General features: G+C 41.9%; 2 protein-coding genes across 2 annotated transcripts; both read left to right on the top strand.

The window, feature by feature from the left end:
- The first annotated feature begins 640 nt into the window (after positions 1 to 640).
- FOXL2 (forkhead box L2) lies at positions 641 to 1,862 on the top strand. The gene has a single exon (XM_005153938.3). The coding sequence runs from the start codon at positions 642 to 644 to the stop codon at positions 1,560 to 1,562; it is 921 nt and encodes a 306-aa protein (XP_005153995.2). The 5' UTR covers position 641; the 3' UTR covers positions 1,563 to 1,862.
- Positions 1,863 to 50,874: 49,012 nt separating this feature from the next.
- PIK3CB (phosphatidylinositol-4,5-bisphosphate 3-kinase catalytic subunit beta) lies at positions 50,875 to 132,889 on the top strand. Its single transcript, XM_034064037.1, has 24 exons — positions 50,875 to 51,008; positions 72,774 to 72,893; positions 87,802 to 87,987; positions 90,777 to 91,002; positions 92,612 to 92,835; positions 95,574 to 95,756; positions 96,018 to 96,188; positions 97,047 to 97,124; positions 100,815 to 101,066; positions 102,012 to 102,108; positions 103,003 to 103,133; positions 105,601 to 105,654; positions 107,417 to 107,605; positions 112,223 to 112,344; positions 114,394 to 114,537; positions 115,518 to 115,617; positions 118,049 to 118,227; positions 118,874 to 118,983; positions 119,283 to 119,361; positions 125,442 to 125,609; positions 126,074 to 126,197; positions 126,860 to 127,005; positions 130,805 to 130,937; positions 131,435 to 132,889. The coding sequence occupies exons 3-24, from the start codon at positions 87,835 to 87,837 to the stop codon at positions 131,570 to 131,572; spliced, it is 3,201 nt and encodes a 1,066-aa protein (XP_033919928.1). The 5' UTR covers positions 50,875 to 51,008; positions 72,774 to 72,893; positions 87,802 to 87,834; the 3' UTR covers positions 131,573 to 132,889.
- The last annotated feature ends 11,290 nt before the right edge of the window (positions 132,890 to 144,179 follow it).

Raw genomic sequence — 144,179 nt, 5'->3', positions numbered from 1 at the left:
CGCGTGTGCGGCTGGACGTCCGGGGCAGGGGAGAGCGCCGCGGGCACACCCCGCACCCGCCGCCTCCGACGAGGCCCCTGGCCGGGCGGGAGGGGAGTCCACCGCCGAGGGCCCCATCGGAGCTCCACGGGCGGGCGGCGGAGGCTTGATCGGTGCCCCCCGGACACCGCCTCCCCCTTAACTTCCTCCCCCCCCCCCCGGTGGCGCGACCGAGCCGGGGCGGTTCCGCGCCGCTCCGCGGGGCTACGTCGGGCCGCGTGTGCGTGGGGCTGAGCGCGGCGCCGTGACTGCGGGGTGAACTCGGCCGTGCCCAGCGGCTCGGCGGCGATAGGGGAGCGGGCTCTTGACGAAAGCGGAACTCGGCCGGGACCATACAAATCAGAAAAGAGCCCGGCCGCGGCGGCAGAGGGGAGCGGAGCCCGCGGGGGCAGGGACGCTGCCGCCGCCGCCGCCGCGCAGCACGGACCAGCGGCGCCGCGAAAGGCGCCTCCCGATCTTCGTCCCGGTCCCGGCTTCGACCTCGGCCCCGGTCTTAGCGAGCGCCGGGAGGGACAGGACGGCCGCCGGCACCGGGCTCCGCACATCGGGCAAGCGCTCCGCAGCCGTTCCGCGGGCGGCAGGACGGCGGGACACGGGGCACCATGATGAACAGCTACCCAGACGGAGAGGAGGACGCTGTGGCGCTGCTGGCTCATGACACCGGCGGCAGCAAGGAGCCGGAGCGGGTCAAGGAGGAGCTGGGAGCCGAGAAAATCCCCGAGAAGCCGGACCCCTCGCAGAAGCCCCCCTACTCCTACGTGGCCCTGATCGCCATGGCCATCCGGGAGAGCGCGGAGAAGAGGCTCACACTATCCGGGATCTACCAGTACATCATCAGCAAGTTCCCTTTCTACGAGAAGAACAAGAAGGGCTGGCAGAACAGCATCCGCCACAACCTCAGCCTCAACGAGTGCTTCATCAAGGTGCCCAGGGAGGGCGGCGGCGAGCGCAAGGGCAACTACTGGACCCTGGATCCCGCCTGCGAGGACATGTTCGAGAAGGGCAACTACCGCCGGAGGCGAAGGATGAAACGGCCTTTCCGGCCGCCCCCGACCCACTTCCAGCCCGGCAAAACCCTCTTCAGCCCAGACACCTACGGCTACCTCTCCCCGCCCAAGTACTTGCAGTCCACCTTCATGAACAACTCGTGGCCGCTGGCGCAGCCGCCTGCGCCCATGCCCTACGCATCCTGCCAGATGTCTGGTGGGAACGTCAGCCCCGTCAATGTGAAAGGACTCTCGGGCCCTGCATCATACGGTCCCTACTCGCGGGTACAGAGCATGGCGCTGCCCGGCATGGTGAACTCCTACAACGGCATGGGCCACCACCACCACCACCCTCACGCCCATCACCCCCAGCAGCTCAGCCCGACCAGCCCCGCGCCGCCCGCGGCCCCGGCGGCGAACGGAGCCGGCCTCCAGTTCGCCTGTGCCCGCCAGCCCGCCGAGCTGTCCATGATGCACTGTTCCTACTGGGAGCACGACAGCAAACACAGCGCCCTGCATTCCCGCATAGACATCTAGGGGGGCTTCGGCCGATAGTCCGCCGCCCTTGCACCGGCTCCGCTGTCACTCTGCGATCCTGCCGCCTTCTCCTCCGTTCTCGGGTCTCTCCTCCTCTCCAGCCACGGACTTTCCTCTCTCTGTGCCTAAACTGTTGTGGTGGGGAAACTGCAGCCCTGCTCCTTGTGTAGTGTAAGTGTAAGAACCGTCCTACGAGGAGGAGAAGGCGGTGTAAGTGCGAGAGCCGGTGGCCTGGGCGCTGCCGCTGGGCGAGCTCGGATTAACCGTTCGGTTTTTTGCTCGTGTGTGTGTGTTCGTTTGTTTGTGAGACGATTTGTTTTTTTTCTTTCTTTTTTCTTTTTTTTTTTTTTTTTTTTTGGGGCGGGGAGAGCATGTAATTAAAAATAGGCTGTTTAGCCCTCAAAATTCTGCTCCTTTATAATTCATCCGTAGTCGTTTCGGGCTCAGCCTTGGGGAGAGTGAAAATCGGAGCTTGTAAATAGCGGCGGCATTTCCATGCGTGGCGGTGCTGGCTGGCGAGGCCTAGCTGCTGCCGTGGTGCTCGTCCTCCTCCTCCTCTTCATCTGCTCTTTCTTTTTCCTCGGACTGCAAAACACCGCGCTTCTTCCGAGCAGCGGCTTTCTATTAAAATAGTACTTAGGTGGGGACTTCTGGAGCAGCTGGAGTTGTGCGGTATTGCCGGTTATCAGAAACCAACAATCAAACCTGCCAGCGTCACTCGGGAAACGTTTCGGTGTCCGTAAAAAATAGTTTTAAAAGGAGACAATGTCCTCTGAGGTCTTAAAAGTAATTTTATACAGGTCTAAAAAAATATTTTGACTTTACAACAAAAGAAAAAAATACAGTTTCCTGTAAATTGGAATATTTTTCCGTGTGCATATTATTAATAATAATGAAAGTTTAAACTATCTTCGGGTTTTTTTCAATCCCAAACCTGGCCCAAAATGGATTTTCCGGTAGGTTCTGCTTTCGAATGCTTGCCCTTTATTCTTAAAACATTTTGATCCTTCGATTTTACATAGATTAATGTGAAGAAGAAGAAAAAAAATAGCGTTTATAATACAGGGGCCAGTTCGTAGCGATTTTGTAAACGTTTATGTAAGCTGATAGATGCTGTGGCATAGTACCATTTTGGGACCAACTTTTCTAGAGTGAACTAGCACTTTTATTGTACTTCTTAGCATTGTAAAGTCTCCAATAAAGTGGCTTTACTTCTTTTCAGATCGTTTTATTTTGCTCCGTTCCTCCGTGATCGGGGTCGAGAAGCGGCAGTGGAGAACGGGGTGGGCGACGTGTCCCGGGGCCGTTCCGAGCCGTCCGGCCTGCTCCCTTCGGCGGTCACCTCTCCCAGCCCCGGTCCCAGTCCCAGCCGCGCCAGTCCAGCTCTCGCCTCCGCCGCGGGGAGTACGAGGACTGTGCCGGGCCAGCGAATCGGCTCCATTAAGCGCCGTGGCGGAAGGGGTCTGGTGATGTTTTTGCGGCCGCCGCGGAGTTGCCGGGACAGCTTCGTTGGCTCCGCGGAAGCGATCGGGAGCGTCTCCGCTGTGGGACACCGGCAGCCACCGGTACCTCGCCCTTGTGCCCGGCGCTCCCGGGGTAGTGCCGGCGGCTGTGCCCGACACCGACCTTGGCTCGGCTTTCGTTTCATCCCCGCCCGCTCGGGGCCGCGGCGCTGGGCGACACCGCTCAGCACCACTTCGCCCCGGTCCCGGCCGGGCCAGTGCTGGGGCCTGGGGCCGCTGTCGGTCCTCGCTTTCCAAGCCAGACCAGTGGCTCTAGGCATGGGCCTCGCTTGAGGAGCTCGTACGGAACGGTTCCTTTGCGGGCTGCACGGGGTGATGGAAGGCTCGGGACGGGACGGTGCTGTTGGCAGGTGGGGTGGAACCCTCAGATGGTTCCCTCGAAAGCCAGTCTGGGCCAGGCCTGCTGCTGTTCGGCGGGCGGGAGCTGGGATGTGCGTGTTCCGCTCGTTCCGGGTTGCACGGGCAGCTAGCTCTCCCGGAGAGTGGGGTAGCAAGGTGAAACGCGGTACCAGGGGTGAACACTCCGCTCCCGCTGCCCGGGGCAAGAGGGAGGCCCACGGGAGAAGTGACCCGCGGGCGCTGGGTGCAAACAGACTGTTGCCCGGCTGGAGCCCTGCTGCGCTGCCTGTCACCTGTACCCAGACCCTGGCCTGAACAGGAGGGCGCTGGGAGCGGTGTTGCCGCCGAGGGTTCCTGCTCTCGGGACTACGGAAGACGCGGCCTCTTCGCTTTGTGCACGGGGACGACAAGGCCGAGCTGCTGCCACGGGGGCCTGGAGGGAGGGAGCGAGCGAGCCTAGCCCTACCATGAACACACCGGTGTCCTAGGGAGCAAAATGCCTCCCAGGAGGGCAGCACCGGGATGCCAGCGCACATGGCACTCGGCCCCCACTCATATCTTCTCCACCCGTACCTGTGCCGGCCTCTGCCGGGAGCAGGGAGCTCACTTGGGGCCTCTAACCTGCCCGGGACCCTCGGGTGGAATTGCTGGTGAAGGGGAGAGGTGTCACCGTTCACACGGCCTCAGGAGCGCAGGGCGAGCTCGGCGAACGGCCCAGGCAGCCCGGCATCCGCCTGCGGGTTGTAGCCTTGCATCAGAGAGCTCAGGGCCGTGGCAGTTCGTTCTGCTTGTTGCTTATGCGATAGGCATTGATAGTCCCGCTTTGTTTCCTCCGGGGTACGTGGGGAGAGTGGCGGGCACTCAAGGGAAGCGGTGGGCTTGGGGCGAAGGGAGGGCGGGACCCCCGCCGGCGCCCCCCGGGCCGGCTCTGCCACCGCTCGGCCGGGTTGCAGCGCCCATAGCAAACGGCTGTGAGTTGCTGTAGCCTTGCCAGCGTTGCGTGAAGCGATACCCGTCGGTGCCCCGGGGCAGGGGTAAAGTGGTGGCCCCTGGGGCTGCCTCGATTCCCGCGGGGCCTCCAGGCAGTGCCGCCGCAGCAGGGGATCAGCTCCCGGCTGTGGTAGCGGGGAGAGGCAGGGAACAGGGCGCTGGGCTGCCGTTCGGTTCTGTTCGAACAATCGTTGTCTCTGGACGAGGGTCTTATCGCCAAGAGAGAGTGGTGTGGGTGTGTGGGACTGCTTAGAAGAGGGTAAAGGTACTATCGAAGTCCCTGGCGAGCCTGCACCCACCCGGAGCTCCCCGCTGCGGCTCCTTCCCGACGTCTGGGCCCGCCAGGGAAGAGATACAGGCGGGCTGGGCCGGCGGAGGCGACCCGTCCTGCCAGGTCGGGGCCTGTCAGTCTGCCGGGCTCCCTGTGACCGGCCAGGGCTCTGCTCGGCTTTGGTTCTGCTCTCCGAGTCAGCGGGTGCCACCGTCGTTCCCGTAGGATGTTTTCACGATCGTATTCTGTATTTTATAAACAGAGGCTTCACTGAACGTAAACTCGCGTGGTTCACTAAGCAGCCATCATGTCGTGTGTACGGCTGCAACCCTCTCCTTCCACCCTGCCCTGAGGATCGCCCGGAAAGCCCCTGTGCAGACCGCTGCCCTGTTCGGGCCCAGCAGGGCCCCGCGCTGCCTCCAGCCCGGCCGTGCACCCAGTGGGGCCTCCTCTTCTGCCCTCGGCTCTTCACAGAGGGGCCGGGAAACCAGAGCAAGAGCCCTGCCGTAGTCCAAGACGACTTGATCACCCTCACTGGGCGCTGTGGGGAGGCAGGGGGTTGTGGACACGGCCCGTCCTAGGTCCCCACCGACGTGGGGAGGGGAGCCAGGCCTTCACTCCCGGTGTTTGCCTTGGGCAGCGGGCACCGGCCTGTGGGGAGCTGTCGAAGGCCTCACTGTGGTGTATGTTAACGAACACCCAGGTCTTGGCACGCAGGAACTGAGATTCCCCACGCTGCCAAGCCCAGACCACCGGGCAGATAGTGCCCGCATCCCGGGAGAGTGGCGCTCGGTACAGCAGTGGCTGGGTGGAAGAAGGGATCTGTGCCCACCCCACGGGCATGGACGGCGCGGGCCCATAGGGTGCCAGCACACTTCGGATCCGCTGTCTTCACCCCGGGCAGCCCGAGTTCCTCCTCCTTGCTCCCAGTTGCCCCGGGCAGCGCTGCCAGCCCTTCCCTGCCGACCCCTTAGGAAAGCAAGCGGCAGAGAGCCGAACTCTTGGCAAGAGCGGGATTTGCGCATTGTCTAAGGCCTTTCCCCGTTATATAAATGACAGCAGGAGAAACGCTCCGCCAAGCGGGATGCGCTCCCCAGGCCGGCACCTTGGCGCGGAGCCTTCCTCAGGCTTCGTGGCCACCTCCCGCCGCGGGGCTGCTTCAGTGCCGGAGCCGAGGCAGTGGGGCCCAGGGCCGCTGGCCCAGCCGAGCTGCCGCCGCTGCCCTGCCGGAGCGGCTCCAGGTTTATGCAACGCTGGCGAGAGATGAAAGCAGAAGAGCGAGTGCTGCTCTCTGCGAGGAGCGGGTGTGGAAACAGCCTGCCTCGGCATTGCCCGTGCCCCTCGCGGGAAGGGTTTGCTTCCCGCGGCTGAGCGGGCTCCCACCGCATCACGGCTGCTCCAGCCCTCGGGGCAGTGCCAGGCCTGGGGGGGAGGGGGGGGGTGGGGGGATGCTGTTTTGCGGCCGCAGGGTTTTCTTCCTTTCCGTTCCTTTGCGCAGCCCTCGAGGCCGGTGCCAGAGCCTTGGGAGCCGGGAGCGCTCCCCGCCGGCATGGCTTGGCATGGCATGGCTCGGCTCGCTGTGCCCGGAGCGGGAGGGTGCCGGTGACTGCAGACAGGGCCGAGCCGTGCTGCGGGAGGAGCACAAGCCCCGTTCTCACCTTCGCCCGGCTCCCGCCCCGGCGGTGCGGCTGTTTAATACCGCCTGATTCCTGGTATTCTTGTCCGTGTTTTAAGTGGTGAAAAAGTCATTTCCAGTCCCATGGTCCGCATTTCACCCTGAACTCATTGAAAAGAGAGTGCGGGGTCAGGACTGTTTATTATACAACCAATTAAAACAGGAAAATATGCAAAGGCTTCATTCAGCGAGATCCGGCTATTGTTAAGCCGAAAACGATATTTTTGTTTCAAAACTAAAAAAAAAAAAAAAAAAAAAAAAAAGAGTACATTTGTTACTTAAAAAATCTCCTCTCTGCGTGTGTGACGGACGCGGCTCCCGGCGGTCGGGAGCGCTGTGAGCTCCGGTGGCCCCGGCCCGCCGTGTCCCTGGCCGGGGCACGGGTGCTGCGCTACCGGGGAGGAGCTCGACGGAGCGGGCAGCGGCAGGGACGGAGGACCCCCACTTCCACCTCTCGGGCCAGGGACCAGGGATCCCTTCTTGCACCCGCCGCTATGCGGGTTCCGCTCCTGCCCGCTCGCAGGAGAGGCCGGGCAGCATTAAAGGCGGGGAGCCAGCGCCGTGCAGGCACACATGAGCAGCCGGCGTGGTGCTGTGGGCAGCAGAAAACAGTGAAAACCAAACCAAAGTACTGCGGAGACTAGAAAGGCCGACAATGTAGCGGACAACGGGCAGGGCCGAGTAACCAGACCGGGGACCTCCGAGCCGGGGTGCAGAGTCCGGGGCACAGAGCTGAGCCCAGCCACCGGCGGCTGAAGCCCTGGGCACAGCTCGGCGGGTCCCCTGCGCCTCCTCCCTCCTTCCCTCCGCAGCCCGCCCGACGCCCATCGCTAGGTCTGCGGGGCATCGCCGAGGCTTGGCAGGGCTCGGTAGCCCTCGGGGTTGTGCTGAGCAGCGGGCCTGGGAAGCGCTCACCAAAACAATCGCCCCGGCTGGCCTAATCCAATGAGTTTATTTTAGTCCTCGAGCTGTATTGAAAACATTAGCTCTGCTTCTTGTGGTTGTTTACAGTATGTTGGTCTCAACATCATAGCCGCCCTTCTGGAAAAATCTTTCAGGATTCAGGCAGAGGGAAACCAACACAGAAGTGACTCGGAAAGCAAATGATTAATCAAATCAGAGACAGGAAGGCGGAGGTAATCAATGAGTTTTCACTTATAGTTTACTCGGATGGACATCTTTTTCCTTTTTGGTTCTATAAGTTTAGAAACCACACGGGGTTTTATTAGCCAAACAAGCAGCTGCAAGGTTTGGAGGGCTGGTGGGAATTCGTTCAAAATCAGTTGCATGTTGCCTGGAGAGGAATTCGGCTTTCGACAAATCCTCGTGCTTGCTCCCTTCTCAGCATACGGACGGAGCCGGGCGGCGGGCGCCAAGGCTGGGATGGCGCGAGCACGGACGCCTTGCACAGGGCAGGGGAGCTTTGCTTTCCTTCCAGCCGCAGAGAACACACACTGTGAGAAATGTCACACATGGGGCGAGATCCGAACGTGAAGCCCCGGCTCTCCCCGCTCAGCATTCAGGACGGGGCACACCTGAAGCCCTGCGTGTCCCCCAGATCGGTGTCTCCGCAGGTCCCAATAGTGGAGCCTCCCCCCGGCATCGGCTCCCGACCCCCACCAGGTCCCTGCAAATGCTGCCGCCTTGCTGGCAGCCTTTCTCGCCTACTTTCGTTTAATTTCGTTCTCTCTCTCTAACGGGATTTCCCCGCCACCACCACATGAAGGGCTAATTCGGAGCGACTCCGAAGGAACCGGTCTTCTCGTTTACACTATCTTCGCACTGGGGAGGGTGAGGGCAGTTCACCGACCGCTGTGGGGATCTGAGGCCCTTGAGGGCCTGGAAACACCGTGATGGTTTGGGAAACGGGCTCCTTGAGAGAGGTAGGGGGGTGGACGACGATCGTGGTTCTTGGGGCTGGGGGTCAGCTTCCACCTCTTGAGGCGAGCGGCTCGGTGCGGGGACAGCCAGTGCTTGTCTAAGATACGGCGACTGTTTCCCCGTTATTTCCCCAGCGATAACTGTCATTCTTTTTATTACTATCGTTCTGTTCTCTGGGAACCCAAACAATCAATAAAGGACCGGGCGAAACTGAGCACAACACGAAGCGTAACGTCTTTCGTTATCAAAAGGGGGAGAAACAAAAAGGAGTCCCTCGCCACTTATCTTTTTTTTATTTTTTTTTTCCTTTTTTTCAGGTGTTGCTTTTAACACGATGATCAGAAAAACAAAACAGAATACGGGGCACATGCTCTTGAGGATGCGCTGAGTTTCCCCCGTTTCCTCCTTCAGGCGGCGATACCACCCGATGCAGTTTCAACAAGGTTTTTAAGCCTCTCCAATCCCCCCTTACACGAGGTCGGGGGAATACACAGAGGCTGTGGGTGGCCGCTGGGACTCCGCTGGTACTCAGATGGTACCGGAGGAGGCGGACCCCCGGGGGACCTCCATTCATGTCCTTACGGGGTGCTGGGACACAGACCCAACCACCCCAGTGAGCAGTGGAACGGCGAGGGCCAGCGGCGAGGGTAGGTACGGGCAGGGGTGCCCTCTCCATCTCCTTGGCCTCACAGGTTGCCTTTCTGGTTCCTATGATGCCTCTGAGATACGGGGATGTTTAGTAAAAGAAATAGTCGGTTTTAAAAGTTAGCAGGCGAATTTGTAAGGTCTTTGTAATTACACATCACTGATTACACCTCTTGTGGAGCAGACTCCTGTCCTGGCTGCTGCAGTTACTGTCCCACGGAACGTCCACACTCTACTCGTTCCCAGCACCGGTAAGGTGCTCTGGAAAACCCTCGCTTTGCCTTTTTGGATGAACTACAGTTCAGCTCAGCGAAGCCAAGCGTTGCCTAGGACAGTCACCAGTTGCCCTGGAACAGAAATGGGAACCACTTGTTTAAACACCCTAAGGTCCCAAAATCTCTACGAGCCATCACAGGAGAGGGTTTTTTTCCCTTCCCGGAGCGGGAAGGGAGCAGGGATTACAGGGAGGAATGTCTGCCCCGGCTGCGGCAAGCACCATGAGATTGCGGTTTGCCTTTTCTTTTTTCTTTGCCCATCAGTTTTTCCATTCCTTGAGGAAATTTGTTCGGTATCTGAATCAAAGTGCACTATTCCAGCCCTTTCTGCCGTTGTTGTTTTGTTTTATCTCAGCCCTTTTTTATGTTTCCATTTAAAAAGTGACAGATTTGGTAGAGCTCTCAACTGTTTCCCATTAGAGGCGCAGAGTTCAGCACTGTGCCTTCCCGCTGTTCCCCATCACGGGGTCGGGGCTCTCAAGCCGGGATACAGCCGAAGCTCATCACCGTCGGCGCTGTGCTGGGAGCCCCGACCGCGCTCCCGCATCTGCGGCGGGCCGGGCCGCTGCTGCCCCCTGCCGGCCCTGCGGCGCACTGTGTTCCCCAGCCTGCGGGACCTTCTCCATTCCGTTCTGAAACGTGGGGGATTAATTCCCGGGATATAAATAGCAGTGGCACATTTCTCCTTAAGGAGCCTACGAGAAAACTGGAGAAGGCAGATTTTGACAAGGGCCTGTAGTTACAGAGGAAGGGGGAATGGCTTTAAACGGACAAAGGGGAGATTGAGATTAGGCATTAGGAAGTTCTTCACTCTGAGGTTGCTGAGGGACTGGCACAGGGTGCCCAGAGGAGCTGTGGCTGCGCCATCCCTGGCAGTGTTCAAGGCCAGGTTGGACAAGGAGGCTTGGAGCAACCTGCTCTAGTGGAAGGTGTCCCTGCTTGTGGCAGGGGGTTGGAACTGGATGGGCTTTAAGGTCCCTTCCAACTCAGACCATTCTGTGGTTCTACAGATTCTCCATGTCCCTCACTGGTTGTTCTTTGCTGCTTCTCTTACTGCCAGTGCTTCTCTCTCTCAACAAGCAGCATCAATGGGACTGCTGCATTCCATCCTGACAGTGGGCTCTTACCACTCTTCTGTTACTCCCTGTTTTTCATCACCTATCTCTCTTTTAAGGAAAAACCCATCTATGGAACAAGCCATCCTGCATCCTTGCATTTTGAAGTGTAGTCCTGTAAAAGTACTAGTAAAGCAGTGTGGAGAGTAGCATTTGGTAGGAAAAATAGAAGGTGTTAAGCAATCTTCATGGCCAAATTTTCTTGTAAATACTTGCAGAACACAATACACGTTCATAAAATTCCTCCTTTGGCAACTGACTTTATAATGGCAACTGAGACCTTATAACTATAGAAAATGGATTTGTACGTGGGTGCTGAAGTTTTTTGGTGAGAAGCCTCCATTTTATAGCCCTTAGAGCAAATAAATCACTGTGTAGTCCATTGATCTCGAGAAAATGAGCACATTCATGAGTGCAAAATGTGAAATGAGAAAGAAAAAAATGATGCAGGTTAAGGAACTATCCCTTTCCACACATTACATTTGTTAATGCATGGGCAGAGGGTAGCTGTGAGCTTTATAGCAACAGTTTGTAGTTTATACAACAAAATCACCAAGTTCCTGGTGTAGCACAGTTTAAGGTGCTCACAGTTCATTAGATCCTGCATGAATTCTCACATTCTTGATATGATCAACTGTTGCCTTTTATTTGAAAAACATCAGAATATTTGGAAAATATAAGAAGAAACAGCATTTGCTGAAGAAAACCAAGTGCAGTGCACTCTGAGCAAACACAAGGCACAGTGAGATGGTTGATACTGAAGCAAGAAGGAAGTCCTGGGTTATTTTTACAGCTATTGTATTTGTTTACTCTTCAGGTAAGACGGGGGTGTTGCAGAAATACAACAGTGTATGAAGCAGTCCCAGCTCCATGAGATCCCCCAACCCAAATAGTCCTGTGATGTTTTCAGACTATTGGCTCCTTCAAATGGAAGAGTGCTCTGCACACAGAGAGCCTGCCAGGACTGATGCTCCACTGGTGTAAATCAGCACAGTGGTAACACAGACAGCACAGCCTCATCATGTTAGGTGTGGATTTCTACTTCAATCACCATATTCAGTTAATAGTACTTTTTCTCCATCTTGTGCCTCACATCACTGTAACACAGAACAACTGTTATGATTTAACTTTTGTACTTTTCCCCAGAAATAGTTTGTTTTATGATGGGCACTAAGTAGTTGGAAAGAAAGCTCATCCACTTGAAACTCAGGTGGGGAAGGTGTAGTGTACAAAGGATAAAGCTCTATGCTTTATCTTTTGGTAAGACACTGGAACACAGGAATATGACACTGGGTACTGGAATAGTGAAGTACTGGCACAGGGTGCGGAGAGAAGCTGTGGCTGCCCCATCCCTGGCAGTGTTCAAGGCCAGGTTGGACAGAGAGGCTTGGAGCAACCTGCTCTAGTGGAAGGTGTTCCTGCCAGTGGCAGGGGTTGGAACTGGATGAGCTTTAAGGTCCCTTCCAACCCAAACCACACTGTGATTTTGTGATTCTATGCATGTCTGTGTTCTCGATTTACTGTGTTCTCGATTTACTTGAAGGAGGGTGCCTGTGGATTCAGTAACAGTGGATATAACACAATGTGAAAATTGTTTTTTTGTTTCACTGACGTTGAAATATGAAATGAGCCCCATGTGGCAGCAGCGAAAGAAAAGAAAAAGGGAAAGAAAAAAGAAAGGCACTGTCCAAAAGTTTCAGTTATCCCTTGAAGCTATATTACCACATATACCACTCTAATTGAATCAGTGTGAGAACTTTTCCCCTCCATTGTGAGCAGTGCTCATCTCTGTCCACTTTTCCCTGGAGATGCGCACATTTGATGCAAAGATGTGCTGGGGACACCCACACCTAGTATAGGATTTTAACTGTCCCTTTAATGCTTTAATTGCTGAAAAGGCAATGCCATAATCCATTATGATTTTTTCCCTCTTCTCTCCCCTTTCTTATAGACTTAGCACCAGGATATGATGCAGGGAAGGTTTGTCTGGATAAAGTCTACTAGATGTGCTCTGAAGACATGATAAATTAATTGATCATTTCTAGGGAGCTAAGCATGTTAGAAATACTGGAGGAGTCTGTAAAGAGCCATTCACAAGGCTGATGGTGATGGAGAAGGAATGTGGTCTTGATGCTGCTCAAACTCCCATTCTGTTATCCCTGTATGTACTAGTGCTGTTACATAACACAGAAAGCAAAAGCACCTAATGCCCAAACTCACGTCTGTTCTGTAAGTACTCACATGTGTGAAACAATACGTGATCCACAAAACCATATGGCTCTTGATCAAATACATGGGATCAAGTTGAATTATGAAGACTTTGAAAAGGTCCGCGCTTTAAATGTATACGACTCCCTGAAATGTCCAGCTAAGTTTAGTGTAACAATTAAAACCAGATAGATTGTCAGGATTCATAGACCAGGGGTAGAGTTAATTCAGTATGAAAGAAGTGAGTGACTAGGAATGAGAGAGAAGAGCAGAAGCAGTAAGGAGCAGTGGAGAGTCAAAATGATAATAAGGGGGGTTAGGGAGAGCTAGGAATAAAAGGGGGAAAGAAAGAAGTGAAATAAAAAGGAGAGAGAAAAAAGTAAAGAAAGGGAGGAGATAGGAAAGGGAAGGAGGGAGGCAAGGAAAACAGTGACACTTTATTGTGTCACCGTGCAGCTTTCAATTTAGGAGAACAAAGCCTGGAGCTGACCAAGAGGCTACTGCTTACATATTGAAAATATGTGGGAGGGTCTTTCTTTGATGGTTGTATATGTACACACATATAATTATATAAATAAAATTACACAGATATTGCAGTCTTCCTGGGGGCCTTGTGCTGTTCCTTGGGATCACGGTTTTCCCCACACTGCAGTGTGCCCGGCAGCAGCAGGGTGCTTCTCATGCTCTGCACTGGGATTTCTGGTTTGGTTTGCTCTGTGTTTCTGTCCTGCCTCCTCAGCGCTGGGAATGGTGTTTCTGGCTTCCCTCTTCTGGGGAGATGACAACCTGGTACAACCTTGCGGCTTTGCTGCCTCATCTTTGCAGTCACTGCTGCCTTGTGTTGATATTCATGGCAACACTTTCATTTTGCACTGGATGATCCAAATTGTATCAAATGTATTATTCTTGGATTAGTTGTCCTGGGGTTTTTACATTGTTTTTGCCATGTCTGTCCCTCTATATGCAAGCTGTCAGTAAAGGAGCATAACTCTTAGCTTTTGGGGGCTAAAACAGTCATTGAGTGGTATCTAAATGTATGTATGTACGTATGTATGTATCTATCTAATAGTTTAACAATGCTAAATACTGATTAGAATCTATCTGCCTCCTGTAAAACAGGCCCTTTCTTATTTTAACATCGTATCTTACCTTTGGCTTGGGATCTGCTGCACCATCAGTTACATATCTGACTAATTATACTCATGTCCAAAAAACTGCTCTGTTCTTGTATGAGGGATAACACACTCGGCAAGCAAAATTTGATTTGGCATGATCATCCATCAGGCTTTAGGAAGGCTTATCTTGCACAGTGATTAATTTGCTGCTGGATGTCTATGGGGCAGTGTACATATATAGCTGGGCTTGCACTGACTGCTAGTTTTGTCTGAGTCATTCCAGCTCCATTTTGTCTTGTTTTACAGGTTCTCCCCAGGGTGTGAGGGTCAGGCTCCTTTAGTTTTCTTCCATACACTGTGGAGAGCTTCCTCTTCTCCAAAGGTATCCTCAGACCCTCCCATGGTTACATTTGTCTCTTGCCCCTCTAGGGTGGACACCTTTTTGAGGGGTCCCAAGGGATCGGTGTGTTTGTAGTTCAGTGATGGATGCGTTATTTCCTGGGGCTGTTAGAAATGGCACCTCTGCATTTTGTTAGTGACCTGTGTGCTTCGCTCCGGTGCTCAGCTGGAATTGTTCAAATCACCTTTTCTAGGGCACAAAGTTTTCTAGTTTAAGTGTGGTTCACAGGTTCATTAAACGTTGCATAGTTAATCTAATTTTTTTTTTCTGGGGAAGAAATTAAAGGCTTCCAGCCATTACTGGGCCATTTCTGAATGTCTTTTCTGCTGTTTTGGCTAAAAATCTAAGTTAAGTTTTGCTGCTCTCCCTCATCATTTCCCTGTTTCATTTCTCATCATTCTAATAGTCCTGTTATGAAGAAAAGAAACAGAAACGTGGATGTTTAACACTTAACAATGTGTTATTGTCTCATTGCTTTTGGAAAAGGGAATGGAAGAGGAAAAACCTCCCATATGGCTATAAACAAACCAGAAGGAAGTGAGTTCACTATCCACGGGAAAGCACAGCTCTCCTGCAAAGGAGGTTTTGATTTCAGTTGAGGGGAAATGCAGCACTGCCCTGGTGGTGCTGAGGAGTTCTATTCAGCTGCAATGCTGAAATGTTAGGAAGCCCCAAGATATACCCTGTGTCCCCTGGGAGCATTCGTGATGAAGATGGTGATGAAAATGGCTCATAGTCTACCAGTGTGAGGGCAACGGCAAGTTCATATTGAGTTCAGTGTTGTGTACTTGGGCTTGATAAGGAGAAATAAATGCTATATCCTACCTTCTCAGAGGTGTCAGTTTTAGTAGCCACTTAAGTCTGACTTCTTCTAGTCCATAGCACCTCCCCAGTTGTTGCTTTCCAACTCTTTAGAGTCCCCTGCCTTGTCCGTGTTGTGGGTATTCCTTTACCTTGTCCTCAATGCCTGTCTTGCCTCCGGGCATTATAATGACATGGAAAAGCAATTGAGTCAAGGGCTAGGCATCCCCAAGTCACTGGATATCAGGGTTGTCATCACTAAATATAGTGAAATAGTGGAAGTTATAACTTCTGAGGTGGTTAAAAGGATGGATAATGTAAAACATTTCCCTATGCTTTAAGACAAGAACAGAAAAAATGAGAGAAAAATGAACAAACCAATGAGATAAAAGCTCCTTTGAGAGTGTGAGGTGGAATGAAAGCATCATTGGAGAACTGGGGATGAAATGGTTAAGCAGCCTCCTCAACTCAGTCTACAAACTTAGTGATCTCTGTGAGAATAGCAAATAAACAGCAAATAGCTTCATGAAGTGGGGCATTATGGTCATTACTGCCTAACACAGCAAATGAATCATATCCTCAGTTTAGAGCCTCAAGTGTGCAGCAGAAGTGGGTATACCATCACAGCATGAGTTTTCTTGGGGAGATCTGCAATAGCTGTCTCAGTGTGACTAGAGAAAGGGGTTGTAATAGATTATTTAATGCCTCAAGTTTGGTAAAGCACAAATATAATTGAGCATCCTAACTTTATTCCCTTCCTCCAGAAGATGGCAAAAGTTAGCTGGACTTAATGCAGACAAATGGACTAGAATGTTTCAGGACTGTTTGTGCTATACTCCAATTTCAGGTCACCACTGGTTTAATGCTCCAGATGGAAGGGTTGATCCCAAACCCACTGACGGAAGCTTGCTTGGAGCAATCAGCCACCTCACCTCCAGCTTGGCAGCACTGCAACCATGAATATAGCATACATTTTGGCTAGGACAGAGTGGAGAATTTGCATCTATAGAGGAACCTTGGCTAAAAAAAGGAAAGAATGTATAACCAATAGATAGAAAGAAACATCATTTATATATATATATATATATATATGTAAAGAATTGGCAACAAGGATTTTTTTTCCCAGCTCAGCAAGGAACTCTAGAAAAAGGAAATAAATACAACTAATAAAATCCAACAAGACACATAATAACTTTTATTTCTTGTACAGTTAGTTTATTTTGTTCCCACATTTAGCCTCTCTGGCAGTTTATAGTTTCAACATTAGGAAAATATGAGAGTACATGAGTAAAGAGATACTTTGAAGTTAAGAGGCTTCCTGCCAGCAGAGATGGAGAACTGAGGACTGCTTGTTTAAAGGATGCTCCTGAGGTGGTTCAGCTTAAGCTGATGCTTACCCACGGTGAAATCCTAGTCAGACTGCAAACAAATTTATCCTCACAATTTCTTTTCAGCCTAGGGGTTTGACAGCTGCTGCAAGTCACTGATTGCTGCTCTGAGAGGATTTGTGCCCATGCCCTTGGAATAGAGCAGTTGGCCAATGAGGAGGACGTTTGATGCCCTTGCAAAAGCCAACACGTAAGCAAGCTGTGCTAACAATGCAAGAGCCTATGACAGCTATTTTCTTTCTTAAATGCCCCCTAAGAGGAGGCTGACTTACGTCTCTAAGCTCCAACTGTCTTAGACACCTTGCAGCATTGCAGGACCAGAGGTGCTGCATGAGCTCCCACCTGAGCTGCCTGGATGTTGAGTTTTGAGTTTGGACAAGATGCTGCCATTTGAACACACATTTTCTCCTTCAGACAATGTTCAACATCTCAGTCACATTGCTTACCACCCACAGTGGGGTAGTGATTGCAGCTTAGTGATGAGAAAATGTTCATGTCACAGCTGACTTCTTCTTCGAGGTCATGTCCTTATTATTCAAGTCAACTGGGAGATTTTAAGTGATTCCCTGTCCCTCCACTCCCTGAGAAAATGCAAATTTATCAGAACAAAACCTTTGTTGACATTTCTATTCATTTTGAAGATTCTTTGTGTGTCAAAATATTCTGTTTCCTGTCCCAAAGCAGGAAAAAATCTTGTTATCTCTGGGTAATACAAACGTGCAGAAGGACTACTGCCAATTGCCTGATTTTAGCAGCATGAGGAGAACTATCAGCCATGGGGAATGACCGTGCACCACTTCCATTTGAATAACTCAGCAACATTAATTGTCAAGATCCAACTGGGATGAGGTTGGCAGAGTCCTGCTGCTGAGCTTGAATCCTACTGGCTGCGTCATCGATGGCTTCCCTAGCTGTGTGGCAGAGGAAACAGTGAGACAATAGCTACAGTGGTAGGAAGCTTTCTAGCCTCACCCCTGCTTTCTCCAGGCAGCAGGGATATTACCTGCTAGTCCACTCCTCTCTGCTGGATTTACCTTCCTATAATCCCTCCTCTCCAGCAGCTCTGGTTTGGATAGAGGGAGTCACATGGATAATCCTGCAGAGATGAGATTGTTCTCAAGGTATGTATTTGTCAGTGTCAAGCTCTGAAGAAGCTGCTGCAGCATTAATAGCTCTCCCACTACCAGATGAAAGAAGGACAGTATTCAGATTTAATAAATCAACAGATGTTTAAGCAACTTCTGCCTTCTCTGTTATATTGCACATCAACAGGAATGTGCTAAAGTGCTTTTTTGTACTGTTTAGAATCTGACATTTCAGCACATCTTGTAAGTGTGCATTAGAAGAATGGAATGTTGCTATATTTGTACTTATAGATTTGGAATGAGAACAAAATCCAGAGAGATGCAATGTGCACGTGGAATATTTTCCAGAGGGGCTAAGGCAATCCAGCACAGTGCAGCTTGAGCTGTCTCGAAACTTCAGGCTGCAAATGCAGCGAGACAGAGCACATAGTGAAACTGAAACGAAACTGAAACCTGTTGAAACCTGTAGCTGCTTCTCCAAACCCTGCTAAATACAGATGACACTGTAAAATATGGAATTAAGTGTTTGATTTTTTGCAGTTATGCTCAAAATACATTGTTCCTTGACCTTGTCCCTGAGTATCAACTTTAAACAGGGGAGATTGAGATTAGACATTAGGAAGAAATTCTTCCTTGTGAGGATGCTGAGGCACTGGCACAGGGTGCCCAGAGAAGCTGTGGCTGCCCCATCCCTGGCAGTGTTCAAGGCCAGATTGGATGGGGCTTGGAGCAACCTGCTCCAGTGGAAGGTGTCCCTGCCCATGGCAGGGGTTGGAACTGGATGAGTTTTAAGGTCCCTTCCGACCCAAACCATTCTATGAGCCTATGATATCAGTAATGGCCCTCTGTCTGATCACTTCAGAGGGCAGCCATTGCAAGTGCTGTTTGTATTTATTTATTTACTGCTGAGACCTGGCAGGACTGTGATGCAACACTGTCTGTAGCTGTGGTACTGTGCATGAGCACAGTTTCTCCCCACGCTTCTATCAACTATTCTATCAACTATTTTCTGCTAGATTCCTTCCAGTGAGGTCTCTGGAGTCACCCCAAGTCCGCAGTCAACAAACCTATTTTCTTGTGTTAGGGCACTAATAGGTGCTATTATATACTAATTAGCCTGATCAGCCTCACCTGGAAACTCAACCCCACCCCTACCTAGGAGCCTTTTGTTGCACTGAGGAGTCTTCAGTTCCCAACAAGCAGAATGATGTCACAGCCTGGCTTTAGTCTTGCTTTACCAATATGGACCCACCCTGGGGACCTGAAGAGGACAAGCGTGTTGCTGGAATGGTGAGGAACCAGCAGCTTTGGCTTCATTATGGCATGGAAGACAGGCCCTGGGAGATGGGCCTGCTGTTTAACTTGGCTTTCCTGTGGAGAGTGATGTCCTGAGGTGAAGAAAAGGTATAAGGTGCAGAAATGCTTTCCTAGATTTGTGCTGAGAGTGTCAGTGTATCCTAGAAGATGAACATGAATTGCAGAGGCAAAAAGGTAGAACTCTTTGTCTTACCCTGTTTTCTAGTACTTCTCCTCAATTATCTTGTTTTAATGTTTCTTTTCCTTTCTGGATTCCCTTCTCTGTTCCTGCCTGGGTTCTGCTTTGTCTTTTTCGAGAGCAACATCAGCTTTCAGGTCTCTTTTGTTGCTTTTTCAGTCACCTGGGCTTTGCTGGTAATGTTCTTTGTTTCCAGCTAAGGTAGCATTTACAGTTAGTGTGCTTTCAAGGAGGTGCAAGGACTTGTTTTCTATTCTTCCCCTTTAGGCTTTTTCCTTTGATGGCAGAAGCTCAGCTGAGCATCTTGGACAGGCCTACAGCTCCCAGGGGGTTTCCACAGCAGTTAAGCCACTTCTCAGGGTACCTTGCCCTACGGATAAGCTACAGGAGGATGTGTATTTTCCCTTCTACAGTTTGCAGTGCTGCAGTGGGACTGTAAGCAGCCTCAAGTGTTAGTTTAAAAGTGGCTGAAAGGAGATGAAACCAGGGAAGACTACTGCCATAAGATCACCATAGACAAGAAGGAAAGGCTTTGGATGCTGTTGGAGCCTGGATTTTGTAAGAACATTTAATATGTATCCCTGTTTCTTTAAGGAATGGATGGGTAGGAACACCTTGTTTTCTGGTAACTGAAACTTGGTGTTTACCCCAGTCACAAGGTATTCCTCTCTTGGTAGACCTGGATATCTAGCACTGAGCACTGTTTTGCAGCTTGAATGTTAAGAAAAGAGCCAGTTAACCAGAGTTAACCTTGGGCCATTACTGAGTGCTCACAAGAGAGTGATGGTCCAGCTGCTGTGTCTCTGCCTTTGGACTATTTGGGCACTACAAATGTTGACTTGAGGGAGTGTAAGAGGAGGCTGTCACTGAGGGACCTTGTGAAGGAACAAAATTACCTGTCTGCACCTCTGCTATAGTTAGCTATATGGGAGCTGCTGTCCCAGCATGCAGAGCTGCTGGACACAAGGCAGTGCCTGATCCCTCTCAGACATTGCTTTAACATGTCTGTGCTTCTGTTTGCAAAGGAGAATCTGCCTGGGTTGTCCCTGTGCTAATGCATGTTTCACAGGATCACACAGAATTGTTAGTGTTGGAGGGGACCTCTGGTTGGAGCCAGTCCAACCGCCTGCCAAGGCAGGACCACCGAGAGCAGATTACACAGGAGCACATCCAGGCAGGTTTTGAACGTCTCCACATTCAGAGAGGGAGACCCCACGACCCTCCTGGGCAGCATGTTCCTGTGGAGACAGTGTTCCCATGCTCTGCCACCCTCAGTCTAAAGAAGCTCTTCCTCGTGTTGAGGTGAAACTTGTTGTGTTTCAGTTTATGGCCATTGCTCCTCATCCTGTCACTGTGCACCACTGCAAAGAATCTGGCACCATTTTGGCACCTGCCTTTGAGATGTTTATGTGCACTGATGAGATCCCCCTCCCAGTTTTTTTATTTCTGTTTGCCTTAGGCTCTCTGAAAAATCATTCTGTTTCCAGACTTTCTGGGGCTGAGCATGCTTTCTGGGGTGCCCCACACAGTTGTTTTGCTGTTTAGGCTGGTTTGCAGTATTGTTTCAGACAATGATTCTGTGTCAAGACTTTTGAGTGTTGGCTGAAAAGCTCCGCATACTCAGTTATGCAAACTGTCATCTGTTCTGCTTTGAGATATTCACTCTTGGCATCAGGAGACTTTCAGGAGATTTCATACAATCATAGAATTGACCAGGGTGGAAAAGACCTTTAAGATCATCAAGTCCAACCACTCCCCCAGTTCCCACCACTAAACCATGTCACTAAGCAAGCCGTCTACACTGTTTATGGACACTTCCAGGGACGACGATTCCACCACGTCCCTGGGCACCCTGTTCCAATGCCTGACCCCCCTGAAATCAGTGCTTACTCGCCCCCTGTGAGGTCCGCAGATGTCCTCCTACCCTCAGCACGTCGGCCCCGGTCACCGCCTCCGGCGGGGCGCAGCACTGCCGCTCCTGTCCGCCAGGTGGCGCCGTAGTGCGCGCCTCGGGCGCCTCGTTCCATCCCGGACGTTTAAGGCTCCCGGTGCTGTAACCTTAGGGTTATGAGCCCCTTAAGAGCATTGCTCCCTCCTACCTCCTAGTATCAATAATACACCAGGTCTTCCTGCTCTGCTTTCCCTTTTCCTTTAATCCGATTGCTCAAGGCCCGTTATGCGTTGTCTACAAGACCTGTGTCAGCTTTGCAGTGGCTGTGTTAAACACACAGCAGGTGCCAGTGTGTTACAAAACTTGGTGTGTGAACAATAAAAAAAGTTGCAAATGAGAAAGTTAAACAAGAAAGTGGAAGCCCAGGGAGCTGCAAAGCTCTGAGGCTGTATTTGTAAAGTGTCTGGTGTACAGGAACCCTGACTCTGGAGCTGCCAAACAGCAAAAGTACTTTGTCTTCACCATGAGGTCTGACAATGTAAGAGAATCCCAGGAACAGGCAAGTACTGAGTTGTTGCTCACACGTTGTGGGTACACACTAGTCCAAGGAGCAGGTGTGGTCCTGAGGGCATTGCTGCCAACTTCAACGGAGCTGAGATTTCAGCAACATCTTTTGTTGGCGGGAAATAGGTGTTAAGATACAGCACTCATGAATTGCTGCCTCCTGGGTATGTTATGCTGCCTTTGCCCGTTGCTCAGCTCCTCAGGCTGCCTGGCATGTTCTCCAAGGGGATTTAAAAGGATCATTTACAAATACCTAGTTGAATGCTTACTGCCCTTACCCTGAGTCTGATCGGTTTTGGGTACAGAGGAATCTCAGCTCAATTTAAGTCTCATGGGAGTGCGTTCCATAGGTTAATTGTGTGCTGTATGGAAAGAGATTGTACAATTTAAAATGCTACCTTTCAAATTGTATTGATATAGTCTTGCATCATGGAAATGGGGTAACCCGTCAGAGCTGACAGCAGGGACTTAAACAACATCTGTTAGTGTCAAAATATGCTAAGTATGAACAGGGCTTGGGTCACTATCCACTCACTTTAATGCCTCGACCCTCTCTAGAGTCACCTTAAGTTTCTGTCTGAAGAAGTGTTTCCCTTCCTCAGATTGAATTTTCTACAGTTTCCATTTCCTTGCATATTCTTGTGTTCAGACATGAAGCCAGGAAAAAGCCACCTCCTATACTGACCTTATTCATTCCAGGGCATGCTTATATCAAGTCTCCCCTTGCTCACTTCTCTGTCCTGAAAAGCCCTGGTGCTTCAACCTCTATTTTAGTTTTCCCAGCCCTGTATCATTAGCATCTCTGTGAAGATGAGGTAGCCAGTGAGGGCTGGTGCTTTAACCTGAAGCAGGCAGGGCTGTAGTCTCCCTTCCTTCCTAGTACTGTACATGCACTGTACATGCTTGTTTTCCATAAGCTGTAAGAGTAGCTGTACAGTGCTCACATACCTCGGGTTCATACAAAGAGCTTTAATATTTTCACTATCTGATACCTCAAGCATTCAGACACCTTATTTCCATCTGTGACCATAGCTTTGCATTCCCATGAAGGTTTTCCAAAGCTGTTTGCAGTAATACCCAGGTAGATTTTGTGTTAGCACCATTAACTGGGAGCAGTGATGTCTGAAAACAACCATGCCTTATTACTTTAGTAAAGTACAATTATCTCTAAAAATGCCCAGACTGGCCTGGCCTTTATTTTATCCCCTGTAATTGAAATTTGGCTTGAAGTGTTTCTAACTACAGCCAGTAAATAGAGACAATCCCTCAGTGCTAATTCACTCACCCATTGTCCAACAATGTCTGCAATAATTTATTTGATGACTGTTGCTTGGCCATGTACAAGATGAGCTGAGCAGTGGAAACGATAATCATTAAGACAAATAAGAGCACTGATGAAAAAGCAGGTTCACATATTGCTGAATGATCTGGGGAGTGTCGGAGGTGACTGTATGTTGGAGATTGAAATGGGTGTTTCTCAGAGGAATAGGAGAGGATATCAAAATATGGATGTCTTTAACTGGAATGCAGATTTTGTTAGCCTTATTTAAGGTTATCCCAACAGGCCAGCTCTCAGATGTAATGGAATTTTGCTTGTGTAATGAGTGGGTTTTCTTCCTTCCTGGAGTTTTCCCAGAGAAAAGTAGGGAGCATCTATCAGTGAGCTTCCAGTAGTGCTCCAAGTAGAGGGTATGGCCAGCACACATGAAAATAAGATTGCATTATTCATTATAAGAAGTGGCAAAATCCGGTCTGTAGATATCACCACTATTTTTCCACTTATACAGAGTATTGGTCATGTGTGAATAGAAAAAGCTGCCAGTTAAAACCTTTAATGAAAGGAAACCCTGTTTGAAGCCTGACAATAAATGTTTTCCTTCCCCTGAAATATGTGCTGAACATCCATAAAGAAGACTTAGAAGAAGTGGCTGGTGAGGTTTAACATTCTGTAATCATAGGGGTTGATTTGTTAATGCTTTCACACTTTGTTCTTTAATAGATGAGCATTGTTAACTAATATGACTCGGTTAAAATGGTAATTAAACACCAAAAACAAGAGATAATGTACTGCAGTTGGATAAACCTATTAAAAGGGAATAAGTATAACATTAAAATGCCAACAGCATGAATTCTTTGTTGGTTTAAAATTCCTTTGCTGTTGTGCCACTTTCTCTGTTTCTTTCTGCTGCTGTTTTTTTCTTGTAACTGAAAACATCAGATGACTGCTGGCAATGACTGTGCAGTGGTGCTGCCTCCCAGGATGTGTAGCTGCAGCCTCTAAGCCCAGTGTTATGGCAGCAGTCGGCATCCACGTGGCCGATTGTTTAGCAGACATAATGGTGTTGTATTTATGTATTCCTAAACTTGTTTTTCAGGATCTGGGCCTGCCTGCATATCATGAAACTCGCTGCTTAACAACAGAAATAAAGCACTTGTCAGGCTGCAGCGATGCGTCAGTGCAAAATAGAATTTGCAAGACTAAAGTTTATGCCAGGCAACAACAAAATCCACTGTGCCATTCTGTTGGGCAACAAAGGTGATTTGTTATGCAACATAATGAGGACTTGTGTGTGATAGACGCAGTGGCACTCAGTTACAGGGCGTTGACATCAACAAGCACATGCAGCAGGCAGATCTAAGAGAACTGCTATACATAGCAGGGGATTCAAAAGCTTTGTTCTTATTACAGGGTGTTTTTTTCCAACTAAAAAACCACAGAGTAAACAAACACTCTGAGGCCAACCCTGAAGTCCTTTATGGTCTGGGTAGGACCTTCATCATTTCCTTTTGGGTTGGTCTGTGTCTTAGACTTGACTGTCAGCGTAAGGGCCACAAGGTCAGGGCTCACAGTGTCATGTATTTGTGGCTCTGACACATTTGGCACATCTCCTGACAGCCCACAGAATGACAAGGGAAGAGCGAGTGTAGGGGAATAAGTAAGATGCACTCATGATGCTGTTTAGTGCTGCTCAGAAGTCCATGGTGCTTAATCCCACACTGAGGTTAGCTCCACTGCTGTTGTTAGTACATACACTCCTAAAAGCCAGTTATCCTTCCTGTAGGGAGGCAATGGTCATTCATCAGTTTTGCAGATAAGCTGCCAACAAGTGGGCTGTGCACACAGCTGGGAATAGAGCTATGGCTATAAGCAGTGAGATTCACCTGCTTTGCAACATCACCTGTCAAAACAAACCTACCCGCTGCTGTGATTGTGCCTCCTGTTTATGATGACTTTGGCTGCTCCCTGCCTCCAGAGCTGGGGCTAGACCCAAAGATCCTGTTTGCTGACATTCCAGTGCTGTCTCACAAATGCTTGTGTAACTCACTGTTGGGTATGTGTTCTCCTGGCCCACATGGAATGTTTCCCTTTTTGTTCAGCTGGAAGAGAAATTCTGGGAGCAATCTCTTCCTGAGAGCTGCAAGGGAGAATCTGGGATCAAGCTTCACTGATAAAGGCATGCAGGAGAAATAAGGAATCAAGACTGTGGCCTGTGGTATGCAGAATAGAGGACTAAGCTGTGGTTGTGTTGGTAACCTTTGTTCTGGTACTCTGTGGGGTTGGTTCTGTTTCTTCAGCATGGATGTAACATTGTACCTTATGCATAATAGTCTGGAATAGTCATAATCAAACAAACAGTTGTAACCCAATAATCTGGAATTAATGCTTGTTTTTTTGCCTCAAGCCATGGTCAAGCCTAGTTGGCCAGACCACACTAGGGGAAGCTGGTTCTGTAGAAAAGTCAAAGGCCCCCATTCCCTTGTGTTCTGTGCCTTAACCATCACTCAGTGGCAGGATGTTGTAGTTGTTCTGACTGTGCCAGTGACTCAGCAAGGGCCTGATCTGTTACTCAAGCAACAGCCCAGCTACTTAGGACAGTTACAAAGGGTAAACCATTGAGTTAGCCACAACCTTGGTCAAGCTATTTTACCTCTTGGTGACTTACATGGAAATATCATCACTACAGACTTACTTTATGGTGCTTGACGGTTTAACCAAACAGACTGAAATATCGAAAGAAAAGTTATAAAGCACAAGTTGCTTTAGTGATTTAGTGTAATGTTGGGCGTGACACTTGGGCCAAGGTGTTCAAACTATAATATGTGGTTGAGAAAAACTTTGCTTTTGGTGCCAAACAGGCACCTGTACTCCATTTCCAGAGGTGGTTCCCCACATTATAAGAAAGATGGGGTTGTTTGGCCTTGATTTTCCGGTGTATGCTTTTTTCCCCTCACAGTCTCTTGAACAATAAGACTCTAGTCCTCAAGGAGGTATTTTAGGAGCCACCATGATAGAAATATTCATGATGATACTGGGGGTTTTTGCATTGAAGAAATGCAATTGCCAGCCAAAACGATGAAGTTAAGACTAACCAAATTAATATTGCATCATAAGAAGCAATAAAATTCCATACTGTGAGGATAAGAAGCAAACAAACCAACCCTGCCTTTCATGCAGAAGATGTTATCTCCCATTTGCATAGATATTGTATATGTAATTAAAGCCATCCTTAATGTGTAATGCTGTTATTACAGCACTTGTTGATTCTGTAGCATTTGGTAGACCTTATAATGAAGGAGTAAAAAAATATCCCAGGGACTCTAGAAGGCATTACAATGACTTTGCAGGCAATGACTGTCTTAGAGTAAACCCCACAAGCATCCTTCCTTCTTCACAGGGAAACATCTTGCTGGCATCTGGCAGTATGAATGCCATTTTGCATCAGGAAAATGCTGCTGGTGGGACAGCCTGGATGCTGCATATGGAAGTCTCACAGGTGAGTAAGCTGGGTGGCTCACTCTGCAGAGTGAGTGCAGCGTGTCCTTGCATTCACAGCACTGCTTGGCTGAGCCTTTGGGTTGTGAGGAGCCACATGTGAACAGCTGGAGTGACTGATGCTGGGGATTAAAGTAAATTCCTGGGACTTCCTTCGCCAGTCTTTCCCTTTTGTAAGTGAGCACCCACTTTCCAGCACTGCCAGCACCCAGAAACACTTTTGGCAAGCTTGCCTGTCCCCAAGATCTCTATGTTAGAATCTCTCTTCTTCCTCACTCATTCCTTCACCTACTGCCCCTGCAGCAGAGGATGCTCCACTACTTTCTCAGCCCCCTTGCCCTGTTCTGTGGAGTTCATAGAATCACAGGACTCTGTGGGGTTGGAAGGGACCTTACAGCTCATCCAGTTCCAACCCCTGCCACAGGCAGGAACACCTTCCACTAGAGCAGGTTGCTGGAAGCCCCATCCAGCCTTGCCTTGAGCACTGCCAGGGATGGGGCAGCCACAGCTTCTCTGGGCACCCTGTGCCAGTGCCTCAGCACCCTCTCAATCACCCCTCTATTAGTTTAAGACCATTTCCTTTGTCCTAAGGGGGTTCTGTGTTCCCTTTCCAGCATTACTTGGGTCAAGCACAAGATGAAAGAACACGTCAGTAATGTTAAGCTGAATGTGAATGTTCTATAGGTCTCATATATAAAACTGCCCAGAACTTGCACTGTTTCCATCAGCAGCTCACCAGAATATGCCTGAGTATAATTGTGCAAAAACCATGTTAAGAAGGGTTTTCACATGTGAGCATTTAGACTGAAATTTGGTATGACAGCAGATGGATGGATGGAGTTGTGTGGTTTAGGCCTTTCAAGGTACTGTATTAGTGTCAGGTTCATCTGGGTTGAGGTGGCATTTGCTCTTTGGCAGGAAGCTTGCCATGTGTTTGCTCCCTGCGTGGATGTTTTATATGCAAATGGTGTATCTGTAGAGCTGTAAATCAGTGTTGTGCCCACACTGCACCTGGATTGGCCTTTTCAAAATTTAGGAAATGTGTCCCTGGCACGATTTGATTTTAACCATTAAAAGAACTTGAAATTAGTAGATATTCCTTTAATCTGCTTGCAATAGGCCCTGCACCATGTGAATGTTCAAGGCAAGATGAGTGGGCTGTCAAGGACTGGCAGGTGACCAACCAACAACTTCAGCTGACCAGACTGGTAGTTTTTCTATTGTAATCTAAACTGAGGTCAAAGCAGGTGTCTTAGAGGTACTGATTAAGTGCTAGGGCTCTATAAGTGCTGTAAGATGAAACTTTGAATTATGCACTTTGAAAGTCATAACAGGTCAAGTACCTAATGAAAAATTAAAGGGTGAAATTAGTGGGAGCAAGGGAATTCCCACCAGAGCAATAACCGGGTCCCTGAAAGCAGCCGGCAGCCTCCGTGGAGGCAGTTAGCATGCTCTCTCCTCACAGCTGCCTGCATCCTTTTCTGAGGCTGTGCCTTGCCCTAGTCTTTGTTTTGTTTGCTGTCAGCAGAGGCTGATTTGAATGTGGCCTGAGTAAAAACAGTTAGAATCGCAGGATCTGCATCAGAGAGAGTTCCGGCTCTGCTTTCAGAAGTGGTCATGCTCATTGCCATAGCAAATGGCTCTCCACTAGTAGTCAGTCATCTCACAGCTTGGTCTTACTTTCATACTTGTTAGCTATTGAGCAAGAAACACTTGGAAATCTGCTGCATTCATAATGTGTGAAGATCACTTACTGACAGGGAGATGTTTGGGAGTAATGTGCCAGTTTTCCAGTAGAGAATTGAAACTAACAGTATCACAAATAATTTTGCCCTAGTGGTTGCATGAAAAAGAAATAGAAATGAGATGTAGCTGTGACCTAATAGTTCAGGTAGAAATTAACTGGTAATTAATATGAAAAAGTCATTTGCGTGAATTTGAAATGCTAAGTATTGGCAATATAATCTCTTTAATGGCTAAATTCAAGACTACAATACTGCTTTTTCCTCCAAATGATAATATAAGAATATGTAAAAGTGTGTGTAATACAGTTAATTGATAAGAATTGGGCAAGCACAGACAAACAAAGACAACACAAAGCCAATTGCTTCTGGACTTTACAGGTTCATGAGGACATTCTCACTGCTTATCAGGAAATATGTAAATAGCTCCTGCACCCTTATGTGCTCAGATAGTGAGGCGAGATCATAAGCCTTCTTCCAGGAAACTCACCCTCCCCAAGTGTGTAATGGGACAAAAAGGCGAGAAGGATACAAGGCAGCACTAGATAATGACAACAATACAAAGATCCTGGGAAGTGGTGAGGGCCAGCCGGGGATTGTCAGGAGCTGAGGAATGCTGAACATGCTGATAAGTGACAACTAGATGGGACGAAACTGTGGTCGGGACTGTGCGAGTTAGGCCATGCAGACAAGCTGTCTGCAGGCTGAAAACCCCAGTTATGGTAGTGGACAGTCAAGGTAAGATTTCTTCACAGCAAGCGCAAGAGCTGAGCAAGTCAGACTTGTTTCTGCAGTACCTTGATACTTAATTTGGCCCTTTCAGGGGATGCTTGGGTGCCACAGCTGTGCTGAGTGCGTGGGGAGCAGCCTTTATTGGAGATCATTATCTGTGCAGGGACAGCTGATGGAGGGTGGAGGAATAGAAGTATTCTCCATGCTCTGTGGGAGGAAATGGGAAGTTTGGATTTAAGAGCTGTCTTAGGGATACTTGGTAAAGAATTAGAGCCAGCAGTGCTTTTGTTCTCTGGGATTTGTAAGGTGGCATATTGGCTCCCTTGGCATAAGTGGTCATATTGGGGTGTCAAAAGGAAGTAGGATCCTTTCCAAGTGTGGTTTAACCTACAGATGCCATAAAAGCTGCTGGCAAAAGTGCTGTTCGAAAGGCAGGCATGGAGAGTTATACCTCACGGAAAACCTGTCAATTCTGATGCAGATCAAACTCAAAAGCATCAGCAGTCTCTGAGACTTACTGGTAGAGAACACTTTATAAGGTCCCAATTGAAACTGTTTCTTCCTGTTCTTTCTCAGCTGCTTACAGGCATTCATCATGTCTGCTGTTAATTTATATAGGTGTTAGGATAGGTGCCTGAATTTAGATTCTTAAAGGACCACTTAAAGGATACAGGAGTACTTTTTTTTTTTTTGTGCTGAAAAAAACCAACAGGATTTATTCCGTTTTCCTTTAAGAAGGCAGTTAAGTACAACTTGTACACAAGTACATTGGGAAAAGAAGGAAGTGGCATGTTTGCCCAAGGGGAAGGGAACAAGCACCCTACAAGAAATGGCAAGGAAGCTACAGCTAGCTGGGGTTTGTTCTCCGTTGGTGGAGAGTGAAGGCTTTGCTCACCCAGAGGAATGGGGGGAAGGAAGAGCTCTGGCACTGAGCATCCCCAGGAGTGTGGAAAAGGAAGCTCCAGGTGGAGGCTGCTTTGGGTTCCTTTTTTTCTGTTACATTGGCTTTCCTGCTGTGTTCAGACCCCTATTTGTCACCAGCACAGCTGTAGGAAAGGGTTTGGAATTGTTATTGTTCATTGCAACCTATTGCCCCTACCAAGCATTAAAAGTGCCAGGGGCTTGATACTGAATGGACTTTAAGGTTTTTTCCAACCCAAACTATTACATGACTCTAGATAGCTGGGTAGCATTTGGCATGACTCGGTATTTCACTACCAAGTGCAAAGTCACGGCTATGAAAGCTCATGCTTGTAAACCCTGGTCTTGGCCTGCCCACAGGTAACTTGTCCTCCTAGGGCAACCACAAATCTGTATTTGCAAGCAGCGTTCCCCCTTGGCCTGGGGCGCTCGAGGCAGGCAGCACCGCTTCGGGAAAGTGCCTGGAAAATCAGAAGGATCTCTCCCGAGTACCTTGTGGGAAGCCGGGAGCCCTGCCGCAGCCCAGTGCAGTGATAACCTGTCGGTTCAAATGTGCCTTCCCTCCGGGGCCACGCCGAGGAGGAGGAGGAACAGAAAGAGGAGGAGGAAGAGGCGGCGGCCGGTCGGTGCAGGGGAGGGCCGGACTGGCGGGCAGGCTGGGCCAGGACGCGACGCGCTGTCGGTGCGAGCCTGCAGGGAGGGTGATCCCGGCCAGCACAGCGGGTAGGACAGCGGGGCTTGTTTCCTACGGAGCTCGCTTTTGACCTTCCCCTGATCCCTTCCTGGGTTGGGAGCCCCGGGGCGGCTTTCCTTGCTGGCAGAGCAAGGAGGGCACCAGTTGCCGCGATGGCAGAGGTGAGCCCAGCCGGATCCGGGTCCCGGCTCCGGGCTGGGTGGGCTCCGCTGTGATCAGCTCCCCTATCTCTGCCGCCCGGGGTTTCTTCTGCGCGGAGCTCTTGTGTCACTGCGGTGGATGCTGGTTGAGTGACTTCCCAGCCCTTCTCGGTGGTGTTTTCCCCCTCCCCAGAGGCGCTTCTGGGGTCTCTTCCTATTTTTGGAGGGGACGGGAAAGAGGGGTTGAGATTGAAAAAGGTCAGATGCTGCTGGTGCATCAGAAAGAAACCAGGGGAAAAGGAACCAAACCCGCGGAGATGGGGTTGTAAAGGCTTGGTTTACCAGAAACCAACGGGAACAGGGCCTCCAGCCGGGAAACTTTCAAACCCCAGGGAAGGCTGGCAGCTGCGGGCAGTGGGGAAGTGTGGCAAGCAGCGTGTCTGAGGCCAATACTCCCTTCTGCCAGCATGTGTCAAACCGTTCAGGGTGTTAATGGGAAGAATTCACCAATAAAACAACATTCCATCTTTTTGTGTTTCCTTCAATGTTTTCCACATGTGCTTGTTCTTAACAGTAACCTCAAATCTTTTTTTTAATGATGTGAAGCATTAATATCGCCTGTCTTCTGTAGTCTATTTTCCTTAACTGTGATTAATCAACCTGTTTTTCTATGCCAATTAAGCTGCTCCCTCGGTCTCATCTTAGGAGCTGGTTTCAGAATTATCAGTTTGCCCTTTGTCTTGGGTTCTTGGTAGACCAGAGGTATTTTCAGTTTCAGGCTATCATATTTTACTGTCAGTTGTAACACAAGGGACTTGAGTCAATGATCTGTTAAAGCACGAGCAGGCTGGGAGGGGGGCTCATGAAAGCAGAGCCTTGATTGCATATGTGCAGTTGGGTTTACTTCTCGAAGACATTACATCCTGTAAGAGAGTTCAGACAACTACTGAAGTACTATGGGCTACCCATTGCCCTTGGATAAGAATCTGTATTACAGGTTTGAATGTGATGTTCCAGTAATAGGTTTTGTACATTAAACACAGAGATCAGTGAGTTAATCTTTGACGTTGTCAGGAGGATGCACAATGTTCCCTGGTGAGCTTAGTCCCTTTTGGCAAGAAGAGAGGACAAGTACTGGAGCTGAGATGCTTGAGGACAGAAGAAATAAAGGAGGAACCTAACTGCTTGCAGTTCCCATGCATGGGAGGAGGCTGGGGCCTCTTGTGTCCTGGTGTCTTTTGCTCTGTGTTCAGCAGTGGATACTCAGTAAGGAACAGCTCTGATCACTATATGCATTATTTTGCAGGAAATTTTGAAACACGTTACTTTTGCCAACACTTGTGGTGTATTTTTTTGGAAATTTTGGATATTTTTGATTGACAGCTTTAACTCCACAGCAGACTGGCTTTCCTGGCAGGGCTCTGTCACCATGTCCCTGTTGGGTGATCAAAAGATGTGTCCAGGGTTGCTGAACCACAGCTCCAGTAAGACATCCCTTCGAACCTAAGCTTTTGTTGGAAAACAAAATAGTAGATCTTGTGTTTTTAGAAATAATCCACGAGTCAGTGCCTGCTTTTAGTGGAAAGCTTTTTCCAGTATTATTTTCCTTGGAGAAAGCCAGAATTGTCAGTAGAAAAACCTCAGGAAGGGAGTGATTTGAGCAGCCCTGAGCAGCAGTTATTGAAATCCAGTGTTCATAGAGGGATGAGAAATGAATGCAGTTTGTCTTGTCTGTTTCTTGCCTCGACAGCATCCAGGAGTGAAACACTGCCTGCCACATCATCCTGGTGTGGCACTTTTTTCCCTAAGAGTAGGTGGCCTGTAGAAATCCTTACACTTGGCTCCAAAAGCCTGCATGGTGTATGTGGGAATACAAGTCCCTTTCATGCCTTGGTGGATTTTGTACTGTTTGTGTACTAGTTGCCTGGCTCCTTGGCTAACAGGGCAGTGAGTAGCCAAGTTTATTTTCCATGCTTCTTGGGCATATATGAAAGGTTGTTTAGGACCTGGGAGTTCTGCTGGGATGCTGTGTGCTGTACCAAGTGCAGGGAAAAATGTCATGAACACATTCTAAACTTAATTACTACAGATGCATGTTCTGAACAGTGGATCTTATTCTCTGCCCTGTGTAATACTTTTCTAACTTGGTGGTGAATTTTAGCAAAACTTTTCTGGCTCATCCTGCAGGAATCACATTTAAGTCTGTCAAAGAGTGTGGCTGGGAACCTTTCTTTGCAACAGAAGAACCTTTCTTTGCAAGCAGTGCTGAAAACAGGATCCTTGATAAAATGAGCCTTGTCTATCAACCATTGTGGTTTTTCTAATGAGAGCAGTTTGCCACCTGCAGCTCTGTGGTGTGTGTGACTTAATTTTGGATTGCAAATGTGAATAAACAACCTTCTGACCTTCCTCATTTCCATCTTTTGCTTTATTTCCCATTTCCTTCTCTTCCTCTTCATCCTCTCTCACAGTCCTGTGTCCTTGCAGACATTCCTTATTGCTGGCTTGAGACATGTTACCAATTGACCATTGTTTCACAGCTTTTTCAGACAAGAGGAGGAAAGGGCTTGCATAGTGAGACAGGTGCTTTCAGAGTTTAACTAGCACCCCCTAAATAGCACAGTCAGCTAAACTCTGAGGGCATCAGTACCCTTGTTCTCACCCTCTGACTCCTGAGCTTTTGTGGTAGCTCAGCAGAGCTCAGTGGCAGAACCCTACGTATGTACATGGCATCAGCCTCTCTGTTTCATGAATAGAATGGACTGTAATAGTGAGCTGTGAACAGTGACATCAGAATTCCCCAGTGAAACTGTGATCCATGAACTCATCAATTATCCTTGACAGGGTATTGCTGGGAGAGGTAGGTTTATTATTATTCTCCATGGAATTTTCTCGGATAGAGAGAATTCGTGTTCAAGGCCTGAATACTAGGTATTACACTCTTTATTAATTACAATCAGCCAAACCAGCATTGGCACTAAAGCTTCTGTGGGAGGATTGTTTGTGGACTATTAATTATTTTCAGTCTGCTTGACATGATGTGAAGGCTTATTAACATAACCAGTCTTGCAGGTGGTGATAAATTCAACAGGCATTACTCCTATTTCTTAAAGAGGTTGCTTTTCATTGTTAATAATCTTTCACATAGCTGCCCTCTTTGAGCTGATACAAATTCCTTTTAGGGCTCACCTAGACCTTGTAATTTGGCAGGAATTTAGGGTAGTTTTTGAATTCAAAATACAATTTTCCCTCCTGTTACTTAATGTAGTGACCAAAATCGGGGCTTTCATTTCATCTTGTACAAAGTAAAATGGCATTACATTATCTCAGCACTGCAAAGTTCCATTAAATTCTGCACCTTACCCATCCATCTTAAAGGGAAGACTATGTCTGTTAAATCACAGGAGAATTTTTGTCTTGTCTTTCAGTTAAACACCTTCCCCCAGCAATATGGCCAGGAGAACCATTGTTTCCATAGAATCAGAATGGCTGGGGTTGGAAAGGACCTTAAGATCATCTGGTTTCAACCCTCCTGCCATGGGCAGGGATGCCTCACACTAAACCATGTCATATTATCAGTTGTTCATATATGTTTGTTTTCAATATTGAGTGTAGCAGCCTGAATCATGAAGATCAGACTGAGAAGGGACTTCATGTCGGTGAAGAAGATGCATGCATTTTGAACCAATTTGCACTTCTGATCTATCTACAGTCTCCTTTGTTATATTACTCACAGCACTGACATAGTATTGTCAGCATATGCATAAGCATTATATTGCTTTTATGGCTTTGAAGGACCTTTTTTGGTGAATATATATTAGTTTCTTGCTGGAACTAGTATTCAGGTTGAAAGGGAAGGCCAGCTATGTGATCTTACTCATTTTACTGCCTCCATTGCATGTATTCATGTAATTTCCAAGCATACATTTGCTGTCTGGTACCATACTATATTGACTACTGAAGTGTGCTGTGGATTCAATGGCTTTTGAAAATGGAGCAATAAAACATGAATTCATGAGAAAGTAACATAGTAATGTGAATACCTATTTATTATATTGACTGAAATCTATGTGTGAGAAAGGTTAGCCTTCTAATAGCCTAAATAGAGAGCTACTTGTGTGTATCTGTAGGGTTATGTCCCCTCATGTTACCTTTATTAATAGTAAATATTTTTTCCCTCATTGGGAGGGTATGGTGATGGTATATCTGTGGTTAAAGGAGATTAATCTGTTCTTAGTTTAGTTACTCACTTGTCTTGGCATATCAGATGAGTGAGGATCAATTCATACGTTTACAAGTACCCAAGCTGTTTTATGATGATAGCACTACTCTTCTGATGAAAACATACCTTTCAGTATCCCATCCTAACAGCCCTTGTATCAGTGCCTTACTCTCCCCAGTCTAAACAAAGCTTTGGTGCTGTTGTTTGTGTTAGTTTTCTCTGTAGACACAATTTTGCTGTTTTTTTAAGTTCCACTGCAATCTGCCTTGTGTTGTTCTTTCAATGCAGATGGTTTTGTGGAGCTTGAAAAAAACTGTCATGGAAAAGATTGTTTATCCTAAGCTGAACTTACGCAGAGCATCATACACTACAAGCAGTGATGGCATGCATCATCTCCACAGATCCCCAAGTCTTTTTTATTGCAACTAGATAGAAATGTGTAGCAATGTAAATAATTGCTTATATCTCTCTCCTACGTGCCTTCACAATTAAAATGCTGCAGACAAGAAGCTCTTGAAAAGGAATGTCTATTTCTTGGCTTGAGTTTTAATTCAAGTAACATTTCAGTAGCAAAGAAACTTTTATCCTGCCATTGATATGTGGGTAACAATGTAAGGTGTAGTTTAAAATGTCAGTTATAGAGCACAAAGAGATAACTGTCAGTGCACATTACAGGGCTTCTTCAGGTGTATGGGTTATGTCAGAAGTCAGCCAAGTGGCCTCTCCATTTTGTTTCCTAAAATACAGACTCAGATGAATTACCTTTGCTCTGTAACTAAGGTCTCAAAGTGAATGGGAGCTTCCTCAGGAGAGCTCAAACCTTAGTTAATACTGTAGGGGTCTTTCTTACTAATGACCTAAATGACTTTTATAGTCCTCCTTTCAATTTTAACCTACTTGCTTGTTTTCAGGCTTTTCAGCTGCACGTTCTACTTATAGCATTTGTGCTCTGGTTTTGGTGAGTGAGATGGGAACACAGAAATCCCGCTTTTCATGTTCCCCAGCTGCCCAGCCAACATATTATAGTTCCACCTGTGTTGGCAGGGATTTCCTGGTTTAGAAGATTAATTGGGGTTGAGTAACTCTGAGTTCCTCTAAAAGAAACGATTTTCCTTTCCTGTATGGCAAGGGAGATTACAATCTTCTGGGGTTGTAAACTTGTTCATACCGACTGATGAAGCAGTTGGTACCATTTAGATAGCTAACTGGTTTCAATTCTGGTTGGTTACATGGACGTAAATGGGAGTAGCTGCTGTGGCTTCCTTTACCTCTTTTAGAGGCTGTCCTTGTAGTCAGTTTTCTATCCAGCTAGAAATTTGCCTCGTGCTCTTACTGTCTGTTCTTTCCAAGTCAAAAGTTGCTATCTGAATCTTACTATACCTCAGAAAACAACTGCCCTGCTTGACGTTTGGCAAGCGTGCACGAGTGGTTTTGAACCACAGCCTAATTTGCATGGCCCTGATTATTCATGTAGAAACAGTTTTCACTCCTTTCTGTTTATCCCTTCTGGTTTTTTTGTCCCCCAGTTCAGTGTGTTGAGTGGCTAGCACTTCTGTCTCACCCAGCAGCCTTGGGCTGGTGTAGTTCCAAAAGTCAGAGGGTGAGGAAATGGCCTTTTTCCTTGTGAATTTTGCCTCTGACAATTTTTCTCAGTCATGTCTATAGTATTAAATTCACATATTTCTTACCTTGTTATGAGGTGTATTCGAACACAGCTTGCTTAGGAGATCTATATTCTGCCTTTTTGCTCATTTTGTTGGGAGATCATTAGAAGGGCGGTCCTGTTTGTTTTTAATATGGACATTTGTATGCACATCCACAGCTTGTCTTTGTCCCCTAGAGATGTACTGTCAGAACTGCGGCATGGTTAGTCTTGCTCTACCAGTGTCTGAGGAAGCTGAAGGAGCTGGTAGTGACTGTGCCCCTGGCAGACTCTTCACCTTTCATAGCGGTGTGAGGTCAAAATGTATAAAGGAGGTGGTGACAAAGCCTGATCCAAAACAGGACCTGGCAGACTGATGAGACATGTGCAAAGTGAAACAGTGGGGACTTATCTTTCAATCAACATCTTTGTCACTGACCTGGACAGCGGGATTAAGTGCGTCCTCAGCAATATGCCAATGACACCAAGCTGTGTGGTATGGCTGACACACTGGAGGGAAAGGATGGGATCCAGAGGGAGCTGGACAGGCTTGAAAGGTGGGACTGTATGGACCTTACAAAGTTTAACAAGGCCAAGTGCAACGTTCTGCAAATAGGTCGGGGCAATCCCAAGCACAAACAGAGGATGGGCAGACACTGGTTGAAAGCAGCCCTGAGGAGGAGGACTTGAGCGTGCTGGATGATGGGAAGCTCACCATGAGGTGGTGGAGGAGAAATTTAGATTAGACATTAGGCAGAAGCTTTTCCTGTGAGGGAGGTGAGGTGCTAACATAGTAACAGAAGCACATGGTACCCGTGAGATGTTCTTACTTTCTTCACCTCTAAAACACAAGCCAGTTTAAGTCCCATTGTGGAATATTCTGTTACTACAGTTACTTTGCGGCACTGACAGGGAGGCATAGGCAGGTTGGTTAAGATAAAGTAGCTGAGCCAGAACCTGCAGCAAGGCTTGATGAGTTCAAATGTATCATAAGAAGACAGCCCCATCCCTTGGGATTTCTGGCACAGTTACGTAAAGGTTTGTGCATACTTCCTAGAACTTAACCATCAGAAATTATCCTGGGCTGTTTAAACTGCATCTCTTACTGGCTTTTGCCAGTGTAGTTTGATCCGTGCTTTAAACTGGCAACAAAGGGCAGGTAACATCATCATTTTAAGCAGTCTAAGGTGTTTATTTTTGACATTGCTTTTTCCTCCCATCCTTTTTATTAATGATTTGCTTGGGGAAGGCAAGATGGTAAGGTCATTCCATAGCTGGGAATGGCTGGATTTCCAGAGTGTCAGAACATTGTGTGTTACATCTCTGAGCCCAACATGTCATTACAAGTGAGCATGAAGTCAAGATGCAGTGGGATGGGAAGAGTGCAGAGGCAAGGGTCAAGAAAGGATAAGAGGAAGGAAAAAAAATGAAGGGGATGGTGGATCATCAAGAATGAACAGGGAATGTGGAGAGAAAGGAAGGAGTTTGAGGGACATTGAGATTTTTAACTTTCTAATTTAGGCACAAGCTATAAAAATGTATTTATGTATCTCTGACATGACTTGCTTTGAAGGCAAATAAGGTTTTCCATGAATAAAACTCTTTGTTCCTCTCTCTGACCTGTCATACTCAGGAGTTCTGGTTTAACAGCAGCTGTAAGAAGATACTGGAGCTGGTTTCCTGATGCCACCCTAGCATCCGGAACCAGCACACCAATTGGTGATTAATAAAAGCTGTAAGAAGCAAGGTAGTCACCGTGTGCCATGGACACCTAACTTACTGTATGAGCAGCAGAATGAGATGTTGTCCTGTTACATATCTCCTCAAGCCCAGATCTAGCATTATTGATTTGAGCCTGCTGTTAATTTGAGATTAACAGAGAAAATAATTCTTAACAAACACTTGGGAAATACTATTTGAGAGTTGTAATGTTTCTCCTCCTCCTGCTCTGCGTCTAGGTGGAATTTTGGCCACAAACCAGGCTCTAGTGTGTTTTTTCCACTGTGTACTTAATTTGTCACATGCAGTTTTAAGGACTTAGACTAAAAGCTGTCAGAGCAGCTAAGAAAGCATTTCTTTTTTAATCTGATGTAACAAAAATCGTTTGATACCGATTTTAAACCTCAGACTGACAAAAACTGGAAAAACAACTTGACAAACGACCAGCCTCTGCCAAGTACCTTTGGAAAGGCTGCACTCAGCCAGCCAGTTTGGAGAAACAATGTGGGAAAAATGGAGTTAAGCTAGTTCTTTAATAAGTATCTCCCTTAACATCATTACAGTGTAGATCGGATGGGAAAAACTGAAAGGAAAAAGGTGAATTTGAAACCTTAGAAAATCATAGCCAACTAGATGGAAAGGCTATAAACAGAGGGGATGGTTGTAAAAGGGCAAGATGTACAGAACCTGACATGTGCTGAGCACAGAGTGGTTTGGAAAGACAGTTGAACTCAGCAGGATTGCTCATTTGTGTAAGGTTACATGTGTGGGTATGTGGAATTGATCACTACAGCCACAGAGTGCAAAGCTAATTGTGACTCTGCATTAAAAAGGCAGATTGCTAATTAAGATACTCAGCATCTCAGTATCTGTGAAAGAACTTTAGATTAATTTTAATATTTATTATTACATAACAAAAATACTGTGTAATTAAGTCATTATCTATTTATTATTATTATTGTTATTATTATTATTTTAGTATATATATAGGATGAATACAGGGATGTTGTCCAGGAAGTTAGGGACCAAGTTAGGAAAGCTAAGGCCCAATTGGAGCTAAACTTGGCTAGGGATTTTAAAGGTAACAGGAAGGGATTTTATAGGTATGTAGCGGCTAAAAAACAGAGTAGGGACAACGTAGGCCCCCTCTGGAAGCTTTCAGGAGAACTGGCTACACAGGACTTGGAGAAGGCTGAGGTTCTGAATGGCTTCGTTGCCTCAGTCTTCACTGGCAAAGGCTCTGACCGCACCACCCAAGTCTTGGAAGGGACTGTGAAAACCTAGACCTTGGGCCCACTGTACGAGAGGATCTGGTTCGAGACCGTCTTAAGAACCTGAATGTACACAAGTCCATGGGACCTGATGAAATCCATCCACGGGTCCTGAAGGAGCTGGTGAATGAAGTTGCAAAGCCACTGGCCATCATAGTTGAAAAATCATGGCAGTCAGGTGAAGTTCCTGATGACTGGAAAAAGGGAAATATAACCCCCATTTTCAAAAAGGGGAAAATGGATGATCCAGGGAATTACAGAGCAGTCAGTCTCACCTCTGTGCCTGGCAAAATCTGGGAGCAGATTCTCCTGGAAGGCATGCTGGGGCACATGAAAAACAACAAGGTGCTTGGTGACAGCCAGCATGGCTTCACTAAAGGGGAAATCCTGCCTGACCAATTTGGTGGCCTTCTGTGATGGGGCTACGGAACTGATGGACAGAGATGGAGCAGTAGACATCATCTACCTGGACTTGTGCAAAGCGTTCAACACTATCCCACACGACATCCTTGTCTCTAAATTGGAGAGACATCAATTTGATAGGTGGACCACTCGGTGGATAAAGAACTGGCTGGATGGTTGCACTCAAAGAGTTGTGGTCGACGGTTCAATGTCCTCCTGGAGATCAGTAACGAGTGGTGTCCCTTAGGGATCGGTGTTGGGACCAGTCTTGTTTAACATCTTTGTCGGTGACATGGACAATGGGATTGAGTGTGCCCTCATCAAGTTTGCTGACGACACCAAGCTGTGTGGTTCGGTTGATACACTGGAGGGAAGGAATGGCATCCAGAGGGACCTCGACACACTTGTGAGGTGGGCTGATGCCAACCTCATGAAGTTTAACCATGACAAGTGCAAGGTCCTACACCTGGGTCAGAGCAATCCCAGGCACAGCTACAGGTTGTGCAGAGAAGAGATTCAGAGCAGCCCTGCAGAGAAGGACTTGGGGGTGTTGGTTGATGAGAAAATGAACATGAGCCGGCTTCAGTGTGCACTCACAGCCCAGGAAGCCAACCGTATCCTGGGCTGCATCAAAAGGAGTGTCACCAGCAGGTCAAAGGAGGTGATCCTGGCCCTCTACTCTGCTCTCATGAGACATCACTTGGAGTATTGTGTGGAGTTCTAGTGTCCTCAACATAAAAAGGACATGGGACTGTTAGAACAAGTCCAGAGGAGGCCACGAGGATGATCAGGGGACTGGAGCACCTCCCATATGAAGACAGGCTGAGAAAGTTGGGTCTGTTCAGCCTGGAGAAGAGAAGGCTGCGTGGAGACCTCATAGCAGCCTTCCAGTATCTGAAGGGGGCCTATAGGAATGCTGGGGAGGGACTCTTCATTAGGGACTGTAGTGATAGGACAAGGGGTAGCGGGTTAAGACTTAAACAGGGGAAGTTTAGATTAAAAATAAGGAAGGAGTTCTTCCCTGTGAGGGTGCTGAGGCGCTGGCACAGGGTGCCCAGAGAAGCTGTGGCTGCCTCATCCCTGGCAGTGTTCAGGGCCAGGTTGGATGGGGCTTGGAGCAACCTGCTCTGGTGGAAGGTGTCTCTGCCCATGGCAGGGGGTTGGAACCGGATGAGCTTTAAGATCCCTTCCAACCCAGACCAGTCTGGGATTCTATACCTGAGCTTTGGTGGCCTCAGTGCCTTGACTGAAAAATAAGCAGCTGTTCAGTTGAATATAATTTCTTGTGAAGTCTAGAAGCCACTGGTACTTCCAAAAGTCCCCTTAGTTCTGGCAGTAATGTTTTTAGAAGTCTGGAAATTAGTAGTTTTGTTAGTCTTTGACACACACAGAGAGGTTATTTCACAGAATAGAGAATTAATAATGCAGTGATTTTCTCGGGAAGGCAGCAGTGGTTGGCCAGAGCTTTCCCCAGAGGTGTTTGTGGATGGTTTGGTGTTTTAATAGTTCCTCTTCTCTGAGGGAACTAAAGGCATCATGGAAATATTATTCAAAACCTTTCATCAAAACACTCCTACTGAGCACTGGCATTCCTGTGATAGCTGTAATGCAATCATTAACTCACTGCTGTGATGCTGGAAATTGTTTTCTGAGAGGACAGGCTCATTCTGGTCTGGTTTTTGCTTTGTGCCTGTCCTGATCAGCCCAGACAGAAAAACAGACCCACATCAGTTACTGGGGTGTGCACAATAGTTTTCGTGTTATTGTGATCCAATTTTGCGATGGTGGTCATAATTTCTATTGAGCAGTCACTGATACCAGTGCTGCAGTTATTGTACATAGGTGGGAAACTAACTACAAGCTGGTGGCTTTGGGGCTGGGAGCTGTGGTAGTTAATACTGCTAACTCATTCTCATCCAGACATGGCAGAAGAGGCAAAAAAAGCTGCTGCTGTAAGCGGGGGGAAAGAGAAGGTTTGGAGGAGGTTGTTCTCTGCTATTGCTGCTTTCCACATATTGCCCAAACAGGAGCATATTTCTCAGTACCTGCAGTTTGTCTCTGGGAACAGTCTTGTTGAAACTCAATAATAAGGCCCAGGGAAACTAACTTCACTTATAAGGAAGTCTTCCAAAACTTGTATTGGAGCCAAGGGATCAGGAGTGTTACAAGTTGTTAAACTCCTGTTCTTTGGATGTTCTTACCTTGTGTGATGATAGAAGTGCCATGGTTCACTAATTCCTATCAAAGCCACATTAAAAAAACCCAGCTTGCCCCACAACTCTCAGCCTGTGCAGTTAATGGACATTAAAATAAACAATTTATACTTGGAGAAAGTTATAGAGAATGCATGACTTCACCTTTCTTAACAGCTCTCTCCAAACTTTTTGCCTGAGCACTTTTCAGAGTGGAATTTGGTGTTTTTTCCTGGTACTTCTTCAGATCCTTGACCCTAGGTCAGGTCTCTCCTACAGAAATCCATTTGGGAAAGTACAAATTGCAATGGAAAATCCCGGATATTTCCTTTGGTAGCTCTTCTTTGGGACTAATGGCTCTCAGTCTCATGGAGGTGATTCAGGAGCTCATCCTCATCCCAGTGATCTTTTTGCTTTTAAGCATGTCCCCTTTGGCTGGTTACCTCAGAATGGCATTTGACCCTGTGGTGGAGTGTTGTAGACAGTGAAGGAAAAGGAATTATTGGCATATGCTGTGCAAAGACCGTGCATGTCTAAAGCAATACAAAATTCCAAGGGGATTTCCTCTTCCAGATTGAAAAGCACCATGTCTTCTCAATACTATGTTCTGACACCCTTGGGAAAAACATGTGACAATACATAAACCAAAACTGGGGAGAGGGGACATACTGTTGGCCAGTTCATGATGGGAAGCTAGGGGTTCATGTAAAACATCCTTGGTGGTATGAGAAGAACCCAACCTATTTCCAATTGGAATTTGTCATTTATCCATACTAGAATTCTAATATTTTTGGGACATCAAGTTACCCCACTGTGTAGGCTTTAGGATCAGGCAGGGGCTTTCAGAGTTAGGCTTCATTAGGTGAGTTTCAAGGGTTTTAAAATCTATACTGGGAGATAGAGGAGGAGAAAGATTCCGGTTAGTGATTGGTAGGGAATCATAGAATGGTTTGGGTTGGAAGGGACCTTAAAGCAGGGACACCTTCCACTAGAGCAGGTTGCTCCAAGCCCCTGTGTCCAACCTGGCCTTGAACACTGCCAGGGATGGAGCAGCCACAGCTTCTCTGGGCACCCTGTGCCAGTGCCTCAGCACCCTCACAGGGAAGAATTTCTTCCTAATGTCTCATGTCAGTCTTCCCTCTATCAGGTTAAAGCCATTCCCCCTTGTCCTGTCCCTACAGATCCTTGTCAAAAGCCCCTCTCCAGGTTTCTTGTAGCCCCATTAGTCACTGGGAGCTGCTCTAAGAATTCTCCAGGCTGACCCAGCCCGGGTCTCTCAGCCTGGCTCCAGAGAAGAGCTGCTCCAGCCCTTGCAGCATCTCCATGGCCTCCTCTGGAAATGCTTTGTTAATATGAAGCTTTAGGTGCAGAGGAACTAAGGAAGTTGTTCTTCCATTATCACAAAGGGAAGCAATACCAGTTAAGCCAAGGCCTGCAGCAGAAACAGTTACTGGAAATGTTTTCATGTTACTTAATACCTTGACATGCATTATTCAACTTGTGTAATGTCAGCTGGGGTGGAGCAGGGAGGAATGGCTTTGCAGAAGAATTTATTTGCTCCCCATGGAATATTTTCCTGTTGATAGCTACCTTCTCTGGCAATAAGGTACATTCCAGGGATAATTAAAAAGAAAGAAACCACTCTTCAGCCACATCTTCCTGAACTTCTGGAGTGTATTGTCTTGCAAAGTGACCTAACCTTGTCCAAATGGCTAGCCCTTCTCTGAGCAGTGATATCCTGCCAGCCTTTCTTCATTGTAGAACAGAATTGAAGCAAAAGCCATCTATGAGCTCCCTGCAGCAGGACAGCTACACAGGAAATAGTAGAGTCGTTTAAATTGGATGCACTTCTCAGAGGTATATTCAGCAGTCTCTTCTGAGCAAGCTACTTAAACACGTGCTTCAGTTTTCCTGATGTGTCTAAAAGACTTTCTGAACTGCAGCCAAAAGGGCTGTGTGTTGGGAAAAAGGCAAGAAGAGTTTGTCTGCTCATATTAGCAGTGTCACAGGGATACAGTGAAGGAGATGGGAGGCAGAAACAGATTGCAAAGTGTGAAGTTAAGCTGGCATCTCTCTGCTTCCCTCTGTGTTTACTTAGCATCCACATAGACAGTAATTTCATGATTCACCTGCTGAATGATTTGTTTCGCTGACAAAGCTGTGATAAATAGAGACTTGGCATCGTTTGCATAGTTGTTGGATCTAAAGGCATATGAGTCATATAAATGAGGCTTTCAGACTTGTGATAGATTGCCAGACAGAGTGGGTGAAACACACACATATTTTGATCAGGGTAATCAATAGCTGGAAACATTGTTGTAAAAAGCAATTTAGCACAAAGTCTGGAGTTTTCAAATCAGTAAGGCAGGATTAATTTGTTGGTTTTGAAAGTAAGCATAACAATAAGAATACGCTTTTCCTCCTATGCCCCAACCTTTCTTTTTTTGGCGTTTACCCAGGTTTTGTAACGTTAGCTGTTGTGGACTGAAAATTGAAGGTGATGCATGTGTAGCTCCAAGAAACTGTCTAAAATGTGATTCCTAGAAATAACATGAGTCTTCCTGATTCAGAATTCAACCCAAGTTTGTGCTGATTGTTGTGAGATGTGCTAGTATGGTAGATGCCCTACCAGAATGTCTCCTGCATTGGCTGTGCACTTTGTGGATGCTGGTCTGAAATGTGTCAGAATGCTGTTTTTTCTGAGGCTGGGACTCAGGGCTCCTGATCATGGGAAGTGAAATTAATGGAGCTGTGAGAGAAAGTGTTTCTGATTGTTTCAGCAGAGCACTGAATATTCTTGCTTCTCACCAATTTCAGGGTGTCTTGGTGACTCTGCACTGATCGTAGTGTAGGATAAGAGTTGTCTAACAAAAGGACATTGATATGATTAGATGCTCATGAATCAGTGTTAGAGAAGTTTCTAGAAACTTGAAGCATCCTTAATAAGAAATCTATAAAAGCCTTTGTAATGCCTATCTGCTAGATATATGTATTTTTTATAGTCCTTTTAAAAATAGGAACTCATAAATAGTATTAAAATTGTAGCACACTCATCACAGGGAAGAAGTTAAAATCTGAGATTTTAAATAAGGAATCCAAAATTAAAGTCCATTTGTAGCTAAGGACTGGTGTTTTCAGAAGAGTGATGTTACATGTAGTCCTTGCTGTTTTTCTTGTACTTGCTGATTTGTAACATTTCACATGAAGTTTTTTAGTTTGTCCAATAGGTGTAGATAGATACAGATAGTAGCTTTCTAGTAGTGTGTAATAATCAATGAGTTTGAAGTTATCCTGGTTTTCTATGGGCTAGCGAAATATTAATGAAGTATCTGTGTTTTATGGTAGCAGTAATATATCACATTTGCTTTTATCTCTTTCTTTGGTTGGCACATGACGTATAACTTGGGCAAGATAAAGAAAGATCTGTTTTTGAGCAAGTCTTTCATGGTCCACAGATGACACATGACCAAATTCAGAGTGATGCTCACTGTGTACTGAAGGTCACTAAATGTATTTGACTCACAGGGTAACCATGTCCATGTAATTTGGGGGTTAAAGACTCTGTGTTTTCTGTCTTACAGTGGTTCTGGACAAAATGAAGTCTTACTAACTGTGACTTACACCACTGTGACTGGACAATGAACTTCTCTAAGCAAACTTGACATAACATCAGTTGAGAGTCTTCTGCAAGGCCAAAATGAGAAATAATAGCATATTTCATATCTATAGTCATTAAAAGATGTGATAGACTCAGTATTATTCATGGTCATTATGAATTTTCACAGTTATATCCATTCTGTTGCCAGAATAAGACAAAAAGGCTAGCTGGAAAAGAAATATGTAAAGAAGGTGGGAGAGATATGCGTTTCTTTGAATCATTTGAATTCCAGTTCCTGTAATGAACCTCTTCTTAGTCATTGCCTCTGGCTGAGAATAGTAATATGCCATTAACCCAAGAGATGTAAAACTGCTGCACTGTGCTTGGAAGGGTTTCAGAAACTCCTCCAGTAAGGATGAGAAGGTCTTTTATTGCCTTTTCAATTGCTGGATAGTCTAATCCTAGTAAGCATTTTAACAAAATGAAACTACTGAAGTAAAGGTGAAGCCTGATGTTTGACTTTCATAATGAACATATGGCAAAGATGAACTGCTAATAGAGCTGTATCAAGGCAGGTACAGCAGCTGTTACACTGGAAGTGCTATCTAACACATTGCAACCTGCTGGACATTGAAGCCTATTTTTAGCAAAAGAATAAATAAGCCAGCTGTGCCCTACTTTTTGTCAAAACGTGTCATGGGATCTTTATATTTGATTAGAAAAGTCAGCAGAAATAACACAAGGGAACTCAGTGCCTCATCTGAAACCTGGCAATTCTGATAATCCAGTGCTGCTTTCTAATATACAAATATGTTAATACTGGGTATGAGGTCAAGTCCATAAATTGGGCAGCAGAGGTAACAGCTGGTAGGAGACTTGCCTGTGTGGCATGTGAGATTACACGTGGGCATAAGTCCTGGTTCTATTAGGCACTGGCTATTCAAGATGGGTTTGATGAAAAAAGTTATTTTGTAGTCATGAATAGGACTGGTTTTGCAAAACCTGTGTTAAGAAGCTGAAGAAGTTTTAAGTATGCGGAGATATATACAGTATAATACAATGATGTGCCTTCTAGGTGTAGGTTTACATCGCTAGGTAGGAGAGTTCTGTTTCCAACTCTTACTGGCACACTTACAGCCTCAGTACAGACGAACTCTCCTTTCTAGTCCCCCAGTCCCAGATTTAGGGAGCCAGAGAAGCAGTCATGCTCTGCGGAATAACATGCAATCCGGCGCTGCAGATGGAGAGATTTGGATAGCTAAGGCTTCTCTCCAGTTTGGACCTACTCATGCAGCTTGCCTGGGTGGCAAAAAGGGGAAGGAACTGAGCCCACTCATTCACAGCAGGGCTTTGTCTGCCCTGATGTGTGACAGATCAACTGACCTGCTGCCACTTCTGGTATGTTACAGAGGCTATGGGAGGTCAGGGAGCTTGAGTTCCTCAAGCCTTCTATTTCAAGTGACTTTATGTCATTAAAGTTAGGCTTAAAACTTTAAGATGAGAGGCCTCTGACTTCTCACTCCATAGGGGAGCGGAACAGTGAAATGCCAGGATGCTGAGTATTTGGGTATCAATGCTGCTGACTATTTGAGGTGCTGCTGTAGGTAAGAGGATGGTTTGCCTCTCTGGCTTCCATACATATGCTGTAAGTTCTCACAGAACTTTTCCACTGAATTTTACATGTATTAAATAACTTGGTTTAGCAAAGCACTGTTAAAAGCTGCTTGCTCTTGCTGCAGGCTGTAGCTTCATTAGCCAAATTCAGCATCTGTTTTGTCTGACATCTGCATTTGCAGTCTGGTACTGAATGTCACTCAGTCCATTATTTGCTGCTGCCTCCCCCTTCACGAGAGTCAGTGTGAGAAACAAAGAGAAGCTTATTATAGACACACATGCTGGTGTAAAGGCAGGCAAGGAGAGCAGCATGCTGTACAGAACCACCTTGGAGAGACTGTTACTCTTATGAAATTGAGCAAGTGTGTTCTGCTGAGTTTTTCACCCTGCCGTTATCAGTGCACCCTGAGAGGCCCTAATGGCAATGGCCAGCTTTGATTTCAAAGATTGGTCTAGCTGCTGCAGAAATGGGGAAGGTCCAATCCAGCAGGGCAGCTTTTATTTATCAGCTGAGACTGTTACAGTATGTGGATCATACTATCCATGTACTTTATCTTCTCTATCATATCATTTACTTCTAACATACAAAATTCCTTGAGAATCGCAGTATTTGCTTTTTAGGAGATTAAATGTTGACTTCAACAATTAAACCTGGTTCTTGTGACTTTTTTCCAAACATGTGGCTTGAAAGAGTCACACCAAAATTACTCACTTGCTGCTAAACAATGCTTAAATTCCAGTAACTAAAGAGAGATTCTGTTCCCCAAATGGTAACAACCTACTACCTCAGGCAACAGGGACATGTTTTTGTAGTGTAGATGAAGGGATTTAAAATGGGGCATGAAAGTTGTTTTTTTTAATTCCAGGTAAGCTATTTTTTGAATGTTATAATTCAAACTGGCTTTTTTCTAGTGTCTACTGAGGAGACTGTCATACTATTTTTCATAGACATAATGCTCTGAAGCCTTTTATTTGGCAGCATGCTGACAAAAGAATGACCACACAGTGTAGAATGACCATTATTCTGCCTACCATTGCTCACATAGTTTTGAATATAACTTATTTTTTATTATCATTTTTAAGAAAAGAAGTATTCATGAGAGATTCCCATGGTATTCTGTGTCACCACAAGACATTCCTCGTTAGCTACACAAAGCTGATATTGGTTTGAAGATGTTGCCATTGTATCCCAATATCAGGCACTAGCAAGTTCCTATGAGTATCTAAGACTTGTGAGCAATTATTTCTAATACTCAGCTGTGTTCTGGATTGTTGCCCTTCCCATTTATTGAGTGTTTTTCAGACCAGCTTTTTCTGCTTTCGGCCAAACATCCTTCACATGACATTTCCACTTAGATTTTCTTTCTCCCTCCATCCAGGTCCACTGCCACAGCTCTGTGACATCCATGGATGCACAGATGACTCGTGTGTTAGTTCCTTTCTTCTGACCACTGCGGCAACACAGTGATAAAATTAAGTATACCCAGAATGCTGAAAATGACCCATTTTCAAGTGACCAAGAGTGTGCCCTAGGTGTACAGCTGTTTCACATGCAGACATGACTCAGATGCAGCCTTTTTAGACAAAACTCTTTTGTTATTCTGACAACACAAGTAGCAATAGCCTGGGGGGGGAATAAGTATTGGAACGGTTGTTTTGTGAAGGGGGGTGGTAAGAGAATCTAAAGGTAAGGAAATTGGAAATTAAAATTACAGTTAAAGCCTTGGTTTTTTTCCATTGCCACATTAGGGTATAAGAAAGTTGCTTTAAGATGTTTCAAGGTGAGTTCCTTATTCATATTGCACACACCATCCGTAACTCCACGTGTGAATAGAGTATGAATAGCATGCAAGTTGATTGACTATAATCTGAAATATGTTGATAAGTACTGATTGAGATCACTTCGCTCCTACTGCTAAATACCGATATTGTATTTGGAGGCATTAAAACACAGAATGGAGGAGAAATTTGAAGTCAGGGATTACAGTCCTACAGAAAAATTCTGCATGGGCAGACTTCATTAAATGCTATTCATAGATATAGCAGAAAGAGTCTATACAAGACAATTTGAAATGCTTGGGGCTTTACGCCTGATAGATACTTTAAGGCATTGTTACTAAATTGAGATGGCAGTGCAATAGGTAGATTTTGAAGTTTCTGTATTGTAGCCCTCAGCTCAGTCTAGTAAATCACTCACATAGTTGACTTACACTTTACAAAGTCTGCACTGAGTCCTGTAGAACAGCAACCTAAAGTTGCAAGATCCAGAGCCTGTAGCTCTTTTCTAAAAAGCACATTTTCTATCGTTTCCAGGTACAAACTCATTTGTCATCAGGGAGGCCAACTAGTGAGTCAAGATTTGAATACCTAGGCCAAGACTACCTAGATATTTAATGTCAAACCCACAATTATTAGAATGGTTTGAAAATGGGATGTTTTTGCACTGCTGGATTTCATTAATACCCTATTTTTCAGAAATGTATTTCAGTAACAATGTAAACTTTAAACAAAAGAGACAATGTGCTGAACTAAACTCCATTATATAGAACACAATCCATAGAAATGATATCTTTGTATGAGCTGTACAAAAGAGATAATAAACAATTTGAAAACTATTGGCTTTTTCTTCCAGGAAGAAGGGAAGTCAAATGAAGTTACCACACTCCTGTGGTATGAAGCAGCAGCATGACATTTAGAAGCAGTGCCTGTGGTACTGAGCAGCCTTAGAACTGTTTAAAAGCAGGAAAGGGAACTGTTAGCTGGTGCACACAACAGATGGGCTGTGAAGGCAACTGACACGCGGTAGGCAAGGCTTCTTATTAACTTCTGCCCTTCCACTGATTCGCCTGGATGTTGTGTGCTCGCTGTGAGTGCAAAGAGCCCATTTGCTGAAAAGAGTGGAGAGATCGTTGTCCTTCCCATAAATTTCCAGTCAGTCCTTGTTGTAGTTTGTTGGTTTGTTTGTAACAAACACGCAAACATCCCCTAGGTGTTTGCTAACCCGGATTTAATGAAGTTTTAGTGCCTTGAGAATCGGGAAGTGAAGTTGATGAGGAAGTAGATTGTCCATCTTTCTATTGGCAGAACTGGAATAACTGGGAAAATGAGCAGAGTCAAATAGACAAGACTAGTAATACAGCTTGATTATTAGCATAGTGATGTTAAAGTATGCATAATATGATCATACTCTTTGAATGTGGACAGGGATATTCTATGCCTCGCCCTACTTTCATTAAAGGCGGTAGGAATGTTTCTGCTGATTACAATGGGTGCGGATGGTGCTAGCTGCATGCAAAACCAAGTTGTTTCATTACTGGTTACATTCTACATTGTGTTTCCTTGATTGCTTCTTTGAAGAAGCCACCGATTTTTCACACATACCCGTTTCAATGTAATTATTCCTAACAGCTCAGCAGCAAGGTTCTTAAAATGAGGCTGTATCACGGAAATCATTGGCAAGGCAATAAGCTGCTCTAATGAGGTCTTCCCTGCTGATTTCCAAAAGCCACTTCGCGAAGCCTGCTCTTTGATGAGCCTTTTCCAGCGTGAACAGAACGACTGCCTCTTTCAGTCTCCTAGACCACGCTTAGCACCCTCCTACCGTTTCTGCCTGCAGGGGGGCGCTTACCCCCGCGGTGCCCGGCACTGCGAGTGAGGAACGCGGCCAGGAAGCGCTAAAGGAGCGGGGGAAAGCAGATGAGAGGGCGAGGAGGCGGCGGTCACTGCTGAGCTCCGCTGGAGCTCGCAAGGGGGATTTCACCGCTGGCTTCGCGACCCGGGACTCACATCCCCGCGGCCGGCTCTGGCCCTCGCGGGAAAATGGACCCGGGAGCGCCCAGACGGGGCGGAGAAGCGCCTCGCGATTGGCCGGCGCCCGAGGTTTGATACTGAAAGCTGCGAGCGGATTGGCGACCCGCGACCAAGGGGGCGGGGCCGGGACCAGCGGGCGAAGCTATCGCCTAGGTAACCCCGGCACCGGGGCCGTGCGCTCGGAGGACGTAGGAGCGCGGCGCTGCCGCTGCCGGTGGCGGCGTGAGGGAGCAGGCTCCCCGCTAGCGCCAGGGCCGCCGCGCTGGCTCCGGGCGGCGGCGGAGACGGCGGTGGCCACTGCTGCACGGGCAGGTGGGCGGGCGCCGCGCTCTGGAGGGGACGGGACGGGAAGGGAAGGGACGGGACGGACCGGCGGGACACCGGCGGGCGGGCGGGTCTGCTTGGCGGGGGGCCGAGGTGCGGTGGGGTTTCCCCTCGGCTTGTTTCGGTGCCTCCCCGCCCCGCGGCGCCGAGCTCCGCAGGAAGAGTGAGAGCTCTTCTCGGCTGCCGCCCGTTGCGACACGGGGGTTGCTCAACCCGGGCGGGAGGCGCTGTCCTCTTCCCAGCGCGGGGGCAGGTTTCGGCCGGCGGCTGCGGCCGTTTGTCAGCAGTCGTGAGGAGCGCGGGGCCGCCCTTTGTGCGTTGCGCAGCGGGGCGCGACGGTTAACGGCCGCCGCAACAAGTGGGGTGCGGGCGACGGGGGGTGAGGGGGCTGGGCAGCGGAGGAGCCCGCCCTGACGGCCTCTGGCCATCGCTTTGAGGTCTTTAAGGGGCGTTCAGGTTATTCGATGCCCCCGGCTATTTCCAGCTGAGTTTCCGAGCGCTGTTTCCGTCCTGAACCGCAGGAATTTGTGTGGAAAAAGTGGTGTTTATGTGTTTGCAGTTGGATGCTTGTTCCGCGTGCAGCCCGCGGGGCGTGGAACGCGGGGTGACCGCTTTGGTACTGTGGTGCCATCGGGTAGTTTCTCTACAGGCAGCTAAGTTCTTCCATAGATGAGGGCTTGTTTCTGTGGGGAATGGGACTAATGTACACATTAAGGGACTATTGTACACTAAAGGTTCCTGAAAGACAAGGGGAGAACTTCATGCCAGAAAGGCCTGTCCAGCATCATTGCATGTGTTGCTGAATACCTTCTAAAATCCAGAAAGCTTAGTGCTTTTTTTGCCAGATCTTTAAGCATTTACACTTCTCACCAGATACATTGATGAGTTTTGCTCCTTTGAAATTGGCATTGTAGCCAAAGTAAGTGTTCTGTATTTTCTAAGTCAGTGCTGCTATTACACTGTTGTTATTGGGAATTATTCAGGCTTTGTAAGCTCCTGACACTGGGCGTTGGTAGGAACCCCAGTCACATGTTATTTATGTTTTCAGGCTTATAGTTTAGGGTTGAAGGTTATGTGAGTACATGAAGGGTGTCACAGAAATTTGACCGGCCTGTGGTCTGTGGCTTTAGTTAAGAGACCCCCACAACTACAGGTCTTCAAAGATCAATTAAAAGGTGAAATAAAACTGTTAGGAAAACTGCATATGGAGAAATACTGGATACCCAGACACTTGGCAAAGGGTTGTGTAGTGGAATGCATTAAGGTGTATGGGGAATCAATCACCAGGTCACTTGGATACTTCGATCTAGAGGCTGCAGTTCAGTCTGATGATGGTTTTCCAGGTTTTCGGAGTTTCGTGCCAGTGTGCAGTGCTTTTCAAAAGAGTGAAAGAAAAAAAAGGATTATTGGACAGAAACTGTTTGGTAACTGTTTTTCTTTTGCCTTTTTAAAAAGGACTATCAGGGATATCAATAGCATCAAGACTGGTTTGTTATGGATTGACTCAGAAACATGCTTGAGTGGGGGTTCAGCCTGGAGCTGAATATTTTTTAAGAAACTTTTGAAAAGGAACTTCCTCCATACATGGTCTTAAAGTATTTTTGTCGATGCCTGTTTAAATATCTGTTTTTCTTGAATAAAAATCACTTCCGTTAAGTCAGGTTTCACTTCCTTGGAATATCTGATGTCATACACTTGCTAGTTCTCCAATTGTCTATAGACTTTTGGCAGAACTCCAAATTCTAGTGTAGGAAAGCCTTAAAAAAAGAAAAAGTAAGGAAAGAAAATCTTTTATTCTTGTGCTAGAACATACCCTGCCTCTGCTGCCTGACTTCACTGCTCCTTTCTCTTTCTTGCAAGTTAAACATAGAGTCAGTAGGCTTCTGAAATGTTGTGCATGTTTTAAATAGTTTGCATATGTCTGCAGTATGCTCTGTTTCACAGATGTAAAATTTAAACCCCAAGTCCTGTAAAAACACAAGCTGCCAGAATGCCATATCCACGAGGAGGGTGCAGGAAGAACACTAACTGGTGTGACTTAGGAGTGGGGTGGAAATGCAAGCTGGTGTGTTTCAGAGACCAGAGGCAGAGTTCAAGTAGCTGAAATACTTCTTCATAGGCCTAGGTACAGGTGGAAGCTTTGCTTTTAGCTCTCTAAAAGTTGCCAACAATTAGCTTACCTGAAAATCAATACGTGGGTTACTTGGTTGTGGGCTGTGGGATTGTATTCAATGCAAAGTCCAGGGAGCTGCTTCTGCTTCAGGTTGAAGTTCTGACTTGCTGCTCTTGGCAGCAGCAGACCATGAAGTTCACCCTTTTTCACAGCTGGCAGTTGTGAAAGCAGTGCAGGAGAGAAAAACTGAAATAAGCATTATTTCCACAGTTACATAGGAAAACTTGCTTGGTTGGGTTTTTTTTAGTTAATGTGTGTTTGTATGCAAAGAGGTACCCTTGGAGCATGGACACACATAGTGTTCCATACTACATCTTGCATCTCATTTCATTTGCCTCAGATTATGATGACTTTGAACTGTGGAGAGCTAAAACAATGTCAGTGTTAGTGTCTGAGTGCATTAAACAATTTGTTTTGTGGCAGTGTTGTTAATCCTCGCAGTCAGCCACCACGTGAAAGTTTCAATATGATTTGTTTTGATAACATCTGGTGGCAAAAATAAGTTTGCATTAGAAATGCAACTTTTTTTTAGTACTTTAGTTTTAGAAATTACAATAGCAACTTTTAAGCTAAAGCTTTGGGTTGATAAGGTGCATACTGAGGGTCCACAGTTAGCAGCAGGTACCAATGTGATGGTTCTGTCAGAAATCACGAAGCAGGGGTTCTGCAAGGTGAAGGTTACATGTATTTGTATAATGCCTGAAGTACCAGTCAGTTTAGGCACAACATTGACTAATTCGTTTTACAGTCGGTCAGTTTTACATGGGTAAATATTTATATCTCAACCTCTGGTGGAATTAAATTCAGGAATGTGGTTCCATTTACATATATTAGAGTAGCAGAGTGAGGTCTTTATGTGCAAATGCTTGTGGATATGTAGCTACCAAAATAATTGAATTTACATATTGGCTTCAGAAGATGAAAGAAACAAATAATGACACTGATGTGTCAAAAAAGCTTCCTTTGAGAAGCAGGATTGGAGCAATTATACTGTCTCCCACTGTTAATCCTTTTTTTTGGGGGGTGAGGAGCGGTATGTACATAGTTTATTTGTTTGGTCTTGGCAGTTCTAGGCAGCCAAAGTTGAATTGTTAGCTACAGAATACAGCCTTTCCTCACTCTAGTTGTTTGCACATAGGGGACTCAGACAGTCTTTGGGTATCATCTTTGCTACTTCCACTTCACGGCTCTGGCTGTAAGGGAGAATGCCCCGAATCTTCTTTAGTTGCATTAAATAGGAGGCAGACAGGAAGGGAGTGGGGGCAGCTCAGAGACTTTCAATTATTCACTTTCGTAGAGTTGTGAGTTCATTGAAGTTGGAGTAATTTTTTGTCTTGGAGCTAAATCTACATATGTAAATTATAGATTTCTTTGGGGTATTTAAAAAGAGCACAAGAATGGTGAATACTGTAATTTTTCTCTTGATGCAAAATATATTTAATAAAAATTTGCTACATAGAGCTTTTATTTCTTTTGAAATTGTTGAATTTGCATATGCTTGGTAAGTGGCATTGCATTAAATTTTCACTACGGAACTGTATTATAAAGGGTGCTTCTCTGATTCCAGAATAACTTGCTATTATTTACAGAAGTTATTGTGATTTTTAGAATAGCTTTATGAGTTCTGCATCAAAATATCTTCAACTCCATCAGAGATATCAGCGTCTAGTTTTGTGCTTGTGTAACTTAACTGTACATGTTGTAATGCTAAATGGAGTGAGTTGACCTGATGGAATAGGTCTGCTTCTAAAAATAAAGTACATTTAAGAGATGGTGAAGAATTGTGACTATTACAATAGCTGTATAAATACATTCCCCATCCTATCCATGACAACTGATTGGGAAAGGTATACCCTATAATAGAACACCCCCTCACCCGACCTTCTCCCTTCCTTGTCCCTTGTTGTGGGCTTAATTTTTGGGCCTGTATGTGATGATATCTTTCTTCTTTTTATTAATTCACTGGTGAGAGAGGAGAGGGTTACAACCCTGTGATTTCTAATTTCTTTCTGAGACCCAAGTGATCAGTGTGTTCTCATGGCTATCTTTTGGGGTTCACTAGGACAAGGGGCAATGGCTTTAACCTGTCAGAGGGGAGACTGAGATTAGACATCGGGAAGAAGTTCTTCCCTGTGAGGGTGCTGAGGCGCTGGCACAGGGTGCCCAGAGGAGCTGTGGCTGCCCCATCCCTGGCAGTGTTCAAGGCCAGGTTGGACCCAGGGGCTTGGAGCAACCTGCTCTAGTGGAAGGTGTCCCTGCCTGTGGCAGGGATTGGAACTGGATGAGCTTTAAGGTCCCTTCCAACCCAAACCAGTCTGGGATTCTGTAACTACCAAAGGTTTGGACTGAAAAGTCTAAGCTTTTCACAATGTTTTTCTGAGGCTTCTGTTCCCAGAATTCTTGTATCCAGAGCAGAAGGCAGAGGTTCTTGTTCATATGTGAATTTGGAGCTGATGAACATTTTTAGGTGTTGTGGAGTGCCTTAGGAGCAGCTTGCACTGTTTGCTTTGGCTTTAGGTCATTCCTGTCCTCCCCTTGCCCCCAGGAAACATATATCCACTGGATTAAAAAAGAAGGACTATGAGAGCATTTAATGAGTTACTTTATGTACATTTGGAGTTTGTATAAACTGTTTTTGTCAGTTGATAAGAATTAATGAGAATATTGGTGTGTGTTTGCTTTTATGATATAGTATTATGTAGCATTTGCTGGTTTTCAGTGTTTCTTGAAAGCCCTTTGTTGTCTGAGTGCAGAGAAGGTATCTTTAACAAAGCAATGAAATACTTCAGAAATAGGCGTACGACCAATCAGTTGTTTATGAAAGCTTTTGTGTGGAATGTGCAATAGCTGGCATTCTGTAGGATTGACCTGACATTTTGTAAGAGGCTCACAGTCCTGCTGTCAAGTGGGTTTGTGACTGGTTTAATGTGGAAAGCCTGTGTGTGCAGCTGCAGAGTACTAGAAGCAGTTTAAAAACCAAAGTAGGTGATATTGTGAAAAGTGCCTAGGAAATAGAAGAACAAGTAACGTTTGTAGTGCTTGAGGTTCTTGTGGTAGCTATCTATTGAGCAATGTCTTTTTTATCTTTTATAAATAAGGTGCTTGAGAGATGGATTTTGATATGGTTGCATCATTTTATTTCCTAAGAATGAAAGATGATTATTTCAAAACGTGCTGTGTTGTTTTCAGTTAACAATTTGCTGTTCACAAGTATAGGATGTTAATAACAGAAAAGCATACGTCATACCTGATTCAAAAACCTGATTACATTTGTGTTGCTACAAATAACCCCCCAAAAGACTGCTTTCAAGTACTGCAGTATGATGATTTTCTGTAAGGTAAATGTTGTCAATAGAAACTCAAAGCTGAGTACAAAGTTACTGTGCTACAAAGAAACACATAAAATGTTATTTTGAAATTGGGCACTGTTCTCTTCCTGGTTGGCTTCATGCCTCAGAATTCCTTCCTCTGTTGTTGAAAAGCACTTTGGTCCTTATGCCTGTACTTTTTTCCACTTCATGCACCTTTCGGTATTCCTGCATTTCTACCTTTATTTATTTTTTTTTTGTTCTTTTATTTCTTTCCCTTCTTTCTTTCCCTTCTTCCATTTCTTTCCTTATAGGATGTCATTGTATTTATTACTCTTGATTTATTCATTCTCCCCAGATCCTCCATTATTTCCCTCCCAACCCTCAAAGACATTAAGGACCTGTGTGTTAACCATACAGGGGTTTTCACTCTGTTGTTCTGACTGTTGCTGGTTCTTGGAGGCACAGGCTAGTGTTCCTTGCAGTGCCCTGGAGGGGTCCTGTCATGAGGGTGTGTGTTAGAAATAAATCATACTGTATGAATATAACGTTCTGTAAAATGGAATCTGCAGAATTGAATTAAGGGACTTTCGGGTGACAGCAGAGGTGGGGAAGGAAACCAGTAGTCACAGATGAGGTCCAGGGTAGGAAATAAGTGGAATTCTATGGTAAGGGCTCACCAGAGAGATGTGGGGGTTGGTATTGTAGAAATTGAGATGCTGGGAGGGCAGCTGTTGGATCCTACATGTTTCAGTACTTGAAGATTGCTCGCAATATCTGGTGTTGAGATGTTGGTGTTGGTGTGTGGTTTGGGTTGTGTTTTTGCTTTTCTCTCCAGATGGACTTAAATGGGTGTTGCTAAGCCAGGCAAGGCCTTTGGGATTCTCCACTGTGTGGTGCTCTGAAAATCATTTGGGCTTGGAGTATTTGTATTTCTAGCCTTTACTGCTGATTTTCTTCCTTTTGTTTCAGCTGATACAGAGGAATACCTCTGAATTTACAAACTAGTTATCTTTATGCTCTGCTACAGGTGCAATTCAAGATATCAGTGAAGATATTGGTTAATATCTTTGTTGAAGATTGGATGAGGGCATCAAATGTACCCTTAATAAATTCACAGGTGATAACGAGTTGGGTGGGAGTGTTGATGTGCTGGAGGGTAGGAAGGTTCTGCAGAGGGGTCTCTGCTCAGAGCAGGGCAATGAACCTTGTGAAGGGCCTGGAGCAGAAGCCTGGTGAGGAACACCTGAATGACCTGGGGGTGTTCAGTCTGGAGATGGCTCAGGGGGGACCTTATCACTCTGTACAAGTACTTGAAAGGAGGATGGAGCCAGAAGGTGGCTGGTCTCTTCTCCCAAGGAACAAGTGATATGACAAGAGGAAATTATCTCAAGCAGGTTTAGATTGGCTATTAGGAGTGGTTTCTTCCCCAAAAGAGTAGTCAGCCATTGGAACAGGCTGCCCAGGGCAGTGGTGGAATCACTGTTCATGCAAGTGTCCAAAAACTTGTAGACGAGGCCTGTAGTGATACGGTTTAGTGGTGGATTTGGCAGTGCTGGGGTAAAGGTTAGACTTGATAATCTTAAAGGTCTTTTCCAACCTGCTGGATTCGATGATATTTGAGGAGGATTGTCTGAGTCATAACCAGGGATCCTCTAAGTAAAGAAGAGGTATTTCATACACAGCTGTAGAACAGAGATTGCACATATATGTGAATGTAGTCCATAGAGGCATATGAAATAGCCAAATGTCAATCAGACACAGCAGAATGTAAGTCCTGTTACTAATTCATGGAGATCTACAACACAGTAATGAGTTGTAATAAACCTAATAAAATAAATATAATTGGAAATGTAGCTTTACAACTACCTGAAAGGAGGTTGTAGAAGGGTGGTCGTTGGTCTCTTTTCCCAGGTAACAATAATAGAAGGAGAGGAAATGGCCCCGGTTGCACCAGGGGAGGTTTAGACTGAGTATTAGAAACAATTTCTTCCTGAAAGAGTGATAAGGCACTGGAACAGACTGCCCAGGGAAGTGGTGGAGTCACCGTCCATGGGAGGTGTTTAAAAGAGGTGTAGGTAGGTGTGGTAGTGCTTAGGGGTGTAGTTTACTGCTGGACTTGGCAGTGCTGGGTTCCTGATTGGACTTGATCTTAAGGGTCTTTTCCTGCCGAAATGATTCCATGATTGTATGATTTTATTCTGTCAGTTTTCTTATGTTTGAATCAAAGTTTCATGCGCACCGTAGCATTAGGGTTGAGCCATAATATTGGGAGGTGCAGAAGCCTCGTCTGCACATGCTGATGTATTTTTCAATTATTTACTTGTAGTAATAATGTAAGTGTGAAGAGGTGTGTATATGTGAGAAAAGCTGTCTTGGTTTTCTTTGCATGGGAGGACTGTATTTGGGAATCTGATAGATACTGACTGGAAAGCGAGTAGTGGTTTCTGAGCCCTCCTGAGTGAAGAAAAACATCATTAGTCTGGCAGCTTGTCAGCAGCAAATGGTACATTATTTTTTGGCACAAAACTGCTAACAAAAGAGACTTTCTGTTGTTAATAATAAAAATGGGGAGAAACTAATTATCTGTTGTCAACAGGCTGATATTGTGCAGCTTCTTTTTAATATCCATATAAGGCAGATACAATGCTTCCGACAGAAGTCCTTTTATATTTTATTGAAAATAAAAGAATGCTTTTTAATAAACTGATAAGCTGCATCCATCTACATAACTAAATGTTCATTAAATAAGAACTTTTTGGTTCCAAGCTATGTATAAACTGTTGCAAAATTTGAGGTGTTATTTGAAGATAAAAGGAGATCATTATTAAAGTGTGTATTAAGCTGAGTGTAATACAGCGAGGCTTCATCTGAAGCCAGTTTTACTTCCCCAGCACTTTGGAAGTACTGTAGTGATAGAAGGAAGTAATATTTTTCATTAAAAACATTGACACTTGACTAGATGGTCTCTAGCGATGCTGAGTATTTCAGTAAGCTCAACATAATGCTCTAACAATATTTTTCACCTGAGTAATAATAAAAGCATTTTTCTTTGTTAAATCTTCGGTGTCGGGATACCATTTTTTAATATGCAGTGTGATTCTGCCAAAGTTCATAAGAGTTCAGCTGACACGAGTATATAAACAGTGTTTGTTTTTATACGGTAGTCTGTTTTGATAGCTATAGTAATTTGTACTTCCTTTGGGTGCTGTAAATAAACCCAGCATATGAAGAGCTGCAGTGATTAAGAAGAGCAAAAAAAGTACTGTGTAAATAGGGAAGGGCATTTAGTAGGAATTGCATCCTTTGGGAAAAGCAAGATTTGCAAGAACGTGAAGATGTGATTTATAAAGTTCAAAATAATGTTAAGACCCCAATCAAGTCTTTTCCTCATAATTTCTCATCTGAGTTTGTAGTGGATTCATGAAGATTTGTTAACAGCTCTCTGTCTTTGAAAATTGAATGTGCCTGTTGGGTGCTTTCATAATTTGTCACTGCAAATAGGCTGGATTTCAACCCACTTCATATTCAGTTTGCTATTCACCACAAAATAACAGAAGTCCTTATCTGTGTCCACTCTTTAAATGAAGAACTTGTCTCTCTGTATTTTTTCTTTTACTCCATTTTGTTTAATTTGAAAGTTTCAACTTTAATTTATTTGGGGGAGAAATACTGTGGGTAAAACACTGCCTAGAGATTTGTAATGACTAGATTCTCTTTCCAAGTGTACCATGTGGCTGCTGTTCAAGCTTAAAGAAGTTTGGTTATCATGGACTGTTTTCACCTATACGATGTCTTTGCTTGGTAAACTTCTGTTTATGTCCTTGAACATGCATCATGTCAACTGTCATCCCTTGTAGGGGTTTGAAAGATGTGTACATGTGATGCTTAAGGCCGTGGTTTAATGGTGGGCTTGGCAGTGCTGGATTAATGGTTGGACTAGATGACCTTGAAGGTCTTTTCCAACTTTAGCAATTCTGTGATTCTCTCTGCTGGCTTAGGATAAATGCAAATGTTTAGTTGGAAAATAGGTTGTAGCAGCTATAGTATTTGGAATGAATAGCAAGTAGGTTTCATGTGCTTTATATTAGAATGGATAAAAAGTAAATGTATTTTTAAGTGGCTCTATTTAAAAAGATCCATTTAAGTGCCCACATATAATCACCCCAGCTGATGCACAGCCTCACTTTACCTAGTGTCTGTGGAAAATGCTTTTGTTGAAAGAAAACCCTCTTTGTTACATTAAAAAAGGAGAAATTATTCATATGAAGTAGGTAGAAGCAGACTGTAGTACAGCAGCTAAATTACTTTAAAAGCATCATATTGAAAGATTAAAAAGTTAGAATCTTTAGTGTATTCTTGTCATGGGAATAGAAACCTGAATGATTAACCCCCTTCTATTTATAGCTGTTTTCTCTGAGTTAATATTCCTGTTCCAGTTAACTTCTAGGTAAATTTCATGAGAAGGCAGAGCAATTCTTGCCTTCAGTTATCACTGCAGCTAATCAATTTGGTGTCCTCGAGTCACTTTCTTCTTAATGTGAATTTCACAAATCACTTCACTGTGTTTTCAGATTTATTTGTACTTTGATAACTCGTTAACTTTTATTGCATGCAACTACAGGATTTAAAGAGGCCTTCAGCCCTCGGTGCCTTCTTTTGTCTTCCTATCACTACTTGCCAACCTTAAAACACTGCTATATTGTGGCTTAAGAGTGATCTTCTGGGGTTCCTGGCTCAGGAGAATTGAGATGTGCAGGCTGGGTGTGCTAATGCTGATAAAGCTCGGAAGAGCCAGGCCTAATATGTACCAATTGTTATGACTTTTTTCCACCCTCTTGATGCCAAAAGTTACTTCTTCATTGCTAATTCAGCTGGGGCTTGTTGGCCAGGGAACTAATCTGTGATTTTTTTACTGTGATTTTAACTCTGTGGAGTAATAAAGGGTTTCTACCTATGTAATGGTGGTTTCCTTGAAAAACAGGCAGTGTGATTGGCTAAACCTATTAGGTAAGAGAAGAGTCTTCAGAAATGGCAGCAATCCTGAAACTTTGAGCTCAAGCTTCTACGTTTTGGTGCTGAACAGACCCAGTTAATCAGAAAGACGTCTTGGTGGCAAGTGAAATGGTGTTGTGTTATTTAATTTGCCTGTGTTCTGTGATGGACCTTTTTTCCTCTCCCGTGATTTACTTGTGACAAATAAAATGAGACTATAGAGGAGCTTTGTTTTCTTTCTGACTTATCATGGGAGAGAATTTGAAGGGACTTAAGACAAATAGTTCTTGAGTCTGTCCTCAAGACTTGCACCCCTTGGTAAATAAATCACTGGCTGTCAAGTGTAGTGGTGAGAAGTTTTTAACATGGTCAAACTTACTGTTTGTCTGAACACTGAAAAAGCTTTTGCTTTAATTTTCAAGTGACACATTGATTTCTGACTAATACGACATATTTTAAGAATGGCTTTCTTAAGTTCAATTTCTCCTGCTTTAGTGCTCTTCTGTGTGCCTCGGTTTACATACCTCCTGTATTATTATTGCTGTTGTTTGGAGGTGAAGCAACCTGTTCTGGAACAAAAAGTTGTTCTGATGTAGAGAAGTGGCTGTCAAAAGAAAGTCCCTCTAGTGGTTTGCTCTGCAAGAAAGAGGAGCTCTTTCTCATTTATGGGGAAAGAGAGCTTTTAGGTACCTACTGCAGTAACTGAGGTAAATGCTGATCTCATAATTCACTGGTAGAAGGAGGATAAATGCATTGCCAGAATGCTCCTGCTGCCTCCTCAGTCCTTCCACACCTTGCTCCTGGGAAAATGTCAGAGCATGGATTATTTTCAGTTCAGCCTTTGTCAGGTTCCTCTTTAGTCTTGTGGTTTTACAGATGTTACAGAGAATGTCAAGAGGGTTGTGTTTTATTCTTTCCATCTTGTTGTTCATGGTTCATTTCAATGACAGCAGTTGCTTTGCAATTTGATCATGCTGAATACAGAACTGTTCATCTGGTTAGAACTGTTTCATCATAGCATCTATGATACTAACAGTAAGCAGTTGTTCACCTGCCAAGCAGATTGCTCTCCTTATTGAGGAAGCTTATTCCCCAAGTATTTCTATGCTCTGCCAGTGGTGCTATCACACAGGGTCATAGCTGTTGTCAGTCTTCGCTGAGGAGAATGCACATGGCAATGCACTGAAAAGGGTACCTACATGAAGTCACAGCTCCAAATACTACTACAGCTCTGCTTCTTCTCATAATGTAGAAGTAAACTTCTCCCTGCAATGTTCTCTGATGCCACAGAAAGCTTTTACTTCTGCCAGAAATATGTCTGTAGAAAAGACAGTTCTTTAATCTAATGAAACCTTTTCAGTAATGAATGAAGCTGACAGCTGTCATATAGTCTAAATTACTATGCTGAGCATTGCAGCTGATGAAAGCAGAGGTTTCTGGTTGGTTGGTTTTGGTGTTTTTTTTTTTTGTTTTTTTTGTGTTTTTTTTTTTTTTTTTTTTTTCAAGTGCTCTATAATTTGAGGTGAGGTAGCTAAAAGCAGTGTAAAACATCTTAATACTACTCATATGGACTTTGAGGTCCAAATACAGATTTGAACTCTTGGTTTGTTTGGGGTTTTTTGTGTGCGTTCTTGTTTGGTTTTTGACATGCATGAGCAGAGCCTGGTAGCTGCATACTTGTTGGATTATTCCTGGGTTTAATACATAGAACTTTTATATAAAGAGGCATTAAGGGGGGCAGTCTACCAAGATATTTCTGCATTCTAGCTTTTATTATATTGAAGAAAAAAAGCTAGTGAAAGGGATAAAATAATCTTGCTGTAAATATAGATATTAATGCAAAGGGTTATATTGGAACCTGGGAACGTGCTTGTTTAATTTCATGTTAGAAAATTTGGTCTCAAAATCACTTCCAGATCCATTCTATATTATAAACTGTTCATTGATTGTCATTGTACTGCTGATCTTGAATCTGAAGGAGGAATAGGGATATCGTAAAGCTTCTGTACTTCAGTATTTCGGAGGAAGTGTAGAAAATAAACCAACCCCCCCAGCTTGTGAATATGCTTGCTATTAGCTTTCTGTTCAGTTTTGCCATCGCTTTCAATGCATTTCAAGTTTGCTGTTGAGTGGCTAGTTGGAGCAGGAGAGTGTGTGGCCTTGCTTTCTTCAGCCCCTGCTTCTCTTGCTTCCACGGTCCCCTACTGATACTCATCCTTTCTGCTCTCTAAGGAGTTGATGTTCTTTGGAGGGTTTCTGTAACCACACTGGAAACATTAATTTATACATTGTGGCATCTAACTTGCAGCCCCTTCTGTAACATTCTCGAGTTTGCAGCACCAGAGCATGAGGCAATACCTACCTGAAAGAAGCGGGAGTGGGGAGCAAAAGCAAATTAAAATCTACAGTTTTGTTACATGAAGGAACCTCATAGATTTCCTTTTCAGTAATGGATATAGCTGAAGATAAACTGCATTTGTTAGACACTTGAATTTTTCCTTCAGCACAAAAACTATTCTTAATGACTATTTACAGATAGTATTTACTATATACATGATGTGAGTGATGAAATACTGTTGATATTTATCACGTGGTAATATTTGAAATCAAACAGCAACTTGAACCACAGCATGGCTTTGAAGTACAGTTAGCTGGACAGTACTGCGTTCGTTCGTAATCTTTTGCAATCCATGCTTTGGAGTTTGTTTTAATTGGAAAGAGCAAAGCCTTTAACCATATCTGGAGCAGAGTGGGAAGCAGCTTCACAAAATGGCTTATTACAGTTAATTACTGAGAAATTAATCGTTTAGTCTTGCTATGTAACTCTATTCATGTTTTCTCATTTATATGACACTAAAGATGCATACAACAAAAAGCAGAATTTGGGAATAAAATAGAAAGAAATTTGCATGGTGTCAACATAGTAGGCATTTAATAGAATGTAAATGGGAAGTGAAACCTAAGATTGTGAAAGTAGTAAAGAAAATAGACTGCACAGAAGAGATCAGAAGAAAGAAGAAATCACAAGTAGTCCTACTAATAATATTTCAAATAACTAAATAATTGTAATAGGATCTTTGTAGAGCCCAGATGAAGATGCACTGGTTTATTTCTCTGCTTAAAAAAAAATGCAAGTAGATGTTTATTGATTTAATAACTGTTGGGTGGAACCAGGAGGGTTTTTTGCAGTGTTTTTACACCTATGACACGCTAGTGAGTAGAAAATGCAGCAACAGTAAGAGTCATATTCAGGTATCCTGAGTTGTGGGGAAATGCCTAGTCAGTGGGAGCTCTGCACCTTAAGTCTTTCAGAGCTGAAGCCAGTCAGGGAAATAATGGAAAAGGACTTCATAAACTTGAGAGTGCCTGAAAATGGACTTAAGCTCTTTAAGTAAATATTTAGATTAAAACCTTTTTTGGTCAAAAAATGGTAGTGTGGAGGTAATTTTGTTCCTTAACAAGTCCTTGTGTTCTGTGTTATGCCCAATAATTAACTTAGCTTCAAAAGTAGGTTTTAAAAGAAAAGTATAGGGCATAATTGTGATGTGAGACAGGACCAAAACAACCAGTGCTTCCCTGCCATCTCACAGGGATAGGAATTGCTGTGCTGCTGGCAGTCTGTGCCTCCCTCCCTGAGACTTTTGTTTTCAAACACTGCTTTAGATGTAATGAAAATCCATTGAAAACCAGATTTTTTTTTTTTTTTAATTATGCTTACAATCTATTTCAGTATTCAGGAAGATGAATTTTAGCAGTGAGACTGCTGAGGGTGTGCAGTGATTGCAGACCAGCTGACTGGCACTTCATGAGATCTTGCTAACATCTCTATAGATGTCACAAGGGCTTGTGCAGGGTGGTGGATTTGTTTAGACCTGCTTAAACTACTGCTTGGTGGTTATGCTAGCTCAGCCTCAAGCCTTTGAGCTTCACACTCTGTGTGTGTGTGCATGTGCATGCACATATAGGTATGGATTTCTTGGAGGAGCACTGCTCTGTGACTATGGCTTCTAATTGTTCATTTCTGTAAGCCAGATCTAGTGAACCAGGTTTAGAAAAGCTGAAGCATTGGCCTGGAGGTGCCAGGGATGTGTGGGCCCTGGAGGATGTGAGGCAGCTTACATCTTCACATGGATGAGTCTGTTCAACCTAAACTGTTCATTTGTCACCAGCTTTGGAGCTACTGAACCAGTTGGGTTATCACTTGTGCCTTAAACTGGAATGGAACTGGAGATGAGCTGGAAAGTGTTACTCATTTGACTCCCATGTTTTTGAATCAGTACAAAGCAAATCTAAGCACTTGTTTGTGACTCATCTGAAATCATACAAACACTGCTGTTTTTATAAAATGGTCACATGCTGCCTAGGACTTTGTGCCTCTTGAGCTCTAGAGTATCCTCAGATCTAGTACATTCTCCTGCACAGAATCTGTTCTAGGATATTTAGGTGTTCCACAGTTATCATTGTAAGTTATTGGCGCTGGTAGCCAGCGCTCTAATACTGAGCACATTAGCAGAGTCTCCCATTTAGAGAGATTTAGATAATCTCAATTTCAGTAAACTGCACTCAGATCAGAGAATGACTGGCTGCTGAAGAGAATGAGGGAGAAATGTGCCACGTACTGGCCTCTTGTTGTTAAGCTTCATTAACAGTGATGATGTGTACCCCTTCTGCTCTGCCCAGAGGCATTTCTTTTGAAGGGGGAAGAGCAGAATAAAAACAGTTGAATCATTATGGGGAAACTGCAATAAGTTATTTTTGTTTAGGTTTCTGTTTGTTGATTCTAAGTCATGCAGGTGATATCACCTGGAAGTGTCATTGCTCCTTTAGTTGAGGATCCTTCATGTTCCAGTGCCAGTAAGGACCTGACATCTTTTGCTCTTTCATTGGCTATCATGAGGACAGAAGATTGGCGTTTGCCTCACAACTTCAACCATACTCAGTTCTAAACTACAGTGAATAGGAGGATTACTGGGCTACTGAACCTTGAGCACCATCAGGATATAGTGCTTCTACAGAGGGATTCCTCTCCTCCCATGAATTAAATACAGATGTCAGATTTCTAACCCTCTTAGAAATCAGTGTTTTAAAAATAGAGTTGATGAAAGCTTGCAAGTTCTTTTTTAGTATTTTCTTACAGCTCTAAACTGAAAATAGTTCAGCAGTGTAACCAAATAACAAAAACATCCAATTTACTCTAAAGCATATTAGTATGTGCTTGTGTGAGTATCAATTTATTTTAAGTAGGCCTCTTGGACACTGAAGGGAGTTTCACAGAGGTGGATAGGTTTGCTGGGTAGAGCAAACACGGCTTTGATAAAGAGTGATTCATAGCAGTTGAGTAGAGCTCCTGCGCTGAATCACCCACTGGATAAACATAGTTATGATATTAAGATCTTCTTAATGAAGATGTGTCTGAATTTAGCTTCAAATCATGTTTCAAACTGTTGTCCATGTAACTTAATAACACTCCCTGTATTTTGTAGTTATTCATGAAAATGCTTTGTGGTCTTTGTTTTGTCTGAAGTCTTTAAACTGACTTGTGGCTCTGACATAGATCTCTCTTTGCAGCTCTTTTGGCTTCGAGCTTGGTATTCTGCAGTTTCTGTCTTGGCTTGTTTGGGGTTTTTGGTTTTCTGGGGGTATTTTTACACAATGACAGCTTGTAGATGTATGCTTGCTTTGGTTAAAAAGATTCTGGATGAGCCAGGTGGGTTTCATAGAGTCACTGTGGTCTGAATTTTCAAGTGACACATTTCAGATAAGATTGAGGCTTCTTATTTAAGGGATGATACTGGTTTTTGACCAGCACCTGTGAAATTTGAACACAAGGAAGAACATTGCTAAGTGTGTATAACAGTATGCTGACTATTATCAGTAAATTACTTTGTCTGTTGATACTACTGCAGAAATGCCACCTTTAAAAGGTCAAAACTGGTTTCTGCTATTGAAGAGACTGTGGGCATCGCATAATTAGGGTGATGCTTACATGTGGTTCCCCTCTTTGGATCAGTCTGCACGTAACACTATGCCACATACAGGAAATAACTTTTTTTTCAACTCAGGTTTTAATTTTCATTTTCAGCCTTTGCACTAAGATGTGCAATATGTGGAAGGTGCATGTTGCTGTGATTCAGGCACATATGCACTGCTGCAAGTTCTCACTGTTGTAATCCCTGAGCTTGGGTTATAATGGCTCAATTACTGACAGCAAATGTTCTTGAAGAATTTTGAGCCTATTGTTGTTGAAAGTTAAGACTGAGGAGGGAGGGATTGGAATGTTGCTTTATGTTTCTCAGTGTTCTTTTCCTTTAAAGATATTACGTGTATTTACTGATGGTTAGTCCTCCTCGTGTCTCAGATGTGGTAAAATGGTTTCTTCATTTCTGAGTGGGTACTACAACAGCTAATTCAGCTTCACATTCTCTTGTCCAATCTTCAGTACTGTTGAGAGCAGGAAATGGGCAAGACAGCTTTGAGGGTGTGACACAAAAGCTGTACAGCTATACCCTAGCTGTATGTTCCTCTATGTGTTACTGTCCAGAACACCTCCTAGTGCTCTAAGTGCTGGTCCTGCTGCCTTCTTCAGTGCATTCTTCCAGAGCAGGAGATTGATTTGCAGAGAGAAAGATACTCAAGAAACTGCTATGTCATGTCATTCAACCCTCTCAGAGTCCCTTACCCTGAAGCGCATGCAGAGTATCCTCTCTAACAAATGGTTTCTTTGTGTGCTCTGGCAGAGTTCACAGAGGAGCCTGTCTCCTGGGTCTAGAAATTGTTACAGGGTAGAAGACCATAGTGCTACAATTAGCCCGGTCGTTTCTGTGTGGCTTTTGGTACTGCTGGTGAATGATTTTTCTTCCCCCTCTCCCTTGTTTGTTTATTGATTTACATTTTAATTTATTTGTGGGTTTCCCTGGCTTAGAATTGTTTCTGGTTTACATTAAATACCATACAGGTTATAGGCAAAAGTTTCTTGTACATTTTACCCTTTCTTCCCTTGTGGTACAGTTTGCTTTTTTTTCTCATGCATTCATAAGTGTTTCTGTGGACATAAATAAGTCCACACTGTGCAACTGTAGACTTTATTGTCACAGGCATTTTGATTGCCACCATTCCTGAGTTAGTTTGTAAGGTTGCTAATGTTTGTTTTTCCAAACTAGTTATGATTTGCACAAAGATGATTTCTATAATAAAGGTGTAATGAAAAGATTCACAAAAAAATATTATCATGCAAAATTAATTTTCTCATGCAAAAGTAGTAACCTGAAATGGAATGGGGTTTCTATTAGGTTTGTGGTGGTCCTTTCTGTAGAATTGGTATGGGCAAGTGCCCAAGATGGTTTTGTGATGTGTTGTGTTCTTGGCTGAGCTCACAGTCAATAGAGATCCATTGAAGAAGGTCCCAGTGGTAACATCCAAATTATAGTTGTGTCTTTCCCATGTTGCCCAGAGAGGTGCAGGGGGGAAAAGGTGTGTACTCATCAGAGTCCAGTTTGTGTTCATTGTTCGAGGCATTTGCTTAAAGTCTTTCTGACTTTTACTCTGTTCCCAGAGTTTATCCTTGTGTATTTCTTGTACAGTTGGAATTCCCACTAACTATTCATGATACTTAAAAGGCCAGCAGAGTGTTTGTTAGCTAGTTAGTCACCAGCCTTAGAAAACTTTTCCATGCATTCTTTGATGGTAGAAAATGAACTGGCATATGAAAGGTTGACCATGATGTGATCTACAGTTATGCGATAACAGTCTCTCATAATCTTTGAGAAATGAGGAAGATTGGTTAGCTAGAAAAATGAAGCTGAACACTGTCAGCTTGTAATGAAGTTTTTTTCCCCTAATGCTTGAATCTAGTAGTGCGTAGTTTGCCTGTATACATCAGATATGCCTCAAGGTCTGGAGGGCTAGCCATTCCCCTGTCTATCCTCAGGATACAGCTGGTAGCAGAGGACCAGCAAGAAGCCTCTTGTCAACATCGTGTCTGAATTGCAGTGGAGATGCAAACCACTGTGAGAATAGAGAGGAAGAAGTACAGAGCTGTAGGGAAGTGAGCAGCAATCTAGCAAGTAAGAGACTGTGCTGAACACAGGAACTGATATACTGTGACAGGAGCTGTTCACAATGCATTAGCTTATTAAATGCCTACAGTTTATGCACTCTAGATACTTTCTGGGCTTTATGCATGTGCCTACCCCTCAGGCTGAATGCTAGTGCATTGAACACTGTGCTAAGACATGTTTCTTTTATTTCTCACTGAATTCTGAATAAGGCGTAAGAAGCATTAGCTCTCCTTGCCTCACCAGTGTCTTAGAAATTAATAGAGTTTTGGGGGTTGACTGTCTAAGATGGGCATGACTTGAAGCTTGGTAGGAGCCAAGCAGCTATTTCCTGTTGCGGGTCACGGTTTGCACTATGTGCTGTGAAGAGAAAGGAAAGAATGAGACAGAGGGTGGCTCTGAGCAGAAGTGGCAGCACTAATATGACTGCTTTCTTCTCTAGTACTTGAATTATTTCATAAAATGCACTCTTAGTCCAGAAATCTGACAACATATGTGTTACACATTGTTTGCATTGATGAACATAATAAAATGGATAGATAGTATGTCGGCTCTTCCTATCATTGTGAAGCAGAATTCAACAAGCATTGGATTGTTCACCCACTAATAGGGAACATGAGCTGGAACATGAGCTGGGATTAGACCGTTGTGAGACAGGTTAGTTTCACCCTGCTGATGATGTGTTGTTGCAATAGCAATCCTGCTCAGTATGAGAGGAACCGCAGGTTCAGACCCCTGGTGCGTGTGCTTGGCTGAGGAGCCGCTGGTGCCAGGCTCCCATCTGCGGGCTTATGACTGAACATCTCTAAGTCAGAATGAAGCCTGAGGTAGCGATACCGCAGCGCCACTGGCGCCTTGGTGGGCTCGCAATAGCGGTCGCTGGAGATTGACCCAGGAAATGCCAGTCTTGCTCAGAACATAGGAGAAGGAAAACTCTTCAAACCCAGGCTGATGGAGCTCGTCCAGCATCGCACGGTCTGCCATCTAAGAGAAGGACACTCTTGCAAAACCTTCAACCTGCAGACTTTGCTGTCACCATCCCAGCTCGCTAGGCCTGGCAGTTAAACCTCAGGTGTAAAGGGTGGGGCCAGTTCTGTGCAAGCTGTGCCTCACCTAAAAACTGCCCTGCGCAGGCTGGAAGGGCTTGGCTCCCACTTGTCAGTATGGACAGGTGAGGGTCGGATCGGTCGGTGACAAGGTGCATAGGTAGCAGCAGATCCAACCTTGCATGCAGGCGGACCAGAGCATGGGTAGCTTGAGATTACTCAGGAGATGACAGTCATGGTCAGACACTCCCTGATTGCCTGAGCACCCTTCTTCCAAACAGATTTGCATATCCCACTTACCCTTGGTCATTGTGCTTGAAGTAAGCGTGGTTAAAGCCCTTCCCAAAATATTTGCCCATGAAGCCAAGCCATCAATCTACCATAGTACCCTGGTAGGAAAGGAATAAGGTCACAATTGTTTCCAGTGTATCAGTGCTGATATTAGAAAACTAGCATTGGTGCATTTTGCCTCTGATTCCTACGTTGCGTTTAAGAGGGTTCTCTGTGGCTTGCCAACCTCTCTGGAAGTCATTGTTAGGGTGAGTTTACATCATACATACCAGCAGTGGCATATCTGCAATTTCAAAGCACCATTGTTTGTTATGTTGGTGCTGGTAGGTTTCCCATGAAAGATTTCCTATGGCTTTAGAATGGTGTGTTAGGCTCCTACCACCTAGTTTGTCATCATGTGACTGGTTAGCCAGATAGCTCTAGAAGGTTGGGATATCTCATCTTTAGTTAAAATCCTGCTTCTGCCCCAGGGCATGGTTCTGCAGACATACACTGTGTCCCTCCTTAGAGTCCACCTGAGTGCCTCCTCAGGTGGAAGTTCTGCAAGTAATGACTTATATCTATAGTAAAAGGCATTTCACACCTCCCAAGCTCCTGCCTTCTGGCCGCTAGGTTTTGGTTCTGATTTTTCTTACTCTGTAAAAGCAAACAGTGAAATGGCTGTAGAATGTTAGTGACAGACTGGTAGTTTAGCATTGGTTATGAAAGATTCACACTTCTTTGTCCATGTAATTTCTAAATTGTGTAGGACTTAGAAACCCTACATGTTTTAGAGACCCTCTCTCAGTTTTTCTTCTAGTCTAGCTGTTGCCTGCTGTAGGCTCTTAGGCTTTAACCATGAGACGTTTCTGGACTAGTACATACCTTGATGTACCACCAGATTGTTTTCAAAAGGTTGTGCATGAAGCAGTAACTTATTTTTTTCCAAACTTAAGCAGATGGGCAACAACTATTTTTCCCTCAAAGCAACTGAAGAAAGCTAAGTTGCTTCACAGTCCTCTGCGTAGTGATCCCTATAGAGGTCCTGCTCTGCATGGGACAGAGGGAATGACAGCCCTGGTTCCTGATCATCTTGAGTTGCTACAAGTACAATGTGTACTTCTAAGTGTGGTTTAGAAACAGAATTGTTTATGGGAGGAGGATTGTAGTTACATGCGTTGTGTTTTGTGGCTTTGCCTACAAACCTGTAGGTAGTAACAGTGCAAACTGATAGCACTGCTTTGGTCTCAAGGGGGTTTTAAATATTTTTTGTGTATCTCCCTTTGTTGAGAGCCTGGTTTGCAAGGCAGAGCTACTTTCTCCTGTATGTGTGGAGGATGTTGGTAAGAGGAGACCTATTGAACCTTTCTCCTGGTGTTTCACAAGTAGAAATATAAATAGTAAGATGGGATCACTTGTGTCATCAGCTCAAATTCTCCACAATAGGACTATAGATGACATTAAACTCTTAAAAAACCCATATAGATTACCTTACAGCCAAGTGTACAAGAGAAGATGTGTTAGGAGGGTGAAGACAACTCTGTTTCACTTTGTTTTTTTCTGTGGATCTGACCCAAATTTAAAAATACTTGTAGTAGCTAAAACATGTATTTACTGTGTAATTAATGATTGTGATACCTGCATTGTTAGAATAAATGGCAACTCCAACATGTTTTTTCCTTTCCTTTTTTCCCCTGGTAATGGAGCATTTGAGGACTTGACATTGATTTGTTCACTTGTGTAATATTAATACTGACTTTACTGTTGTTGTACCATTTGAAGAGAATGAAAATGTGGGGTTAATTGGGTATTTCTGCCCAAAAAAGTTAATGGCTCTACTAAATTAACTAGAAATTGCTGATTTTTCTCATTCAGTTAATGACATGTTGTGTTTTGCTTTTTTTTAGGTCACATTTGGGTCATCTTGCAGAACCTTCTGAGAAAGCAAGGGTAATAATAAGAAAACAATGTTTAATGAAAGTATCTTCAGTACACAGTCAGACTGAAACAGGAACAGGTTATCCGGAGTAAGTATTAAAGGTTTTTGGTGGGGTTGGTTGTATTGTTTTTCTCTTTATAAAGTCAGTAGCGTGGTTATTAGTCTATAGTAGTATATAGTATTAGTCTATATTAGTATATTCTGTTTAACTTTGTTAGAGTTGCATTCAGAAGTAAAAATCAGTGACTTCATACTAGTTTTGGTTGATCAGCTGCTAATGCGTACTCTTTTGGGCTGTTATTGAAGCATTTCCGGTCTTAGAAGCAATTGCATCTTACAAAATTTAAATGGGTTTCAGACTCTTCTCTTTGCTCCTGTGTATTCTATGTATGGTTTTGAACAGGAAGTGGCCTCATATAGATATGATGACATATAACCCCCAATTTACTAGCAAAAGTTAAAGCCCTGGCTATATCTTCCAGTGTATTTGAAAATTGTTGGGTTGGGTTTTTTTTTTTTCTGAAAATTTCCATTTGTGGCATTTTCTATGTGACCTTGATGTTTTTGTTGTCAGTATTTTAATATTTGTCTTGCGTTGCAGTTGCGTCGTCCTTCAAACTAGCTAAGTCTTCAGTTTATGAATCTCAGACCTGTCTTCACTGTTGTTACTTGGCTTTTAGCTTTTCTGAATTCTAGGCTGATATTTGTGTATCTCATTTATGATATAAGAAGTTGAACTGCCTAGCTCAGGAACTGTGGATTGCACCTTTTGGTACTAAACATTGATATACTGATACAATATAAATCTTAGTTTCCTTGTGAATCGCTTGCTTGAGGTAGGTTGCCTTGTTTGGACCATATTGTTGAAACATATTCTTGTAGAGGTTAGAAACTGGGAAAAATCAGCATAATTTTGTCTGATGCAGATTTTGCTCATGCTGGGTGCTATGTCACTGTAATTCTGCATGAGCCCTTGGAAATGAGTGAAAAATATCTGGACATTAGAACTGAAAGGGTTGGAAACCAGTTTTAGTTTACAAGAAGATTATTTTGACATACAGCTTCATAGAGAAGAGGAAATGACTCTTCTTAGCTTCTTCTTTAAAAAGGGATCTGGACATGGTGTCATAATTTGTGTAGAAAAATGTCTGAGTAGGTTTCACAGACAAGATAAACTTTTCCTACTTGCTATTTTTTTCCAAAGCATTTTTTAACTAGCAGAATAACACATTTGGATCAAGTATTAATTTCCTTTTTTTTTAAGGTAGGAAATGCATTATTGTAAAGTTTCAGTTAAAGATGGATTTAAAGAGGTTGATGTGTGCATTAGTTCCCTTTTTGTAAGTACTTGAAGCTAATGCTGCAATTTTAAGTGAGCATATGCAAATTTGTATCAGTTCCTGATCTAGGCCATATGTCAAGTGACTGGAAGACCTACTCATAAAAGGTTCTTGTAGCACTGACACTTCAATTCTGATCTCTGAAGTTTTCAGGAACTGTGTTGCATCATGTTATTTGTCTTTTACTCACATACTAGTCTAAAGGGTAGAAATACAGGCACCTATCACAATGTCCAAATAAAGTAATACCTCTTTGTTGCTTACACACTTCCTTTTGACAGGTTAATTCTTGAGTCTGATAATCAAGGCACCAAAAGACATGGGCAATAACATTGAAGCTGAGCTCTCCAAACAAATGAAATAAAAAATGTCCACTGGAGGCAGCTTTAGTCATTTTCAATAATTATATACAGGCTTATATTGGGCATAAAACTTGCTAATTTGTTCAGTAGCCAGTAAACTTTGTGTCCCCCCCTTTTGTTTTTTAAGGGACTGGATAATTCAGCTACTATAATCAAAAATTGCTTCTAGTTTGTCCTTTTGGGGGAAATATTTTTGGATGCTTCACGTTTGTTTAGATTTGGACATTCGTGCAGAGTTAAATCATTACAAAGTATTTTGCAGTTGGAATCCTTCATTAAAGAGCTAAAAACATGGAAAGAAGGTCTGAATGGTGTCCATATTCACAGATAAAAAGAGAGGTGGAGTTCTCATGAAGTCTTAAAAGCAGATGTCAAATCTCACAGCTGGGAAAAGTAACCCTGGTCAGCAGTCATCCTGGGACTGACTGCTAAAGGCAGCTGCTAATGGTAGTTCCTAAAGACAGGAGCTTTGCTTGGAGTCAGGAGGTTGAGTGTGAACCAGCAGTGAACACTAACCACACAGCAGGCTGCCTCAGCAGGAATACCACCAGCAGGCCAAGGGAAACAATTGAGCCCTTCCAATCGTTGCCTCTGAAGATGCATCCAGAACCTTTCTCCAGCTCTGGGCCCTAAACATCAAGAGGGATGCTCACAAACTGGAGTGAGTCCAGAGGGAGGGCTGCTGCTGTGGGGCTGAAGGATGTGACATTCGAGGTGCGGATGTGCATGACTTTTGGTTGGGGAAGACAAGGAGAGAAAGATCTTCACCAAGGTTTCCACTCCCTGAAGGAGGATTATAAAGCAGATGTGGCCAGGTGTCTGAGAGAGAATAACTTCACTGTGGGGGTGGTTAAGCACTGAAGCAGATTTGGTCATGGAGACTTTGGAGTCTCCATCCATGGAGACTTTCAAAATTAACTGTGCAAACTCCTAAGTAACTTGCTTTAACTTCAGTTAAAGGAAGCCTTGGGATCAGATGACTCCCAGAGGTCTCTTTCAACCCAAATTAGTCTGTGATTCTTAGATAATATGAATTATTCTTGGTCCTTCTGGTGAATGGCCAGGACTACTTTTGGTTTTATTACCATTAACTTCATGACAGAAGTACTGATTGAGTGCCATTTTTAGGATTATTCTTTTCTACCAAATGGCATTATATTTCAAGCTGTCCATATAAAAGACATATGAAAAAGATGCCTGAAATAAATCTAAATATTTGTGTTAGGCTTATATTGCTGCTTGTTCAGCAACACTTCCTATTCTTACATAGCAAATGGCTGCGAACGCCCACTTCTGAACCTGTAGGGATTTTTCCTTAAAGGGCATCTTTCTAACTTTAAGTGTCCATGGCATCTCCGTATGGGAGACTTAAGCACAGTCTATTTGTGTGATAGCTCTGTGATTTGGTCTGTGTGCCCTCCTTGTTGGAGAAAATTTCACTTATTATTTTCCACTGGCTTTCATTATTTCCCTTTTTACCTCTCTTTCTAGCTGCATTCAATGTGTTTGCTGGAGAATAATACTCTTTCCTAGAGGTTTTGATTGAAATGTCAGAAATAATTGAAAAGAGAATGTTTTAGTCCCTGTGTGAAGAGGTATCTATATATAGGAAAACCTCAATTTCTGCTCTTCACTTTTTTAATAGTAGAAAGTCCCCTAGCTCATAATTTAGAGATGTAACATTTTAATAGCTGAATGAAGCAGTTGGCTGCTGGAAATTTGATAGTCTAGGTCCATTTGTACATGTTGAAAAGAGGGGAAATAGTAATCATTTATGTATTTGTCTTGTAAGTGGAATATTTACTTCTCCTGTCCTCCACGTTTACACTAGAACAAGTAATTACTCTGACTGGTAGAATAGGCAAGAAAATAGCAGAGAGCAGAACTAATACTGATTTAATATTCCCTTGTATTTTTGTTAGACTCATACAAATGTTTGGCGGGGGCGGGGGGGACAGGGACAGACAGGGACTTTCTTTGCTTAGTGGGGGGGACAGTTTACTTAGTACAATAGATCAATAAAAGCACAACCCCAGATTATTAATGCATCTTTTCAGATCCATGGCAGGCACATTGAATGATGGCTTCAGCTGTTTACACTCACCTTTAGGCTGTAGTTTTACCTACATTTTTTAAAATGAGTTTAAGAGCTGTGAAGTGGCAAACCAGCCCTGGGGCTGGAGAAACTGTCACTTCTCCACTGCTCATCTTGTTTCTGTTTACATCTTCACTTTGCTGGCACAAGCAGTTATGCAGCTTTGTAGAGAACTGACTCACCTGTGTTAAAATCACGTCTTTATTCAGGGTTAAGCTTCCCTCTGGGTTATGGTTGTGCTCTTTCTCCTCCTTTCACCTTGAGTCTGACCGTCCTGTCCTCTTTCTTCCCATGTGACATCTCCATTCACCTTTTCCGTTAAGCTTGATTTTTCTGTTTGTTTGAAATGACCATGTGAGAATCTCATAATTTAAATGTTTAATAGAATATTTTTCTAATGCTACAACTGAACATATCCTAAAATATCACACCAAACATAAAATATCTACAGTGATCTGAATTATAGAAAATGAATTACCTAGGTTGTGAACCAACCAGCTCTAATCTCCCAGATCTTTAGTCTTGCTATCCTGGAGCACACTATACAGAATGCAGTGGTCTTTGTGTCAGGTTCCTCTCTGCCTGCTGCTATTTAGAACTTATCAAACCTTTTAAGAAAGCTGTTTACAAATTTTCTTGACAGTGAATGTACTAGCTATGTTTTCACAACCCAGTTGACATAGAATACTCAGCTATTTGACTGGGCTTTTTGCTTCATTTGAGCCTTTCACTTTGTCTCCCTGACTTTGTTGGTCATGGTGTCAACTGTTACTTATATGACAGTGCTTTTCTAATCTACTCCTTTCTTCCATTTCTTTATATTCCATCCCACCTTCACCATGCACAACTAAATTCCAGTGAGCTGAATGTTTTCCTGTAGTGGCCCCAGCTTCAGTGTGATCCAGTGATCACATGCTTCTAAAGATCATTTCAGACAGTAGCATTTAAATGTGCATGGAGTTTTTCTTCCCCTTGCAACTCACTTTAACTGCACAATACAAAGAGATAGCCTGACACTCCTTACTTTTATATTTATATTTCAGTGTAGCTGTATAGTGATTTCAAGACAGAGCAAAGGATAGTCACAAATTAGTTGTGAGAAGCTGTTCTGCTACTTTCTTGCTTTGTGTTCATTATGAATTATGTGCTGCCTGTGAATTATCTGAAGTATGTCAGAATTATGGGACTTGACTTTTATTTGTTTGGTTCATTACGAATAATCTTTGCAGGGAGCAGGAACTGCGGTGAATTGCATGAATATAAAGTAATAAGGGGTAAGAAAATCCCTTTATCCTCCTTGTTCAAAGCAGTACTGATAAGTCTTCCAAGTCTGGTATAACATTTTATTAGTGTTGTTCTCTACCTGCACACTTGTTCAGCAGGAAAAAAATTCTGAGGACAAGAATCTGATTTACAGCTAGCTTTAAAATGACACTTGCATTGAATGGTAGACCAATTTCTGTAAGAGCTGACAAGAGGTAACCCAACCATCTGTTCAAATCAGGTTGATCAGATCAAATTTCAATTTGAAACCAGTTAACCTGTTTGTATTTTCTTTTCCACCTCTCTATGTCCTGCTGAAGCCAATTGCAAATTCAGGTGCTCAGCATTTCTGGAGAACTGGGCCACTTGTGTTTCAAGGCGTTAATATCAAAGCAGTCAATTCATTGCAGTTTTAAAATCCTGGCTTCAGTTTTTCGGTCTTACAGTGTAACAGGGTGAGGGTATATCAAAGGAATAACGCTGCAGAAGATGTAGTTTTAATCAGGGACCATAGAAGAAACCTCATTAACTTTTCTTTGTGGAAAATTAGCTGTATTTCAAGAGGAGAATGACAGGATCTAGACTTGAATAGCCAAGTGACCACTCTTGGTCTGAGCACTGTGAGGGAATGAAATTTAAATAAGGCCTTTCATGTTTTGTATATGTAGATATTTTTAGCAACCCAAATAGTGATATTTTTATTCTCATTTCTGGAGGAATCCTGACTAAATGGGCACTCAATTTTCCATTCCATAGGGTCAGCTCATGCGGCAGTTGGGAACTGCTGGGAAGTATTTATAGTACCACATGATCTTTAAAAATAACTTCCCAGGCTACACTGTAGATGTCTTGAATTATTAAAATCTTTGCTGTTGGAGATAGATGGAGTGGAAAAATCTTAGCTTGGCTAATTTAGGCATGTGTGTTTATGATCAAGTTGTTCGTATTTACCTTCTAAATACAGCTTTAAAATAGATTGAAGTTCACCTGTGCAGCTGTGGAAGGCCAGACCTTGAGCAGCTCACTTTTTTGGGCAAAATAGGAATTTCAGAGACATAGTAAGAAATAACATAAGGAATAAATTTTAATTGTCAGTGCATTCCATCCTGTCTTTAAAAGAGGGTCACTATTGATCCTGTGTGAACTCTGAGGTCTAGTGAACAGTTTAGTCGCACACACGTTGCATAGCATGGATGCTTTCTGTTGTCATGTTAAAGCTTTGAACAAACATAGGCTGCAGTTCCATGTTACACCTAATTCCATCCCTGTGACTACAGCTGGAGGGTAAGGGCAGTGTCCTTACCCACCCCTGCTTCAGATATAGTGATTGCCTGTCACAGTGGGGCAGGTTGTTCCCTGAGTTAATAGAAAACTAGTAATGTTTTTTTATATTGTTTTTCCACTCTGCTGGGGAGGTGGGGGACAGCCAAGAATGGGGAAAAGCAGAACAGCTTTTGCCTGTTGACTGCTCTCACAGTGAGCCGCAACTGAAAGCAGGAGACTTGTAAGAGTCACACTAGTGTCTGAAATAATCCTGTTGTAGTCAGTACAAATACAGTGGAAGTCAGCAAAATGGGAGTCCCATGCAAAATTGAAACTGCTGCCAGTGTATTGACTGCAGAACCATCCTCTTGGATCTTTAAGCTCAGTGGCTGTGAATCTGTAGCTCTCCAGAGCCCTGAACTGGTATGCTGATCCAAGGTGTTTGACTTCAGAGTCTTTGGAAGAAATAATAACTCGCATATAAAGAAGGAAGTATTTTTACTTAGATTTATTTATTTTTATATGCCTTCTAAGTTTCATAGAACATAAACCTTACTGCATATTCTGCTTCCTTTGCCATCTTTGCTGCTAGGTTCTTTTCCCCTACTTGTTCTCTTGCTTATTCATCTTTTTATAGTACTAGATGTTTACGTAGTTAGGAAAATGATTACAATGATTATATTGTGTTAGTGCTTAGTGTTTCTCCTACTTAGACTATGTGATATGCTGCTGCTGTTTCCTAGAAAATGACTGTGGTCAGATTGTCATCCAGCCTCTTCTGGACAGTAAGATATTGTTTAAACACTGTTCTTGTGTGTCTGGATGTGGTGGCCCTTTTCAATTGCTTTCACTGCTGCAAGACTTTCTCTCTCTTTTAGCCCCTTGACTGCCACAAGACAGAGCAAGCAGTAGATAAAGAGCTGTATTGATCACAGTGACGATCATCTTGAATGTGATGCTTAACAGTTGTAATAACTTATTATATGAAGCAAAAATGTGGATAAGCACAGTGCTCCTAGTTCGTGCATAATCAAAACAAGCTGGTTTCTGACATTTGTCCCTTACATAAATAGTCACAGTTTTAGTGAAAATGAAAATAAATCCAGGTTTGTATTTAACCTGAAGAGCCACAGATACTTATATGCCCTTAAAAGACACCCTTGTCAGAAAAAGGTGGTGTTTCTTAAGGAAATGGACTTCTTCATACACAGGTGATTTCTTCCCTGTTCCTTACTGCCCCTGTAATGTTTTGCCATTTGGGACAGCATACATAAGAATTCATCCTGAGAGAACTGACAGCCTTTCAGGGGTAGGTGACATCATTTCAGATGTACAGTATCTCTTCTAAAAACTTGTCTGAAGACTAGATTTTCTTGGTGCTGTACGGCAGCCCAGGAGAGTAGATGATGTGAGAAATAACGGGGTTGGAACTTCCTTCTAACAATGTATTATGTCATGTTTATGTTTACCAGCTTGGAAGCTGGTAATTCCAAGCTTTTACTTGTAAAATTAGTACTCATTTTACTTGTAAAATTAGTATTCTTTTTAATTATGCTTCAGGATAAGAGATTGAATGCTGTATTGGAGTTTAGTTTGGTGTTCTTTTAAAATAGATACACCTCGAAGGAGAAGTGTTAGGGGATTTGTGGTGAGTTCACAAGTAAAAGAGAATTTCTATTTTAATGTGATAGTGTGAAATTTAGTAATTGGTGCATTTTTCAAAATGTTGGTATTAGAGGAACTTACTTGGCACATTGATGCTGGGTGTTAGTAACAATCCATGTGGATTTGTGAGTACTTTTTAATGTCTAAGTTTTTTGCTGATGTGATAAATTACTTTCAAAGAGAAGTTTATTACATTGTTACTCTATGTCTAATTATACTGCAGTGCCTGCAGGCAGGCTCACTCTCTGAGCATGCTCTTGATCAGCTCTTAATTTTAGGAAAATCTTCTGAAATCTCTCCCCTTCTTTGCTTTGTTCTTTATATCTTCTTGGTTGGAACTGTTTCATGTCATATAGTTGGATTTCATTCTTTTACATGAGCAAGTTAACTACCCAATCCAGGTAAAACTGAGTTCACCAGCTCTTCCAGTAGAGGTGTAAAGACTTTGTAGCTGTGTGGTCCTGAGCTCGCACTGCTGTCTTGTCCTTAAGCAGTTGTGGTAGAATTGAGTTTGCCACAAACTGTTCTTGCCTGCCTTCTCAGCAAAATGGGCTCAGTAAGAGAATACAGCCATTACTCGTAACCACCGCTTCTGAAACCCTGCTGATCCTATAGTCTGAAAGATAAGTCTCATAACTCTTGGGGATATTGTGAAAGCCTAGGTTTTAATTGGTATCTTGTAATCTTCCAGTGGTTCTGCTGGTGACTGGCACTTGCTGGAAGTGCTGCCTACATTGTTTTTACAGACTGCTTGTGTACTTGAATTGTATAGGCCAGGCACGCATGATTCAAGTTCTGTGTTTTGATTAGGGAAAAAAATGAGTCAGATGCAATTCATAGAAGACCATATGTAGATTACTTTGACTGTCGTCATTACTGAAACCCTCTTAGGAATCAATGAAGAAGCAGCCTGCTTCTGGTAGCCTGTTTTTGTTTGTTTGTTTTTTCCTTTCCTAGTGGTCTCTGGTTAGATGATGAGGTACACTTCTGTTGGGCGGTAGGGAGGAAGCTACAAGGTTTCTTGGCTTCTGGAGTAAGACTGCTAGCACTAGAGTCAATTATTCTGTTGCCAGGAGCTGGTAAGTCCTTTAAAACCCTACCCCCCCCAGAACAGAACAAGAACAATGAAGAATCCTGTGCCTGGGAACACAATAGCTGCTCTCAATAGCTGTTCGGGACTGTGGGCTGTTGGCTGGTCTTTCCTACCTAAAATGCGTGATTATTTTGTGATCAAGGTCACAATACTGAGGAAAGACAGAAAACTAAATACTGTAACTTTCATGTTGATTTCACAGAGGAAATTCTAACCGTCTGCAGGAATCCACAATGAAGAGAAAAATAGCTTAAATCTCTTCTGTGGTGAAACAGTCCTGGTCTGTTGGTGAAGCAGTGTCAAGACAGTGAATGTTTATGGAAGACAACAGTGGTGAAAATCTCTGTCACTTACTTTATGGTTCACTAGATTCCTTCCTTCTGTTTTACCTAGCTGGAACTGTGTTAGTGTGAAGTACTCGTTTTGCTTTAGGCATTTAGAATTTTAATTGTCTCTAATCAGGGAATTCTTTCTCCCTGTTAAAAGCAAATTAAAGTGTTATTTCATTTGTTGCTTAAGTAGCTCAAAATCTGGGTGGCCTTCAGAAGGGATGGTCCTGCTCTGTTCCCAGCTAGGGGTTACTACCACCACCTTTCTGTGTTCATGCAGCACACTTCCTTAAAAAGTTGTTTTCAACTGAAAACTCAATTTAAAGGAGAGAAATATCTGAAATCTCACTTAGATCAGTGCACTGATCTTGCTGACAGAAAGGGTGATGTGGTCTTTTATCAGTTTTAGTCAGTTGTAAACCTGCATTTTAAGGCTGTGGTTACCTGCAGACACCATCTGGAGGCTTGCTTCTGGTTAAAAAACAAGGTCATTCTTCCATTCTTCTCCTCTCAGAGGCTCTGGCACTCTTCAGAACCCACATATGGTTCTGGTGTTGCCAACATAAGAAGGACATGGAACTGTTGGAGCAAGTCTAGAGGGGGCTGGATGATCAGGGGCTGGAGCACCTCCCGTACAAAGAGAGGCTGAGGAAAACTGGGTCTGTTCAGCCTGGAGAAGAGAAGCTGTGTGGGGACCTCAGAGCAGCTTCCAGTATCTGAAAGGGGCCTGCAAGGATGCCAGTTAGGGTCTCTTCATCAGGGACTGTAGCAATGAGACATGGGCTAAGGGTTTAAACTTAAACAGGGGAGAATTAGATTAGATATAAAGAAGTTCTTTACTGTGAGAGTGGTGAGGTACTGGAATGGGTTGCCCAGAGAAGTTGTCATTGGCAAACTTGCTGAGAGTGCATTGGATCCCACTGTCCATTTTGCCAACGAAGATGTTGAACAGTGCTGGTTCCAACACTGACCCCTGAGGAACATCACTTGTCACTGGTCTCTGCTTGGACATTGAGCTGTTTACCAAGACTCTTTGAGTTCATCCATCCAGCCAATTCGTTATCCAGTGGTCCATCTGGCAAATCCATGCCTCTCCAGTTTAGAGACAAGGATGCCATGCAGGACAGTGTCAAATGCCTTGTATACATCCAGGTAGATGATGGCAGTTGCTCTTCCATAACCACCAACACTGTGGCCCCATCATAGATGACCACCAATTTGTTAGGCATGGTTTTTCCTTAGTGAAGCTTAATTGCCCAATCACCCCCTTACTGTCTACATGCCTTAGCATAGTTTCCAGGAAGATCTGCTCCATGGTATTGCAGGGCACTGAGGTGAGACTGACATCTCAGCCTGAAAACACAGGCAGTTGTGTTGGTTGAGAAATTCTGTTGTGCGGCTTCTTGTTTGTGTCCATTAGAAAGTAAATGCAAAGATCAATGTTAAATTTTCTTTCTCTTTTTCTCCTTTTGCAGATGTTCTCCTAATCTGTGTTCCATTCCTTTCCATTAGTCTGATCAGCCTTTTCAGAACTGCTGGTATATTAAAATATAAAGTGAGTGGGTTTGAGATTAAGCTTGTGTGTGTAGGTATATGCATATGCAAGAATCTGAAATGCCTATGTCAAAGTTCAGAGTGAATTTTCACTTTACATGGGAAGGGTTCAATGCTGTCTGTCAATGCAATGTACCTGGGTCTTAGGAAAACATTTAGTATCAGCCTTTGTTGCTATTAAATTCACATAGCCATCAGATACTTGAGTAGCCAAGATTAAGTATTGTTTTAATTACTTCCTTCTTCTGTATGAGAAGTTGTTTTTTACTGTGACAGTAGGCAAGAGCAGCTATGAAGTTTAGAGCCAGAAATAGCTTTTTAGTATTGTTTTGCTGGTTGGTATATTTTCCCTTCAGCTGGAAGTTGTTTAAAATGTCTTTGGTATTATTGCTACCAATGCAGATGGCTTTCTGCCTTTTTCAGTTCCTAGATGTGAGTACTGTTAGTCATTACTGCCATCACACATTTTACTGTTTTGGCTCATGACTCATTCTCACACCCATCTTATGTTGGCAATCAGTGTTATTCCCAGTATAAATACTTGTTCTTTCTTGACCCCTGTCATGTCAGCTACCAGTAGAAACTAGGTGCTGACTGTGAAATACCCTAACCTATTTCCTTGAGGAAGGAAATATTAAGTAAGTTCCTGAAAGCAAGAATAGCTTCCAGCATGCTCAGGTTGGTGTGATGATTGCTCTTCCCTTTTTAATCAAAAATGGAAATGGAATTGTAATAGCTTCTGATGTCAGTGTTGGAAGTCCATAATTACAAACATGTATCTTACAAGGACTTGATAGCTCTGGTTTTGGTCCCTTGGCTGTATGGTGTGTAACAGCATTTTGAAGTCTTGCTGCTTGGAACATTCTAAACTCTTGTTGATGTGCTAAAGTGCAGCAATTGCAGATGCTGTGGTAAAACAGCTGAAAGAAGATGACAATAGAGAAGATCTTACCCTGAATGCAAATGGAAATAATGAACAAAATAACTACATAGAACAGATGAATGTTTTCCTTGCTCCTATACCTGGTAAAGTAATGCTTTATAATGGCGATACCACACCATTATATGTGTCCATCCAAGCATAAAAGAGCTTTAGTTTTAGATAATCCAGATGATTTTTCTGTGGCTACTGTTGTCAGTTCCAGCAAAATTGCAGGCAAGGTTTGAAGGGTAGGAGTAGCTGGGTGGAGAAAAATAAATAATATCACATTTAAATAGTGGCTTGTTAAAGACGCACCAATTTGTAATGAGGAACTATGCATTTTCTCTAGGCATTTTTAGATAGATGCTGTGTTATTCTTATAGTGTAATCTGGGTTGCAAGGTGGGGTTAAAGTTTATTTCTGTAGACAATTCAAGAGACCACACACTGCAGAATTTTCTACACCCACTGCTGAGTGAAGGGATGGATTTGTAGAGATGTGGTAATTAAAAATCTTTTCATAGCTGACTTGTTATTTTCACCAGGTCTACACTTCTGACCTCCAATTCTTTTTGTTCTGATTCAGTCTGGTGCAATGTAGTAGATTTTTGGGGGGGGGAAATAAGGACTTACTGGTGATAAAACCATTCAATTATGATTTACATTATTCAATAATGATGACAATAGGAGCTCCCTAGTTGTTCCTTCTATTGAGGAAAATATTTTTCCTTATGTATTTACCTTTCTGAAAATTAGAGGGGTTTTGTTTGCCCTAATGGGGCTCTTACTATGTTTTTATCTATTTTTTTATCTACTACAAGCAAAATATGAAGTGATCCACATATTTATATGGTAGCAAGATGTGCTGGCAGCAGTCACACTTGTATGGGTTCTTGCAAGTTTGCTAAGGCTGAGCGGAAGGTGTACTTACATGGCAGTTAGAGGTGAGATTGAAGTGTGTTGTCTCATATCTAAAGCAGCTTTGAGCTGGCAAGCTAATGGTAGCACAGCTACTGTACCAAGGAGTTTTTTTTTTAGTATTTAGCTGGGCTCCATTTGTTTTTTTGGGCTTGCTATTTCACTGAGCAGTGGTAAGCTTCAGAGGATCGCAGTTCTTCCTACTCAAGCCTTTCTTTACCAGAGATTTTCATCTCCTGAATTTTTCTGATTGTCAAAATGAGCAATTTACTGGAAAGATAGAAACCAGTACTGAGGACTGAGGCATATGGGGACTGGGAATATTTTCAAGTGGCGATTTAAATAGTACTACTTGTATGACCATGATGAGCAGTAAAAGTTAGCACTTTTCATATTATAATATGTACAAAATATTAATAGCTTGCTTGTAAATGAAAAGTTATGCTTTAGTACAAGTTGATTTTTGTGCTGCTGGCATAGTCTGTTATCCATTGTAGGGACATTGAGCTTTCCCCTATACTTGCTTGCTATATAATTATTTAATTAAAAGCTGTCTGTATCAAGCAAGGGATTATGGAGAGACTGAAGTACCACTTTTGCATTTCTGCTGTCAGTTAATGACAGAAGGATGATGATGCATATGACATTGAACTGTTCCATTTAAAAGTCTACCAATTTTAGAGGAATAGAACTATTAAATTTAACTCACTATAAATTAAGCATTAACTCCTGCATATGAAGTTTGCATTTAGTAGCTGGTGGTGTGACTTTTTCCAAACCAAGCTGTTTTCTATAGAAAAAAGCTGGAGAGGGAGGGGAGCAAAACACCTTTGTTATGATGTGGTTGGTTTCCTGGAATTCTGTGGTGGGTTCCCCTATAGTGTGTTATAAAAAGTGTGTTTTTTTTCTGGTTGCTTGTTTTGGGGAAAAAAATACTAGTAATAAAGTGCTTTAGGGTTGAAAAGCTGTCTTCATAAATGCATACATACATTTATAACATGTTTTATATATATATATAACATATATATGTAATTATCTGTAATTCAATGGCATGACCAATTTAAACGATCTTGCCCTGTTTCTAGGAATACCTTTGTATGTTTACCCCTTGTAGAAAGGATTAGCTTTTGACAATGGATTTTGCCTAGTGCCTTAACAAAGGGGAAAATCCCATGTGTCAGACCTTATAGCAGTGGAGTCAGCAGTAATGACTGGAGTTCAGAAGGCTGTTGTGCTAATGTGGGGTTTGTTTATTTCCCAATGAGTGAGTTTGAACCTGCTCTGTGATGGATAAAGAACAGCAGGCCAGTGTATTGGTTACATCCTGCTTTTTCTGCTGGTGCTGTAACAGGGGAAACACCTTCAGTTAGGCAGAACAGGCCTGATTTCAGAGCAGGGAAGGAATCTAAAAGGGAAATAATGATAAAAGTAGCAGAAAGCTGTAGTATTAGTGGAGTGGTACAATCTGGATAATTTTTTTATAAATGGTGATTTCCCTCATCTCCTGATGTCCAACAAGAATTGGAAAGGTGTTGGGGTAATTTGTAAAACAATTCTCCAATGAAGACAAGAGTGTTTTATAACACTCCTCATCCCCTTGTTAGCTGAAAAACATTGTATGAAGAGGAAGGTAAATACTTCAGTAACTAGTGACTGAAGGGAAAATGGATCTTTAGAAAGCAGGTAATCAAAAGACCTTGGAAAGTCAGAAAAACTGGTGCTAACATCAAGAATAAGTCAAAATGTCTTGAAATGCAAAGGACAAATAATCAGGAAGCCAGTGTAATGAGTTGAAGTAGGTCACACGAAGGTTTTCCCCCTACCCTGCAGGGAATGTAGTTTACACAGTGGGTTGAATTTATCAGAGATGATCATGCTTTAAGGGTGAAAGTGAATATAGATAGATGTCTTTAGAGGAAAAAGTTGCTTTCTAATAAGCACTGAAGGTTATTTTCCTTTTAAGCTGAATATGTCACTCTGGCGACAATAGTGCTTTACTAGAATGGGCTTTTACGCTAAATGGAATTAATGAGTAAAACTATGCTTATGTGTTTGCAATAGTGGCATTTGAGACCCCAGGCTTGCAAGCTGAGCTGTACAATCAGTCTTATGTAAACCTTCCAAAGGCTTTAAAATGTGTGTCTAATTATAGAAGGTTAAGTATACTGAATTGCAATTTTTTTTCCCCCTAAGGCCATGTGGTTATGATATTATTGAGATTCCATAATGCCTCCTGCTGTGACAGACAGCCTTGACATCTGGGCAGTGGATTCGCAGATTGGTGCTGATGGCTCAATATCTGTGGACTTCCTGTTACCCACTGGAATCTATATCAACCTGGATGTCCCTCGAGATGCCACCATATCTCAGATTAAACAGGTAATAGCACCAAATGGTTCATTAATGTAAAAGTTACCTTCTATTTGGAACAAGTGCTGTTCCCGATTTTTAAGTGCCTTTTGGCAAATGAAGCAACGAATTTGAGTAGGCATAAAAATGGTGTATTGAAGGCATGTGCGTAGCAGATTGATTAATAAATGTAAGTGTGTCTGGGGGTTTGGAATTTCTTTGGGCAGATGGCAAGGTTTGGAGAAATTACTTCTTGCTGAAGGTTACGCTTCAGCTGAGATTATTAATATAGGGCTACTAGAATACTGCATTGCTGCATCTAAACCTGTCTTTAGCATATTGCTACTACATTGTACATTTATTTGTTTTCTGATTAGTGTGCAAACAGGAGGCACTGTGTCTAATTTGATTTTTAGTATGGAAGTCACAGATTGTGCTCCCGCTTCTTTTGATTGACACCAAAGATGGGTGCTTTAAAAATCATGTATGCCACTTCTTAAGGGTTTTGTATAAGTATCTTGTTAGGGTACCACTTAAAAAGTAAGGGAATACTCAAGTTAGAGGAAGGGGAGCATGGGAATAACCATAGATATTAAAGAATAATCTATTGACCTTTCATCAGGTAGTGACCTGAGGGCATTTAGACAAGCTACAGGGGAATTGGGTAGTGGGTGAATTACAACACGTAATCTGATCTTTAAAGCATAATAAAGTTCTAAAAGAAAATAAAGAAGTGTTATTTCTTTTTCCGTTGTATTGTCTGGAAAATAAGTACATTATTTTTCATTCTTACTCAGTCTGACAGTGATCTCTTGTTTACAGAGATTATTTTCTTTGCATGAGTAGTAGCTTCATGTACATTCATGTACATGTACATTCATCCACAGTTCATTGTACTCATTTGAAATGTTGTAGACACTGCCGTACTTTTTTTATGCAGTGGGTCACTTGGTATGTGCACTTAGTATGTGCAGTAATGAGAGTGCCACTAGAAATTGAAATGATCCAAGTGAAGAGTTTTGTGCTATACTCAAATACTTGAAGTGTTTCTGACTGGAAAAAAGCCTTTGTTTTAGTAAAAGGGTAATGTGGGGAACTGCAGGTTAGTCTGTGGGTGGTGGGTAAGATAATGGAATAGCTGACAGCGATTTCAGCTGAGAAAGAATTTAAAAAACAAGTGTGGAAGTGACAGCACAAGGGCCATGATGGAGGCTGTCTGGTTTTCTGATGGTTGACACACTGAAATCTAACATGTTACAAGCATGTACTGTCGATATTTAGCTGTTTTTCAAATGGAAGGAATGTTGTTTATGACTGCAGAGCTCTTTCATGGAAATGACTCTATTTGAAAACAGAACAATAAATGAGGACTTTGATGGCATACTGGATTTGTAGCTCTGCTCCCATCATTGCTGTGACAAGCCCCAGTTTGTGGACTGTAGAATGTGTGAGATAAGTAGGCAGGTACTTGAGGGATGAAGAACTGTTTATTTCTGTAGACTTTCTAATACTACCAGGCCTGTACTTTGGGTGATGGCAAATAGCTGCTTTCAGCAGAAGTCTGTTTCAGGGACTTGCCAGGTTTTTAAATGTTATGGCCATTAAGGAACATAATAAGTACCAGTAGCTGGAAAATTAAGTTAGACAACTTGGGAGCTAAAATAAAAAAGTAAGGATTTTTATATAATGAGCTGTTAGAGAAGAACAGAGGGGCAATGGTAGATATAGTCTTTCAATACCTTGAAAGTTGGAAGTTTTGCTCTACACCAGAGGTAGTTGCTGGATTCAGCTTCACTCAGCTAAGCAAAATACACTGGAATGCATTTCTGGAAGGTGGAATTCATTGTACAAACTATGAAATATATGTAGATATGCTCAGTTTAGCAGGAGGAGCGCAGTTCAGCTCCAGTTGTTTGAGGAGGGTTTTTTGCTATACCATTATTGATCCTGCAGTTCCCGTTTCAAAAGAAGTTTTGGAAACAAATCCTTAAGATGTAAACTTTCAAAATGAGGACAAAACCATTCTCATGGAGAAAGATTTTAATAGTATTTAGGTCAGGAGAGCTCTATTTACTTCCACTTTAGCTTTCTGCTGAGGATTTGATATATTTTATGTATCAAGTTACAGCAAGTAATATTGGTGTTACTTAAGGTGTAATCTGCTACTGACATATTCAATTCAGTAAAGCATTATTTAGTGTTCTGTGGGCCACCTGGATGTCTTAGTGTCCTGCCAGTAAGTTACAAATAAATTTACTTCAAGCTTCTCCAGACAACAGGGGAATTTTTATTCAGGAATTAGCTCCATAGTGGGAACCTGTTGTCTGTGTATTACAGTAATTACTGGAAAAAGAAAGTATAGATTTGTCTTGAGGGGAAAGGAGTTTCATAGGAAGCTATAGGAATGGATGGAAGAGAGTGATGGTTGTGTGGTCAGTGTCATGAACATCTGCCTCCAAAATCACTAAGTGCTTTGCTACTGTAGTGACAGCCATAGTCCTGCAGCTTTGCTGCAAATAGGACTAGATTGGGTCAATAACAGGATAAGTGTCAGGATGAGGGTTAGTGCCCTGTTCTCTTATCACCTCATAGTACTTGCCCCTGTATGTTTTTTACCCTTGGGATACTTGGGCACACAAGTTACTGCTTAAAAGGAACCTCAAGATAGAGACTACAAACAAGACATCATTATATATAGGGCTATAGCAAACATGTTACTCTTATGTTCTTTGGGGGATGTGAATGGAAATTAACATAACCTTCAGTGCCATAAGATATGTGCATGCCTTCATGTTTTGATTTATTTATTTTCTTTGCAGCTATTATGGAAGCAGGCACATGCCTATCCACTTTTTCATCTCCTCATGGAGATTGACTCTTACATGTTCTCCTGTGTGAATCAGACTGCTGTACATGAAGAATTAGAGGATGAAACGCAGAGACTTTGTGATGTTAGACCCTTTCTGCCTGTCCTTAAACTAGTGACAAGGAACTGTGATCCAGGAGAAAAGTTGGATTCCAAAATAGGCGTCCTTATAGGCAAAGGTAATTGCATTTAATTTTTTTTCTAGATGAGGGTTAACTTTGTTTTGTATGAGGGTCTCAATTGGGCAGGTAGCAGTAGAAAATAAACCATTTAAAAGTATTTCTGTGTCAGAATTTGCCTTTCTCAAACTAAAGCTCATGTAGTTAAAAAGAATTGAAATACTCAAGATGAAATGTTTGAAAGCTCTTGAAAGATACTTTCAATATTGTATTTCAATACAGTGTTGTATTACTACATCAATCAAGAACAAATTTTACCTTATTCAGTGACGGGAAAATCTATAATATTGTTACCAAGTGAAGGAAGACCTAATCCCTGAAAAGCGTTATCATTAATAGCCTAACAGCAAGCAGAGGGAACTTAAACTTACTATGATTTTGTTATACATGGTTTCTGACTTGGTTAACAATGAGATTCTTGGTTTTGCTCTCAATTGTGGCACTGATTTGCCGCACACAATGAAAAGCTATTTTTAAAGGTTTCACAGTAACTTATTCTTGATGTTATTTCAGAATTTTCAGCTTTTCAATCCACTCTTCTGGGTTATACAATCAAGATTGACGGGGTCATGTGAGGTCATACCTCTTGTTTTAAAACAATGAGCCATTGTTAGCTCTTTTATAAAGACTGCAGGTTTTGTTTAGATTTCATCAGCACACTGTCTGCCCATTTGTTAAAGCTGACAATGGGAACAGTTAGCCAGTTTAACCATTCACACAGACTCCGACACACTCGGAGAGATACAGATGTTTTCATTGAATCTTCTGCTTGTTATAGCTGTGTCCCTCTTCTGTACTTTAGCAGTGGAAAAACATGTTCCTATCTCAGTCTCTAAAAATAGTGGTTTGCTCTCAAAAGGTGTTTAGCGCTGTCTGTAATCTGGACAATGTCGTTCAAAGTTGAGGAGAAAGGAAACACTTGCAGGCCCTATGCTTCCTAACTACCAAAGAATCACAGCTCTGTGGACTCTGCACTGTGTACTCTCTCTCTACGTATTTTGGGAAAGGAACTTGGATTGGTTGGAATTTCATTATGACGTTATATCATGTTATATGTTAAGTTCTGTCATGATGACTTGAGTAGAAAATGTTAATTACAAGAAAAATTCAAGAATAAATTTATCTATTTTCAGTCCCTCTTGCATCCTTTTGTGTTTTTTAAACAAAAAAAGATGTCATCTTTCCATAGGATTAAAAAAAATATATAGTTTGCAAACACTTCTCCTCCTCTGTGGTCTTTAAGATGCATATTCTGGTCTTTCTTTTCATTGGTTTTGTGAGAAGAGACTTTACAGCTTTCCAAATTATCTAAAACTCAGGATGAGGTTGTCTTTGCTACTTACTAGTACCTAAGAGAAGCTTTGGTTCTTGCAGTTTGAACTAAACTCTCATGCCAGGTTGCATGGGAATTGTGCAAGTAGCTTCAGAAGTCCACTGATGTAGAGGACAGTGTAGAGCCCAACTCACTTTTGAGCAGCCATATTGGATGGGATGTCTGAAGCAAACAGCTCCTGTAACCTTAAAGAAAACAAAGGTTTGAGTGGGATGCTAAATAGGTGAGCAGTATTTGTACAGGTATGCATTCTTTTACTTGCTTGAATTCTTTCAGGTCTCCATGAGTTTGATGCCTTACAAGATCCTGAAGTGCACGACTTCCGAGCTAAAATGCGGAGAATCAGTGAGGAAAAGATTCAGTCGCTCGTGGGTCTCTCCTGGATGGACTGGTTAAAGCACACTTACCCACCAGAACAGGAACCTGTTGTCCCAGAGAGCTTCCAAGATAAGCTCTATAGTGGAAATCTTGTAGTGGCTGTTCATTTTGATAACTGCCAGGTAAGAATGGTTGTTCACAGAATCACTGAATCCCAAGGGTTGGAAGTGACCTCAAAAGATCATCTAGTCCAACCCCCCTGCAAGAGCAGGGTGACCTAGAGTACATCACACAGGAACCTGTCCAGGCAGGCCTTGAATATCTCCAACGTAGGAGACTCCACAACCCCTGTGGGCAACCTGTTCCAGTGCTCTGTGACTCTTACAGTAAAGAACATATTTCATCTCCTGTTCTTGATTATGAACTGGAACATCATGTGATTGATCAAGGATGTAAATAAAATAGAGTCCTAACATTATGGCATTTGATTTAAAATGCAGAATCTTTTACCAGGATCTTGAAAGTGAGGATGCGAACCTACAATTGTAAACTGAACTTCTAAAGTCAAGTTACAGTTCTTCTGAAGTCAAAATGTATTTGTATGTTCTGTATGATATATTTTATGTATTTTCATGTTTGTTTAAATGTAAAACAGAGTTCAAAGTTGTCAGGACTTTTGGCCAGCTGTTACTGTGTTGCTTTAATATTGTTCATTTTCAGGCCTGCGGGATGCTGGTGAATTGGGAGACACCATATTCAACACACTTCTCTGTGTGGTTCATTGTTTAACATAGGTTGATTGCTAATTAGGTTGAGCAGTATCTTTTAATAAAAAAAGGAATTAGTATTTGCTATGCCAGACATGCTTATAGACAAAGCATTAGCTGAGACTTAGACTTACCTTCCTGTTTCAGCTAACAAATCCATAGCATATTTATAAAATCAAACCCCCTTTAGTTTCCATCTAAAATGATTTAGCTTAAGTTTCTTGATGTTGAAGTAGCTATGATTCTACTTGAGGCTAGCATTCCCATTATTCATTTCTACACGGTGTTTTTTTGGATTACAGTGAGGGATCAGCATCAGAAACCTGAAAATCTTGAAAATGTGTGAATATATCAGGCTATATTTTGTGTCCAATTTTGACCAAGGTGCTAGATACTGATTTTCTAATGATTCAGCAGATTTTATTTACAAAGTTCTATTATTTCCAATACTACATTTTTAAACTTAAATAATCTCAATTGGTAAAATAGTGTCTGATTCTGGAAACACTAAATGCAGAGATAAGTCCTCAATTTGGTCACTAGCTGATGGTGGATGCATAGGTGGGTTTATGACAACACCTTTTCCAGTCCTTTTAGCTTAGAGGACTTGTAGTTGTCCAGGAGAGAGAATTTCTGTGTGTTTGTTAGCTTTTGATTAAAATGTTGTATATATGTGCGTATGGTAACAGTACAAAAGCAGTTCAAAAGTTCCTGCTGGTGCAGAATGTATTTGCATGCCACTGTAATAGCTGAGGCTGCTGACATTTCAGATGTTTTGAATGTTTCTGCTGCCAGTTCTGACCTTCAAAGCTGTTAACAGTTCAAATCTGAGCTTCTTTTTAGTATAGTAAACTCTTCCAGACTTTACTACTTGCCCTGAATACTAGAATCATCCCAGGAGGATTAAATGGGAAGGTGTGGGGACTGTTGTGTCCTTTCAGTAGGAATTCTGTAAGACTGAGAGAAAGGACTACTGAAATCCTTTTTGTCTAGAATATGCATGGGGGCTGTAAAAGCTACCTAATTGTCTGTGCAGCAAAGGGAGAGACTCATCCCCATTGCTGTGATGTGCATTTAAAGACCTACAACTTGGAAGTAAGGCAGCTGTTACAAAGCACCAGCTTCCTGGGAAGAAAAAGTGTCATTCCCTGTATACCTGTTACCAGTTTTGATAGAAAAAACCCTTCACTGTTTGGCAGCTTTCTGACAGGGGGAAGCTCTTACGAACCATACAGAAACTGAGAAAAAAAATGAACTAATTCTGCTTTACTTTACAGAGTTAGATATATTCATTAGGGCAGCTTGGCTTCTTACCAGTAAACTTCTATATAAGTAAAGCACAGGTCAAAAGACTGAACCAGATGATACATCACGTATTGGTAAATAAATAAAAAATCAAAACAAAAGACTCCCAAAATCAACCTTTGCTAATACGTGTGTGCAGAGTGTAAAGTAGTAAGTTAAAGGGAGATGAAAGGTATCACAGATGACCTTTTACATAAGGAAATTTAATCTTTTTTCTTTTTTAAATGTAAAAAATGAGGTAATTTCTTACCTTTCTAGAATGCATCAGAATCAGAGATACTTTGCCAGTAAGTAGATAGCCCCCAAAAAGTTAGATTAAAAGTGTTCTTTGGAAAGGTTTCCATGTTGTATTCAGAATGCTGCGGGTATTGGCAGCTTCCCCTCTTTTCTGCACTCTTCCAAATAAGTTGGTGGGTTTGTACTTAAGTCACATTAACATTTTCTTCTGCTTTATTGCAGAAGCAAATTGTTATTTGAAGTGTTATTGCACTAAGACTACTTTCTGGCCTGAAAGAAATAAAACCACACACAGCACTGCTACATAGCTTGAAATGTATGCATAATTTATAATCTACCTCATTCACATTCTAAAATATAAGCTTCCAGGTCAATAACCTGGAAGTTTTTGAATTGCTGCTGTATCAATTAGGTGAAGTTCTGTGTTCTTAAAACATTTCTCATACTATAAAAGTTTGTGAATTGACCATTTTGCAGCTTGAAGTGTTAAAAATAGTCTGCTTTTAACAGTTAAGTATTCTGCCTGTTTTATTGTGTATGCTACAATTTAAGTCTTGTACATCTGACTATGACAAGCTTGGTAATTGGTATTCCTGTTTGTGTTTTCTTAGGATGTATTTAGTTTTCAGGTGTCTCCTAACATGAATCCCATCAAGCTGAATGAGCTGGCAATCCGAAAACGTTTGACTATCCATGGAAAAGAAGATGAGGAAGTTGATCCTGCTGACTATGTGCTGCAAGTTAGTGGAAGGCTAGAATATGTTTTTGGTGATCACCCATTAATTCAGTTTCAGGTATGTAAAGCTCTTTGAACTTACCACAACAGTTCTTTGGTGCCTTGATCAAAATTCAACATTGCTTCCTGTGCTACTTGATGCTCAGCTGTGCTGAACAGTAACAGACTTCATCCTCATGTCTGCAGCTCTCTTCCATCGTAAAATACATGTGCACCGTTTCCTTTGTGTCTTTGTAATATATTATTTGTTTCTTTGATTTGAAAGTTGGTTCAGAAGTAGTCTGCTAGCTGATAACAACTGTTTTCCATGGGGTTTTAGTATATACGCCACTGTGTGATGAACAGGACTCATCCTCAGCTGACTCTAGTTGAGTGTTGCACTATAAAGAAGATGTGTGAGCAGGAGATGATTGCTATAGAAGCTGCCATAAACCGAAAATCATCCAACCTTCCTCTTCCTCTGCCACCAAAAAAAACAAGAACAACAACTGTAAGTTGATGTGGAGAATGTCTAATACCCAAACAAACTTGTGGAATATGAATAACAGTGCCTGGGATTTGTGCTACTACTGCTGGTTTCCAGCGTAGGTCACCTAGGGTCTACTTGGAGCCTCCTGTTCCTTGCAAGAACGTTTACATCAGAAATAACAGACCTTGAGGCTTTTTGGAAACTTGTTTTCTTTCCTCGCCTCATCCACCCTCCTCTTCCTCTCACCATCTCCATTGCTATTGATTCTCCTTTAAATCACAACCTAGAAGAGTGGGTAGTTCTGCAGGAGTTATTGCAGAGGATCCGGATTCTCGAGCTTCTGTGCAGTGTGTAGGCTCCACTAGCTTGGGCCATAGTGGTTTGTGATCTCTTGTATCAGCCCAGATATCTTGTATGATGTTGCGAATTCAATGATGGCAACTTTGGGGAATATTATATATCCATCTTTACTTTTAAAATGGTGCTTTCTTTATTGCTAAACCTAATGCCCTTAGAGCACAGATACAACCTACATACTGTCATTCTAAGAAACACGAACAGACTTTGCTCTGTTACGCACTGTATATATTCAGAATGAACAGTAAATTTGAAGTATTATTGTGAATTGTCAGTAGGTGGTACTCATTCCACCCACTTCAGCTGAGTGGTTTTTCCTAACTTTTTTCCTCTTTAAGGCACCTTTGTGTACTCTTGTGATCATGATAACCAATTTATTTTTTGAAAATTTCAACTTTATGTTTTTAAAAATATCTCTTTATATGTATTTATGACTTTTTCTTAACACGTTTAGCTTATAAAGTAGGTCTTAATATGTTACATGGATTAAAAATGAACTTATATCTTTGTTTTATTTCGCAGAGTGTATGGGATATTTCCAACCCTTTCAAGATTACTCTGTTAAAGGGCAATAAACTAAATACAGAAGAAAATGCCAAAGTAAGTAATTATGGCAAGTGACAGAAGATATTGTCCATCATTTAAACGATTTTCAATGTTTATTGAACTTTGTCATACAGGTTTCAATTTAGCAAAAGCATTTTTAGTTATTCCTAGTTATATCAGTAGTAGTATTAAAAATCTTGCTTTATTGTCTAAATAAAGCAATACCTTGCTACATGCATTAGAACATTGTCAATAATCAGGGGCAATATGACATAAACGTTCACATGGTACTTTTTTAAGATGGTATGTATAAAGTACTGACATTGGTATGAAATAAGCTTGTTCAAACTAAACTGTCATAAATATTTGGCAGACAGAAACAGATGAAACACTACACATTTTTCAATGGAACTTAAGGTACTTTTGTAGTCCGGAACACAGTCTATGTGTGTGCAAGCACAGACTGTGTGCTTCTGTACAATCTGTCTTCTATTTTCTAGACATGCTGACTACAAAAAGCTGCAATATCTCTTCCTGTAAAAATGCACACGGCTGGGCTTCTGACTGGTTTACAGACCAGAGGCTGTTATCATGTGGGAATTTATTGCACAACTACTTTTAGACCTTACAAGACACTTGCCTGTGAGGTAGAACAAGGCTGATTTCCTTTCCTTTGCTTGGCTATCAGTAAATTACATAGTCAGTCATGTAGATTGGGAAGAAATTAAAAAAGCCATTGAAGTTGCTGTTCTGATAGTTTATTTGGAATACTCTGTGGATTCTTTTTCCTTCAAAACTGTTGTTATAACCTCTTTGTATATTAGCAGTACTATGTTTTACTACATAGCTAAATGAGCCATAGTTACAATTTTACTACCAGAGACACTTTGGCTATGGAAATGGATGTCTGCAAAAACAGATGTTTTCCTTATATTTGTCCAAACCATCTTGATCCTATGTTCTGTAGGCTCTTACAGCTTTTAAAAGAAAATGGAAAGGAAAAGAGAAGGTGGATTCCAGAAGCAATGTAGCTACTGGATTTTATTTTGAGGGTGGGGTGTCATGCTTAGAAAAATTAAGTCTTGGTTACTCTCAGTATGCTTTTAGAGGAAAAAGAAAATACACTTGAAAAGCTTGAGAAGAAACAGGAACAATGACAATGTTTGGTATCGGTGCCTGTGGACACTTGCCTGAATGTTATTTAGTATTCTGAATGCTTTTTAATCTTGAAAACGTTATAGTCCTGTAGTTACCCAAGAACAAGAGTGCATGTATTAACTTTGCAAGCTTGTGCATGTTTCCCTGCATTGTGTCTACACTGTTTTGGAATTGTCTCTATTGAAATCGTATTTGTTTCCTAGTTGTGGTTCTAAGTCTGTTTAATTCACTGCCGTTGTTGTTTAAGTTTCATTGTGCTTTGGATCAAGCCAATATTCATCCATTTTTGCTGAAACTACCAACAGGGTTTACAAACGCAGTGTTTGTAGTGGGAAACAAAACAGGTGTCAAATGGATAGCACTCCACTAATGGGAGCTGGGTTGAGTATCTTTTACTTGATCACATATGCTCTTAATAAGGTAAAAAAAAGCTGGGGAAGTGTGGTGGCATGTAAAGTTATATCAGAGAATAGCTAAGAATGATATTCAAAATGATGCAAATATGAACTTAAACCCCTGGTTAAAAACCAACAACTCCCACCTCCCCCCCAAACAGGCTAATTTCAGAACATTTACTGTTGCTGGTGTTAAAGCAAAAGCATATATTAGATGTAATTATATTTCCCTAAGATGTCTTTAAGTCAGCAAAAGTACTTGATAATAAATTCAGTTGAATGAATAATAAATCTCCAAATGAATTAATAAAGGACCATCTGGTGAGTTGTTTGAAGAAGGTTGTGAACCAACCAATTTTAATCTGTTCTCTGACAACAGCCACAGTATTTTGTTTTTGAGGAATATATGGCTGCAATCTTTAATTACAGAGAAATAAGAAAACCCACGGTAAATATAATGAAGAAGAATTTTTATTGTATGTGCGTATTGTTACATATAGGCATGCACATACATGTGTAATCTGTATACATTTAGATTTAGAATCATAGAATCATAGAATAGTTAGGGCTGGAAAGGACCTTAAGATCATCAAGTTCCAACCCCCCTGCCATAGACAGGGACACCTCAAACTAAGCCATGTCACCCAGGGCTTCATCCAACCTGGCCTTGAACACTGCCAGGGATGGAGCATTCACCACTTCCTTGGGCAACCTGTTCCAGTGCCTCACCATCTCCACTATTACAGTAACACCTACATCAGGAAAACTGTGGTATTTATGGGAAGAGCAATAACTGTACTACAGCTTTCCTACTCCAAATACAAAGATTTTGTATTTCAGTCTTTAGCTGTGAGAAACCTTTTCTGAATTTCAAACTCAAAGCATATTACATATGCCATAGTATTTTCAGGCTCAAGAGCTGTCTGCAAGTACCTTTTTGGAACAACCTTCCCTTGGAAAATTATTTCCCTCAAGTCTTTTCTTTGGGGCTTTTTAATTTCTTTGGAAGTTTTTTCCTCACCCAAAATCCCTGATACTTTGGAAGATCACCTGGAAGATGCTGATGTATTTCTCTTTCTTGTTTGTGCAGGCAACAGAAATAAAGACCTGTTATTCCCATTGAAACTGTCAAAGAATATGGATACTTGAAAACACACAGTTTCCTGTGTACATGTGTTTGTTGAACACAAATGCAGAAATGATCCACATCTTAGCGTTGGCCTGGAATGGGTGTAATTTCAGGGCTAGTAACTCCAGCTTCTTCTTTTCTTGCCCTTCTCCTTTCCCGTTCCATATTTTTATCAGTCAAGCTAGCTGATTTTGCTGCTTTCTGGGTACTAAAGACAAAACAAAATTTCTGGCAATTATGCATGTTGTTATTACTATTACAGGTGATGTCTGATGTTTGGGTCAGCAGTGTTCCCTCTATATGTTTCAATAAGCAGTTTAAGTAAAAAAATGATATTTTTTTTCTCTGACTGAAAACTCCCAACCTTTTCTCACTTTGAAGCACAAGTAGGTGTTACCTGGAGGTTTGAATTAGTCTTTTCTATTCTGCTTAATATTTTGCTTCCTACAATTTCCTTCTGTGTTAGGTATGTTGTTAGAAGCATTTGTGTATCCATATATTGTATTTATTACTACAAATGTGTTGTTATTATTTGTTGTGTAGTAATATGAGTAATACAGTACTGAAAAAATTGGTAGCCAGCATTATTTAAACAAATATATTTTGATTTGTCTAGGGACATGAATAGCAAAGTAAAACCAATGTGTTTTCAAGCATTATGGGTTTAAACTGAAATGGGGGAAGTTTAGATTGGATACAAGGAGTAAGTTCTTTACTGTGAGGGTGGTGAGGCACTGGAATGGATTACCCAAAGAAGTGGTAAATGCTCCATCCTTGGCAGTGTTCAAGGCCAGGTTGGACAAAGCCTTGGGTGACATGATCTGGTGTGAAGTGTCCCTGCCCCTGACAGGGGGCTTGGAACTACATGATCTTAATGTCCTTTCCAACCCTAACTATTCTGTGAATCTGTGATTATACGGTTTACTTTAAAACATCAAAATTAGTATTTCTTTTAAGACAGAAATATTGATGAAATGCACATATGTATGTTCTGTATAATATTCTATGCAGAATTCTATAGGTTCTGTGGCAAGTTTAAAATGTCTCATTTCTTTATTGCAGGTTCATGTTAGGGCTGGTCTTTTCCATGGTACAGAGCTCCTTTGTAAAACTATTGTAAGCCCAGAAATATCTGGGAGGAGTGACCATGTTTGGAATGAAGTACTGGAGTTTGAAATAAATGTCTGCGATCTTCCAAGAATGGCAAGGCTCTGCTTTGCAGTTTATGCTGTGATGGATAAGGTGAAAACAAAAAAGTCAACCAAGGCAATGAATACTTCTAAGTACCAAACCATAAGGAAAGCAGGAAAAGTGGTAATCATTTCTTCTTGTTTTCTTGAGTGTAACTCTGGGTTATATTGAAATGACTGTTCAGAAATCTTTCATTGCTTTACTTTAGTGTTAGACTGCAAAATGGAGGGAAAAGAAACCCGCAACCCAATGGACAAAGAGATTATGTAATAAGAATTGCACATCATAATTATTATTTTTAATTTAAAATAAATATATTTGAATTTTCTAATAATAATGTTTATAGTATAAGTATCTTTAAACTTAGTTTTACAAATATTTTTATATTTTAAATACATATAGTTAAATCTAATTTTATAACAATTTTTGATGTATTTTTAATAATAAGGGCTTTACTATTAGGAAACAAATTCTTCCATGTGAGGGTGCTGAGGCACTGGCACAGGGTGCCCAGGGAAGCTGTGGCTGCCCCATCCCTGGCAGTGTTCAAGGTCAGGTTGGACGGGGCTTGGAGCAACCTGCTCTAGTGGAAGGTGTCCCTGCCTTTGGCAGGGGGATGGGGCTGGCTGGGCTTTAAGGTCCCTTCCGACCCAAACCAGTCTGGGATTCTGCGGTTAGTACAAAAACAAACTTCTCATGCTTGTCATACACTGATGAAGGCATGACCATTTTTGTTGTAAGCCAGTTGGCATATGGTTGTTTAAATAGTTGTATTTCAAAAGGTCAGTTTTGTTCTGAACTCTAGGTGAGTTCTGCCTGAGGAAAGATGGACAAATTAGCATCTAGGCTCACATTCAGGGAAATGCATGTTTCTGTACCCTTAAAATGAAGTCTGAGTAGCACTCAGTAGTACTGGAGTATATACTGAGAACGATGAATGTGTTTAACTGCTTTTCTGAAAGATATTGCTATTTAAAAAGCCCAGCTCTGTTTTGCCTATACTGTAGTGCTTGCTGCATAGTAATGTTCATTGGCATTGTTCCACGTAACAATTTTTTCCTTTCACAGCATTATCCTGTAGCCTGGGTAAATACCATGGTGTTTGATTATAAAGGGCAGTTAAAGAATGGAGAACAGGTACTGCACAGCTGGTCATCATTTCCTGGTAAGGTTTAATATTTGTATTTTAAGTACTTGTGAGAATCAAGCTGTGTAGTATCAAATAGTACAGTATTTACTGTATGCTTATCCAATTCTCCTGTCATAATCTTTTTACTGCTTGTGGTTTTTTTTAATGTGGATAAATATGTAATATCTAATCTCTTTCCTGAAAGTATTGTGTATCAGCAAAGAGGAGGGCAAGAGTCGGCTTGGAATTACTGTTGTAAAAGTATTTTCTAAATTATGGAGTGAAAATCACATGAAAATAATTTCATGTTTATATTTAGTGTTACTTATTCTTAAATGCAGTTTGTTTCATCTGCCTCCCTGTGCTAAGCACCATAAACTAAATAGATAAGCTATATTGTATGTGACGATATTTGTGTTGCAAAAAATGTGGATTAGAATGTTTTAAGTCTTGCTGCCCTGACAGATCAGATTGATTAGTGAGAATGTCTGAAACCCCATGTTTTCATTCCATCCTGAGAAAACCTATATCAACTTGGCTGTAGTGCTGAAAGAAATCGGCCTTAAAACTGTTTTTTCATTCTACATGATACAGAGGCAGTGTGTATACTGAATTACAGAAGCTGCAGATCTTACTGGGATTTAGTTTGGTATAATGATATGTCACCTTCCCTTAACTGCTACAGTTACTTTGCAAAGAGAAAATCAGTTTTTCATTGGGTGATAAATCCAACATTTGTGAATATAGGAGTTATGGGGCATTTATGCTGGAAATATAGTGCATTGTATTCAAAAGTATTATGCAGGAAATCATGCTTCTGTCCATTGTATATACAGTAAGCAATTGCTTACTGCATCTTTTGCCTCTCAGATTTTATAATTTGAATGCATGCCTGGCCTATAATATTAATTGTTCTGTCTGATGTTTCAGATGAACTTGAAGAAATGTTGAACCCAATGGGAACTGTCCAGACTAACCCTTACACTGAAAATGCAACAGCTTTGCACATTAGATTTCAAGAATATTCAAAACAGCCTATTAATTACCCTCCCTTTGATAAGGTAAGGTATGACATAGAGAGCAGTCATACTTCTGTATAAGTAGCTATTTCTTCTTTCTTTTCAGCACTGGCTTTTCCACTCAGTTCCCACTTCCTGCCTTTTAGTTAGCCTACTAGAGTGTTTTAAACTTGCCCTGTGTGAGAGTGCCAGTGCTCTGGCTTCAGGCTTTTTGTATAGCATTCTATAAACATATTTTTCCCACTTTTTGGGATACTTATTCCTCTATAAGCTAAATGCTTTTAAGCAGACTCTTAATATTGTACAAAAAGAGATTTCTTAAGGTCTGCTCTTCAACTAAATTCAGTGAAGTTGCCTTGCAGTTTTCTACAGCTATGGCTAAGAATGTCTAGAAAGTAAATGTATGTTTGGAATACACATGGTAATGTCTGTAGTGTGGATGCTAGGAGCAAGTTGTTCACAAACCAGAAAGTAAAGCTAAGACCAGACAAATAAAAGAAGTGTTAGAACAGACAGCCAATGTTGCATTATGAAAATGGTTCAACTCATACATACATTAGTCTGAATTTTGTTTTGGGGCAAATTAGTAACCACCTAGAGAAAATTGCTCAAAGGGACATTTTAGGTTTAAAGTTCATCGAAATGAAATTAAATAATAAAATAGGGTTCTTGGTTTGATGCTTGGGGTTTTTTGTTTGTTTTTTTCCTCCTTGTTGGCACAGTACTTGTTCTTGTATTAAAACAATGTTGGAAATGCATTAAGAGCTAGAACAGTACTAATTGCATTATTATTTACAGTTGGCCAGTTGACTCTTCATACTGGACCTATTTTATTTAGTTTGGCTATTGGTTCATTTGTAAAGCTGCAAGTTTTTGCTCATTGCAGTATGTATATTGAATTTCTACAGGAAAAAAAATTGTTTTTAGGTGCATGTTACAGACTTGTTCTGTAAAAGTGTGTTTCTTAAGTAATTGCATGGTTCTTCTAGCTCTCTTCCTTTTATTTGTACCTGCAATGCCAAGTTTCAGTGTTAAAATACTGGGATGAATACAGACAAAAGGTTTGACGTTGGAGATATTCAAGGCCCGCCTGGACAAGTTCCTGTGTGATGTACTCTAGGTTACCCTGCTCTTGCAGGGGGGTTGGACTAGATGATCTTTTGAGGTCCCTTCCAACCCTTGGGATTCTGTGATTCTGTGACTTAGTTAAGTTACCTGATGTATTGATGTTAAGGTAGTGTCTGATGGTCTTCATTAGAACAAGTTGCCCAAAGAAGTGGTAAATGCTCCATTTCTGGTAGTGTTCGAGGCCAGGTTGGACAGAGCCTTGGGTGACATGGTCTAGGGTAAGGCATCCGTGCCCATGACAGGGGGATTGGAACAAGATGATCTGAAGGTCCTTTCCAACCCAAACCATTCTATGATTCTCTGATCCCTTGTAACTTTGGTTTGGCTGCTGAGTTTAGTTATTTTGTGGCTTTTAACCCCTTCTTGATCCTGAGAAATCCTAAGTATCAGATAGAGAAATAACACAGAATACTATTACAGACCTGATAATAACACATTGGAAGCATTCAACTTTGAGGAAATGTTTTTTTTTTCTAGTAACTTTTGCTACTTGCTGTTCCCTGGGGTTAAGAAACTGTTTTGCAGTATCAGTGGGAAAATCAGAGCCCTAAACTCCTTGATAATGCATTCCATTTCTGCAGGTATAATGAATTTTGTACTGAAATATACTTTAAATACTGAAAAAAAGAATACGAAACCCAGTCTCTGACAGATTGTTTTGGCAAAGGTCCTGTTGAATCAGGAGTAGCCCTGTAGCTGCTTGAGTTGCATCAGCTGAGAATCTGGTTTTCAGAATTGTCTACCTGAGACTTGCTTGTTGTGTGGCTGCTTCTAATTTTGTCTTTTTGCCCGTTTCTGCCATGAAAACAGAGAATCAGATGGCAGATCTTTATTTTAAGAAACATAATGTGCAAAAATGGATTATTCTTTTTGATCTTACTATCAATCCACTTGCACTGGACAGCTGTTTAGGACTGAGTAAAAGATAATCGAGAAGAAAACTGTTGTCTGGTGCAGGAGCAATGCTTTGGGCTGGTAGTTCAGTTGAACAAAGCTTAGACTTGTAGAAACTTTTGAAGTTCATTTGCAAACTGATTAACTCTAAAAAGCACAAGGAGGCAAGGGTCAAACCCAGCATTAAGGCATTGTGGCTTTTACACTGAGAGTAGCAGAGCACTGAACAGGCTGCCCAGGCAGGTTGTGGAGTCTCCCTCTCTGGAGACAATTCGCCTGGATGCATTCCTGCTCTGGGTGCTCCTGCCTTGGCAGGGGTTTGGACTGGATGGTCTCCAGAGGTCCCTTCCAACCCTAATGATTCCATGTGATTCTGTGAAATATTCCTTCATTTCTGTAATATTTGCTTAATTTCTATAATATTTACTTTCTCAGTGCAGTCAGATTTGGTTTTAAATCTAATGTATTTAAAAACATGTCTTTGCAGATACTTGAAAAGGCAGCTGAGATTGCAAGGAGCAGTGACAATGCTGCAATGGCGGTAAGCACTTATAAAGACTAGTTAAAAACTACTTTTCTAGGGCTTTTTGGTTTTTATCTTCTACTTCAATTTAGAAATACATTAACTGCTCAAATGGTGACAGTTCTGCTGGCTCTTCTGTAATTCACTTTGAATTGTCTTACCATTCAGGTATATATCCCCTTTTTTCAATATATCTTGGACTTCTTGGCTATTTTCTGACAGGAAGCACACTTGCTTTACATACTCCATGGATTTGGCACACAGCTGTGATTTACATTCTATCTGAATCTGGAAAACATTCCTAGGTAGAATAAAATATTGCTGGAAAATTGCCCAGTGTTGTCAGTTATGATGTTTCAAAATCAGCTCTTTTAAAAACGCTCATTGAACTGGAAGATGCTGGTTCCTAAATATGATGTTTATATCCTCTTTTTGAGGAATTGGATAGGCCTACCGGGAGGAAAAAGATCACCTGAATCCAAAGGTGTTTTGACCCAATACTGAAGATTGCAATTAAAAATGGTTAAAGCACAGTTGGATCCACAGTAACAACTGTATTTTATATAAGAATCGAGTAGTTAATTGACATACATGTCAGTTGCAATGCCAAGTGCCTAAAACCCTCAAGAAAAGTGAAAACTTATTGCTGCTGCAAGCATCTTAGTGGCAAATACTTGGAAATCCTCAACAGCAGCATGCCAGCTTGAGAGGATTGTAACTTCAAATGAAAAGATTCAGTATTTCTAGACACAAGAATCGCCTCATTGTCAAGACTGTTTGTTTTGATATAGAAGCAGACCAAACAAGCATTGCATTTCAACTAGATTTTTCTGTTCACTGCTAAAGAATTTATACCTAAGTGGTATTTTTACATGAAAATACTTAAAGCACGTTAGCACAATGCAAGGCTCAGGCATTTATCATTTCTAAAGGAGGTAAACTTAAGTTCTGTGTACAGCAGATGTGTTTTTTTGTCAGGTGGGATACCTGTGCAAAATGTTATGTGATGAGAGCTGTTTGTTTCTGCTGCCATTTCTTCTGAACTTTGCTTTTTTTCTTTTATTTTCCATGAATGTAAAGACCTTTGGCCTATCTCTTAAAATTATGTACAAACTGCTTCAGCTTAGTGAAGATAAAGCTGCCTTTGTTACTTTAAGCTTGCCGTATTGTTTTGCAAAGTATGTATTCAAACTAATTTATTCCCTTCAAATACTACTTCCTCACTCAGAAGCAGCGGTTTCTTTTGTCTCCCATTAATTTATGGAATGCTATTGCTGTTGATATTGCTGATACTGCTTTGATTTCTGCCCTTGCAGTCCGCATAAAGCCATGGCTGGGGACAGAAGATGTTAGCTGAGCCAGTGTGAAGACTCATTCCTACAAACTGATTTACAGAATCAGTACTAATGTCTGGAAAAGACAGATTTATACATACATCTCTTAAATTTTCTCACTTGAAAAACAGGAGAAAGTACATGCATCCTAAATGAAAGTTCTCCATGTTAGAATAGGCAAACAGAAATATTGCCATCTAGTGTCAATTAACCTTAAAGTTGTGTTACTTCTCTAAAAATTTCTGTACACTGAATTTTGGACCTACTGGTTACAGTACTTCATAGCTTAAAGAAAGCTGAAAGAGAGGCATAGTCATTCCCCTGTGTTTCATGAGTTTTAGCTGATGTTCTTCCTGGTATAGGATTTCTAGTATTTGAGCTAAACTACAAAAATCCTAGTGACTATATCAAGGCATTATTTATTTTATATGTTTCTCATTTTCTAGGGTCGAGGTGGTAAAAAGTTTTATGTTGTGCTAAAAGAAATAATGGAAAGAGATCCTTTATCTCAACTCTGTGAAAATGAAATGGACCTTATTTGGACTTTGCGATATGACTGTCGTGAAAATTTTCCACAATCATTGCCAAAACTGCTGCTCTCTTTAAAATGGAACAAACTTGAAGATGTTGCTCAGGTAAGGGAAAAGGCAATGATGCTGGGGAGAAATCCTGGGGTCAAATAATGAATAAATAGGGCTTCTTTCCCAAGTACAGGCATTTTGAAATGGTACTGTTGTATAAACCCAAGTTTATTGTATACCTTCTGTGCCATGGACAAATAAGCAAGAACTTAATAGCTAAAATAAAGCAAAAAGACACTCATAATGCATTTCAGAGGCTCTCTAAATGATGAGGAAAGCACAGCAATGAATTTACACAGGCTAATTTTAAAATCTAGTGCTCAGCTTTGATCTTAAGTGCAAGGAATTTCACGGAACCATTTAGGTTGGAAGGGACCTTTTGAGATGATGTAGTCTAGCCCCTGCACTCGGGCACAGTTGGCTGGAGCAGGACTGTGTCCAGCTGAGTGTTGTGTATCTGCACTGATGAAGTAAAAATCAAAATCTGAAATAAAGATTCTTCTAAAAACTCAACCTTCTCAAATATTACGAAATTCCACATCTTGGACTCTGTAATTAAACCTCTTAGAGGCAGACATGATTCTTCGGAGATACAGTACCCACTAGTGGCACAAAATAAAGCACTCTTCTCATCATGTTGATTGTTTGACCAAATAGTCTCTTTCAGGTAACTCTGAGTAATTATGGACTTTAAGACTGGTGCTGTGACACAAGACTACATTTTCAGCGAAATTGTACAACTTCTTTGCTGTATAGATGCACAAGGTTATTTCACTCGACTGTAAAGAAGTTGCTAGAGCTGCCTTTTTCTGTATTTACCCAAATGGAATACAACTCCTGTGACACTTCTTGGGAATAAGTGGAACCTTGATATAGGAAAAATTATATGAGTTTATAATGAGACAATTCCTGCTTGATAGACTGACTTAAAAGTAATAAAATAACAGATTCATGGATTTGTATTCAAATATTTTAGTCTGGGTGTGTGAAGAGGAGGCTGGGCAAAATGGTAAATGTCTGGCCAGTGTTCACATGTGCAGTGCTCACTGTTCATCTGCTTTTCCTAAAAAATAAGCATTTGCCCTAGTATTGTTATAGGTAGCATAATTTTTTATAGTAGCTGACTTTCATCTGTTTCAAGCTAGGTGTAATTGGAAGAAAAGGAAACCACTTCATGAAAACTTGCCTTCCATCTATTCGTAGTGATTTTTGTAATTATCCAGTCCATCAGAATCTTACTTTGCCTCCAGCTTAGTTGATATTTTATTATTTCTTTCCTACCAGCTAGGTGTATGTTTTGTGAATTTCTAAAATTACATGGAGTTTCATCCTAGCTCCGTGTCTGTGCCATGAACACAACACTAACAAAATACAGCACCCACACATTCCTTGTGTTCTCATGTGCAAGAATGCTTTGTTCCTTAATACGTCCATTATATGCTTCTGAATTTATTGTTAATTATTAGAAGTTATCTGGAAATATAACCTGTAGAGATAAAAGCAGGTATTTGTTTACTCATTAAAATATGTGAAGGAAAAGGCATTCTGATTGCTTGCTAGGAGCTTTGAAATATGGCCTTTGGAAGCAGAGTTCCGAAGAGTTGTTTGGAGTATGGATGTTAGATGCTAGCTCAAAGTATTCCCAATGACTTACCTTTTTAGGTCAGTCAAGGCAGTCTCACGAATTTTATGAGCTCCAGCATTAGCAAGACACATTGCTTACCTCACATGAAAAGTAAGTTAATATAGTACTAGTTCTATATTGCAGTATTAGTGTTGCTACAGCACACATGCTGCTGCATTAGGAGGTTTTTAAATGCTGTAAGTATTTCAGTAAAAGTCTTGACACATAAAGCAAAAAGTTCAAAATATCAAAGCCAACCAACCAACCAAACCCACAAAAACCCCAAATCAAGCCAAAACCCAGCCAAACACCAACTGTTATAGGAAAAATGAACAATGTTGCTATATTCCTGTTTCTGTAGCTCAAAAGTTAGTAAGGTTTCTAACAAATTGAGTATTTGATTGTGGACCATCTTTAATCTGTTACTTCAATGTTCCCATGAAGTTATGTACAATGGATTAAAGCAGTTTTCTTGTGTTACTTACCTTACAGATTCCATCCTAGTTGTTATTGTATTGCAATATTTCAGTGGAGTAGTTGCACTGAAGGAGTCTGAAGGTGTTGCTGTAACCTCCTTGCTCAGCAGAGCAGGAGGATGGCAGAACCTGGTAGCAGAACTCACAATTTATTTTCAAAGCAGGGCTTAGCCATTATTAAAACCAAACAAAACCATTGCTTGTTTTGACTTTCAATCAAGTGACACCATCATTAGGCAGAACTAGAGAAATTAAAACTAATTTTCTCAAGTACTTGAAATAACTGCCATAAAACTATTCACATGTGCTTAACTGCATTGTCTCTTATAGTAGACTTGTCTGTTAGGAAATAAAAAGTAGTTATTTCTATATAGAAATACAGAAATACTGGCACTCCAAGGCTAAATTTGAATTTTCTCTAAACCTTTAGATTGTTGAGAGTTCATGTTCCTCATTTCCTCACAGCTTGTCAGGAGTTGCAAACCATGGGAGAGAAGTGCGCAGTATTTCCTGTGTGCAGCATTTTAACATGGTTGATACTGCAAAGAAATTTTAAGAGCGTAAACTATATATTTTGAACTGTCAAATGTCTTTACAAATGAGCTGTGTTATCGCTGGTATCCATTCACCTGCACTTCTGAGGAGTGTGTGATGTGCCTGGGATGTGGAGCTAGTTGGAATGCATTTCCCTGTTAATTCCAAGGCAGAAAGTGACCAGAGCAGTGGGTATTTGGGGAATTTCCTTGCCTGTTTCATAGTTCATTTAGACCTTGCTTCTTCTAAGCTCGTATCATTTAACATTTTCCCATTGTAATAACCTCTGAAATCATTGCAGCAGTCAAAGTGAGAAGGTCTGTAACTTCAAATGAACTTCTCAGTTAACGCACATGCTCTAGGTCATGACTTTCAAAATTAAGTAACTCATATATGCAGCATGTCTTATTCTTGTCTTTTCATACTGTACTTAGGTTCTCACTCATGATCAGTCATGATCAACAAAACGTTTCTGTTTTTTAGGTAGGCAGTCTAAAAATTCCAACACATTTGTTTTGAAGTTTATTTGTTTTGAAGTTTCTTGCTGTGTGCCTGCAAGCAGAGCTGCTGCTTGCATTTCCAACATCTGCTTTATTGTATTAAATGTCTGCTCAGTGTTAGTATTTCTTTCAGAATTCCCTATAAGTATCCATGATACGTAAATGTTGGTGGCTGTAGTTCTGCATGACGTTGTTGAACCTTACTATGGATTGAATATATATGTTTGCTTGTATATTTCTGTGGAATTATGACATCTATATTTAAAAATACCTTTAATTTTACTTCCTATAATCTTGCATATGTTCAAACTAGTATTTGGACATGAAAACAGTTTGATTCCTTCTCCTGCTTCTGGAATTTTAGCATGGCCACTGGCTTTGCAGTGGGAGTGATCTGTGCCCATTTCTTGCTTTCTGAATTTCACAAACCTGCGCAGATGAACCCATTCAGAATCTGTCCCACAGGTGTTTAAACAGTGTTATGAACACGTCTGTTACATGCAGGCCGAGGTTATGATGTGCACATATGTGTTTGTCATGCTAGAACTGGAAGCATTGGTTCAACTATGTTATATAGTAGAAATGGAGATTTTTCCCGATTGGTGTATAAAGAATTACTAAATCCAGAGGAAAATAAGAACTTCTTAAGCATTCGTATTTTTAAGTTGCTGTTTAAATATGAAGTACCTGTATTATCTAATTTGTAGGAAGGGGTATTGTTATCATGAGTTATGGATAGTTCCTACAGAGAAGAAAAACCTTGTTCTGTTAATGCACTGCATTTATGCATTTTGGCTTGTTTATTTGGAGCAATAATGTACTGCTCCAGCCAAACCACTGTACACATACCATAAGAAATATACTGTCAGTGGGTAGCTTCATTGAAATGTGATAAAACCAGTTGGTTTTTGAGACCTGTAGATGTTGTTCTTGGTTGTCCAAAATAATACATTAGTGTTTTCTGTATTTTTTCCAGCACATCATTGTCTTCAATATTGGGATTTTTTTTAGTATCTAACCCTAATCATCCATTTTGCAACTAATTCTCATTACTATCCACAGTGCCTGTGGGAAAAGGCTCCATCAGTTGAGGTGAATAAATAGCTTTGGTAAAGGTCTCTCAACAAAACCCTATTTTTCTTAAGTAGAAGACTTTTACCATTACCAAAATATTTATATAATTATAAGAACATTTACAAAACATTATCAACATTAGCTAAATATTATTGAAACTCTTTCTAATACATACATATTTAGGTTACCTTATCGTTATTTACTGTCATTGTGTCTTATGTATGAAGAAACTGATATTTCAGACTAAGTATAAATGACACCTGTGCCAAAAACATAACCTGGATCATTTGAAAGGGTAAGAAACATAATCAGAAGTAGGCCCATTTTCCCAGAATTATTTCCTCTCCCCTGAGCAGTCTGTAACCTCCTTTTGTTAGTGGGGATGTTTTTTGGGCACTTATACTCACCTGTGTTCTTCAATGCTTACTTTACCTGTAACCTAAGAATCTTCTTTCTAAAACAGCTTCAGGCTCTCCTTCAGATATGGCCCAAACTGCTGCCCAGAGAAGCATTAGAATTGTTGGATTTCAATTATCCAGACCAGTATGTCAGAGAATATGCAGTGAGTTGTTTAAAACAAATGAGGTGAGTATATTTTATTACTTCAGCATGCATGGACATCTGCAGTGAAAAACTTCATTCTGTTTGTTTATAGGAAAAAAAACCAAACAAAAAGAAAGATTTAAGCACACTGCCTGCCATGAATAGATGGCCAAATAAAGCAGACTAATTTCTAGATAAGCATGTTGTCAGCCAAATAAAGCCATATTCTGACATCGTGCATTCAGTGATTATTATAGTCCACGTTGCTGAGAGAACAACAGTGTGCCTTTGTCCCAGGGGGGAATGTGTCTTCAACCAACCCTTCCTTGGACGAAAGGAGAGCAAGATAGTGTGAGATACTTTCTAAGAACAAAGGGGGAAAATATTACAATGTTGTAATACTATAAAAGTTGCCATCCAGCTACCTCATATCCTATCAGAGATTCATTGTATCATGTCATACAAATGTAAGCTGTAGTGTATAATAAAACAGAGAATTACTGATCTTTTTGTTCTTTACTGTAGCCTTTGCTATCTGCAGTTCTTTATCACATATAATTTTGATGTTTATGGTAATGAAGGGCAAAATCTGTATAACAGTAGCATTTGCAGCATTACTGCCTGTTTCCTGTCCTTGAATTCTAAATTGTCTGTGGTGAATAGTTCAATGATTAATTCTTTTAATGGTCAAGGCTAGACTTTTTGGGGTAAATAAAACCCAAGAGTATTTTGACTTCTTTAGAATGCAAACAAGTAATTTAGCTGCTGGACTATCCTAAATAATATTGAATTATTACATCTGGAGTTACTTTGAGAATTCTTAAATTCTGGCTCTGAAACAAAATCATGTTCAGCTGGTGTCAGAAATCAATTTTCAACATCATTAAAAAGTCTAATGAAGGCAGCTGGTAAAACTGTAACCTAAAGGTGATCCTACTAGCAGAAATAAAATAATACATGAACTTAAATAAAACATATCATAATTGAAAATCTTTTCAAGTTACTGACGTTTTTCAGGCTAAGATGAAGTGAATGAAAATTCAGTGTTTACATCTCTGCAGTCTTCAAGCAATGGGCTGAAGAATTTTGACTCTTTTTACTTCTATCTTAGGAAGAGAACTTGAATTCTGCAGGCCTTTTTGAAAAGATACTAAAATGTAAAAAATAAAGGAACGTTCACATTTGTACTACAGTAATTGTCAAGTCTGAGAGGTTTTATGGGGGGAGGAAAATACGAGATTTAATAGAAAATTATTAGAAATATTTTTATAATGTCAGAATATTACTTGAACTAGTTAATTAGCACAGAGGCCTTATAAAGTTGTGTTTATGTGGCTAAATACTTAAATGTGCACTTGTAGGAGTAATTTGGGTACTGTTTGGTTTCTCAGAGATGATGTATGTATTTTTTCCTTAACCTTTATGTTGTTGGTAGAAATAAAAATATCCAACACAACCAAAATGAAACCAACAGGCAAAACCCAAACAAAAAGTTTTGGCTCAATGGATCACTTTGTAGGTGCATCTTAATAAATTAACACCTATTAGCTTACAGGTAGTAACTTCTACAGACACAATAATTGAATTGCTTTTGGTAGAACGAATGCTCTGCTCCCCCTTCTTTGTAAGCTGAGTGACTTTGATAGGTATATGTAATTATTACCAGTTCTTGTCCACTGTAGGTAACTGCTAGGTTCCTCTTTCCGTGGTTCCACAAGTCCAGCTCCTCAGTCTGAGGTTTGGGTGCTCAAAGCCCAGTCTGAAATAATTTGAAATAGTGAATTTCCCAGGTATTTAACCTAGCACTGAGGCTTAGATCTTCGCCTTCTAAAAGCCTGTGACAGAGCACCAGGTTTTCATTTCCAGTTTTCAAAGCCATAAGACACTGTTGGAGGTATAACTTACTGATGAATTCATCAGTCTGGCACTTGCACTAATTTGTGTATTATTGTCCCTCTCCATGTGATTGAAAAACTGGGAGACTGTTGCTGTTGAAACAAAACTGTTGGATTTGTCCTATGCATCTCGGTTTCTGGAATATCGTTAATCTAGTTATTCTGTTACTGACTGCTTTTATGTACCTCATTCTAGTGATGAAGAGCTCTCACAGTATCTCCTTCAACTTGTGCAAGTCCTGAAATATGAACCTTTTCTTGACTGTGCACTCTCCAGATTTCTCTTAGAGAGAGCACTCGCTAATAGGAGGATAGGACAGATGTTGTTTTGGCATCTAAGGTAGGAGTTTTTCCCTTACATCCTTCTGAAACTATGAAGCCTGACTGGACTTTCAAATGTGATTGCTTGGGGATTTTTCTGAGCTGTTACTCTAGTCCCCTACAAGTTCTCTTTATGTTTCTTTACCTTTGGCATTTATAGATTGGAGCATGCCTATGACTGAGAATATATTACAGTGATTTGTAATCTGCTGTTTGGTGAAAGTATTCCTAACTGCATTCAGCTGTAACGCTCTGATAAGTTAGGTTTGTATATAACCTAAGTGTTTGTTTTGGCTGTGTGTGCAGTAGAAATACAATATTTATACCTCTCAGTTGAGCAAAATTTCTATTACCATTGAGAGTCCAAAATAAAAGCAGTTCTCTGTGTAGCTGCTACTTTTGGTGACGGGTTTCCTGAGAGGGAGCCACCTTGCGGAATGGACCATAGATAGATTCTGACTTCCAAGTACGATTTACTTAATATTTCTAAATAAAAAGAAGGAGTACTACATGTAAATGTTTTAAGGATAATTGGCTCTGGTATAAGGTTCAGTGGCTTATTTCAAAGTGCTCCCCCAGAGGCAAATTTGGGGTTTTCAGTTAGAAAGATTTGAGAACATGTAGTTTAGTGTCAGCCCTGATTGTCAGTGTCACTTTCTATGACTTATAAGTACTGCTGTCTTGAATAAAAGGGGTTCCTGAAAACAAATATCCAGTCACTACCTGTTAACATTACGGTCTCCAGAGCAGTCCTATACCTGGCACCAAGTGACATACACTGAAACTAGCCGGTCCTCATAGTCTTCACCACGTAAATGTTCTGTTATTTTTTTAGAAATCTGACTTTTTGTTTTCTCTGCATGACCATGAGGTGTTTTGTTGTTTATTTCTTTGTTGGTTTTTTTGTTTGTTTATATGCGAGTTTTTCATTATTGTAATGACTTGAAGAATGCCAGTCTGTAAGTGCTGTGGTTTGATGAGCAGCTTTTCCTCTTATAGGTCAGAAGTCCACATACCTGCCGTTTCAGTACAGTTTGGTTTGATACTTGAAGCTTACTGCCGAGGAAGTGTTGCTCATATGAAAGTACTTGCTAAACAGGTATAGACTTCCCTTCTTTGAACCTTGAGTTATCCTAGCATGTAACTGAGACAATTGTTCCATTGCTCCTGGGAAGCATACTGGTTTCCTTGGCAAAATCCATCTCTTGGGGAGCGGGGAGGAGAAGGAAGCATGAGTGAGACAGAGGAATGAAAGAGAAACCAGACGGGTGATGGAGTGTCCTCCCTGGTACAGAGAGCAACTAGTGCTGTGGGGCCTCTGAGGCAGGGAGCTGGCCTTACAGTGTTCCAAGTTGTATGAGGTCCTTTGACCAGTCTGCTTGTATTCTGGACAGAGCAAAAGGCTAGCTGGGTTATTAACTGAAGAAGGGTTTCTGTGCACTGGAGACTTGTGACCTTCTTACCTCAGTAAGAGTAGCTTGTTTGTTAGAAACTGTTACTTTTCCATCTAAACTTTGGCTAGATGATTCCTGAGCTGCTTCCTGCAGCTTTGCCTTTTGTTAAAAGATGATGCAAAACCCTGTGAAGTTGTAGTATAATGTAGTATTCCTTGGAAATAGAGGTGTTGAAGCAAACCAAATACATATTTTAGTGATACTATAATATGGTCCAGGACATGACATAATAATATGCCATTTACAGAAAAAAACAAACAAACAAAAGAAAAGAGATGGTTACTGTTAAATACCCTAGTACATGTGAGAGGTTTGCTTTTAAGTGCAAGTGTATCAGCAGATCATTAAGAGAGACTCACAAATCACTTTTGAAGTCTCTAATGCAGTTTTAGAAGTAAATTTAGATTATGATAATAAAAATCTTTTTAAAACAATCTCTGTTTGGAATCAATGTATTTGCTGTATCAGGCCATAGAGGCTTACTCAGTAGGTACTTGTCTGAGGAGTGCTGTTTCTAACCGTTTTGATACCGTCTATGTTGAAACTATGCTTTAGAGGCATCTGGAACAGGAATGTGCTGTTGTGCTCTTTATTACTGCAGTTCACAGGACATTGAGAGACCATCTCTTAGACATATGTGCTTGCTAGTATTGTCAAAATCACATGAAGATTAAGTGATGAAATGCTTGGAGCAATAGACCTAAGGTTACTAAAGTTTTTGTGCACTTCACAGGAAACCAATGTCAGTACAATCAAAGAAGGGGCAAAAAAATTCCCAACTGTACAAACACGGAAGAAATTCAAAGTAGAAATACTTCAAAAAGTTCCTGTTTGTACAGCACAGGTTCCATTTTGTTCCCTTGTCACTGATGTTTGTACAGCTCCTAGAATAGTGGAAAAGCAGAGTGCTTTTGGTTTTGACAGATGGCTGACCTGGCAGGTCTCCACTGCCTCAGCTTTATAATCAAACTGCATACAATTTCCACAGCATCCTGCCTGACAGAGGTCATTCTGTCTGTAGAAGTGGTAAGTTTTGACTCAGCACCTTGTAAGTTAGACTGAAGCTTCCTTGTATAGAAATCAACTTTTGTAATTATTAAATTGATGCTGTTTGCTAGAAGATGTGTATTACTGAGCATGTTAACTGTGGCTAGTGCAAATACAGCTGATTGTTCTAACAACTATTTTGTATATGTCTAACAAGTTGCTTAGCTGTAGATGTAATGCATGAGTTGTATTTGTTGTATGTGCTGTCGAGGTTTGTTATTGAAGGGCTTTTCTCAGTGTCATGTACATTTACATCATTAGTTGACTTGCTTTCTTAGAAATTATGTACCAAAACAGAAGGGGGGGGAAAAGGGTTAAATCCCACCTGCATGCTTGCAAGAAACTGTCTTGCCTTTTTACATGTGTTTAAAGTAATAGTATGGCTTAGATGAGACACTATGATTTGGAGTGCCTTAATTGATTAGAGCACTTGCCTTATGTCTACCTTCAGCAGAATTTTTAATGAGCAAACGTTTAAGCCTCTGGTCCATACAGGTTAGGATGCGTAGTTATGCATGTGAAAATTGTCTGCAAGTGGTCACAGGGCCATGTCACGTATGCAACTAACAGGATGTGTGCAATGAAGTATCTGCATCCATAGCTCACCACAAGTAATGTTTGATTTTTAAAAGTGTGAAGCACTCACTATTTCTGTCAACTTCAGTATGGATAGAAACACCTATGTTAAGGGCTTTGCTAAATTAGTGGGCAAAAATTGTATCTTGAAGAAGGACTTTGTGTAAATATACACTACAATGCCTCGTTTATCTTTCTGGAAATGTCAAGTCATGCTTTAAAAGGTGAATCAAAGCTTGGGAGCTTTCACCCATCAATGTCATTATTACTTAAGAAAATGGAATTTCTCGGGCAGGAGTTACTTGGGAAAGGCTGCCTTAATAGCTATCTATTATTTCCATTTTGAAAAGATTGTAGAATTGTTTAATACTTCCTTTTGTTTTGAAATGGAATTTTGCATTGTATTATGTGTAAAATCAGAGCAATGCCTTTTAAAGATAAAATATCTTTCAGGTGGAAGCCCTTAATAAAATGAAGACTTTGAATAGTTTAATTAAGCTGAATGCCATGAAGCAAAGCAAAGCAAAAGGAAAAGATGCAATGCAGACGTGTTTGAAACAAAATGCTTACAGAGAAGCACTTTCTGACCTCCAGTCTCCTCTGAATCCTTCTGTTATACTGTCAGAACTACAGTAAGTTAAGCATGAGGGTATAAAATTCCACTGTAGCTTTTTCATGGGAACAGTAAAGCAGAAACATGTATGTGCTGCAACTTCCTTTGGCTGCATTGTTCAGCAGATATGCTGTCATAAGGAACTTCTTATATAGTGAGAGAAGGTCTGAAGTTGGGAGTCTGCCTAAGGTTAAGTTATCAGTTAAGTTTAAAGGTTTTTGTGGTCCACCTTGAAACTTAATAATCTCTTAGCTAATGCATTGCCATCACTAAATAGAATTAAATATGAGCCTAAAATGAGTTAGACAGCATTCCTAGCTTCTAACAGTAAGTACAAAAACCATTAAAACTTTTAACAGCACTTAAATATAAAGTTTAAAAGTTGATAGGAAAGGATATAAAGAAAATTGTTTTCTCTGAAAATTACGGTGTTTAATTGAAGCATTAGATATATATATGTCAATCACAGTATCTAATACATTCCATCTATAACAATATGTTTGTAACTTGGTAAGCGTTCATAGCATAGTAGCAGAATGAAAGCAGAGGTAACATTTCAATGCTTCCAGACTGGAAGTCTGTGTGTTCTGTTGTGTTTGCACAATGTTTGGACATTTTCAGTTTAATTACTCTTATTGGACTACAGCTTTTGTATTTTTTTTTAGTGTTGAGAAATGTAGATATATGGATTCTAAAATGAAGCCTCTATGGATAGTGTACAACAACAAGATGTTTGGAGGAGATCTTGTAGGGATCATCTTTAAAAATGGTGATGGTAAGCAGTGCTAAAAACTTTTCCTTTCTGTCTTCATTCCCACACTTGCACATAAGCTTGTTGCTCTGTATTGCTGTAAAACAAATGTGGTTTACTTTAACATAATGAAGCATCCTTTTCTGACTGGGTTTCAAAGTATACATATGTTCAGTGATGGTAATATAATTATGGTTAATCCCAACTTCACCTTTAGTGTTGAGTATTTTGAGATTGCTTTTTCTGGAGGCTTTATAAACATAAGGAAGTTTGTCTACACCACACTGAGAGATTGAAGTAGCAGTTTCAACCTCTTGTTATAGACCTGCGGCAGGACATGTTGACGCTCCAGATTTTGCGTTTGATGGACATACTTTGGAAGGAAGCTGGTCTGGATCTTCGGTAAGGATCTCTTGAGGGCTGGTTTATTTGGATGGAGAGTCTACTTTTAGCAGTAAAGTTCTCATGTTTTCTAAATGTCTTCCCTACTGTTCCCTTTCCATGCATCCACATGGCTGTCCAGAGGTTTCACTTGTCATTGCCAGGGTGAACAGCCTATAGGAAGCAGTTACTGTAACTAATTAGATTGCTTCTCTTGGCATTTAATTTCTTAGATGGCCCACATTACAGAAGAACTTAGCCATGAAAAGGAATAATGGAAGGAGTGAAGTGAAACTGGGATTTTTGTTTGTTATCAAGCAGAATCCTTTTCCTGGTGTGCCACATCTCTTGCCATTTATCTAAGTTGTCACACTGATTATAAATTCCACTGTTCTCTTGTATAATTTAGTGTTTTAATTGTTTGAAAATCATCTCGATAAAAAGCATTGTATGAGGTCAGGAAATAATTCCTGAGTTAAGCATCCAGCAAGCAGCTTTTGTGTCTTTTGTTTGTTTGCCTGCGTTTGTGACCTTTACAAACAGAGGTGTTTCATGAACTCCTCATGTAACAAACTTAACTGTTAGTCGTCACTGATTTTCCAGGCATATGCAAAAAATGGGGACTTAGTTGTGATAGAAATCGCAACTCTTAAGTTCTAAGACATGTGCAAGTGAGGTACAAACACAGAACACAGATCTACTGGACAAAAGTTAGCAGCTGAGGATTGCACCTAGAATACACCATCACAGTTCTCTAATGGGTAGATCTAATAGGCAAAACGCTCTCTAGAAATCAGTCAGCTTCAAGTACTGGTAATTTGGGGTTGGGGGAGTAGGAGGCTTGAGATTCTTTGTAATAGAATTTCACTGTCTGGTTGAGATTTACCGGAATTGTGGAATGCAAATACAGTTTTTTTTTAACATTTTCTCATTTCTCTGTGCCTTTTTTTCCTTAAGGACATGTATGGTTTGTGCTGCCCTGGCCACACATGTCCAAATAAATTTTATACTTGCAGTCTGTTTCCTACCAAATTTAACAGTAGAATGTCCATCTTATATTAATTACATACAGGCTTAATGAAGATGAGGGTCCTGAGAGAGAAGTATGAATTTGTGGGCCTTTTGTGGTTTTTCCTGGGGGAGGGAAATCATGTTGGTTATTTTGGGGGATACTTTTCCAGCCAAATCTACGCACTACTTTTAGCCAAAATAATTTTCAAGTTCTAATTTCTTTTCAGAGAAGTAGTTCTAAAGAAGATACTGAGTATCAGATTATTATAAACCATTTGGAGGCCATAAATTGAATTTTGTATGCCTGTGAAAGAGCTGTAATCCTTTGTGTTTAATTTTTAAGTGTTGTTTATAAAGCTAAAAGTACTTATTTAAATATTACGTGAAATATTCCATTTAAATTGTTTGAGCTCATTTAACATTTCTGTGCTTCAAGCATAATGGTAGGAGTTTCATAAGGCACAAAATATCAGCTTGCACAGAGAAGTAAGACTATAAACTTGTTATTTATGCTGCTTATGGAAAGATTCCTTTGAGTGAAGTATGGGATGAGGGAGGAATGTGAACAATAGTTTCTGGAAGTATATGTTTGTGATGAGGTGGCTGAGCATGTATTAAGTTGAACACTGATTTGAGGAAACTTTAGGTAATTTATGTCATTATAAATAGACTGTAAGGAGACTGATCCAGCGTTTAGCGGCAAGGACAACCTCTGGCAGCTGCGGAATCCCAGATGAGACATTCTTCGGTTGCTGCCTTCCAGAAGCTTAGTTTGTGGTTGCAGCCAGGGCCACACACTGTGCCTAGCAAACAGGAATAGGAACCAGGAGTCATCAAATATGCTTTTCCTGACTAAGGCATTTTTTTAAACTCAACAAAGGAAAACCACAAATGGCCTCTGATGTCCAAGATTTTTCTTAAAACTCTCAGAATTAAAAAAAGGAGCAAGGGGAAGTTCCTAGTGAGAACTGAAGTTCTATAATTGGCCTCTTCCATTTATTTACTTAACTGGGAGCATCTTCCTTCCATTCATCCTCTTGTAGTTACAATTAGAACATAAAATTCTAGGATTGAGGCAGGGCTACAGTTTGATGTCTGTCAAAGAGAGATTAACCAGGCAGCTGCCAAGGGAAGGCTCTGAAATGGCCTGAACTGAAAACAGAATTGGACAGAACAGCACTCTGAATGCCTGGAGTATGAGGACACAGCTAGGAGGGTAGGACACTGTGATGTCCGTGTTTACAATCTGTGTGCCTGTTGGGAAGAGATAACTCCAAAATCTGTGGGTTAACAGCAGTGATTCTGTTGCCATGTTCGTGAATTGGGACTTGCTGGCTTCTTGGTTAAGAGGCATGGTATCAGGTAAATGAGTGCTTTCCTGAAAAATACAACTTTATATGTCCATATAAAGACGAGTATTTTCTTCTCACCCTGTTTCATCCTTTGAGGCTATAGTTTCCCTGAAGTTGTTGCTTCCCTTTTGCCTTTGTGGATGCATAATGAATTTTGTGCTTTTCAACTGTTTTCCACTACAGAATGTCTGGTAGCTTAGGCAAGTGTGGTACAGGGCTTCTCTCTTCTTTCACCAGAGTAAGAGCAGAAGCACTTGGTGTCTGCCTCTCTCTGCCAATCAATAATATCTTGCCACAAGCAAATAATGCTGCTGCTACAAAGCATGGATCAAATGGCAACCAATATGCTGCCATCGAGGAGTTTGGGATAGGATCAGTTTCCTTATAATTGCACTGCAATCCACAGTCAGTTATTCAGTAGTAATTTAAAATGACATCTTAGCCCAGTCTGTGCCTAAAGCAAGCATGATATTCCCAGTGGGGTTTCTCAGCTCTGGAGTGGAACACCAAATATATATTGGTTTTGAGATCTCCAAAGCTGAAGAAGGAGAAGTGTATGTTTGTTTGTTTGTTTGTTTAACTGTTAAGTGATTTGTCCCATGGGTGAACTGGCCTATTCCACATAGGGTGTGTTTCGTTGTCTCAGCCCCGTATGTGCATTCTGACTACAGAGCAGAACAAGACCAGGTTTTGTATCAGGGAAATATGCAGAAGGATGCAGCAGTGTACTCCAGTAGCTCCTTCATCCAGAGCTGTCACTGGATGGACAGTGGAGTGCACAGCTGAATAAAGCTTCTTATGGAAATTGCATCTGCTTTTCATACAGACCAAGCCAAGAGAGAGCAATGACCGTCAGCCCAGAGGAGCACTGTGCTGTCATTTAGAGAAGTCTGGCTCAGGGTCAGTTTACCTTAGATGTGTGTCAGTCAAGTACCAGACAGAAATGAGAAAACCAAAAAAGCATATTCTTTAATTAATCCCCATACCTATTAATTTCTAACACAAACTATTACCTGAAAACTGAGCAGGAAAGAATTGACATTAGTGAGTGTGTGCAGCTAGACTTCCCCTGTTCTTTCTCTAGTTGTTTCTTGTTCTTTAAGTATGGGCAGTTATGAAACAAACTCACTAAATAAAATGTTTTTTTTATTGAGGTTACATCTGCAGAGTGACAAAATGAGACTTTCAGAGGTTCAAACCCATGAAAAGTTACAACTCTTCAAGTTACATTGCTTTAAAAAACCTCTGTGTCTGAAGTCGTGTACGACTATACTCAGTAGATTGTCATTCTCTGATACTTGTTTCTATGAGAAATGTTTAAATACTACAAATACCTGTCACAGCGGAGGAGCATAACATCTGTCTGTGGGGTCTGCAGTGTTGCACCTCTAGGAAGAGTAATTCTTGCATCAAAAAGCGTATCTGCAGCTTTACCTATGTGACAGCATTGAAACTGTGTTAAGGCAGAACTTAGCAGAGTAACAGAACAAAAGAATATCTGAAGTTTGAGGAGTTCGATCTATGTTGAGTGACCTTTGTTGTTGGAGACTGTCAAGGTATTTAGTATTTGGTTACTTTATGGACAGATAAGAGTGAGTTCTCCAGACTACTTTTTCATTTCATGGCTTGTTGAGTTCAATGCCTACCTTAACGTCTGTCAAGTCTGATGTTAAGTAACTGTACATGAATGAAATCAGAGCTCATAAACATATTGAAAAATGCATTTGTTACAAATGAAAAATTGCAGTATTTTTAAACCACTCTCCTTGAAGTTACAGAGAATGTGTTAATAAATTACCAGAACTTGATGATGGATTTGGAAATATACTGCTTTGGAGAATTAAACTTTGGAAATAAAGAACTGTACTAAATGGAATGAAGAATATTTTCTGTCCTGCTCAGGATTGCTGTGTTGATCTGCCTGTGGTCTTTACTGGCATTAAAAAGCAGGGAGCATATCCTGCTGACAGATGTTGAAGTCAGAAAGACCAGGATGAGATGGAAAGGGCCCAGAGGATTTGTCCCTAACTTGACTCCTGTCAAACTGTCTCTCTGACAAGGATGTTTTTTCCTCCAGTTGTAAGCTCACAGTCCTCAAGGGGCTGAAGGCTTTCATCATTGCTTGCTTTTGAAGGGGAAGTTGTTGGACATATGCCCAGTTAAGCTGCAAGTAGGGTGGGTTGAAATGCCATGGAAGAAGGCCAGCATGCACTTTAACCTGGCAATATTTGGCTTACGTTTGTCGTGTCTTGATAAGGATGGGCAGTACTTCCTTGTATCGTGGACACTGGTGTTCAGTAATTACAGATCCCTTCTGTTCATTGTGAGAGCCCTTTGGTCTAGACTGTTGGGGTTTTTTAATTGGGAAATAGACTAGAATACAAATAGGAAGAAATTTCCAAATCTGCACTTCTCTTTCTTTATTATTATTAGGTTTTAATTTTTGTTTCAAAGTTGTGTGTTCTGAATCCCCTGTTGCATCTAGTTTTCAGTTCATTTTGTTGCCAGTAGAGAAGAACCCCCAGCTATATAGTTATTCCTACTTGTGCCTCTTCAATTGCGTGCTATTACTTAGGCAGAGAAACTGTTCAGCTATCTAATAGCTATTATGCCAAAAAGTTCCAATTATTTTCACCTGGAATGTTATTTACTTTTCCACTATGACTTGGGATAATAGGCTAAATAGCTAAATAATAGCTAAAAGATGTGGTTCTGCTTTGTAGCAATTAGTATCTGCTTTATATATGAATACAGATTAAACTCCACCAGCAGTGCTTTGTGTATATATATGTGTGTGTGTGTATTTATATGTAAGTATGGATGCATATATACCCCACACAAATTTTAATGTCCTGTAATTTTTCATACAGCTTTGTAAGTTAGTGAGTGCTAGTCTATACCGTGTGTACTGCAATTAGATTAGCATGGGTAGCCATTCTTTTCTATGTGGATCCATGACCAGAACAGAGATAATACTCTTGACACCTCCATTTGGGATGCAGTGCCTTTGAAGAGTTGCTTTACTTTCCCATTGCAGACATGGAGCTCCCATCCAAGTTCCCATTCCATTTAGCATTTTAAGCATTTGGAGTGAGGACATGTTTTGGAAAAAAATACACTTAACACTTAGACACATCTCTCTTTGAGTGTGTCTTAATGCAATGATATTGTTGTAGATGCTTTTACAAGACATGGTATATGAATGCACATGAATATTCTTGCACATTAGGCAGGTTAAAAGGTGTGTTCCTGGTTTTCATTAGATTTCTATGCTTGAAATATGTAAGAGTTGAAAAACATTATTTTATGTTTATATTAAAAAGGATTTCTAGCGTTTTATGTTAAACTAGGAAGAACGGGGGAAAAGAGATGCTCTTTTCCATTTACACAAATGATTTTTTATAGAAGGACATAACTGCTTAGCCAGTAAAATAACAAATGAATACAAAGGGCTCCCTCTATGGTTTCTCCTACCAAGGTACAACTGTGTTATCTAGGAAAAGGGAAAAATAAGGGTTATTTATAATTTCTTTATATATATATATACATATATATATGGAAAAAGAATACTTTAAATGTATTGCTGGTATTTTAACTTTGCAAGCAATGTCTGTACCTTAACCTTTGAGAGTTTAGTGTTCAAGGTAGCCTGAGTATTCAGTCTCCAGTGTATGTTGACACACTAAAGAAACATGCTTGCTGTTTCTGTTTTTAACATGAATCTGTGTTTCCTTTCAGGATATTGCCTTATGGCTGTTTAGCAACTGGAGATCACTCAGGCCTTATTGAGGCTGTGTCTAGTTCAGAAACCATTGCTGACATTCAGTTAAATAGCAGCAACGTTGCTGCTGCTGCTGCCTTCAACAAAGATGCTCTCTTGAACTGGCTGAAGGAATACAATTTAGGGTAAACTCTACATTCTATTTTCTCATTTATAGTTTAAGCCACAAAATTCCTTCAAGTTTCTATTTCAATGTCGAGGAGTATGTGATGCTTCTGGCAAGTTTGTTACTACTTATTTTTCTAGTGTGTAAAATTCTGACCCTAATCCATGGTGCCCTTGGGATTCCAACAGCAATCCAGCTGAAATGTAGCAGCATTTTGACTGCATGTTGTTAAATTATACTAGATTTGACAAAACAAAGAAACCCAAGGAAACTAGATGGGTCACAAGTCTTGGTGTTGTTGCCTTTCATATTTGCATTTCTCCTGTTCTTCCTAGCTACTTTTTACAGTGTTTTCTCTCAAATAAGTCTAGGTTTACCTCATCCTAATGGGCACCTGGTTTAAACAAGCAAAAATCCTTTTTGAGGTCCAGGCATGACACAAATTACCAGTCTTGTGCACTAATGTTGTCTTTGTGGTTCTAGAGATGACTTGGATCGAGCCATTGAAGAATTTACCCTGTCCTGTGCTGGCTACTGTGTAGCTACTTATGTACTGGGGATTGGTGACAGACACAGTGACAATATTATGGTCAGAAAAAATGGTCAGGTAAAAAAATCTCTTCTGTAGGTAGAATTATTACAGTATCTCTGTTGTGAGATTTAGATTATATTTATCTATAAGAATTAAATTGAACTTTTGATTTCTTCAGTGTCTCAGTAAAATTAACTTGTCTGAGTTTATGTAAGTTATTCTGCCTGTAAAACTAGCAAGGATTCTAAAGAGAGAGTTTTAGGGACACTGCAATATCAAAGTTTTTACCTGCTAAAAGAAAGCTTGGAAGGTCCTTAACTTTGTTTCTGAAGTGGGAGCCCAGCTGCAGGTTCGCTGAGATTAACTTCATTTCTACTAGCTTTGCTTCTGGCTTTATGTGGGAAGCCCTTGGATATGATGATGTTGAGTCTTGTGAGCTCATCATTGGGCTCATTTTTCTATCTGATATTACCACAGGATGTTTCTTGCAGATGGCAAAAGCTTAAACTTGAGATAATATTTTGCACGTTGATTTGGTTGCTCATAAGAGCCTGGATGTTATCACTGACTTTAAATAAATCTTGAAATGTTTAAAACTAAATACTCCCAATGGGTTGAAACTGTGGGTTCTGAGGAGTAGCATTATGCATTAGCTGTTCTTGATATCAGCAACCTGCAGAGGTATCGGGAAAGTGAAATATTTCACTGTATAAGTTAATTTCATTTCTGTTTTTTAGCTCTTTCATATAGATTTTGGGCATATCCTTGGAAACTTCAAGTCCAAGTTTGGAATTAAAAGGGAACGGGTACCTTTCATACTCACCTATGATTTCATTCATGTTATTCAACAAGGAAAAACAGGGAACACTGAAAAATTTGGTCGGTGAGTACTACTTTGATCTCTTCCTTTCGTAACTGAGATGATCTCTGGTGATAATTTCTAATAGACCAGGGAACCTATCTGGGTTTGTTTTGCTCATTTGCACTTGTGTGGAAGTGTGCTAACACGCATTTAAAACACAATCTACTTCTCTCCTTGTGTTTGAATATATTAACGAATTACTTCACACATCAGAAACTGCAGCTCTACAGTGAAATATAAAGTTCCGTTTTTCTCCTCCAGCAGGAGATGGCAGACACTTCTGGGCTGGTCTCCTTTTTACCTTCAGCTGCACGAGGCAGGAGGGAGGGATTCATAGAATCATAGAATAGTTAGGGTTGGAAAGCACCTTAAAATTCTCTAGTTCCAACCCCCTGCCATAGACAGGGACACCTCACACTAAACCATGTCACCCAAGGCTTTGTCCAACCTGGCCTTGAACACTGCCAGGGATGAAGCATTCACAACCTCCTTGGGCAACCCATTCCAGTGCCTCACTACCCTAACAGTAAAGAATTTCTTCCTTATATCCAATTTAAACCTCTGCTGTTTAAGTTTGAACCCATTACCCCTTGTCCTATCACTACAGTCCCTAATGAATAGTCCCTCCCCAGCATCCCTGTAGGCCCCCTTCAGATACTTGAAGGCTGCTATGAGGTCTCCACGCAGCCTTCTCTTCTCCAGGCTAAACAGCCCCAACTTTCTCAGCCTGTCTTCATATGGGAGGTGCTCCAGCCCCTGATCATCCTCGTGGCCTCCTCTGGACTTGTTCGAACAGTTCCATGTCCTTTTTATGTTGAGGACACCAGAACTGCACACAATACTCCAAGTGATGTCTGACGAGAGCAGAGTAGAGGGGCAGGATCACCTCCTTTGACCTGCTGGTCACGCTTCTTTTGATGCAGCCCAGAATGTGGTGGGCTTTCTGGGCTGTAAGCGCACACTGAAGCTGGCTCATGTTCATCAGCCAACACCCCCAAGTCCTTCTCTGCAGGGCTGCTCTGAATCTCTTCTCTGCCCAACCTGTAGCTGTGCCTGGGATTGCTCCCACCCAGGTGTAGGACCTTGCACTTGCCATGGTTAAACTTCATGAGGTTGGCATCAGCCCACCTCACAAGTGTGTCAAGGTCCCTCTGGATGGCATTCCTTCCCTCTAGCATATTAACAGAACCACACAGCTTGGTGTAATTGGCAAACTTGCTGAGGGTGCACTCAATCCCGCTGTCCATGTCACTGACAAAGATGTTGGACAAGACTGGTCCCAACACTGATCCCTGAGGGACACCACTCATTACTGGTCTCCAGCCAGACATTGAACCATTGACCACAGCTCTTTGAGTGCGACCATTCAGCCGTTCTTTATCCACTGAGTGGTCCACCTATCAAATTGATGTCTCTCCAATTTAGAGACATGGATGTCATGTGGGACAGTGTCGAGCGCTTTGCACAAGTCCAGGTAGATGACGTCAACTGCTCCACCCCTGTCTATCAGTTCCGTAGCCCCATCATAGAAGGCCATCAAATTGGTCAGCAGGATTTCCCCTTAGTGAAGCCATGCTGGCTGTCACCAAGCACCTTGTTGTTTTTCATGTGCCCCAGCATGCCTTCCAGGAGAATCTGCTCCCAGATTTTGCCAGGCACAGAGGTGAGACTGACTGGTCTGTAATTCCCCAGGTCATCCATTTTCCCCTTCTTGAAAATGGGGGTTATATTTCCCTTTTTCCAGTCATCAGGAACTTCACCTGACTGCCATGATTTTTCAAATATGATGGCCAGTGGCTTTGCAACTTCATTCGCCAGCTCCTTCAGGACCCGCGGATGGATTTCATCAGGGCCCATGGACTGGTGTACATTCAGGTTCTTAAGATGGTCTCGAACCAGATCCTCTTGTACAGTGGGCCCAAGGTCTTCATTCTCACAGTCCCTGTGTCTGCCTTCCAAGACTTGGGTGGTGTGATCAGAGCCTTTGCCAGTGAAGACCGAGGCAAAGAAGTCATTCAGAACCTCACCCTTCTCCAAATCCTATGTAGCCAGTTCACTTCCGTAGATTATTTTTCAAGTGAGATGAAGCACTGGACTTAAGCAGTCTCCCTTCTGCCCTTTCTGTCTGTCAGTTCACATTCATTGTACTGATTGATCATGCCCTGACTTAGATGCTGTCGTGGTTTAATCCCAGTCAGCCATACACTTTCTACTCCCCCTCCTCTTTCTTTCCTTCCCCCCCCCCCGGAGGGATGGGGAGGAGAATCGAAAGAATGTAACTCCCACGAGTTCAGATTAGAGCAGTCCAGTAACTAAGGTAAAACACAAATCACTGCTGCTACCAACAATAATAATAATGATAAGGGAAACAACAAGGGAGGATAATACGATACCCCCTGCCAAAATGAGCCTGACTGAGAAGAGAGTGCCCTTCTGGGTAACTCTCAGTTACCTCCTGGGCGTGACGTGCTGTGGTATGGAATACCTCTTTGGCTAGTTTGGGTCAGGTGTCCTGTCTCTGCTTCCTCCTGGCTTCCCCTCCTTGCTGGCAGAGCAGGAGACGCACAAAGTCCTTGGTCAGAGTAAACATTACTAAGCAGCAACTAAAAACAGTAGTGTTATCAGTGCTGTTCCCAGGCCGAAAGTCACAAACACAGCACTGCACCAGCTACTAAGAAGGAGAAAAAATGACTTCTACTGCTGAACACAGGACAGATGCTTAGGTGTATAGAGCCACCTCCTCCCAGTTCAATGCTTTTGCATGCCCCTTCCCATCTCAGGATACCGTGCTGCGGTGGACCATGAAAGCCCATGGCAAGGGAAGCTGCCTTCTGTGATCCTACATGCTGTGGGAGATCTGTCTTTTTTCCCTTCTGTATCATTCTCACCAATGACAGGAGGGGTGTTCTGAATGTTTTACTCTCACTTCACTATCTGTTTTTAAAGGAAGAATTTTTTGACAGAGATGTGAAATTACATACTTAAATATGTAAGATAAATCTTACAGGTACTTCTGGTAGCAGAAGGTGTACATATAGTTATAATGGTGTGTCTACGAAAAGAGCTGCCAGTGACCCATGTCTCTTCAGGAAACTAAGGAAATCAACCTGTAGCTACACTTTTAAAGGCATGATATAAAGGCCATTAAGTGACTGTGCTGTTACAAGAGCTGTGGACTGTGGAGTACTTTAAATGGCAGTAGGGTTCCACTTTCACTTGAAAAAGTGCTTCAGAAGAGATTTTATTCTTTGAATTGTTGCTCATCATCTTAGTCTGAAGGGTTCTTCCAATTTTCTGTGGAAATTTACAGATTAAGTGCTGGACAATGGCACATTTGGGGGCACTAAGCAAGGTCTTAAGTGCCTCTGTGATAGGTCTTTATGCCAGATCTGGCAGTGAGTTCAATTTTGAGCATATCTGAAGGAATATTACCTTACAGAGACAGGCTAGATTGGTAGGGACTGCTATAGAGTTGCTGTTCTCCACTGTGTAGCATCATGAGGGTGTTTCACTTAACATTCTGGGAGAGGTGGGACACCAGCATTATCTTTGCCATTTTTTGCTTTTTCTGAAGAATGGTTGTTTGTTTTAAAGCTTTTGGCCTCTTATACTGATGTTCTAAGTGGTCCTTGGAGGGCATGGGATATATTTGGGGGAACGCATTGGAGATTCTGTAGGTATCTGTGTCCTTTCTGTTTGTGTTCCTACAATACATGTGTTAGACCAGGTAACAGTTTTTGGAAATCATTATATACATTTGTCAGCTGTGTAAGTTCTCATGTGTTGTCTTGATCGCATGTGCTTGTGGTTGAACGTGAAGGTTCCGCCAGTATTGTGAAGAAGCATACTTGATTCTGCGAAAACATGGAAACCTATTTATTACACTCTTTGCACTGATGTTAACTGCAGGGCTTCCAGAGCTAACCTCTGTCAAGGACATCCAGTATCTCAAGGTAAAGTATGATTTACAGCTCAGTGGGACTTTGGGACTTTGCAGTATGTGAATTTTTATACTAAGATTAATACATTTTAATTGTTTTCCATTTCTGTCAAGATTTCCACATAGTTCCTAAAGCGTTCTTTTTGAGCTCTATCAAACAAGGCCTGTAGTCAGTCCTAGCGGTTAAAGGAAACTGTGAATACGTGTTCCTTTCAGCTGTTCTATAATGAGTTCAGCATCCCTTCAACTTAAATGTAGTTACCTCAGGGGTTTTCTATGTCTTGGCCTATGCACAAGCACAGACCTGCAAAGGGAAAAAATATCTGCTTAATTCTTATTTAGTTTTGTCTTTAAGCCCAGAAAATACCTCTCATGCAGCACTCAATGAATAATAGGTGAAAAAGTGTCAGAACAGGAAAAAAACAGAATGTGGTTTGTGTTGCATGGTGGAGGCAGCATTAACTGTAGTTTATAAAATTCCTAACAGTACTTGTTTTGCTGTCATTTTAGGACTCTCTCGCCTTAGGGAAGAGTGAAGAAGAAGCACTAAAGCAATTTAAGCAGAAGTTTGATGAAGCACTCCGGGAAAGTTGGACTACTAAAGTGAACTGGATGGCTCACACTGTTCGAAAAGACTACAGATCCTAGAAGGTTTTCGCATTTGCACTAAGCTGGATGTTCCTTTGCTAAGTGTTTTTTAAAAGGGATCTGTATCATGGACCAATGGAACCTATTTTAAATAAGAAATAAAATAAAACCACGAGAAGAAGTAAGACCCTACAAATAGTGAACATCCTGGATAATCAGTTCCTGCTGACTTTGCACGCTGAGAGCTACTAGGCATTTTTAAAACTTCTTTGGTACTTTATGGAGGTGTAAATATTTGTTTTTATACGTTAGGGTAATGCACTCTAACAGCCTCAGGAGGTTTGGAGACCTCTGACAGAATTGTTCTTTGTTTAAAGTTGGGACTTGAAGAGAAAATTTTTTTTATATATATCCTAATCTGGCTAAAATTGACCATATTGTGTATATTTTTCATATGAATTCTGCCTTACTGGCACAGATGCATTAAGTTACTGTAAATAGCAACCACAGTATCATTGTACTACAGGGAGCTGCTTAATGTCTTATACTGCTGCCGAAAGAAGAGTAGATATTGGTAAGATGGGGAGGTGGATAGGGGGAGACCTCTGGACGTGATGTGACGTACATATGTTCAGGGTTGCATGATCTTTTTCCTTTGACATAACACACACAAATGAAGCCCTTCTGGAAGGGCAAAGTAAGGCCAGGCATGCCTGGGAGACCCTCACTCTCCCATTTGGTCTCTGAGGCTTGGCTTTCAACCTTTTACAATGCACATTAACTTCAGGTTCAGCAAGAAGCTCCTTACAGCCTTACACTGAAATTGGTATCTCAGATTAGTTGTGCCATGCAAGCATATTGATTTAGGTATGGAAAATTTTCATCAAATATACTATACATAGTGTTTTATCAGAGCATACATACCAAAAACCCGAAGTGTTTGGAAAACCAAGTGTTTATGGGAGATCATTCCCTAAAACACCAATGAGAAGTCATTAATCTTTTCTTTCTGTATTTATTAAAGGCTTGCAGTAATGTTGTTTTACAAGATATATATGTTGAAGATGGTTGCTGAAGAAACTGGATTTGTTTTAATTTATTTAGTGAGGTACCAGTCTTTTAGGTGTTTAAATGGAGAGCAGATTTGTTACGTGCAATAGGGAACTGCTGGTTAAGAGATGTAACATACTGTTTCTGAACATCAGCAAGATAGACTTTACTGCTTGTTCTCCAAGGAACACTGGTAGCTCTCAATTCCTGTTGCCATTTGAAAGAGAATTAAACATATATTTCCTTTTGACTAAACAGTTGTTTTGCATAGAAATGTTGGTTTATGTAGGAATTTAATTAAAGGCAGTTTTACTTTGTTGAGAGTGATTTATTTTTGTCATTGTTTGGGGGTTTTGTTGTTTCTTTTCAAGGTCAAGAACCTTTTTGGAGCCAGGGCACCATTTTATGCAGTGGCTTGATTCTCTTGTCCTTCACCCTTTGGGTGAGACTGACTGAAAAAACCTCTGAAATACTGAAAAAACAGTATTGCAAAAGTAACATGGGCTTTATGGTTTTTAGATATTTTTTGTAATAATATAGTAGCACTTGAAGTGTGCCATGTCTTCCTTTTAATTTATTTTTACTTTTAAAGCAGATGGGAAGAAGGGTACAAAGAAACTATTTTGCAGGTGACAACTTTGGGAAAAGTAATTTCATCCTCAGCTAATTTACAGCATATAAATTTGCATATGTGGCCATTCCTGGATGTGTGATGTTTTCTGTCAGCGTACTAGAGTGTCTCTGCTATGTTGTCTTGTTGAGGGAAACATACCCTTCTCCCTGGAACTTGGCACATTCATCTTTGCTGTGCAAGCCTGGTGTGCAAGGTCTGGGGCAGGAGGGAGTGTGACAGCTTCTTACATCTGAGGCTAACAGATCAGCACCTTGTTCCACTCAACTTCATGTGAGACTGGGAACAAGTTGTTAAGTCTGTGCCTTTGATTCCCATCTGCAAAACTAGCAAGTAGCATTGGCCTCCAGCCACAGAAGCACCTTCCCTCAGTTACCACCGGGATGTTGCACAGAGTAAAGATGGTTTGGCCATCAGTCCATTAATTAATTCTTTATTTGCCTCCCATATCCAGCCATAGGGTTAAATTGGGCAGTTTATTTGGACTAAGTGGGATCATATTTCTTTTCTTCCTCTGAGATATTATTTTAAACCATTATTTGCAGAATTCAGAAGGCATCAGTTGGTCAGATTATAATGTGAGAGGGTTTTTTAAGGATTTTGTCCCTAATAGTGAGTAGAAACATAACATGATTTTAAGTGTGGAAGCTGTGGAAAGCATGTAGCTTTATGCTGCTGTAGAAGAGAAATGTAAGCTAGGACCTTGGTACAAAACTCTTGTCACTTCAGATGATCTTGTGTCACATTTATTAATCTTTTCCAAGTTTGCTTCTAGCCTGGTCTGAAAGTTTCCATGGGAAAAGTGACTTCTCTTAAACCAGCTCTGCTTGTCCAGCCTTCATTGCATCTGACAGGGAAAAAGGCACCTAGACTGCTTTAAAAACAAACTGGGAATATACAGTGTGTATATTGTATAAATCTGTTCTGGTTTTCTTCTGACTGCATGATTACTGGATGGGTTTCCTTGCTTTACCTTGTATCATCTGATTTGTGGCGAATGGTGACAACTGCTGTTCTTGCACTCCTGTGTGACCTGTCCTTGGTTTCCAAGGAGAGCACTCCCATGATTTGCCCCTCAGCAGTGGAGTTGCTTCCTTTCCCTTTGATGCTTGTATTAGTTTTGTTGACAGTGGTGTGTTGTTTAAGTCATTCACATTCTAGCAAATGCCATTGTCAGAACCTATTCATATATTTAATACAGCAGAGTCCAATATTGCTCTTTAATTTCCTAGAGCTATTGAAATCAGATAATTAAATAGCACAGTCTCTTAGTAATTAATATGTCAGGTGATGATCATAGCTTTATTCTTTAGGAATGATTCCAAGCCTAAATCTTTTAAGTATATAATCAGTAATTCTATTTTTACTCTTTCACGATATATTGGGTTAATATAATTCTGTGTCTGAGCTGGCTTCTAAAATGAAATAATGCATTCCAGGTTTTGGCAAGTTCTCTTAAAATAATTCAAAAAGTAACTTGTCTGGCAGAATGCTGCCAAGTGATGAGGGAGTAGATCCGACCCAATGGAAAGTGACTCTTAGTAGGTGCTGCCATATGTGATGACAGTGCTGCTTTGCTGTTGGACCTTACAGTTTGCATATGGCTCTGGCTCGCTTGATGGACAGCCTACCTCCTGGCTTGGTTCACTAGGTAACAGTCAGACTAAACTCAAGACAGGAGTCTTATTGCCTGACCACAGTACCCCTGGCTACTGATGGCTTTAATGAGCTGGGCATGCATGCTATTAGTACTGCTGTGCCTTTCCAACTTGACCCAGGTGAGGAGCTTGCCATCTTGTCCTCTAGCAAACCACAAAGGAAAGCTCTACATCAAATGCTGGTAGAACTTTACATGTTTTATCAGCTCTGGAGCACCCCACTGAAAGCCAGCTCAACTCCGTAACCTATTTTAGCAGGTTTCCTGTATTGGACTGTCAGATGGAAAATAATACTACTGTAATGAGCTAGTCCATCCTTTCAGTCTGGCACCTTGAGATTCCTCAGGTGAAGTTTCCCCAGGGATTGTTTGATGAAGGATGGGATGGGTATGTATTTTTTAAGTAATGGCATGGCTTACTCTTTGGAAACCTGTGAAGGATCATGGTTTAAGAACAGCAGTCAGAGAGAAATGTAAAAGGTTAATTCTGATTTGATAGGCATAGTTTTGCTTTTATGAAGCAAATGGGAGGAAGCGACAATCAAGCTCCATGGAAACATGGGTTCTGAGGGATTACAGCCCTTGTAGCGCAAGGATGTTCGTTAGATCTGATATACAGCTTTAGAAGCCTGTGTCTCGGCAGGAAGCCTGGGCACTTGCTGGCAATGTCCAGAACCACTGAAGTCTGAGCAGAAGCAAGGAACTTGTTAGTGGTTTGTTCCTGTTTGTGAATCCTGCGTTTTTTCCTGTGTACCTACCCAATGGGCATTCTCTGGATGCATGCTTGTGGACAAAGCACATGGACAAAGCAGCTGTAGCTTTTTGCATAAGGTGCATCAAGCATTTGATTGACATGCCACAAAGGGTGCTGAGCAGTATCACTTGGGATATTCTGCAGTGTGGGAATGTTATACACATGGCTCTGAATTCCTCCTGTTGAAACTGTTCCATAGGGGGTATGGGAAGAAGCCAAGACAAGAATGGATGATGTAGCTCAGTTAGAGTACTCCCTAGGGATAGAAAAAAAAAAACGTGTATTCCAGTCCCTTTACCAAAACATTAATTGGAACAAAAATGGAACATCTCCAAAGGGGAGCAGGAAGGACAGAGGGAGTCCTTTCCCTTATGGACCAGTGGCTTGGGAACACAGGAAAAGGAGTGATGAAACCAGTCTAAACTTCCCAGCCTGTATTCTGCCTGGCTAAACAAAAGAACCTAATGGCTATATGAGACCAAGTTTGCTTTGCTTATTGCCTAACAGTAGCAGGGAATTCATCCTGCATATAGAATTTTACCAGCTGACAAAGGAGGAAGAAATGCATGCTGCTGGGTTTGGGGTAGTCTGCTCCAGAGGCTACTTCTGCCCTTAATCTGTCTTTATGAACTCCATAAGCTGTCTTGTGTCTGCCTGGACCTTAATGCCACCCACTGTGTATTGGCTAGTCACAGTGCTGCTCTCCTGAACCTTGCTGAGCAAGTCCTTCTGGGCTCTGTGGGGGGAATGGAGATAGAGGTGTGGGTTCCACTGGTATGCTTAAACTGTGAATGCTGTTACATTTGGAGCTGTACTACACAGATCTTAAACCCAAAGAAGGTTTAAACACTTTGTGGTGTGGTTGTTACTGTTCCTTTTAAGGAGAAACACTGAATTGTAAGTTAAGATTTGAAGTCTGTAAAAGTTCAGAAATTGTGGAAGGGAATTTAGAAGTGTTCTGCAATTCTTGTGGCCAGGATAACCTTTAGAAGCCCCCTCCCCCATCAAACTTCAGTCCCAGGCTAGTAAATGTAAAAATAAACAACAAGTTTATTATTCCAGACCACAAACAACGCTGAAAAGTAGCTAGGCACTACAAAAAAGTGTAATCACCCAAGGGTTCTGCTTTTAAATTCACTTTTCTTTTTTGCAGCTTGATGGGAAAATCTTGTTTCCTTGAGAGGAAAAAGAAGACTTTGAAAATGTTTCTGAAATTATTTCATATTCTTAATAGCCACGAAATTTCTAGCTCCTACTTACATATCTTTGTTTGCAGTGTTTATGCTAATTAAATTGGTGAACATGCATCTGCTACATACAGCAGGTATGAACGACAGTATGGTTGTAACTGCTGCATACAGGGTGCACAGGATAACGATCCAGTCACCCTGAATGGACCCAAGCTTCAGCATTTTGGATGTAGTCAGGTACCCAGAAGGCATCCACAGCAAATCTTTAATCACGTCTACGTACTTGACTTTCTGCAGACAGCGTCTCCTGTGTCATAGTGATCGAGCAGGCTGTGGGCAATGAAGCTCCGTTCTGAGTGCAGAGTCTCACATTTTGGGCAGACGAGGATTTCACATTTCGGACACATTTTCCCAGAGTGAGGCTTTCTTAAAGAACATATTTCTTCTCTTGCTGCCTTCAGCTTTTTGGAACCTTTCCTGTGTAAACATCTTCTCTTGTCTTCAAGAAGCTGACTTCTTCCCTGAGGGCTAGAACAGTCAGAAACGAAGGCAACAAGTTTAACCTACACAGACTTCCCGGATGAATGAGATCAGCAGAAGCAATTAGTTTGTGATTTGTGAACCCTTCCTGAAGCTTTTCCTGTGACACGCTAGGAGCAGGTGCAGTGTGTGGTCACCTGCAGAAAACAGGAATGGACAGAAAATGGAGAGTGTGGCTCTGGTGCTAAGATGGCAATGACAAACCATTAGTTTCAGAACATAGAATTATTAAAAGGATTGTCATCATTTAAGCAAAACCATAAGAAAATGGTAAGGCAACTCTCTTGGTAGGCGCTTTCTACTCAGTTCTTTTAATATGTTGGTAATGGTGAAACAAGTCTTGTGTGTTTGCATGCAGACAGATTTCATACAGCTTTATGTATCTAAATTACAGGCTCTGATGTAGTAGAGCTCACTTATGCTATCATAAATGTTCTTTTTCCTCTTTCATGCACTAATAATTGTGCTGGCTAGTAGATAACCCCTGTATTATGCTATCCTTGAACAGAGATGGAAAGACAGCAAGGGAAGCACTCTTTTATATGCCATTATATTTGATATAAAACAGTATATTGAAATCAAGACACTAACCTACATAATCCCTTAACAGAAGCTCACAAATCAGTGCTGAACTGCAGAGACTGTATTATTTCACCACTGTGAAGTTCTGTGGACCCTGATGCCTGGAATGTTTTAAAAAAACCCTGCCATGCAATTGGTCTGTGGAAATGCACCCAGTAAAGTCTGAAGGTTGACTCTGCATTAATGTGAGAGTACCATGGAAGGAGGATGCTACATCACTGTTTTAATATGTTTTTATTTTTAGATCAAACTGGGGGAAATCCATATTCCTCACCTTCTAATAAGGATCAAGTCCCAGAGAGCATGACTTGGCTGTTTCAGCTGCATTTGTCTGCCTCCAGAATGCACGCTTCAGTGAAATTATGCAAAATGGAGAAAATTCACAGCTGTAATTTACTGACTCCTTGGGTGCTGGACTGTTTCTAGTCCAGTTCCTCAGCAGCAAGATAAACCCCAAAGCAAAGCCTTGGTATTAGTTGTTCTCCAATTGGATCAGTCTGAGAGAAGAATTTTGCTTTCAGGATCATTTCTGGCTGGTCTACATTAATCTTATATCAAGCTTGTAACCAGCTGCTGTGGCTATCAAGCTTAATGTAGTTAGCTGAGTAACTGTTGAGACTTGCATGCACTTCCTGCTAAGACAGTAATTTCATGATAATTATCAAAGGCAGGCTCTTTGGAAATGCGTACAGAAAACAGCTCTTCTAATGGATGAGAAAAGACTTTTTTTTTTTAAGCTAGTCCTGATCTTAGCATGATGCATATGCTACATTTACCTCATGTGCAGGAAGAATAATATCCAGTACAAAGACCCAGTAAAAGAGTTTCAAATCCTGTAAGGCCGATGATGATAACTCAATGCTAATACATGCACAAAGCAGTAAACTCAAACTCATTTTTGCCTCTTTGCTTATGTTGGTTAAAGAAGGAATGGTTTTGCATTGCTTGGCTTTTTCTGTCTGTAAAACAGTAAGCATAAAGGCACTATTACAGGAACATAAGCAATAATTATGCTCTGATTCAAGGAACTTAGAAGCACTAACTTTGGAGAGTAATTTTGGCTTCTGCCCATAATTTGCCACTGTCTCTTACAGGCTGGATGTAGGGATATTGGCACAACAAAACCCAGCAGCGGTGTCCTGGGTTGTCACAACTGGCAGTGTTTGTGTGTATGTGGAGGAATAGAGATGCTGCCCCTCCAGTTCTCTTGCTGGGTGGGAGGAAGTATAGGGAAATGGTTGTCAGATGAACATGCAGACCGCGTGTTTGGAGACCTTCATTTCATACTTACTTCTGGAAGTGACTTGTTTTTTTAGGTCAAGTTGTTTAATTAGCCTGTAACTGTTTCCTTCTTTGTGAAACAATCAACAGAGAAATAAGAGAGGTGTCTGTGGCTCTTTGAAAGGTGCTCTGGAAATACTTAACAATGTTTTGGTTAACAACGTATACAAAATATAATCTCAGATGTACTTACAGTTTATTCTTAGGAGACCCAGAGAAGATGCTCAGTCCAGAAAATCTCCTCTTGAATATTCGCACTCGCTTTTTTCGGCTGTGCTTCCCATCTCCTATGCTTGCTTCTGTGAGTTCCTTCTGTCCTTTGTGCCAGCTCATTTTATCTGTCATGGCAACAGCACCTGCTTAGATGAAAGCAGAAATCTGAGTAGCTTTTCGAAAGTCCCTCCCATACTGCATTAGACCTGGTGAAGTCTGGACCTGTTACTCCACAGACCTGTAAGTGTCCTGGTTACACAGAAGAGATCAGCTGCTTTCCATGAGATGGAGCAAATACCTGCTTGGAAAAATCCAGCAGACCCAAGGTGACTCTGGGTATTCTTACTCAACCACTATTCCACATAAACATGGAAAGTAGGTTTGGACATTAAATATAATAAATATTTCCCTCTATGCATTCTCCTTCATGATTAGGCTTGTTGCTGAAAACCAAGAGAGGAGGCAGCTCGTCTGATAGAAGCAAAGAGCCAGGAGCTAATGAAACAGTTTTGTGCAGAGAACAGAAGCAGTGAAACAGATGTGAGATGGAACAAGCACTGCAAAGGAAAAACCAGAACCCTGAAAAGATGAAGAACCAACTGGGGATTTTAGTTAAGGCTTGGGAATTGTTTCCTTTTTCTTTTGATAGAGCAGTTGATTAGTCTGCATTTCCGTGTTGCATTGCTTTGTCTCCAAGAATTATCCCTTTGGCCTCTCTGATTGAATTAGTCTCTCTGCTCTGCTTTTAATACTTGGTAATTGCATTAACTTTCGGTTGCTTGACTTGGAGGGTTGCATTCAGCCCCTCCTATTGCCTGGAAGTGCTTGTCTCTTCCTACCTGTTCAAAATGTCTTCCACAAATCATCTAATACAAGTCATACAAAGTCTGTAGGTTTAAAACCAGAACTGAAACCATTTTGAACTATGAACTTCTCTGATTTCACTCTTCATCTCCTCCACCTGTCATCCCCCATCCATCCCTTGTCCTCCCCCTTCCCCTGCCACACTCAACCTTCCCTGTCTTAAGGACAACAGCTCTTAACCAGTTCTTACAGTATGATACACACAGGCAGAAGGGATTCACTGTGCAAATTCCTTGCAGGATTCACACCCTGAAGCAGGGTGTGTTTAACTGTATTGTAATACAGTCGTGTTGTAATCATTTACCAAAATTATACTTTTACACACATTAAGAAGAGACTATAACTATCTTGAAAGAACATGCTACCCAGGTTTGGTAGTGAGACACCCAGCTTTTTAACAGAACCCAGGTAAATTGAACCTGTTTCTTCCACAGAAATAGCAGATTAGACTACGAAAGAAGATGCAAACAGTTAACTGACCTGTAAGAGGAAACTGTCACTAAAGAATTACTATGCTATTAAGGAATGAATAAAAGTTGCAAGTGAAAGAAAATTGCACACCTCGCAATTATAGACTTCAGTTTTTAATCTGTGACAAAATAACCCGCAAGTCTGAGATCTGTTTCAGGCATACAGCGGTGCTGAGGTGAAGCTTTGCAGAACAGACCAATCCATGGCTAATAAAGTCAGCAACTGGAGAAGCAGGAATCTTTCTTACCTCTGAGGAGTGAGCTTCAAAGGCTCCTCATTGCAGGATCTTTCAGTACTAAATTCCACTAATCTAAAAGATCAAGAGAGGAAAATGTGACATTGAAAGTACAGGTGTAAGTATGTGGGAATTGGTGACAAAGAATCAAAGATAAATGGAACGGGTCTTTTCTAAAGCCTTTTAGTTAGTAATTATTTAGAAATTGTAATTTGAATATATATTGTAGAGTATTTAATTTTTAACTATGAAGTTGGCTATGTTGAGTTTCTAATGTAATTAACTCTAATGATGTAGGAGGAATCCCTTCTATACTTCATTTAACATGTGTTACCGTATCAGAATACTTGAATACCCAGTATTTAAATAATGTTTCTTTGCCATGCTTTTCTTCTTCGCTTAAATCTTGTCAAACTTGACTACCATTACTTTCAATATACTAGTTGATTGTCCTCACTTTTCATACTTAGCAACAGAACAGTGTTTTTCTGATTTGTGAGCCAAAGTAATGAGTAATGGTGTTAGTGTTGCTATCCCTGTGATTTACTTCATTATCTGGTCAGGCCATAAACCTATAATGACTCTTTACAACGCAAATCCTACTTGTAGATCTGGGAGAAAATACATTTCCTTCAGACGAAGATCACGTAGCAGCAGGGGACAGCACTTTCAGGAACCTCAGTGTTGTATCTTTAGCTTGTCTCTAGTTAATTATAAGCAAGGTCTAGTACCTGCAGGACTTCAGATGTCAAACCTGATTTGCACTGAGTCTTGCTGTTGACTGCTTTCATTCCTAGGCTACCTGAGCAGTGTAGTGGTGTCTCTGTAACTGCCTTCATGTTTACAAACAGCATTTCAGGACAAAGTATTATGAATGCATGGGGCAAAAAAAACCCAACAAAACCCCACAACAGTTGATGGGTGAGATAGTATTTCCTACCCAGGTCTGGCAGGTTAAAGATGAAGGAAGGTGTTTTCCAGAAACAGGATGTTTCCACAGCCATCCCCCCAGCTGCAGCAGCCCTGACCCAGCTGATATCCCCTGGGGTAAAAGAACTCAACAGAGCAAGAGGTGAAACCCTTGTGGCAGGGACTGCCATGCAAACACACAGAGCGAGAGATGCCAGACAGGAAAGGAGGTCTGGGGAAATGAAATGACACGATTAGCAACTTGGGAAATATTTCTCAAGGTATTCCCAGGATGCAGCTTTCCTGATCCAGTCCCGTGTCTTAATTCAGTGCAATTTAAACTGTTTGAACAAATTCTGATTATATGTTTTTTTTTTGCCACCACAAGGTGTCTCTGCATTTCTTCCTACACCAAAGGCTTTGGTAGCCTTTAAAGGCAAGTTGATGTAGGGCTAAAGGAAAATGTGCCCCAGCTTAGATATGGACTTTCTTCAGGATCATGAGCCTTCTTGGATTGGAATGGTGATGCCTTCATTAGCTAGTAGGAAATTATTCTTTAGCAAGAAAGGCAGTAGTCCAATGATGTTATTTCATTTGGTTTTGAGAGCTCTCCTGTGTCTGATCGGAGTAAGCTGTGCCCATGTGACATGGTCCATTGATCTAGCCTAAGCTCATTCTGCACTATGTTCACAATGTTTGAAGCATCATCCTTACATTGGCACATTTTTGCTAAAGCAGACAATATCTGCCTGCCATTTTACCTTTACATTTATGTGGGTACTTCCTGTTGTTCTTCAGTCAGAATAGAGCTGGCATGAAGTCAGCATACACACTGCATCTTATGCTCTAGATAGTTTGTATATTAAAACTGTTTCATGTTGGGTTTGGGGTTTTCCAGTTTTGGATTTTATCTGAGTCTTACAAAGTCTGGTCTAGCATCACGGTTACTTCTTACACCTTCCATACAGTAGGGACAGGAAGTCGGACTACAGAAGGAGCTGGAAGGTCTAAGATAGCAGATCCTTCTGTCCAAGGAGCTCCTAGCCACACATAACTCTTCACCTCCTCAGTATTTTGGGTTTGAGGACTAAGATGACATACCTGGTGGCAGGTGGTCCCAATGTTAGGCTTAGCTCTGTGCATGAGTGTAGGTGTGGCTGTATGCTAAAGGGGTATCAAATATATCATTGTCTAGGATGTCTGAAAAGTAAACTGTCCTCAGAGGAAAAGAGTTATGGAGGAATTCCAGATGGCAAGTGCTAAGTGGCCTCTAGATGGATAAATCTTAAAGCTTGTCTGGAATCTTACTGTCATCAGGGCATGACAATTGGTTTAAAATCCAGCTTTTTTTTTTTTTTTTTTTGTAGAGAAAATCCAGTCTGAAGTAGTTTTTACTTCCATCAGGAAAAGTTTCCCAGGGCCAGGCTGTTGAGTGCAGTATGTGAGCAAGCCTTTAGTGATGTGGTCAAATGTAGAAAACTAAGACTCAAAATGATATTTATTCATGCAAGTAATTAGGTTCAGTAGAAGAGACAGATTCACCTCTGGTGGCAGTAGGTGTGACAGGTGTTCAATGCAGTGAGCGAGCTCCCAGGCACCAGAGGGAGAAGAAGGAGATAGATGTTCCTGTGATTAAATTACTCTGAGGTGTTCCACTTTTCCCAGAGGGCTGGTTCCCTTCAGAGCTGGTAGCCAGGGGCTTGCATCTGAATCTGCTGGGATAGCATCCGAGACTGGTTTTAGGCAATAACTGAGTGTCCTAATGCCTGGACTGTGTACCACTGCTGTGGGTGTTTTCACCACCCCAGTTCCTCTTTCTTTCTCCATGAAAATTTTCAGCTTGTTGATACTAAGTTTAGAAATCAGGACTGATGTGTTGCTCACCCCTAGTACCTGTATCTTTTCCTGTCGCTTTGAGGAACATCTCTTTTCTTTGGCTTCCACATGCAGAAAACACAGATTCAATCTTGTGACACCAAGGTATGTCATCCCCAACAGGCACCCCAAGACCTGAGGTCTAGATACTTACAAAAGCTCCTCCTGTTCTGGGTAAGCCCTCCCCTTACTTGGGCAGACACCTGGTTTCAAAAGCTTGTGCTACCTGTCACTGAAATGGATGGAAAGTTAGTGAAGGCAGTGACGGATGGAGTGTGTTTTTGTATGAAAAATGGAACAAGTTATCACAAGTAATAACATTATTCCTTAAACTGTTATCTGAATGGTGGGCTACACGTGCTTATTATTGGTTTTTCTTTACTCCCAGATACAGGCTGTGTATGACATTACCCAG

The sequence above is a fragment of the Melopsittacus undulatus genome, chromosome 6, assembly GCF_012275295.1.
Source record: "Melopsittacus undulatus isolate bMelUnd1 chromosome 6, bMelUnd1.mat.Z, whole genome shotgun sequence".
NCBI lineage: Eukaryota > Metazoa > Chordata > Aves > Psittaciformes > Psittaculidae > Melopsittacus > Melopsittacus undulatus.
Note: the sequence above shows the minus strand (reverse complement) of the source record. Positions and strands in the feature narration are given on the sequence as shown.

Excerpts from the sequence above, each read along its gene's own strand:
- PIK3CB (XM_034064037.1), top strand. The coding sequence starts at position 87,835 with ATGCCTCCTGCTGTGACAGACAGCCTTGACATCTGGGCAGTGGATTCG. Across the intron at positions 97,125-100,814 it reads ATACAGAAGAAAATGCCAAA|GTTCATGTTAGGGCTGGTCT; the intron begins GTAAGTAATTAT and ends TCTTTATTGCAG. Across the intron at positions 126,198-126,859 it reads TGGTCAGAAAAAATGGTCAG|CTCTTTCATATAGATTTTGG; the intron begins GTAAAAAAATCT and ends TCTGTTTTTTAG.
- FOXL2 (XM_005153938.3), top strand. The coding sequence starts at position 642 with ATGATGAACAGCTACCCAGACGGAGAGGAGGACGCTGTGGCGCTGCTG.